Source organism: Chenopodium quinoa, unplaced genomic scaffold, assembly GCF_001683475.1.
Source record: "Chenopodium quinoa cultivar QQ74 unplaced genomic scaffold, ASM168347v1, whole genome shotgun sequence".
Lineage (NCBI taxonomy): Eukaryota > Viridiplantae > Streptophyta > Magnoliopsida > Caryophyllales > Amaranthaceae > Chenopodium > Chenopodium quinoa.
The window spans coordinates 209,757-352,763 of NW_018745003.1; the positions used below are offsets into that span (position 1 = coordinate 209,757).

Consider the following 143,007-nt stretch of genomic DNA (forward strand, 5'->3'; position numbering starts at 1 on the left):
CCACTCTTGACACCGAACAACACACCCGAGATGAGCAAAAAAGGTACGCTCGAGCATGTCTCGCAATAGTGGCCTCAACAGCACCATCAGGCAACACACGAAAAGTGTCGCGTATCCAGCCGGTCCTCAATCCGCCGCCCCTGATATCGTCCGGTCCTGGCTGAACCCCGAGAACCTGAGCTACATAACCGGGGGGATCGGCCAACGCAGATCCAGACACCGGACTCCCATGAATGGGAAGTCGTGTGAGTATCGCCACGTCTCGCAACGTCACGGTCGCCTCCCCAACAGGTAGATGGAAGGAGTGCGTCTCCTGCCTCCATCTCTCCACAAGCGCAGTAACAAGCGCTGGGTCGACCTCTCTGAACGTCATCCGATGTATACCCATGAAGCCAGCGTACTCCACGAAAGGCAGAATGCGGGGATCGATAACCCAATCGCCAAGGAACGCGACAGTGTAGTGCCTGCATGTCAGTATGCCCGCCGGATCAACCGACTGACTCCAAATGTCAACGCTACGATGTGTGTCCTGTAGTGTAAGGACAGAAGGGTCGGTGGGTCCGGGTGTCCTATCTCGGGTGTCCATGGTATCTGTTCATAAACAGTTATAATCCAACAATTAAAAAGTAAAAATTACATATAAGCGATAAAAAAATACAGAATTTCAAATCTCATACTTCAATCTAAAAATCCAACTGTTACAATCATTCGGTCGGTTTAAGCCAATAATGCTATGAACCTTGTTCATCAGATCGTTGAAAGTCATGTCTGGTCCAAGTGGCAATGGTTCCATATTTCCACCACTATACTGGACATTCGGTCCATCAGACACAAATTCACCCCCCCCCCATCGGCATAACAAAGCTGCGTTTTGTGCAGCCATATTCTATACAACAACCAAAAACACATCTTAATTGCATGCAATCTCCACCAATTCGCACAATAACAACCAAGAAATTCACACTACAAACATAATTAACCATCATTGTTCCAATTCACATAACAACCAAAACAAAGTACACAACGAACATATTCACACTAACAACCAACGTATTCTACATAACATAATTTTCGTAATTAAACGACAATGTAGGCTATTTTATCAAATTAAAACAACAATTTCATCAACAATATCAACAATTTCATCAACATTTTCAACATTTTTACCAAACATTTCCACAATTTCATCATAAACTTTCTTACTAAACTAACATCAATTTAGGGCTTTTATACTAAAGTATTATCAAATTACAACAAACTAACTTAGAATTATCAACATAATTATCAATTTACATCAAACTAACTTAGAATAATCAACAACATTATCAAATTAAAACAATGTAGTATATAATTATCAAACTAACCTAGGTTTTAAAATTTTAAAAACAAAGAGAAGTACCAACAATGTCATTAAATGAAGAGGAGAGTTTGAGAGAGAGTACCAACAAGGCGGCGACGGCGGCGGCATCAGCACACTTTCCGGTGGCGGGGAGGCCTAGTACAACGACGGAATATCCGTTTTAGAGAGTTTGAGCAAGTTTGAGAGAGTTTGAAGTAGAGTGAATATGTGATGTCGCGGTTTTCTGTGGCAATATACCAGCGAAAACCGCTGACTGAGGCAGCGTCTTTCCCTTGTTAATGAAACGCTGCCTCAGGCAGCGTTTTAGGACCTACCTAAAAACGCTGCCTCAGTCAGCGTTTCATTGTATTTCATATTTTTTTAATTTGGCATTTTAAAATACGAAATTTTAAAAAAATAAAATAAAAAGGAATAAAACGCTGACCGAGTCAGCGTTTTACCTCTGAAGCTCAGTTTCGTAAATAGTTTTGCCACGCGTCTATTTTCGTAAATTGTTTTTCAATTAGGCTCAATTTCGTAAATCGTGCGATATTGATACTACGTATTGAGGTAGAATTAGTTAAGTGGACAGAAGATATAAAATAGACAGGTCGAGTATAATATGTATAGGCATGTGAGATACGAAAGGTCGATGTGTATAGCAAGCAAAGCCAGCTATGTACTTCTCTCTCCTAGCAAGCTACAACTCATCCCCCATCTCCCCAGCTCACCATAACTTACTGCAGCCTTACTATTACTATATACGCCACAAAAGTGCAACAAAACCTACAATTCCATAACCCTTTTTTCCCAAAAAATATGCTACATTTAATTATACAATTCAATACGTATCAAATTTAAATTCCTCCATGTTATTGTTACGTGATCTATTTCTTTTTTCTTAATGTATAAAATTATTCTCCAAATTTTGTTTCATATACCTTTTCAACTTATAAAATAGATTATCATCTGATCTTTAATTATTTCATTACCTTTTTGAGATTCATTACACACCATGACACCAATGTATGGTGCATCACTACACGTACATTTTACCTTATATAGTAATAAGGTAAATTAAAAAAGAACTAACTTGTTATATTAAAAATTAAAGTAGTTTGACGAGGAATCTTTTCTTAACCTAAGGTAATTATTTATTCCCTTTATTTTTGCCGGTATTACTATAGATTCGATCAGTATAATTATAGAACTTGAATCATACCATGACTAATAAGTCCGAGCAAAATTAAGTGTATGCAATTCCATAAAAGCAAAGAAGATGTTTATAATTATCAAGATAAGTAAGAGTGAGGGATAGCTCAGGTGGATATAGCTCCCCTCCAGGTTCCAGGTAATCCTCCGAATCGATTCTCATCTCTCACTTTTGTGGCTCTTTAAACGCCAAAAAAAAAAATTTATCGAGATAAGTTTCTATATAAGATTGGCTCAATCATAATGCATAGATTAGATAGAGCCAACTTAAAAAAAAAAAAAAAAAAAAAAAAAAGGTTAAAAAAGGATAGTACTACATAGTAACTAGTAAGGCCCTGTTCACTTCACCTTATTTTTGTTGAACTGAATTATTTTTACTGAACTGAAATTATTTTTACTGAATTTAAATTATTTTTACTAAACTGAAATTAATTTTACTGAACTAAAATTATTTTTACTGAACTGAAATTATTTTTACTGATTTTCTGATAATTTCTTCTATAAAGATACTGAACTGAACTGAACTAATTTTTACTGAACTGAAACTATTTTTACTGAACTGAAATTATTTTTACTTAATACTATTTTTTTAAGGTGAAGTGAACATGGCCTAAGTAGTAACTAGAAGTAATTACTACGTATGTACCTCCATTTTCAAAAATAACACATGTATGTACCCTACACTGATATATATAACAACAGAAGACAGAGTTATAACATTTCATAAGTCTAAGGGGCTGTGTACTCCTTTTATTGTCATATAATATGATTTAGGGATGATTTTTTTTTTTAAATTGGACTTGCATTGTGAACCACCTAGATTCGTATGTATTTGACATGTTATTAGAGTCAGGTTTGCGACTAAGATCTATGATGACTTGAGTACACTAGGCCATATTAAATAAGTCAATGTGAAAGGGGAGGGGGGTTGTGAAAATACACTCTAGCTCCTACCCAAAAAATAATACGGAGTACCACTACATGGAGGCAATATAAAACTTAGGAATTGTTTTTGGTCGTAAAAAGATAAAACTAACCTTAATGATATTTACCAAGCTTGAGGTCAGTTGGGGGTTTAATTCCCATTACAAACACTTTGAGGGCAATGCATGATCTGTGCACCCGGGTGCACCATGCACATGGTGCACATGGTTAAATAAAAAAAAAGGCTGAAAGAACATTTAGCTGTTTGAAAAAGAACATGCAGGTTTTTGAAAAAGAACATGTTTGTGTTTAATAAAGAACATGAATTATTAAAGAACATAAAGACATTACAAAAAGTATGTGATAAAAACTTTATTAAAATTTTATGAAAAATTACACATTAACGAAAAAAATCTTTACCAAAGATATCATATCCCCAAAAATTGTTTTTTCTCTCTCCAAAATTTAACTTTCCATAATAATTTTATTTTTCTCTCTCTAAAATATTTTCAACTAAGAAAAAACCAAGATTTCATTTTCAAATTAAATTTTAAATTTCAAAATTCAAAATAACATATGTTAAAAGAGCATAAAATATAATGTAAAGAACATATAATTCATACCCGAAGAACACACTGATCAAACTCAAAGAACATACGATAATAAAAAATAATGATATATGATAATTCAAAAAAGAATTTGTGCGTCACTCGTTACCTCAAAGAAAATACGAGCCAAATTCAAAGAACATACTTTGTATTATTGAAACCCAAAAATGTTTTTAAAATGGAAAATGTTCATTAAGGATAATAATTTAAAACTGAAAGCAATTTAAAGGGAATAATTCCTTATAGTTTTGCCCAGATTTTTTTTTATTTTCCACTATTTTTTTTTCACTAATTTAATGCTAATTAGTTATGCCACATCACCAGGTGTACCATGAGCATAGTGCACCCTGGTGTATTATACAATTTTCACTTTGAGGGTGGGGATCCCTTACTCTTCTCCCTCACTCTCAAAGTGTCCGACCCGTAAATACAGGATCCAAAAAACCGTAAGGGTTACGCCATCATTTCAAACAAAGAAACATCATTGCCCTTAATAAAAAAAAAATTCCATTTTCTTTCTCTAACATTAGTCCATCCACCACAACCAAGTCAACCACCACTAATCACAACACCGGTATGACCCATGCCCGCGTCAACCACCACAACCCAGGCCACAACCATCGTGTAAACCACCACCATCTACACCAGACTGCCACCACTACCGTGAAAGTCGACGAGAAATGGAAGGTGATCGAGGTGGCTCGTCGAAAAATGAACCGGGAACGCCACCGTCGGCTTTTCAGCAAGTATGACTTTTTTTTGGGGGGTTTAAAGTGGTTAGATTAGCCGGAGAAACTGCCGTTTGACGACAGTAAACCACAGCCACAAACTGGTTAACCGTCACGGTAACCGGATTTGGGCTTTGATTACCGTGGTCAACCTGAGCTGAAAATCGGTCACCGTCCACGATAACTGGTTTAGGGCTCCGGTTACCGTGGTCAACCGGAGCTAAAAAATCGTCACGGTAACCGGTTTTGACTTACGGTATTAGCCATCGATTTTATTAAAAAAAACGAAAAACAGAAGAAAAAAAAATCCACGAGAATACTTACCTCCTTTTGAAATTTACATGGTACAGCAGGGTGTACCATGCTCATGGTACACTTGGAAGAAAATTGTCATTAAAAAAAAAAAGTTAGCTTCCTAAATTTATGCTCCTTAATTGAAGGATTTTTGTTATTACCTTTCCATAATTTTAGCTTTTCATATCCATAATTGTTCATTCAGTTTTTGAAAAAATAGTAAATTTTAGAGTAGAAATAAAATTCCAAGAGAAAAAAATAAATTTTTTAGAGAGAAAATGATGGCTCATGATGAATTTTCACGATATATGATTGTTGATTTGCACTTGATGATCACCAAGTTGATGTTTTTAACAAATGATATTTAATTTTAAATTTTGTCACCAAATGAGAAGGTACTTTTTAATTAATTTATTTTTTATTTATATTTCATAATTTTGTTGTTGATGATGATGTTTTTAGATTATTATATTTGTTCATGGATCATTGTTAACGAATTCATCACGGCAAGAAAATGTAATTTTTTTTTTTTTTGGTTATTTAGTTTTTTTTTTTTTAATTTGTGTTATTTTCGAATGTTGAAAATGAAGTTCATTTGAATTGGGATAAATGTTCTTTTATCAGATTTTTTGATCCATATTCATTTTTTTTAATTGGAATGAATACGTTCATTGAGTTTAATTAATATATTTTTTGGGTCTAAACTATACGTTTATTGAGTTTAATTAATATGTTCTTTAATGATCACCAGATTGATGATAATTAATTTTAGATTTTATCACCAAATGAGAAGGTAGTTTTTAATTATTTTTTATTCAATTTATATTTCATAATTTTGTTGTTGATGATGATGTTTTTAGATTATTATATTTGTTCATGGATCATTGTTAACGAATTCATCACCGAAAGAAAATGTAATTTTTTTTTTTAATTATTTTAGTGTTTTTTTTTTAATTTGTGTTATTTTCGGATGTTGAAGATGAAGTTCTTTTGGATTGGGATAAATGTTCTTTTATCAGTTTTTTTGATCCATATTCATTTTTTTTTAATTAGAATGAATACGTTCATTGAGTTTAATTAATATGTTATTTGGGTCTAAACTATATGTTCTTCATAGTCACAAACTATGTTCTTTGGATTTGAACTATATGTTCTTTACGTTACAAACTATGTTCATCTATTTGTCTATTTTTTTCAAAAAAATATTATCTAATTGTGTATATGTATATTTTTAATCATCTAATTGTGTATATGTATAATTTTGTTTTATAATAGATCAGGATCATAAAGGTTGATGAAGACGATATACTTTTGGGACCTCTTCTATTGATGATTGATTTTCCGATAGATTTAAAGAACATTCGCTATATTGATAAAGAACATGATAGTATTATTTAAATAACATTATTTATATTTAACCAACATGTTAAAATAAAATTCAGGGAACATTTGACAATAAGTATGAACATTGTGTGACAATAAAGGTACACTAAAATTGCAATCAAAGAACATGGACATTTAAAATCATATAATGAACATCATAATAAATACACATGACCAAAATGAATATTATAACAAAATATAAAAATATATAATTGGTTATTTACAGAATTTTTTTTAAAAAAAGAAAGAGAACAGGATTAAAAAAAAATATATTAGAATTTGAAATTTTGAAAATAAAATCTTCATAAAAAATAATTTTAGAGACAAAAATTATAGAAAACTGAATATTTTGAAATGATTTGACATTAAATACGTGGTAAAAATCAATTGGTGATTATCTTTTACCTTTTTTTTAAATTGATTCACCAAAATTACCACGTTCTTTATATTTCAATGTTGTGTTCTTTTATAAAGTCGTGATGTTTATTACAAATATAAGTTATGTTCTTTCCGCTTTTTATTTTAACTAGTTTTGATCCGGATTTACCATGCGCACGGTACACCCGAGTATACCAACCAACGATTACCTCCTTTCCAGCCATTCCGCCACCTGAACCGCCGCCTCTTGACATCTGCCTGACCAGCCGCCTGCTTTCGCGTCGCCGCCAGCAACTTCTGCCGGTAACCTCTACTATGTGGTTGTGGTGGTTGTGTGGAACAAGGTTGGTGGTTGGGGTGTTAGTTTGATGAGAGAGAAAATAAAAATAAAAAAAAATAAAAATAAAAAAGGGGGAGAAAAAATGGGTTAGGGTTTAGTAAGGGTAATGATGACCCTTTGCTTGAAATGATGGCGGTTTTGATGAATTTGGATGGCGGTATTTAACACCCCTTTATAACTGCATGAAAATCTCATTTTCAGAAATTTACCATGAGATCCACTCTAGTGGATTATTACAGTTAATTTCCTTACATATAAATCATAAAATAACTATCAAAGCTAGTCGAAGGGGAGTATATGAATAGTGTGAATGAAGGTTATAGTGTTGCAAGTAAAAAAATGAGGGAGCTGAGGTATTATTTTTCTTTCTTACTAATATTTAAATAAATTTCTAAGCTACTAACTATTTTTTATAATAATATAATATTCTCACTGTGCACTGCCTATTATTGCAATTAATCAAAAACTAGGAATTGTCAGTATATAAAATTTTGTTAAATAACGAAAATTTTGATTTTTAACACCACAAAAAAATTTTAAAAATTCGATTTTACCACCACTTGACGGATTCTTGGATGAACCCGTTAGTGGGGCCTACAATTCCCACATGTCATCATATAATTGGTTAAAAAAATAAAAAATCAAAATCCTAAAACTAACCCAGCCACCCCACCCCCACTGCTGATCGCCCCTGCCCCACCTCCAACACCCCTTTTCACAACCCTAGCCACTAGAAACTCCGCCACCTCCCTTTCTCCTACCCCAAAATCGGCAGCTTCCCCCAAACGGCCACCAAAAACGCCGAAAGTGGTCGAAATTGACCGGTTTAGGGTCGATATCGACCACTCAGGCCCTCAACCGGCTGATTTCGACCGTTAGTGACTGATTTCGTGGCCATTTTTGGGAAAGGGAGGGGAGGGTTCCGGTGGGGCGAGTTCAAGCTAGGGGAGGGGGTGCGTCGGAGGTAGGGCAAGGAACGTCGGCTGCGTTGGGTAGGGGTGGAGAAAAGGGTGGCTGGATTAGTTTTAGGCTTTTGTGAGAAGGGTCACTAAAGAAATTAAGGATAAAAAAAATGGATTATATAGTTTGACAATTGAAAGAGTCAAAGAGTACATTAGTACCAAACTTTCTTTAGATCTTTGTCTACCGACTTTAACTCCTCAAATGATAGAGAATTATATAGCTCAAAAAATGAATGAGGACATAAAAGCCGCTATATAATAAATACTTTTTTTGTATGTCTTTCAAACGTAATCTTGCATATTCAAAGGGAATCTAGTCAAAATTTGACCATCCCTTTTAAAAAAAAAAAAAAAAAAAAATATATGGGCTTTCGAAGGAATCAATAAGATCATAAAGTTAAGCAAATACATAGATTCCCTTCAATGCACTCCACATTCTTATAACCGTGTTTAAAACCTTTAGTGCTATCCACATCAAAAAGGCTAACTTGTTAAGAGGTGAAGATAATATTACAATGAAAAAAACATGTAATTTCGCAAATATTAATCATCGTACCCTCTAGTTAATCGTATATTAATTAGGAGATGATTATAAAATTTCAAGAAAAATTCAAAAATTAATAATGTTCTCTCGTGACATATATGAATAAATGGTAATTATATAATGATTAAAACCACAAGTTTATTTTGTGGTTCCAACAGCAAAGAAATCGCTTAGCTTATTGAGAACATTATATATATGCCAAATCCACTAGAGTGTTGATACGTATGCACGGGGCAGCTTTTGACCATCTATGGGAACCAAGAAAGCATCCTCTTTTTATTCATCATTGCATGTAAGCAATATTAACCTGTGTGGAATACTAGTACATGATAAATCTATAACGACAAAGCCTGTTCCAACATACAAGTCATATTCGAGACCAAAAGTTGTACAATGGGATCACCAACCAGCTCAGGTAGCATATTGCAACAATAAAGATAACTCACGGTCAAAATAAGTTCTAGAGTAATCTAGCCATTGACACCATACTCTTAAGCACAATGAAATTAAACCATACCTTATATTGGCGTGTAATGCTCCCTTCTCTTAGCTTATTGATTGTATAAGCCAAAAGGGACCATTATTAGTGGCCTATAATCTCTAAAGAAGCCTTGATTAGAGCTTGTAAAAGTGGGGACAACTTAAAAGCTAAGGTATCATCAGAAATTATAGAGAATATTGTCAATAGAATGGAAGTCACAAAGCCATATATACGTGCATGTTAAAGCTATGGAACCATAGCATGGACCATATATTCATTTCTCTTTGACTTTGGGTATCTTTCAAAGTTCAAAAAATTATCTCTTGAGGCCCACCTCAGTCAAATGGCATACTCTAGTCTAGGCTGACATCCTCCGAACATTTCACTGCCTCTAATAGCTTGAGTCATAAATGCCTCTAATAGCTTGAGTCATAAGGTTGGTATTAAAATGTCTTTATAAAATGACAAAGAATTTTGATGATATTTTGCAATTGTTGGTATTAATGAAGAAGTATTATATTTTGGTATCATGGCAATACCATCTAACCACAATTTAATACCAACAAATATTATTTGAGTCATTCATGACTCAAGCTATTAGAAGCAGAGAATTTCTCGACATTCCCCATGCTCATTTTCAAAAGTACACAAATCCCTCCCTTCCTAGCTCTCTTTCCACGACGTACAAATGGTAGCACATATTGTAGCTGATACGCGGCAAATTAAAACCAATGAAAAAGAGATACGCTGACATAATATGGTAGTAGATTATAGATTCTTTTGTTTCTTAATTGTAGAAACTTGAAATATAAAATAATAACCATTACATGCAAATTATTTATTTGTCGAGTTGTCATTTTAGCCACGTATAACTGCTAGTATTACTTTGATTAAGCTGCAAGATTGACAAAAAGGATAGTAAGGAATATAACCCTATTCGAATGCACTGATCATTTTATTGCATGCGAACAAAAATCGGTCCATGATGACATTATCCTTGAGGAATCTCAGATTTTTATCTTCCTTTTTGCTGCCTTTCAACTGATATAAATTTTGAGCTTTGTAACCCTCAAACCTCAATCTTTTCTTACATTGTTATTGTCTACGCTCACACATCAAGAGCGCGAGCATTATTGAACTCCCTTCAACCGACAACAAACCATCATGGACTACAGATCAATTGAGTCTTCTGAATCCTCAAGGCATTTTTCTACTCTATACATTCTCTATCATAAAATGTTTGCAGAAGTTTTTTTTTTTTTTTTTTTTTTTGTTAAACTTGTTGCATATTGCCATATATCATGATTTTATGTTTCATGTTTATGTAAATATTGATGCATAGTTGTATTATCAATGTCAAGTAGACGGGTATAAACGTTACCAAAATATATCATCCAATCAATATGATTTGATCAAATTAAACAAGTTTGCTCGACCTACTATTAGTAATCTAATTATGTATGTTCTTAGTACATGTAATTGTGAGTTCAATGAAGTCCAAAGTAGGAATATCTAACGTACTTTTAGCTTTGGAACTTAATTAAAAAAACAATTTCAGGAAAAAAAGAATGAAATGTTTATAAAATTCCTTATTTTCTTTCTTAAGAAACCCTAGATATGATATGTTTCTCCTCTCTTGTTCGTTGTCCCTATGATTTTGAGTTCATCTCAACTCTGCTCGCTATATAACTTGGAAGAAAATTAATCCAATGTCTTCTTTAGTCTTCACTATAATAAACTCATGGAAAGTAATCAAGTATATTTCTTTTTCCCTTTCTTCTACTTTCTATTTTGGTCACTTGCAAATTTAAGTCTTCTATTGCCTATCCTTTTCTTGTGTTCTAGTTTTACTAATAATTATAGACAGATTCATTATTTTAAAAGATAATGAACATCGATCATAATACTTTTACATATTATTATCTCTCAAGCTAATTTCGAGAGTTCTTTAAAGTCAAGTTTTGTTTCAGTATTATGTTGACTGAATTGAAATTATCTCATCACATTTATGTTCTTGTTTAAAAATATAATTTCATTTAGTAGCTTATCATCTCATCTTGAAATGTTATCTAACATTAAAGCTTTATGTAATGCAGAAACAAATGTGCTGCATGCTATAGACAATTTAACAGAAAGGAACATTTGGTGGATCACATGAGAACCTCCTTTCACTCTGTTCATGAACCTATGTGTGGTGTTTGTAAAAAGCGTTGCCGATCCTTCGAATCATTAAGAGAACATCTTATTGGTAGGTTTATATCCTATAATATTACTATCTCCGTTTCATATTATGTGCAACATTTATTAAAAACAGTTGTATGCTATGCAACAAATGTTTTCTTTCTTTTTTAAGCTGTCACTTCTCGCTATCTATCTCCTCATTATCACATGCATCATTATCTTTCTCTCTCCATTTAACACTCACGGACAAATTTTGCCTATCTATATTGTTTTCACAGGACCATTACCAAAGGTGGAATGCGCAAAGATATTTAGTAGTCGAGGATGCAACATATGCTTGACCATTTTAGATAGCCCTTACACCCTCAGAATGCATCGAGGAGCATGTCAACTCTCTCGACCAAATGTAATGACTTTAGCTTGGAAAAACAAATGTAACAAATTAATAGTATTTCCATCAAAACTTTGTAAATTGAACCTTTTTTTTTTTTTTTTTATGCAGGCACTAATTTCTAGCATGGCAAACTTGAAAATGTGTGACAATATGAAGATCGATTATGGTCGAGAAAGAAGTCCTAACGTAGTTGCGCTTGCATGCAAAATGGTAGGAGGTGGTAATGACGGAACACTTGATATTTGTGCAAGGGTTTGCCTAACTGATGAATATGATAACATTTTGTTTCAAACATATGTCAAGCCTCATATTCCAGTGACTAACTATAGGTAACTTTTATTTTCGACATTAGTTTCTCTACTAGCTTGATTTAAATTATCTTATACACGACTCATTCACTTATTGTATTTCGTGTGTAGATTTGAAACCACGGGTATCAGACCGGATTACTTGAGGGATGCAATGCCATTGAAGCAGGTTCAAAGAAAAATTCAAGATTTCTTATGCAATGGAGAGCCGGTGTGGAAAATTCGATCAAGAGGAGGAAAGGCTAGGGTTCTTGTTGGCCATGGACTAGATCATGACCTTGAGTGCCTAGGAATGGAATATCCCGCATTGATGCTTAGGTATGAACTATTTCCTTCGTTTCTTAATATTTGCATCAATTAAATATACACGTTTTTCAATGCATCAATTATATTTAGATAATAATACATATTGAGATTAACTCACCATTAAAATAATAAAATTTATTTATGCTTCGTGTACATTATTAGTTGTAAAATATGGTCAAAGTTAGTATAATAAGAGTGTATAAGTTAATTGATACAAATATTAAGAAACAAAGGAAGTATATTGACAATTATTAATCACGTGCATATAAATGAGTTCATAACTAATATAAGTCATTTGATGGTTTGATTTAATTTGATTATATATAAGTGCTCAATATCTCTTTCTAATCAAACTTTGATGATATAAATTTGTTTGTTGGGAATTGGTAGAATTATATTGAGAAAAGTCAAGGTTGTTACACAAGGGAAATGATAAAAAAAGAATATATAGAGCACAAACAATTTGTAGTTGTGAGGGTCCTTAGGGTTTTAAATATCTTGCAAAGAAACTTAATTGTAGATTCGTTCTATCTAGCAAGCTAAGTAAGTGATATATATATATATATACTTATTAAAAAAAAAAAAAAAACCTTCTCGAATATTTTCTTTCAGTAAAATACATATGCTTCCTCCGTTTTTTTTTTTTACTTGCAACACTTTGACTTCTACACTATTCATATACTCTAATTCGACTAGCTCTTATAATTAAAAGTAAAGGAAGTAATATTTAAATTTTGGAGTATGCATCCCTAAACACTGTTGAATGATGACAATGAAAATAAGTACCATAAGCTTCAAAATGCATATACTAATGTGGTATTTTGGTCTGCAGGGATACCTCAAAATATCCTCCTTTGATGAAAACAAGCAAGCTCAGCAACTCACTTAGATATCTAACACAAGCATATTTAGGGCAAGTACCTCTTAAGTCTTAACTAAGTATATGGTTCTTTATATATGTTGTTTGTAAACTCGCTCTTTCATATTTACTGATAATATTTACGTTACAGTTACGAAATCCAGATTGGTGTCCAAGATCCTTATGAAGATTGTGTTGCTACAATGAAACTCTACATGAGAATGAGGTCTCAAAATCATAAGGCAGAATATTATCCATTAGCCAGTGACCCACAAAATCGCAACAACTTTGCTCAATGGAGGGAAGCTGAACTTGAGAAAATGACTCCAGATGAACTATTAGCAATATCAAGGTCCGATTACTATTGCTGGTGCTTAGACTTGAAGGGATATATGTGAAGCAACAAAGGTTTTTGTAGCCGTGATTCGTTCGTTACAACAAGAAGATCTAAATGAAAGCAGGAGGGTATAGTGCGTAGACTAGCATATTCGCCCCGCAATAATTGATACCATCAAATTTGAAACACATGTCAATGCACTGACATATATAAACATGTCAAATCATATCTTTAATTAGTAGAGTTTGTGTTTTATAAGTTGACCTAAGTTAGCTTAGCTTTTATATTTGGCTAATTAACTAAATAATTTGTGGGGTGTAGTGGACCTACATGGCATTGCTGTCTACCAATGGGATGCCATAACGCCTACCTTAACAGCCAATAGTGCTTTTCCATGTGGCATTGACAATGCATGTCCACGTGGAATCGACATTTAATTTATTTATGCACTTAAGTCTTATACATACTTTGATTATTTAATTTAAATTCGATCTTTATGTTATGGAAGTTCCAATCTTTTGGCCCGACCTGCCCCTTTTCTCCCATGGAAGAACTTAGCCATGATATTATATTTGTCTTCAAAACAAAAATATAGTGTGCCGACTTATCATGAGATAATGTAACAACTCGTATACGTAATATGTAATACTTTCCTCATTTCACAATTGATGCATTTTTTTTACAGTTGACACACAAACTAATAGCAAAGACATGAGAGTAAGAAATTTTGATATAGTTTATCATGTTTTAACCTTTAACCATAGCATGTAAAGTAAAAGACAGAGTTGGCCCCATTTAAGCTGAGGACAACATAGTAATTTTACATGTAAATTAAACTTTACTAGAAAAATACATTCGTTGAGAATCATTCTAAAAAGAAAAAAGATTTATCAATTGAGAAATGGAAGAAGTATCTATTTTGCTTGACATATTTTACCTAGGACTTTGAGAGGTTAATAACTCGTATACGACTTTTATGTGTTATTTTCTGATCTTGGGTTTATGATCCTGCAAGACGAGTTATATACTCTTATATATCCTGCTTCAACATGAAATAAGTATAGACACTACCAGGAAAAGGCACATTAGTGTCAGGAAACTTTGATGTGCACATAATAAATTACGCTGTAGATTAATATGTGGTGAATGACTAATGAGTAAAGTCTCCCATAGAGGCCGGTCCGGTGTCAAAAATTAACCTGACCTAATTCGAAAATCCAATCAAAATTTGACATGTATGGACACAGTGTTTTAGCATTATTCAAAGTTGAACTATGCCCGACTTCACTCGAGACTTAACCGAACCCAACCCAGTCACCTGAATTGAGTTGACACTTCTAGAGTTCTATCTATCATACCAATTAATTTGAAGCATTATATATAGGTTTACAATGCAACCACATAATATAATGTAACATAAATTTATATATTGGTGTCCCATCAATATAATGTGGTAATAAAAAGTTTAGTTATCAAAGAAGATATTCCACGAATTATCTTGATCATTATACATCTTTAGATTGTCAAATGAGATAATTAATAAGATCACAAATGCACCAAATTAAAGTGGTCAATCAATATCTTGTATAAAAGCTAATTAAAGCAATATAATGAAAATAAGTCAACATGAAATTAGCCTCAAAACCAAAACAAAGATTATCTTGTGTTTGACTATGTTCAAAAAGTGATCAATCATTCAGGTGATTTTTCAAACAAGGATGAGATTATTAATGCACTAATTAAGAAAGCAACTGTAAAATCATGAGTGTTGGATTTTGGGAGGATTTGGGGGGTCAATTAAATTGCTACACTAACAAATTACACAAGTGTAATTTCAATTTCTTCATTAATGTTAGAGATGAAGATCAATTTAAGTGGGAGAGTACAAGATATGTGGGCTATAAATTGAATCCACAATTAGTAACTTTATTATAAAAATGAGGTGTACCCAAGCAAAGATCCTCTTAATGATGTCACTGTCTCCATCATACAACATCTTTGTTGATGAGTCAATATGAAAGAGTTAATTAAACTTGGGTGTGTTCGACTTAAAAGAAAAATGTACGTTTTTATGAAGTTTTAAGGTATATGTATATATATGGACACGCTATTAAGTCTTTTATTATTTTATTAGATTTGTTTGATTGCTTGCTAAAAAAGTTACAGATTAATTAAAGGAAAAATAGTTTGACATTAATTCTTTTCTATGAGTACTATATTTTAAAACCTACATACTTTGACCTAGAAAATTATATTTTCAAATTTTCAATCCTTAATGTAATAAACTAATTAACATGTTGGAAAAGAGTTTTTTCCAAGCAAATATAGCCTTAATGACATTGGTTTCACTTTTGTTAGATAGACATACAATAATGAATGATAGATAATTACTCAAATCAATTCAATGATCGATTTAAGGTGGTTTGATATGAACTTATATATGCAAATTAATTAAAATACAAAATAGATCCTTAATTTGTACCACATTAATCTCATTTGGTGATTTGATTCTTTCTTTTCCAAGTCATATATGCACCATTTTTTGAAAAGGATATATACTTAAAAGTTGATTAATCGTTTTAATCGGTGACATTACTATGAAAATTAGAGAATTACCAAAGGTGAAATTAGATCTTGTTAATGATGCAAATACCAATCAATATTGCCTCCACCACCACAACAAAACATATTCTTTTTGTGTCAACTTGAAAGTTAATTTACCTCGAGCAGCAAATTTGATTCCTTAAATTCTATTCGCATTTTGAAAACTTTTTATGCAAAATCCTTAATAGATTACGAATGTACTAAAAATGCCTAATTATATTCAACTTGTTTAATTAGTTGCTCATTACGCCATACATGATGTTTGAATTAATTAAAGTAATTAAACTAATAATACGACCGTAGCTTTATTCCTTGATTTACTGTTCAAACGACACTCGTTAACCTTTATTTAATTTACATTAAGAACATAGGACTAGCTTATATTATGAGTACGTACTAATTACGCTTTTTTAAAATTTAATGCGGCGTTGTAATGGTTTCGATACCATTCCATCATATTATGTCTCTTAATTTAGAGCTTTAATTGATTAAGGGACACCATGTTGTTTTATTAAAATGAATTTAATCTCTTACCGTCGTACGAATGCACCAACATTCTGAAAAAGCAAGTTTTTACGATGAATATTTTGTACATACATTTGCATAAAATTTAATTTATTGTCATTAACTTAATTTAATTAGAAAAAATATTAAGTAAAAGGAATGTTGCAGTATAGGGAGGTACAGCCTAATTTCATAGGTATAATTAAACCTTGTGATACATGAAAAATTAGATCAGAAACAGCAATTATCTATTTAAAAGACAGTTTGTGTCTATATAAAGCACTAACAAGTCAGTAATAAAATTGACCTTTGCATTCACCCAAGAGAAGTTTATCAAGATGTAAAACTTAAATTAATATGGACTTTTATATTCATAGTAAGCTCATTAACATAATGCTTGTCAATCATGATCAAGACTAGTGGATTACTCGGCCTATTACCAATTGATTTTAGGATGATATTGTGCTTCGTATCATAAAAATAGACAATTATAATAGTAATAATAAATATATATAGAAATAAAGAGAGAGCATAAACCCGACGCATCTGTAAGTGTGTATAAAGAGCTACAGAGGGTATTAAGTATTAATATATGCGAAACACTTTTTCAAGTCTTCAATCCTAGTCTTTTTAAAAAGTAAGTTAGTTGTAGAGAACAAAGTTCAACAGTCAATGATTTTCCATAATATTTTCATTCGGTAGTATAATAATTTTGGTACAATTAATAGACAAGAATTCTTTTTCTTTTCCTCAATCTTTATCAAAGTTTGCTGGTTGGTGGAGTCTAAAATGGAAAAATGCTTGCTCAGTGCTGACTTAGATTTACTAAAATTAGTTTCCAAAACAAATAAAAAAGATGGCATAAAATTACAAGCAAATATTAAAATGTGCAACCACAAAGTGTAACATCAATAATAATATTTTGTTTGGCTTCCCTTTTTCGGATCTCATCATCATTTGACTTCTGTCACTCAGACAGGACTATAGATTATTAACAATAAATAAATAATAATTACTTAATTAATTAATTGTTAAAATGTTTAGTGGTGGGGGGTGGGAGAATCATTACACTTGATCCTTAAAAGTGATACTTAGTTTACCATTTTTATTATAATTAAGTGTGTGCTTTAAGAATGTTTTAACTTTTTATTGCTAAAGTATATAGTTTGTTTTCCGCTAGGTCGCATACTCGCATAGTCGCATGTATAAAGACTAAAAACTCGTACGTAGTTTGTTATTATAACTGAACTAACTTTTGTTCCAGACAATATCCTGGATTATTACTTGTATGACAATATTTATGTATAAAATTCAGGACTCAATCCTATTTTTTAATTTTTTTTTTTTTATTACATGTATGTTGTCATGTATTTATTTCATATAGAATAAAAAATATGTAATATGATATAGTTTAATGATTAAATTTCTAATGTTTAATTTTGAGATCACGGATTCAACTCTATGACATAAAATAATAATTGATAAAGAAAGATGGGAGAGTGTCACGGGAGGGTAAAATCCCTGGTTGCTATTGCTTCCCCCACCCTCACCGTTGCCACTTTTGGACCAAATCATTGCCACTGGCCCACTAGACCACCGCAAACCATTGTTTCAACCAATGCTAAATTGCTAACCACCTCAAACTTAACCCTACAACCCAGCCTTGCTTCCTCCCACAAATGAAAATTGGATGATGAATTGTAGGGGTGGTGGCGATGTATTGTAGGCGGCAGCTCCGCATTGGCTTGATATTGTGGTGGCAACAACCAAGAGGGTATGACGACATGTTAACATAATCACATACGCGTGGATGCAACGGGAGAAGTTGGTGAACTACTATGGGTGTTGTGGTGGTTGTTGAAAGGGAGGGAGAATTGTACAAGAAAAAGTTATGAAATAAGTAGCCTAAATAATGAATCATTCTCGTTTCCTTAAAAAAAACAGTTTCGAACAAACATCCTCGGCAATTTTAGATAGCTTCCTAAGTTTAGCAACTGATAGACTTCGTATTAGTTTGGAACAACTTCTTATTTTGGGACAAAGGATGTAATCTTGCTCAAAATTTTCACAGGTCATGGCTTCCAGAGCTTTCCTCATTGTACCAGTAGCCTGTGGAGGTTCTTCCACACTGTTCTCGTAACAAGGTAACTTATGCAAGAAATATATCTGAATATGAGTGTAACCGGAAAATAGCTGCAAACAGCAAACTTGGCTGACTTTCAATATACACATCTGAACCAATAATTATATATCAGCACAAAGCTCATCAATCCCTTCTACATTCAAAAACAGAAAGAGCTTAACTGCAAGGGGTAAGGCGTCGGGTACTTGATTCATGCTTTTGCACCATTGGCAAGACTACTCTTACGTCCTGCAAAAATAATAGAGCATTTTAGAGAACATATGATCAATGGATTCAATTCCTTCTAATAGCTAACTTGTAAGCTCTTATTACTTTTGCTGCTCGATAAATCTGCTTCAGCTATTTCTGTTTTATTTTCCTTTACTTTTCTACATATACTATTCTCTAGCACTGTTTTGTATAGACATTCAGTTAGCAGAAACATAAAATTATTTGATTACTTTAACTAGCATTTCGAATTCTCATAGAACGTATTAGCTTATTTTTCATTGATCAGTCCAGTTCCCTTCCCTATTTCCCCCCTAACGCATTAGACTAACCACCTTGGTCTGGGTAAATAGTTGTGCTAACTATAGAGACATAAAGGGCAAGAGTGCTCACCTGTTAAAGTTTTCTTCTTTCCGGTTTTCACTCTATTTGATTTTAATTTGGACTCTTCACGAGTCTTGTTCAGAAGATCAGCGTACTTTTCCAATAACTTCTCTTTGTCATCCACCAAGCCCAGCAACTCATACGCGTCTGCTACCTTCTGTACTATTGACTTCTCTGGGGGTTTACGATGAAAAGCCTCTAATCTTTTAAAGAGCTTCAAAGCAGAGGATTATTCATTAGCTCATCGTGATAAAACGACGACAACAACCCCCTTAGCGAGGACCTTGCTCATTAATAATACTGAAACTCAAATGTAACAAAGTATTTCAGTTGCTGCAAATGTTAGGAACTTCTATTGAACATAATGATAAGTTAAGGTTTAAAAAAAGTACTCCGTATAATTTTCTCAACAAATATATTCAACACACTTAAACTACACTGGTGAAGTGGATTTAATTTTCATTTTTTTCACATAAACCTTTCTGAGATGCTGTTTTTGCAGCTCCAAAACCATTACCATGACCATGGTATGTAACAGCAACTTTATTTTTTTACAGATATTGGTAAATCCAAGTAATTGCCTGCAGGAGCCTGGTGGTTCAGCAATGCTTATGCAACTTTGTGGCTACTTTACTATTTGTGATCTCTGTGGATATTGATGGAACTTATAAAAGTCTGGTGAAAATGGATCTTGCCCTGGGAGATCAAGCAACCTAGGCATAGGCATTCCAGTATCAATCTCTTTCAAACTTCGGGAAATTTCTCTACACTAATCCTTATGGTCAGTCAATTTCAGTTAACTAAACAGACTTAAGGTGTGGCCATTAATGTGTGCATATCATGGTTCAAAATCTTTAGATAAGAATGCAATTTCCAGGTAGGCTATTACCTGATTTAAATTGAGTTAGTATCATACAGTATTCAGACTATAACATGAGTTGACCATACCACACTATAACTTTTTTTTTTTTAAAGGTAAGATGAAGGACTACCGAACTGGCACCTCTCACAGGTTAAGCCACCACAGCTCCGCAGGTCAACGCTTGAAAGTAGAGGGGGGAGGTAAGGGAATCCCCCTACTCCCAAGCATATGTAGTTGGTGGGGCTCGAACTTGTTACCTCAAAGTCACAAGGTGAGTTCCCCACCAAGCAAAGCTTGGTTAACTGGTGGAAACTGATAAGAAACACTCAACTCTTAACTGGTAAGGCAGTAACTTCCTTCAAGGTCAGACATAATCCATGCAAGTGAGACAATCATCACTTTACAAAGCAAGTAACAGAGGGCACCAGGTATTAAATATCATGATACAGCAAAATTATCAGCTGATCAGTATTTGAAATGTAGACGAAAAACAAAAGCTTCCAGGCATCTGAATGTCTAGCTTGGAGAGATGAATACTTTTGCAAATTTTCAAACTTTAGAACATCAACTGTGCAGTGATAGATGAAAAACGTTCATCACATATTAATAAACAGAGGGAGTAAGAGAGAGAGAAAAGTACCTTGATAAGACCCTCCAACATATTGTTCCGATGATAAATTGAAATCATGAGATGGCATGCTGGCCAAGGCACGGAATGCAGATTATTACCAATCTTCTTCATCCAGATATTATGAGCTTCCTCAGCCCTGTGGTCCATATCCAAAGCCCGTATCAGCTGCTGGTATGTTCCCACTGTGTTGCCTTGCCCTTTGCTTAACATCCATTTTAAAACCTTAGAGTAGCACAAACAAGCCTCGTGAGCTTCTGAAGCAACAGACAGTAAATATAGAAACAAAGCCAAGATAACACTGCTAAATGCCAACAAACACTAGCCTTAAAACTGTCAGCCTCACAAAACATACTAGCTAGCTAACCATATAAACAGCAAACAGGTAGTTGCAGTGAAATAAACAGAAGAAACTTCGCTCATCTTTCAATATTTGTAACATTGCATCAAGCTAGATACTTTGTATAACACGATGAAGCAGAGATAAAGGATATATTTAAGGCATGATATGCATATACTTCATATATAGTAGATTGTAATTAGCATGAAACCCACCGAATACTATCCAAATGGCTGACAGGACACTTGCTTTTATTTTCCGACTTCATTACATTAATTTAAACAGATAATCTTCAGGACACTGGCTTTTATTTTCCGGTTTCATATTTCCATTTTCTCCTCATACTCACCTAGAACAATCACACCGACAAAAAAATAAGTAATAGTAATACCTGTACTACTCTATGCCATTGTTGCTCCTTTTGTAGAACCAGTAACACATTTTTAAGTGCAGCAATCGGGAAATTCTGCTCCCATGCTACCCAAGCATCAAGTGTGCCATAGATTGCATCTTTACTGTCTTCCAGATCAAAAAGCTGCAAACACAGCCATATTCAGCTAATGTAGAGATAAAACATATTATTGGTCAAATTTCAACCCTACCCTTAAGCACTTAAAATATTGCACAAGAAGTAATAAATAAATAAATAAAAATCAAGACATAACATTAATACTGGTATTTTAAAACCAGGTAAGGGGAGAATATCAGATAAAGGTCAGAAGGGTATACTATAACTCTATAAGCCTTTGTATATATGTGATACAATCTCAATACAAGAGATTTAGTAAAAGATATTAGAACCTTGCAGTTGATGAGTGATAAAATAATATCATGTAGACTTCTTCACAGGCTGTTCATTAGTAGTCTAGACATGTGGCTCAACTTGAACCTAACACTAGAACTACCAGTAGAGCATAGATACAATGAATCAATGAAAAGAGATAGAGTTAGAAAACTGATTGCTAAGACTTGTTCCAACACAGGCACACAGCCAACAATTGCAGAGTAAATTTATCTTTATCAGGAAGACATTTGACTGACAATTCCTGTCCTTGTCTTCCTAAGGTAAAACCCTAAATAAACAATAGTTGTTTACATCATATAAGGGTAAATTAAGTTGGTTTTTCAAGGCCAAACAATATTCTCAACAGAAGCTGTTTATCACACACGTGACATGTTGCCTTATCGTGCACCTAGCCAATACAGGCTGCGCCATTGCCAATTTAAAGGAACTCCCTTAACATCACTCAAACTCAACTACTAGTGTCACCACATGTGTATGGTCCAAGTTTCAATCTTAGACGTCTTATAAAATTTACATTTTTTGGCCCCAAACTCCAATATGAAGGGTAGAGTTTAGTAATAGCCTCGAGCCAAGCACAACAAAATATCAGAAAAGCTACAGAATAGTAAAATAGAGAAGAAAGATTGAGGCTTTAATAAACAAAACAACGGTTTACACAATTGATAGGTTTAGCCTATCAAGCTCGATCTACAGTGAGTTTAGCTCACAACTCTCCCAATAGTGACTTGAGGTCACAACTCTCTCCAAAATCTGCCTGCCTGCCTTCTCAATACCTCTCTTCCATGTTTAATTTTACGTTCTCCATCCCTAGGATGATTCTAGACTGAGCTTTTGTCTCATGTGCACAGGTGGCATCTCTTGGTTCATTGCATATTTACTCTTATGTACTACAGTTGATTACTACTAAACTACTCATATTACCCCTCCCCTAAGTCAGTTCATAACATTTACAAGTCGGTCATATCCTATGGTGGCCTTTAGCTAATGAAGGGAGGCGTAATGGGTAAATTAGAAGTATAAAAGCAAAGTGGATGGTTCCAACTACCCAAATATCCATAGACCCCTGACTGTCCAAAAAGCGGGAGAAAGGCCTAAGCCTCCGTCAGAGTACATAGTATTTAGCTCCCTCTTTCATTAGTTAAACCAATTTAAAACCTTTATCAGTGTAAGCAGAACTTTTGCTGCAACTTCTAAGGATCAGATCTGAGTTCCCGCAAAATTCAGTCTCCTACTACAACTCAAGCAGAGCTCAAACAAAAAAGGATATGTAAAACAACCTCAGCTTAGTCCTACTTTTATTTTGCCTACAATGTGATCAAATCTCATAGAACGATTAGCACCACCACAATCTCAGTGCACTTTAATGGAAAGCATTATGACCACAGAACAAACTCTATTTACAGATTGATTATAGCAACATTGCACTATCATACAGCAACAGTTCCAGATTTTCAAACACTATGTGACTAATGTGAGCCTGTCGAGCTCAGGGGTAATCACTTACATTCAATGTTTAAATTCCAAACCTTTAATCGGGTTATCAGGAGATAACTAATTGTGAAGATGTTGATCCCAAAGCAGTCATCAATAAAGAAGGTATCACTCCCATTAGAAGTTTTCTTTCTGATGCTAATAGAATAGGGAGACTCCGGCTTCTACTGTTACTTATGTTTTCTCATATATATCTTTTTTCTTCAACAATTGGGGATTCCATTTCTCTGTCAACCAAAGATATGCTTATTGGGTTTTATATTTAAGTGAGTAGAAATCTATCAATCAATTTCCAACAGACAACAGCCAAAAGCACTGAGCATTTTCTTAGACAAACTAATTGTAAATGAAAATCTTAATTATCAAGTACAATTATCAAATAAACCTAATTTAATGATGCAACAACATGTCACAAACAAGAAACAAAGCCCCTTCTAAACAATACAGATATATACAGGAAAGCGTGCACAACTCAAGAGAATTGTAAAAGTGCAATTGGGGATTTTACGCCTTCCAAATGGCTTCAGTGATTTAATTGCTATGAGGACAAGAAAAAATATACTCTAGAAAAATCACTTTTCCTTATATGAATCAAACAATTCTAGAATAAATCTTCTAGCTTCATCAAACACTTCAAATTCTGACTTATTCTCCCACAACAAAATATAGTGGCTTTCCCCAAATCCCTACACAAGCATGCCAAACAGCCTACATGGGCTTATCTGATCCCAAGCAACCAAAAGACTCTGGAGTCTGGACATGCTCCAATCTGATTAACAGCTAACCTATTGATATCGGAACCAAATCACATACCTGGTAGACAATTACGTCACATCCAAACAATTTATCGGAAGACAGATTAGTTGAGAAACATGGTAGATCGTTGACTTTAACAATCCCATTGAATCGGTACAAGTGTCTAAGGTACAAATTTTGGTCAGTAGAGAATTCCAAATAACTACAGTCACTAAAAGTGATGTTGAATCTCAGGCTACACCTCAAGGAAGGTATGAACAAGAACCTCATTCGAGAATAAAACAAAAGGCAATTAGCAATTATAATAAAACACCTAGGCATCCAATCTTGAGTTCAATTCATCACTATGGCAAGGAAAATATTCGACTTCCCTTGTATTGTGGAAACAACAAAGATGAGTTATGAAGATATTAATGGTAAAATATTCAGGACTTTTCATCTCACTAACTTATTCCAAAACATTCACTTCAGGTCTAATAGCTCATTGCAGAGCATGTTTGATTTATATTTGAGGGGAAGTATGAGGAGATGAACTATATGCATCTATATCATTCACATGGCAAAATTATATCCTTAACAAATACAATTCATTTTTCTAACAGTTCATGTAAATTGGCAATTAGAATAAAGCAACCAACATAACTAAACTTACTGTCTTAGTCAGAAATTTCATCTTCTCTTTCCTTGAAATCTTCTGTCCTAAAAATAGATTATGATCATAATTGTTTTCCTTTCCAATTTCATCGGATGTCACCTGGCTCTGACCCAAAAACACAAAGCAATAACTATTCTTAGAACAGAGAAATATATTGTTAAAATAACAGCAATTAATCCCTCAAACTAGAGATAGTAAACAGAAGCAATTAGCCCTAAAATAGACAAGTAAAAGGAAAGACTCCATACAAACATTAAATGGAATATAATGCTTAGTGCATGAGACTCCAGCACACAGTTAGGTTAAATATACTTCCTCCGTTCTTTGTTTAGTGCACCATGAGTGATTTCACGTTTGCCAATACATTACTTTGCCTATTAATATCTTGTTTTTTTCTTACGAATAAATCATAAATGATGGTCAAAGAACATTATGTGAATAGTGTAAAAGTCTTTATGGTGCAATAAAAAAAAAAACGGAGGAAGTAATTGATTTGCTCGATCTAGATCTGAGTCAGACTGGTAAAAATTAATACAAAAGGATTATCCCCACCAAGTGTGATATACAGTTGAAATGATATACTTTTATTCTAAAGGATTAAATACCGATCCATAGGGGTTGTTCGTAAAGGTGACATCATCACTCTTTAAAACATATCTTACAAATTCAAGTGACATAGAATTAAGGCAAATGATCTTACATATATAGGGATATAAGATAAGATGAATGAATTTCCACAGAAATGTCAAGGAAGCAAGAAAATTCCTTACAAAGGGTTTTTTTGGTGGAAGTAGAACTAAAGCCATGATCCCTGAAGGCCAACTATGTCAACAAAAAAAAAAAAAAAAAAAAACAAAAAAAAACAAAAAAAAAAAAAAAAAACCCTAAGACGATACGGTTTACCTTGAAAAGAAGATCATAAACAATAGAAAACAACTATAGCATTAAAATTATACCATTTCACTAACAGATTTTATTTTCTTGAGGATTTTTGGAAATCGTTCTGACACTAGTTTGCATTAGCTAAGCAATAAGATTATGAACATCTAGACCTCTCTAATCACCATCATCGAAATCCCCTCTAAAGTTGTTGCGATTTTATGCCAAAACAATGCTAAATAACACAAAAAAGAGGAACAATAAAGATTACAATATACCTCAGCTTGGGCCATTGTACTGAACCACATTTTTGGGGCTTGACATCTAACTCTCCCAAACTGTGAGCTATGATTCAACTAAAAAACAAAATTTCACATTAATCAATATAATTCCTCTCCAAAAAAAAATGAAACTTATAAATTACTTGGGATTGCTATAGGCTTACCACATATCGCGCCGCTAACCTCAACATCAGGATCAGTGAATAACGAGCTTAATCCCTTTAATTTTCAAGTAATTCCTGAAAAGGGATATTAGAATGTCATTTAATCAATGGTTTACAATGTAATCAACTACAAAGGGAAAAGGGCAATTTTTTAACATGAAAATATGCATTAACTTCAGTTATTAACAATTGGGTACAACAAAACAAAGTTCATCAGAGATTATATTCATCAAAACCACTGAAATTTAACAAATTCAACACAACACCATAAAAACATATAAATTTTGGTTTGCAAATTAATGCCAGTGGCGGATCCCGGATTTCCGAACCTATGAGTCACCCTGAATTATTGATCCCTGTGAAAGTACAAAAAAAAAAAATCCGGATCCAAAAATGTTAAACAAAAAAAATATATATTACAACCAAATTGATTTCAATCAATCAAATAGGACACAAAAATCCATACTACAACTAAATAGTACTTAAAAAATCCATCTTACACTTAAAAGCCGAAAGTAATACAAATAACATATTACAAACACATAGTACTAATAGTACAATTGTTCACGATGAGTTTTCATGTTTTGATATCAATCTATAATGTCATCCATTTTAACATTGGAAAACAAATCACTCCCTAGAAAAATAATCAAACAATCATTCAACATTTGATCTCCTATGCTATTACGCAATTTATCTTTCACGATCGTCATACCAGAAAATACTCTTTCAACACTTGCCGTTGCAACAGGCCCGTCCCTGAGGCAGGGCAGGAGGGGCGGCCGCCCTATGCCCAGGGAAAAGAGATTTAATTTCATATTCAATTATCTCATAATTTTAGGGATATTTGATTCAATAATCAAATTACGCTCATAATTTTCTTTTCTTTTGGATATGATGTTTCATAATCTAAGAATTTACGAACCCTAAACTTAAAGCACTGATAATTAAATTAGATTAGATCAAATATAAACCCTAGATTGTGAAATTGATGTGATGATAGCAACAACAAACAACTTACGTTAGAAGCTGCTTCAACGGGGGATACAAGAATTAGATTCAACGGAGAACGCTTCAATGGAGACCGTTGAGTGCACTTCAATGAAATAACTCAGAGAGGTAGGAAATTGGAATGGAGGCCTTTAAAAGCCATGACCCGCCAGAGTTATAATATGGGTCTGATAATAAGTGGGGCGGATTATGATCCGCCCCATTTTTGTGGGTTTCATACGGGTTTTAATTAAACATGTTTTAAATATCAATAATAATAATAATAATAATAATAATAATAATAATAATAATAATAATTTAACTTATATATATATATTAAAAGACACACCAGGAATAAAGCTTGTCATTTGTTGCTGTGTCCTTTAAAAAAAAAAAAAATCAATCATAAAATAAAATCTTATACGAAAATAATTTATTATATATGTTAATAACAAAGATAATTACTTTAAATATAAAATATTTGATTTACCTTTTCACACAAACATTTATGTCTATAATAGAATATATTAATATGATTTGCGACATATAATGATTTACTACACGAGAGTATTTATATTTTTTTTCCCTTAAAATTGTTTATTTATTGATTAGAATTCACAATAGAGTAGTGCATATACTTTTACTACCCCTTGAATGATAATAACCCCGCTCTTTCTTTTCTCTAGGAGAAAATGAGTTATTGTATTAAATTATTTTATTTTAATTATAGAAATATTACTATTTACTACCTTTAATATATAAAAATTACTTAGACTATACTTCATAATATTAATATAAACACACACACAAATCTCATGAAGATCAATATTACAGTATTATTTATTGCCCTCATCCAAAACATGTTGATACTATATATAATTATATATTTGAATACAATATTTACACATCAATATTTCAATTACTTAATAGACGATTTTATTACTTTGTATTTAAGAATATCAAATTATTCAATTTATACTTATTAGATATATCCACTTATCTTTCATATTTTAATCAAAGATTGTCCATAGTGTTTTTAGATTTTTTGTTTTATTGTTGTAAAATAACCAATTATATTGAAAAGTTGATATTAATTTTTTAAAATTGTCGTGCATGGCACGAGACCTAACCTAGTTTTTAATATTTCCATACACCAAAGCTTGTATCTATTCTTTGTAAGTTTTTTAGATTTTTTTTTTTAACAAAAAAAAAACAATTGAAATTACATTAATTAAACTGAGTTTACAACAAACGAAAGGACAGTACATTAACATAAGTTACTATTGGCATAAGAAGCCCTTACACAATACCAATTAAGGTCATTAACGATATTTACCTTTAAGCTATTACAACGAGTGAGGACAACGCATAAAATCTTACCAATATACATTTAAACATGCGATGGGACTATTGATAGAACAAGGGAAGTTGGTGATGATGTTTCGCGTTGTGCAAGGAATTTACTAACATACAACTAAAAGTCTATGAATGTTGCTGAAATGATGGAGACAACCCAAAATCAGTATGTCTTACCCTAAGGGACCCTTATAATTCAAATGGATAAAATTTTCTTGAGATCTATGCTTCATACATGTCAATCACATTTCTTGCGATTTGACAAAACCATATTTTATACTCCCTCCGTCCCATAATATAGTTCATATTGTGTTTTTTTCACGGTATTTAAGAAATGAGAGGAGAAGTGGAAAAAAGTTAGACAAAAGTACAAGGCAAGTGGAAAATTTAAGGGGAAAAAAAGTAAAAAGTACAATTATAGACAAAAATTAGAGAGAGAAAGTAAAAAAAGTACAATGCAAGTGAAAATTGTATAATACACCAGGGTGCACTATGCTCATGGTGCACCTGGTGATGTGGCATAACTAATTAGCATTAAATTAGTGAAAAAATAAAAAAAATAGTGGAAAATAAAAAAAAATAAAAAAAAATCTGGGCGAAACTATAGGGAATTATTCCCTTTAAATTGCTTTCAGTTTTAAATTATTATCCTTAATGGACATTTTCCATTTTTAAAACATTTTTGGGTTGCAATAATACAAAGTATGTTCTTTGAATTTGGCTCGTATTTTCTTTGAGGTAACGAGTGACGCACAAATTCTTTTTTGAATTATCATATATCATTATTTTTTATTATCGTATGTTCTTTGAGTTTGATCAGTGTGTTCTTCGGGTATGAATTATATGTTCTTTACATTATATTTTATGCTCTTTTAACATATGTTATTTTGAATTTTGAAATTTAAAATTTAATTTGAAAGTGAAATCTTGGTTTTTTCTTAGTTGAAAATATTTTAGAGAGAGAAAAATAAAATTATTATGGAAAGTTAATTTTTGGAGAGAGAAAAAACAATTTTTGGGGATATGATATCTTTGGTAAAGATTTTTTCCGTTAATGTGTAATTTTTCATAAAATTTTAATAAAGTTTTTATCACATACTTTTTGTAATGTCTTTATGTTCTTTAATAATGCATGTTCTTTATTAAACACAAACATGTTCTTTTTCAAAAACCTGCATGTTCTTTTTCAAACAGCTAAATGTTCTTTCAGCCTTTTTTTTTATTTAACCAGGTGCACCATGTGCATGGTGCACCCGGTGCACAGATCATGCATTGTTTTGACTAACCACACTCTTAAAAGCCAAGTAATTATGTTCGGGTGATCAAGTACGAGTCAATTTTGGCAGGAGAATTTATTTATTTATTGTTTCATAAAGGATGGTAGGAGTAAAATTGTGCCCAACTGTGAACAGTTTTCTCGCAATTCTTATTTCTTCTTGTGCGCCTTCAGTATTTTCCTCTCGTAGTCCTCTATTTGCATTCTGCAACATCCCGCCGCTGCATACCGCCGTCTGCCGCCCATTGATCTACAGTACCGACCAGGCGAGCAACAACTGACCGGAGTGACCCAGACCCTGTGACCGTCAATTGAAGCAATGAAGCAGAGCAAGGTATTAAACTTTAAATTATTAAGTAATGTATTTGTTTTAATTATTTATTACATCAGTCATTTGAATAAATGAATTGAACTTTTGTTGATGCTATTTGGTTGTTGATAAGTCGTGTTTTGTGTATATTATTTAGCTTGTTTTTAGTTGGTTTTATTAGCTTAGTCGAGTGTTTTAGTCCATTTTGGTGTAATTTGGTTTAGTTTCGATGATTCGATGCTTTTATGGGTAGTTTCGTTGTTTTTGATGTATTTCAGGATTAACAAAGCTAATTGAGTGAAAATGAAGCAAAACGTTGATGAAATACTTGACAAATATGACACATGTTCACTATTATGCTCATAAATTTTGATATACAAATGATAATGGAGTGATTCAAATTGCATTGGAAAGTAGACTTGAAGACCTTTCCAACGATATATTACACATCTCAAACGGAGCTCCGGATATGAAGTTATGACTGATTTAAGATGAGTGATAAGCGCAGCAGAGCAGGCACGTCCGTGCCCAGAACCAGGCACGTCCGTGCCTGGAAGACAGACTCAACAGCAATTTGCTACGCAGTGAGGCACGTCCGTGCCTCCTGGAAACCTAGTGCGCCAAAGCTTGGAGTTAAATCTTATCTTTTTAGGTTTATTTATATACTCTTTTAGGCTTTGTTTTAATTCATTCATTCATTAAGCCTTGTTTTATTTTATTTTTATTATTCTCTCCTTAAGAACTAGTTCTCCATTATTATTTTCCAAGTTTTTGTAATTCAAGATTCAAGCTTTTTACTTTTAATTTTATTCAAGATGTGGTATTTATTTTTCATCCTTTGTTATTCAATTATGTTTTCATTATTTATTATTGTTTTTGTTTCTTTAATCATGTGTGAGTAGATTCTTTAATTCAAGATCTAGTGTAGCCCTATTATTATTGATGCATGAATTAAATCTTTAAATTCTTTAATAACTTTAACAATTGAATTGCTAAATTGATTGTGATTATGCCAATTCTAGGTTAGACGTAACTATAGTATTGCGATTATTCCATTGTTTTTGTCACAACGAGAGTTGGGTATAAACGGATTTGAGTAAATTAATTTAGGGTTTGATTCATAACACGAGAATATTTATGTTTGATAATTGGGAAGTGAGAGTAACGTGTTTAATGTCTCTAATATGCATGATACCATGAGAATAGGATTGATTGTATGTTAGGGAAGCCATTGATACTCGAGAGAGATCCTTGGTAATTATTAGGGTTTACTTTTCCCCGTTCGATTGAAATCGTATGTTAAAGGTAGAATTACAATTGCATCGATAATAATTGTGGTGAAACTAGATCTTGGATGTTTTAAGTACTTGATTTAATCATCTTATTTAGTTTATTTTTGAATTCTTCTCATACTTAGTTCCGTAGATAATTGATTATAATTGATTTTTTCTTAGTAGAAATTCGAGTCTATTTAATTATTTTTGAACCTTAGTCTCTTGGGATCCGACCCTTACTTGCCAGTCTACATTAGTATTGGTCTGTTAGATTATTTTTGATAGGTACGCGACACGCCTACCAGTTGTTCATTGTTGTGTTGAATTGAATTTTATTTGGTACTCAGTATTGGGTAGTGTTGGTTATTTGGTTATTGTTTGATACTTTGATTTGTTTCAGATTTAATTGCTATTTGATTGTATTTATGTGTTCAATTGAATTACTGAATTTTTTGCTATTTCTTAAAATTTTCATAGTAGGGTATACTTGCTTTTGAAGTTGGTGTTGGTTCTCCCCGCTGCAACGCATAGCCGTTTCTAATATTTTGGTGGCCCAGGGCAAAATGATAATACTTTTGTTGAATAAATTATTTGTTTTTATAATTATATATATTTATGTAATTTGTTAATTACTTCATCCGTTATTTTAATTGCATTATTTACACTTTTCCACTATTCACTCACCTCTTTTTAAACATAAACTCTGCATCTTCTATCACGCGCCAACTAATACGAAGAAAAAATATGCAATAGATTTTGAATGTTTTTTTTTATTATTTTTTATTTTTTATTTTTTTTAATGCAAGAATTTCAATGCTTTTGTAATCAATAATTTATGTTCCTTTGCCTATATTTAGCATATGACATTGTATTGTAATTAATGTTGCTCTACATTGCATAAATTGTAGCAAAAAATAGCAAAGACAACAAAAATAAAAAGAAAACTATTTGTTTCCAAGTTATCTATGCCAAACCAGAGGAAACGAATTGCTTGTAATCATTTACGTTTTTGATACCAAACAACTTGTAAAATTAACACTATTGGTCGTTTGGTATAGATATTGGAAATGAAGTTGAAAAAAAAAACCAAATAAGTAGAAGGAAATGAATCATTTAATCGTTTTATTTTCATTTATTTGGTTTAAACATAGAATTGAATCACTTAAACCTAACTCTCTTTATTTTTGTTTAAAGAGGGTAAGGATAAGTGTTATCTTAGTATCCTAACAAAAAAATTGATACATTGTATAAAATTTCATAGTATCAACTAATTATAATAAATATACGATATTAAAGGTAAAATAATTTTATTTATCAACAAAAATGTATATTAAAGTGTTTCACTTACTTTAGGATGATTTTATTTTTATTTTTTTGACAAAAACTTTAGGATGAATAATTATGTAGGGTACCCCTCCGTTTCTTTTTATTGGTTATTATCAGATTTTAAATACTATTCATAATACTTCCTCCGTTTCTTTTTATTGGTTATGTTTAGATTTTAAACATTATTCATAATACTCCCTCTGTCCCAAAATATATGAGACGTTGGACTTTTTTCACTATTCATGTATTAGTTTAGATCATAATTTTTTACTAACATAATAAAAACATATTTTATCATAAAATATGTTGTTAAACAGGTATATATATAAATTTCAAAATATAATTTTTAAAATAATTTTCATTAATATTTAATTATATACAAATAAAGTCAAAGTAGTGCATTGACATATGTGCAATGTCTGTGTCATGTATTATGAGATAGAGAGAGTATTAGATAATCTTCAAATTTACTCACAAATGTAAAAAAGTCATGTGAGATCATGTTTGATTCATCTCAACGAATGCTCTATTAATATTCAATCGTTATAATTTTAAAAAGTATGTAATGAATAATAATCAAATAGGTGTATTGACAAACGTGTAAAAGTCAAAACGTATCCAATAAAAGGGACAAAGGGAGTATTATAATTTAGATATAGGGAAATTTTGTGAAAATTTAAGAAAAATTTTACCAACAACTACCATTATAATGACTACTTTGTGAACAATAACTACCATTTATTTATTTAATTTTTTTGTAAGAAAAAAAATCTACCACAAAAACCTTGAGTAACACAACTACATTTAATTTCTTGGCAATAATCTCCAATTAAGGGGGCTAAAAAATCGACCGTTTCAACGACGAAGGAAGGGAGGAAGGGCGGTTTCATCGACCTGAGAAAGGAGGGGCTATTTTGGGGATGGGGGAAGGGGGGTGGTTTCGATGGTGTAGGTGGGTCGCCCGAGTGGTTTTAGGGGTAGGGAGGGGCCGACCGGCTGTTATCGGTTGTTAGGGGAGGCGGGCGGTCGAATTTCGGTCGAGCTGGGGTTTAGGGCTATGGGGAGGAAGGATGGTGGCTGGGAAGGGTTTTTAATTATTTTTTTTTCTTGTTTTACAAAAAAAATTTGGACCAATTATGTTGCGACACATCACACATGGCTTTTATAGATTAATATTCACCCTTTCTTTAAGTTACTGGTAAATCGACCTAGTGGAAGAAAATTAACCCAAAAGTTCATAGTGCTCCCTAATAAATGTAAGTTGGGATTATTGAGAGTAAACGCTGAAAGTTCAGATTAATAAATTAAAGTGAATTTTTCTAAAAAATAAAACTTAGATTTTGGAAGCACCCAATATAATAGATCGAAAAGCGAAGACAAGTCGAATTCAGGTTAATTCGAGGATGAAATGGAGTCGTTTAATTTGACTCTTGAAATTGCCCTTTTTAATCTCTTCAGTTTTAATAAAATTGTGTTCCTTTAATGGAAGTGGTGTTACTTATATTTGTTGGGAGATGTAACAAAATTTCAATTTCAGATTTACATAAACCCTTGTTGAAGGAGGATGGTAGTAGGTGTTACTAAACCCATTCGTATGTGATAACGGTAAAAGTCATTACAACATCATGACCTTATATGAGAATATATACTCCCTACGTCCCACAATATAGTTTTTTTTCCCTATTTTAGAGATCCAAAATTTTGTTTCTGTTTCTATTTATGAATAGTATGTAAAGACCATTATACCCTTATTTTTTGACTTTATTCATTAAACTTCCTAATTTACCCTTAACTTATGCACTTGCATTGCAATGCATGATCTGTGCACCCGGGTGCACCTGGTTAAATAAAAAAAAAGGCTGAAAGAACATTTAGCTGTTTGAAAAAGAACATGCAGGATTTTGAAAAAGAACATGTTTGTGTTTAATAAAGAACATGCATTATTAAAGAACATAAAGACATTACATATGTGATAAAAACTTTATTAAAATTTTATGAAAAATTACACATTAACGGAAATAATCTTTACCAAAGATATCATATCCCCAAAAATTGTTTTTTCTTTCTCCAAAAATTAACTTTCCATAATAATTTTATTTTTCTCTCTCTAAAATATTTTCAACTAAGAAAAAACCAAGATTTCATTTTCAAATTAAATTTTAAATTTCAAAATTCAAAATAACATATGTTAAAAGAGCATAAAATATAATGTAAAGAACATATAATTCATACCCGAAGAACACACTGATCAAACTCAAAGAACATACGATAATAAAAAATAATGATATATGATAATTCAAAAAAGAATTTGTGCGTCACTCGTTACCTCAAAGAAAATACGGGCCAAATTCAAAGAACATACTTTGTATTATTGAAACCCAAAAATGTTTTAAAAATGGAAAATGTCCATTAAGGATAATAATTTAAAACCGAAAGCAATTTAAAGGGAATAATTCCCTATAGTTTCGCCCAGATTTTTTTTTATGTTTTTTATTTTTCACTATTTTTTTAATTTTTCACTAATTTAATGCTAATTAGTTATGCCACATCACCAGGTGCACCATGAGCATAGTGCACCCTGGTGTATTATACAATTTTCATAGTCATAAGGCGTGGTGTGGCTTGGCACGAGTAAATAAGAGGCATTATAATAGAATCAATTAATAAGAGAGAATGATATGATCTGTTTATAGAGGTGACAATCAGGTCGTTTGGATTGAGTTTGATTTAAGTTATGAATGAAGTATAAAGAAAAAGAAATGGTTAAATTAAAATTGATGATCAATATATTTTGGGCATCCATTGATCATGCTTAAGAGTTAATTTTAATTGGCCACTCAATGTTTTTGAAAAATTAGCCAAACGTGACAATTACCAAATTTTACATGTACCTTTTTCTTACTCAAGTCAATACATCCTCAATTTAGTTTTCTTACACTTGCATTCTTATAGTTTCAGTAAAGTGTTTTGATTCATGATAGTAGCAGTCATAACTTGTGGATGAATATAATTATCAATGAACCACAACAAATTAGTCTATAAATTACAAATAATTAACATGAAAAGAAAGCCATCCACATTTTGCAACAAATATTTGCAAGAATTACAACATTTAAATCATTGAAGATGTAGCATAGCCGAGTTTGGTGATCCCATATATCCCCCATTTGACAAGAAACTAATGTATACTCCGTAGTCTCCAAAATCAAATCATTTGATCTTATCTAAAGTGCTTACATCTTTTAATTAGAGAACCCTTTTTTTTTTTTTTGACATCTAATTAGAGAATTTCTTTCGACATCAAAAATGAGTTTTTTTTTTTTTCCTATTTGTAATATAGATGTGTTATCGTGTTCACCCAGAGGAAGCAACAACACTAAAAAAAAAAATAACAAATATAGAGTTGTCAAATCGGATTTACCGTCTATTACAGAGTACATTATTTACGTGCAATCTCTATCGGTCTATCTATGTGCCTTGAAATGATGAATGCATAATTTGTTTTCTAATCAATGTACTCAATTTTTGTAGATTATAGTTATATCGGGTCAGTTTTTAACAGCTCTAGTAATGACCATGATACCCAAATTTTAACCCAAAGTAGAGATTATACGGAGGAAGAGGGTCTTTCACTCATCCTGAGTTCCTGACTGCTTGAGGGAAAGAGAGGGAAAGGCAATGGAGTCCGAATTGAAGAAAAGGAAGATCAACCCGCCACCTCGAAGGTAACCCCTCTCTATCTTTCTCTGTTGCTTTCAATTCATTTGATGCCGATTTCGTGATATCTGCGATAAATTGTAGTAGTATCATAGTGACAAAGATTGTTTCTTGGACCATAAATTTCGAGGAATATCATATCATGGATGAATTTTTATTTATATTTGGGTTAAATCAGTAGCTTTTGTAAATTGATTTATGGGTTAATGGAAAGAAAATTGTTGTGGGTGTTGAAAATTAACTGAAGAACCTGAAATTTTCCAATGAAATTAGCTACAAGCAATATTTTGTTGGTTTTGTTGAGGTAGTTTGGAATGTTTTTGAAGATAGGATTGTTTCACTCTTCTTAATAGCTATGACATGAATTGATCTGGTATGCATATTATAAAGTTTTAAGTGAACAGCTTTTTTCATTGGAAAAAGTTAGGGGAATAGGGAGGAAAGCAAAGGGGACGATTTCTTCAATTTAGGTATAATTTAGATCAGGATGTGATATGGTGTAAGTTAAATTCGTTCGGTCTTTCGAGTTGATAGTTTTTGAATCGTGCATCTGGTTTTCGCGTGCCATTGACTAGAAGTTAACTAATTTCCCAAATTAATCAAAGACTTGGATAATTGGATTGGAGTCTAGCTTTGGTGATTTGCTATCATGCTAAGGAGCATGTTATAAAATCTTAATCGTTAATTATTGTAGGAGAAAGAAATCATTGTTCGATAGATTTGGTGCGTTGTTACTCAGGCTTAAGGACAAGGATCGTGGATGAGTAAATTTTATAGTTTCCAGGTTTGATAGTGTTGAAAATAGTGATGTGTTCCGAAAGTAAAGGCCGGGTTGGTTGGCTATGTTGTTAGATAATTGTTTGGTTTTCTAGTGGCTATGCTTGAGCTTGAATGTTTTTCTTCATTGTTTGGTGACAGGTAATCTTTGGATGAATTTTCTTTGCTTTGTATGGATTTTATGGGTTTTCCTATAGTATTTTGAATTAGTTGCTAATTTGCAATTGTGCTGGTGGTACTAGATGGGCTAAGGAAAAAAGGTTAGTGTTGCAATACATGCATGGCGATTATACGGTATCTAGTTATCGATGGGTAGAATGGAGTATTGGAGTTCATTAATATTTTTGGGAGCCACCGTGGAATGGGGGTAATTTATATAGCCTCCTTATGGGTTTAGAGGAGCTGGGGCTTCTTACAATCAGGCGATTTTGGAATTCAAAGGAAATTGGTTATTTTGTAGGAGTTCTTTCTGATCGAGGACAACTTGTCCTCTTATTCTATAGTTCAACTGCACTATTGGACTACTTTTTGTAATCACAAATTCATTTCAACTTTGATTTCAATAACTACAAAGACTTTTGGAGGAAAGCTTGATATGGGGCTGAGCTGCCAATTTAACTGAAGTATAAGTTTAGCAATGTCATTCTTGATCTAGAAGTTCCCTGTAAAAATATGATTTATTAATTCTATGTCTACATACAATCTCATCTGCAATCTTCTTTTTGGTTAAGTTAAATGTTTTTCTTGCTCTTTCTCTGGAGGGCCAGGAGGGGGACTGTGGGTTCAGCTAATCTTAGAATCGTCAAGTTATCATGAAGTGCTTTGCAGTTTCCTTAGTTAATAGACATCCGTGTGATTTGTAAACTATATGATTCCTTATTATAAATGTCTTCTGTGTTTTATCACCAACCACAACAGAGTAACAAGTCATACTTGAAAAAATAGATTTACAGGACTTTATACAGGAAATGCTTCAGAATCTTTTTATTTCTTGATAATAAGTATTGACCCTGTGGTGAGAATGTATCTTGCTTCTTTTCTTTTGGCTTTCAACCTCTCTTCCTTTTTCCACTTTTACTTCTTGATCTGGAAGAAGGGAATTTGCCTTCTGCAGTTCTGCTTGGAAATCTTGCTTACTTTATGAACCTTAGTGGTGGACTGGTGGTTATACTGGTTTTTAATTTTCTCCCCTCTTCTGCCCCGTTTGCCCCTTAGTAGAAAAGAAACTGTGTTGGCCTGTTATTGCATTATAAATGTTGCCAGAAGCAGAACTGCCTAAATACTTGACACGTTACAACATCAAAACGGATGCGGATCCAATGTACTGTCATCAGAAATCAGGCAGAACCAAAAAATTTGTGATACTCCAAGTCTCCAAGTCCCGCTGCAGATTGTCTCCTATACACAAAATCAAAAAGAAAATTCCACTCAGTATGCCATTGGGACTTGAGATCCTAATTTCTTTGGACTTAGGAGAAAATAGCAATGAAAACTATGATAAATCCATGGTAAGACTAGCACCTTCCCTGAATGAATTTCCCATGTGAGGCTCTGTGTATGAAGACCTTTCTAACCAAACCTGTTTTTATGAAATGCCATCTTCCTTGTAAGACAAGCACTGCATTCTTTTATCCGACCTATAGTCTAGAAGATCTTATTGAAAAGAAATTCAGATTTCAAAGGTCTCCCAATTCTATTGATCATCCATGTAGTACATCACTTGAATAATTTTCAATTATAGCCTAGACTAGAACTCATTCTAGCACTAACTAATGGAGCTTAAAGCCATGTCTGAAAAGAGTGAGCTTAGCTGGATTAGATTCCTGCACATCCTAAGGGTCATTATTTATCCGACTTTAATGCGAATCTGTATTGTAACATAGAGCCTCTAGAGGGCCTGCTAGACTCTCACACTAATTACCTTAAGCTGGACTAAATTTGTAGTCTTGGATTTCATTTGAAAGGATTTTGAAAATGATGTCATATTCCTGTTTGTCACTAGGCAAGATCCTCACACTATCGTAGACTACTTGCTTTTTTCCTTCTTGAAGTAGAAAACATAAATGAGATGAATGCAGGCAAAACTATAATCAATCTTTGAAAGAAGAGTGACTTAATTAATGCTCAAGAAAAGCAATTTCACCTTCCCTCTTAGAAAATCCATGCTTCTTTGCACTGGAGAGATTTGTGTTGTGTAAAACGAAAGCTATATCATTCTTTTCTAATTCTGCTTGAATGTTACTGCAGGGTCATATCTCCATCCCCTACAACAAAAGAAGCATTATCTAAAGATAGTTCAATGGTATGTGGACCATTTATGCTATTTTAACTTTTAAGCTCCTAAAAACAATTTGGACTTTATATTGTAATTGACAATTTTTATCATGCTAATTAATTGGTATGTGGACCATTATGCTATTTTAAGTTCATGAAAAAAAAATTAAAAAAATTGGACTTTCTACTGTCATAGAAATTGTTTGTCTTGTCTTAATTATAATTGATAATAACGTGCAATGATTCACTTTGTTCCGTGACTGTTTATGTAGGCTGCTGGAAACCCACTCAGCATTCTGCAGGCGAGAAATCATGCTGTAGCACAAGCACAGCAAGAGGGCTGCACTGCAAATTTCCGGATACTTGATTCACCATTCGGAAACTTTCTGATTCCAGTTATACCAACTCGCGCAGAACTTTCTGGATGATTCTGTCATATTACCAATCCAATTGAAGATGTATGTTCTTATTCCCTATAGTACACTGTCTTGTTGCTTACAAGTTGCACCATTATAAAACTAGTGCCTCTGTGCTATGCTGTAGGCCTTATCGAGTTATCGATACATTAATGATCATAAGAAGCAGACTGTCCTATGAAATCAATTCATCTCTTTCTAGAATGCTCAACTTGCTGCTCAAAACAAAACAGACTCTACTGTCTACACAGGTAGATTATGGAATGAAGAGGAAACCCTTTTGACGTGGCGACACGTGGTATGTGGGCTGATTTCAGCCCATTAGGATTATTGGAAAAAGAAGGCCCAAGAAACATGGGCACCTCATGGGCAGATGAATATTTGCTGAAATATAAAGCTTCCAAAATGATATTTTTGCATGGAATTTTTATATTTTTCCTGTGGATGGATGATTGATGTGGTATTGTGGTGGTAGCTTACATGTTCTTTTCGTTACATGTGCCAAATTTCATCATCAATTTGTCTTGAAATCAAAAATCAATCAGATTCCCCAAATATCCTCTTTTGGACCACTTTTTTTTTTTTTTTTTTTTTTTTTTTTTTTTTTTTTTTTTTTTTGAAAAATCCATATTGTATGGCAAATCATAAGACTATGTTTTTCCTTAACTGTCCTAGTGGAAAATAGGTGGGTCCAAGTTCTAATTCCAATTGTTTTTGATGATGTGATGTATTATCATATTATCATTCAATGCTGTGCTTTACAAAAAATAGGTATTTGTCAATATTGATGTGATAAATTGTGGCTATGGACTGCACAAGGTCTGATTTTCTTTGCTTATCATTTTTTCTAAAAAACAATGGTTCAATTTTACTCAGGATTGCAATCAAACATGTCAAAAGTTATAAAATAAGAAAATTTTAAGGGTTGTTTTTATTTACCTGATTATTATTTATTAAAACTTATCTAAATTTATTTATACTTACCAACTTTTATCTAAACTTATTTTTTCTAAACTTATCTTATTTGAACTTATTAACTCTTATTCGAATTTGTTTTTTCTAAACTTATCTTATCTGGATTTATCATTATTTAACTTCTTTTATGAGAGGTAATTATCTAATGTTGTTTTTGTTAGAGTTGTAAAAAGTGGGGTGTACAAAAATCCCTGAAATGTTTTTTGAACTAAGACAATGATGATTCTTATCTTAGCTAACATGGCAGATTAATCATGGTGCATGCTTTCTAATCCTACACCAAAGCAATATAAAGACATAATACATGGTATGATCAAAACTTTGGTGTTAATGAGTAAATAATTGACAATTAGTAAAGTTTTAATAGCCTTTTTATAAATTTTGATAGTTTATATGGATAACACTGGTAAATGGGTGAAAGACAACGAAAATAAAAGAGAAAGGAGGGGAGAGAGCCAGAGAGGATTGAACTTATATTTATAACTTTTGAAAAGACTTTGTTTATATAAAGGGAAATGAAATGAGATTCCTATTTCATCTATCCATCACTCTCCTCCTTTCTTTATCTTCAAATTCTTTGATGTCGCTAAATCCTGTTTTGTTCGACTTATTTTAAAAATTATTTGAGATATAAAAAGTTTCACTTTAGACAAGTTCAAATATGTTTATATGTACCAAGGTCAAACAAAATAAATTATATTTAACATAGCTTTAGACCCTAAATGTACTTATTAATATTCTAAGATTTGAGTTGAATAAAAAAATAGATGTATCATCTCTATCCAATAGTTGATAGATTATATTACGGAGTATAAGGGAGAAAAATATAAGCTCAATAGTTTTTAAATGAATAAAAAAATTAGGAAAATAGTGGTTCAATCAAAAATTATAAAAGGTTGAATATTACTACAAGTATATGTCACCTAATTTACATAAGATTTTACGCTTATCCAATGCATAACTTAAACCATTAATACTTTATAAAATATTCAATAAGTAAAACTTATTGAAATTTATGTAGTACTAGACTACTATGGAGTAGTAATAGTTTGAAAATAATACGAAATAAAGAAAAATCTTACATGGCTACGTTTTTTCCCAGAAATATAAAATCGACTATAATAGTCAAAATAGAACATTGCAAAAGTCAAAACATTGCAATTAAATAAAACGATGAAGTAAGGGTTTGTTTGGCTTTGTTGTGGTTTTCTATATTTTGGTTTTAAAAATCATATGACATATATCATATAATGAATAAAATATTAGTCAAACTTATTAAAATCCTGATAATTTAGAAAACTGACAAAAAAAAGTGGAAACACCTTTTTTGTTTCTTGTTTTTGGTTTTTAAAAAAACAAAAAATTAAAAACAAAAAACAATGCCGAACAAGCCCTAAGTTTTAACTTTAATGTTTCATGTGGCTTTATAACCAACAAGTACTTTGAATCAACCAATACTTCGTATTAAGGTTGTTGATTTCATCTTAAACTCGAGATAATGCATATTAGTCAGAATCTAGTAGATAAATGACAAAACACTTCTCACTCCCATAGTATAAAAACGCCATTCAAGGCATCGTGATTCATGAATCATCCTCTCTGCAAAGGAAAAAAAAAAAAACACTTTTTTCAAAAATCTCCCAAAAATACAAAAATAAAATTAAAAATCCTTAAAAGTTAAGACCAGTGAGACCACCTTTACGGCAAAGCTCCGGTTAAAACGGTCTCTCCAAAAAAAAAAAAAAAAAATCATCTGAATTTCCCAATCAATTTTACCCGGATCTACTCATTTTCTCTCTCATCCATTTCTCATCAAGATTGCATCTTGAGAAGAAAGAAATCCCAATTTCCCAACATGTCCAATTAATCCAAATTTCTATCCATTGTTAATTTTTTGTAGAGAGAGAAAGTAAATTAATTGTACAACACCCATCAAATTCAGTGAAGTTTTAGAGAGAGAAAAAATGAGGAAAGCAGCGGTGGGGGTGGCGGTGATAGGTGCGGCGGCGGTGTGTGTGGCGGCGGCGGTGGTGGTTCGACAAAGGATGAAGAGTTCAAGAAAGTGGGGTCGTGTAATGGCTATACTTAAGGAGCTTGATGACAAGTGTGGGACCCCTTTGGGTAAGCTTAGACAGGTTGCTGATGCTATGACTGTTGAGATGCATGCTGGTCTTGCATCTGAAGGTGGTTCTAAGCTTAAGATGCTCATCAGCTATGTTGATAATCTTCCTACTGGGTTCGTGTTTTGATTTGATTTTCTTTAATTTTTGGTTCAGATTGTGTTTTTTGATTGATTTTTGGTTGAGATTGTGTTTTTGATTGATTATGTTTAATGGGTAGTTATGTTTTTTTTTTTGGATGAAATGATTTTAGTGGGTTTTGAGTTGTTTGTTTTACTCTTTAATGATCTAATTAGTTATAGAATTTGGGAATTAATTTGATTTTTTTAATGTTATAATTGTTTTGAGGGTTGTGTTTAGCTTAATTGGGGTTGTTAGTTGTCAGATGGAGAATTATTGTTGGTTTGATTGAGTAATTGATCTATTTTTGTGAGTTTTTTTTACTGGATTTTATTGTTGGAAATGGTTGGTAGATGTAAATTATGTGGATTTTATTATTGGTTTGAGCATTGTTGGCTAATCAATGACTAGTGTGAATGGTGTCAATACTCCCGTGGGGAAAAAGGTGTCACCTTTCCCCCCCGCAGGAGGAGACTACGCCCACTGCGGTTCCAGGTTGTTTCTTTGCTGCCTCTGGTCCATCGATTGGCAAAGAAAAGATATAAAATTGGCTTCTTTTGGAAGTTTGCTTTACTTGTTTTTCACTCCCGATTGTTATGTTGCTTTTATTGGTGATATGAATTGGCTTGCTAAGTAATAGAGGGTAGCTTTTGGGGAGAATATGGTGGGATGTCATTTGAGTAGCAAAGACAATAAATTTTATTATATGTATATTAGGCATACAAAATCCTAAGTCAATGTTTTAAGTTCCGTAACTGTATCATGTCTGATATCAGCATCTGATTGAGTGTTCATCTATATAGATGAGCTTAACAGTTTCTATGTACCGTTGAATCTACAGTTGCTGCCATTTTCATGGAGATGAACATCAAAACATGTGTCATATTTTGTGATCTTTGTTAATAGTTGCCGAACTATGCTACCACAAGTGATTTACTTGTTTAGTATTAATGTTGAACCTTTACGTGCTCTTTTCTAAAAGAAGTTTTTATTTAACATAATAATTTGGATGTCCCAAAAGTTTAGAGTTTAAATATATGTATGAAGTAGTTGAAATTGTCTTCTTTTTTTTGTCCCCACTTCCATAGTATATTCATTCGGAATAGAGGAAGAGTGTTATGGTTGTCTACTCCCACCATTTCTTATTAGTTGAACATCTAACTTTTCTTATTTCATAATATTTTTAACTTAAACACCAATGCATTATTACTCGTTAAATTGAAATATTAATGCAAATTATGCAATACAACTACCCCGATATGTGAGCATACCTGAAATAAATGTATTAAGGTATAAAGGAGGAATCTTGCAGCTTGCCATTTTATTAACATAACATGTGCCTACTTCAAAAGTGGTTATGGGCTTGGTGATTACAACTACCAACCTTAATATTATCTAAGTGGAGGGTGTTGGTGCCCACTAAAGGAATCAATAAAACAGATTGTCTGGATATAAATATGGGATCTTTTTTAAAGCAAAAGGACAATTTCGTTTAAGATTGTGATTTGGAGGTTAACATGGTGTATTATTCAAAAGTAAAGGGGAGGATCCTTCTTAAGTCGTTGTGCTTAAGAATAGGTTTAGATTGCTCGATTAGAAGGAAATCCTTTTCTGAAGGGGATCATTTACAAAAATAGATATATGTGAAATTGTATTGGTCAAGTGGTTCACTAATTCACTTCTACCCCCTACCTCACATAACCTTTATTTGTCAACCACTTCTGAGAAAGATAGGGCGTGCATATTTCACACTATGAAACCCATGTAATTATAGTGGGTAGCTTTATTGGAAGAGAAATATTGGGTTTCAATCATGTATGCATGAGAAACATTGATAATACGTGTATAAATTCAGAAGGCAAGTACTGTTAGAATGATTGTTTCCAACTATAAGCCGGGAACTGTTGTTTTCTCTTTGTCCATATAGGTTTGAAATATGTTTTCAAATTCAAACCCTGTTTGTGAATTTTTCTTTTCATAGAACAGGGCTCTTTTTATGCAAGTAGATGAGGCTCGAGTTACTACAATTTCCTCGTCTTTTCTAGTCTAGGATTATCGGGTTTGCTCATTCCTGGGATAATGTTGAGTCAACAGCTAATCTGAAATGTTTTGTTATGTGTTTTTTGTGTTTGGCCAAGACAGGTCTAATCCTCTAATATTTGGTCTTCCTTTTTGTAGGGACGAGCATGGATTGTTTTATGCATTAGATCTTGGTGGCACCAACTTCCGAGTGCTTCGAGTGAAGTTGGGTGGCAAAGAACATCGTGTTGTCCAACAAGAATTTGACGAAGTATCAATTCCGCCTGAGTTGATGGTTGGGACATCAGAAGTAAGTTGATTTAGCTCATACATAAACTATTTAACCATTCCTTTCTTGATTTCTTTCTAAAGTTTGAAAAATGTGGTGATTTCAGCAACTGTTTGACTACATAGCTGAGGCCCTTGCTAAATTTGTTGCAACGGAAGGTGAAGGCCTACATCCTGAACCCAATAAGCAGAGAGAGTTGGGATTTACCTTCTCTTTCCCAGTAAAGCAGACATCGATTGCATCAGGGACCCTTATAAGATGGACCAAGGGTTTTAAAATAGAAGATGCGGTTAGTCTCTCTCTCTCTCTCTCTCTCTCTCTCTCTCTCTCTCTCTCTCTCTCTCTCTCATATGCTTTCCAATATGAAAGTCAGAAGACATGATCTATGCTGCTATACACTATTTCTACATCATAATGATCATCATCATTAACTTCTTTTCAATACCTGCATTCATGATCGGTTGCTGAAAATTATCCCCAAATCCTCTATAAGCTAATTGGAGGTAAACGTTCAACTTGTGAATTAACTTAGACTAGCAATTGGAGGACTCTTTAAAGTGGGGTAAACGAAGCTAAACATCAGTTAGCGCGGAGAGAGTATAGAGTGTTGCTATGTTCAGATTTCTGGTTTCAGTTGATTTATTTTTGACTGCTAAACATCATTGGGTCAACTAGGGTAAGATTAATACACTACACTAACTCCTTTCTGCAAGCAAATATCTTAGGCACTTATATGTTTGAGAACTGCTGCTGTTGAGGATATTGCGTACTTTTTTTTTTGAGTTCAACTGGATTATACGCAAATGATCTGTGATTTTTAAGTTCATCACCCTACTTGAGTTGCAAGAATGTATTTATTGATTCGTCATGGTTGCTTATTTGTTCTTCCTGGGGGATATCACATAGGTTGGTGAAGATGTGGTGGCAGAATTAACCAAGGCCATGCAAAGAAAGGGTGTAGATATGCGTGTGACAGCTTTGGTAAGTTTTCAGCTTGATATTTTCCTTGATTTTTAAAGTACGTTTTACACTGCCATCTGACAAACCTTTGTATTTACATCCTCCTCTTTCTAAACGTACTGTATATTTGTGACCTTTTTACCTTCTATTATGGTTTAGGTCAATGATACAGTTGGAACCTTAGCTGGAGGTAGATACCATAAAGAAGATGTAATTGCTGCTGTTATATTGGGTACTGGAACAAATGCAGCTTATGTTGAACGTGCTAGTGCAATTCCCAAGTGGCATGGCTCTTTGCCCAAATCAGGGGAGATGGTAAGCCTTTTCTGCTTTCCTCAACTGTTATTTTTTTCAACATTTAAATTTATCTTCTTTTTCTGGCTGTCTTCTGTTCATCTCTCTTGGCTCATATTCCTCGCACAAGGAGTTGCTAGATACTTCTGCGTGATTCACAACTCTAAATTTTCAGGCATATTGTTTTATTTTGTCTTTAGGTTATTAACATGGAGTGGGGCAATTTCCGTTCATCACATTTACCTTTGACCGAATATGACATAGCACTAGATGAAGAAAGTTTGAATCCTGGTGAACAGGTGAGATTTCTGTAGTTTTCCTTTCATTTTGTCCCTGACCTTTTAACTTACCAACTGCAAACAATAACCATTATCTTTGAGTCTGACAGATATATGAGAAATTGATTTCTGGAATGTACTTGGGTGAGATTGTGCGAAGAGTCTTGTATAGGATGGCGGATGAGGCCGGCCTTTTTGGTGATACAGTCCCACCAAAATTGAATACTCCATTCATCTTAAGGTACATTTTCTAGTCGTGTGTTGGGTTTAGTACGGAGTATCACTTAATATGTGCTTGTTGATGGATTAAATAAGTTACTATGTAGATTTGGTATGTGTTTGGCACCCAGCAATTTAGTTTTTGCTCAATAGCCATTATAGTGACTGCTCAGCTACCAAACATCAATATTAGTACCTTTCAATATTTGAAAGTTTATCAAATCTTCTTACTTTGTAGCACAAAACTCTAGACTTCAATCAATTATCTTTAGGGAACAAAGTAGCTCATGAGTTCTGACTTCAACAATTTTACATCAACTTTTGTGCTTAAAAAGCAAGAGAAACTCTCAAAAGAAACAATCCATTCCTCATTTGTTCTGCCTATGTGATAACACTATAACAGATTACATGATAATCTGGCTTGTCAAATTTCATTGATGCTGTATGACCTTGGCTGCTCCCCCACCAACTCTTCCTTGTTTGATCCTGATTCTTCCTAGTGATTGTAATTTCACTAACTTGGGCATCTTCACATTTGTAAGATCTTAGCGGAGAAGAAAACAAATATTGTATTTGTACTAACATGCTCCCCACCAAATTGCTCCAACTTTAAAAATGATGAAATAAAGGAGACATACATGTATAATTTAACTTACATCTGCCACAATTAAAAATCTAATTTATAGCGACTTTTTAACTGTATATTGTCATCATGAAGCAATTTTGTTATCGTTGTTGTTGACAAGAAATTATCTCATATGTTTGAATCATTATTAATTTTATTATTTTGGCAGGACACCAGACATGTCTGCCATGCATCATGATACATCCCCTGATCTTAAAGTTGTTGCAAGCAAACTGAAGGACGTCCTAGGGGTAATGCACTTTGGCCACTGCTTGCATCTCCTTGACCATTTTAGCATTGTTCTTTTTATTTGCTTGGAAATGTCCCTGTCCTTGAGTTTGTTTGTGCTGAAGATGTCAATATTGAATTTAAAAATAAAATAAAAATGTTATGGATCCACTGAATGCCTTGGTGGTGCTTGTCTAAATATTTAGTCATAATTGCTGAGAATTGAAAGTTGCTAATATGCTAGTAATGCTGCACGCCATAATATGATGCTTCTTCTTCTTCTTCTTCTTCTTCCATCACAGATACCAAGTTCATCATTGAAGGTGAGAAAGATTGTAGTTGATGTTTGTGACGTCATTGCTTCTCGCGGGGCCTGCCTTTCTGCAGCTGGGATTTTGGGCATTATTAAGAAACTAGGGAGAGACACATTGAAGCAAGGTGAAAATCAGAAGTCTGTTGTTGCATTAGACGGAGGGTTGTTTGAGCACTACGCCAAATTCCGGGAGTGCATGGAAGACTCTTTGAAGGAGCTGCTAGGTGATGAAGTCGCTGAAACCATTGTAATTGAGCACTCAAATGATGGATCAGGCATTGGGGCTGCCCTTCTGGCAGCGTCCCATTCCCAATACCTTGAGGAGGAATAAGAGTGTTGATGGGGCAGCTTTTAGGTACTAAGAAATGCCACAAATGATCTTATATACTCAATTTTGTACAACTTTTGCTTCTTAATACTTTCTCAAGCTCTTAGATCTTAGAGATCGTGGCAATTTGTTTTTTTAGACTTTGCTGCCCCTGTGAAGAATAAAATCTGGCAAAATGGGCTCTGCTTGCTGCATGAAAAAAATGGCATGAAGCTCACTGTTCTGCCCTTTTCTAAGGGTTGTACATTTCAAATCCGGGTCAAGTGTTGCTTTTTTCGAGAATCGGCCTGAAAATGTCGTCCTGGCTATAGTGCAAAGAGGGGCAAATAAGATCTGTGTCATTTTTCTCTGTAGCTGCAATTCAGCAGGAAACTTTTCTTGCTCCGAATTGATATTTGTTAGTTTTAATTAGCTTTGTCAAAGCTCTATAGAGTTGAGCTTTGATCATATTTACTCATTATCACTTGTTTAAAACCTGTACTAATGTGCAGGTGTCGAAAATTTAAGTGCAATAAAAAAGAAATTGATGATTATTATTGGAGCCTTTTTACTTACCACTGAGTCACTGACTGATCAAATGGAAATCGATATTGACAGCAAAAGTAAAGAACGATTTTTTTTATTTTTTTTTCCTTTGAAAGAAGATTATCAATTCATTAATTAGAAGACATCAAGTCCAAAAGTACATAGGGGGGATTTCGCTCGGGCAATGATTCATCCAAATCTGTTCAACTCCAAACGGTGCTAATCTCGCTAGGTGGTGAGCAACAAAATTACCCTCCCTTCTAACATGTGACCAAGAAATAAAAGAAAACAAGAACTAAGGCTTAAGACATCATCTAGTGTATTATCCAGATCAGTAAAGAAGGTGGAAGCTTTCTCTAGTCGATTCATAACAACTTGACAGCCCGACTTCACTATGATTTCCTCGAGTTCATATGGGTTTGCAAAGCCTGATTCCAAAGAGTATTGCCATACATTCTGCAATGTCAGGAGACCACTCACCACGAACTCTTCTAGTTCCAGAAAAAAATCAAAAATAACATTACCAAGAGCATCTCTTGCCACTGCACCAAGCCCCACCCAACCTCCCTCAATAATCACAGCATCGCAATTGATTAGGCGGCGCCGCCGCCTCTTAGGATTTCTCTTCTTCACGCTCTGCTTCTTCCCATCGATTTTAGTAGTGTACGAATTATAATCAGCCACCTACCTTTGAGCTCTGTCAATTATCACATAATACGGAGTAATCTTGCTGTCAACTTGACAGTAAGAAAATAAGTGTATAACAAATCATCATATAAAAATAAGCAAAAATTGAAAGATATGAATTGCAAATTAAAAAACAAACCCAAATGTGATTGCATTGCATAACACCAATTCATCCATACATAATTATTAATTACATACAGCCATTATTCACCACACCTCAAAGCACGGGTGCATTCTAATTACATCGAACCTCTCTAATTACTCGACCCAGACCCCAAACCCGAACTCGAGTCCAACGACACATTATTAAGCCGCTCAAGAGCCAAAACAAGAGCCTGAGTACCCAACCCACCTTCCCCATGAGCCTTAAGTGACAAATACAATTGATGAGCTAACCCTAACCCAGGCAAACTAATCCCCATTTTCTCACACTCTTTAACACAAATCCCTAAATCCTTAACAAAATGATCAACATAAAACCCAGCTTCAAAATCCCTCTTCAAAATCCTCCCACCATACAATTCCAGACTCTTCGAACCAGCCGCGCCTTTCGATATCGCCTCCAAGAACAACGGTAAATCCAGCTTCGCCTTATGCGCGTAAATCATCCCTTCGATCAATCCCACCATTGTTGACGCAATCGTAATCTGGTTCGCTAACTTCGCCGATTGCCCTTTTCCGGGCCCACCCATGTAGTATGTTGACCCCATGAGAGAGAAAAGAGGAGAGAGAGAGTCGACGATTTCTGGGTCGCCTCCGGCGAAGATGGAGAGAGTTCCGGCGCGTGCGCCACGGTCGCCGCCGGAGACTGGAGCGTCGACGGAGGAGCAAGATTTAGCGATGGCGGAAGAGGAGATTTCGACGGCGAGAGTGGGGTCGGAGGTTGTCATGTCAACGAGGACACCGCCTGGTCGTAGGAGAGAGAGGACGTCGGAGGTGACGGATTTGACGTCGGAAGGGAAGCCGACGATGGTGAAAACGACGTCGGATTGAGCGGCGACTTCGGCGGGGGAGGTGGCTAAGTGGGCCCCTTGGTCCTGTAAAGGTTGGGCTTTGGAGATGGTTCGGTTGAAGACGGTGAGTTTGTAGCCCGCTTTGAGGATGTGGGCGCACATGGATCGGCCCATTACGCCGGTTCCGATCCAGCCCACTTTGGTGGTGGAAGGGGAAACGGGTTCGGGTTTGGGTTGTGTTGACATGGGGTGGGTTTGGAGGAGAGAGAAAGTTGAAGGTGGTGTTGTAGTGTTGAGGAGGGTGTGTTTGTGGAGGAGAGAGAATGAGTTGAGTAAGTATGACCACCGCATTTAGGATTTCAATTGATTATATTTTATCTTGTGTTTTGAGGGTCTTATTTCTTGCTTTCTTTGGCCACATAAACTTATTTTACGACTCTTTCCGTAAAAACGTTGGTTTAATTTTTTGACATCAACCCTAGTCATTTACTGATTTGGGTACTAATTATGAAAAATTTCTCACATACGACCTATGATTAACTTTGTAATGTTATTCTTATGTCTATTGACAATCTCTAAATTAGTTTTGTTGGTCAATGTGAATTACATCTACGAAATAGCTCAAGTGGTTAGATCTCCCCTCCCAATTTCAAGAGATTTTGGGATCGATTCTCCAACACCCTCTCTAAATACAAAAAAAAAAAAAAAAAAAAAAAAAAAACCCGAAGTATTAGTTACTTTCAAAACCAAAAAAAAAAAAAATATTAGCATTGTACAAAATTGACCCATCCTTGTGACTCTCTAAACACACACAAAAAAAAAATCTAAACACACACAAAAAAAAAAAAAAAACCCGAAGTATTAGTTACTTTCAAAACAAAAAAAAAAAAAAAAATATATATATATATATATATATTGGCGTTGTACAAAATTGGAAAGTAGAGGCAAATTATAGTACCATTAGTCCATTACAGTTTTTTTAAGATGACTTTTGAGTGGCCACAATAAATTGTACTCCGTATTAAATTAAATCATAATTGTTTATTTCTATTAACTAATTTGAACCGTTGTTATGTTTTTTTAAGAAAATAAATTTGTTTTGACCAAATAGTAAGAATTACTAGTAGTTAAAGGATAAAGATTTGTTGATTGCCAATGCATCGCATTGTGGCAATTTCGCTAGTTTAATGGGAAAAAACTGAGTAAAGCAAAGGGTGGATTTAATTTTATTTTTTTTAAAAAAAAATCATATTAAAAGTTGACATTAATCAATAAAATTGAACGGTTGTGATTTGATTTAATACAATGTATTGTGGCCATTTGAAAACTATTCCATTGTCAAGATCTCACTTGTATTTAAAAATTAGGCATAGGACATAATACTCTAATCTTCAACCTCCAAGTCCTTAATTAATCCCTTCTTCCTTTTTCCCACTACCAAACCACGTCCGGAAAATTTCTGACAACGAACCGGACTCCTCTACTTGAACCGTAACCGGAACGAGTTCCACCTTTTTAGCAATATCTAACCTTGATGACAGACGACGGCGTTCATAATTCATAAAAAAAACCCTTCTGCAAGTGCCATCAATACCCCAGTGCTGATGACACCTATCATGAAATCGATAGGACCGGACACTTGACGAAGGGTGAATACCGCTTTAGTTGAAGCCTCGACGATGATGGAGTTCCACGGGTCTTCCTTACGACGGAGGTGGGCAGCAGCGCGCGGTAAGCAGCAGTAAAGAGGGACACCCACACCGCAAAAGACCCTGCTGATCGGGGAGCATGCAAGCGGATGTAGCCAACCTCCCCAATGATGCGGGACCCCCTTAGCATGGTAGATATCCCCTTGAACAAGTGGAAGGGGACGTTGCCTAGTCCGCCTATCGCGAAACCCATGCCGGTTTCTTGGAGGATTCTGTCGGTGTACTTAGGTGGTCTTTCATAGGATGCCATGATCAAATTCAAGAATTCAACAAAAATTAAGGTGATTTAAGAGTTTTTAGGGGTTTTTTGTGTTTATAAATAAGAGTTGTTACTTGGTGCGGAGGAAAACTGTTAGGTTTTACAGTAATTCAACAACAAGAACTACTTAAAAATGTGGGAACAAAACCTAGATGAAGTATAATTCAAATCAAATTATACAATAACCAAGTACTAATTAAAGTATTACAAACCAAGCACCAAAATCAAATTATTCAGAAATTGCAATGAAAAACACTAATGTGAAGAAAACTAAACTTGCCTCAACTCCAAGCCTTGAAAGATGAACATGAACATGAGAATATTGATGACCGCTTGAGTCTCAATCCTTGATACTCTGCCTTAGGCGTGTACACACTTTTCTAAAGAGGTTAATTTCCCCCACAACGGTGCTTGGGTTCAATCCGGAAATCCTCTTTGAGATACAAAAGACAGCAATTCGTTCTTTGCACTAGGAAACGAAATAAAGATGACAAATTCACCAAGATTGGATTAATTGAAAGAGTTTTTCTCACAAAAGTTTGCAAGAAATTTGAGAGAAAATGTGGAGAATACTTTTTGGAGAGATGAAGAATTAACTTCTGTATCTTTTCTTTCACGAAAATATGTCTTTTAATAAAAGACTCAACCGTCAGGAAAAACCGCAAAACAAGGAGGAGCGGGCGCATCACTTTTCAGCGCGGGCGCGCCTCCCAATATTTGCGAGATTCCACAAGAAGGCAGTGAGGGGCGCGGTTTAGGCGCGACCAGCAGCGCGGGCGCTCCACCAGGACGCGCGGGCGTGCCACCAGCCGCGCGGGCGCGCCAACCACACCCTTCTAATTTGCTGATTTCCAGAGAGGTGCGCGGTTTAGGCGCACTCTCTGCTCGGCCGCGCCTACTTTGCGCGGCGTTCTTCATGGGCGCGAGCGCGCAACCATCAACACTCTAAATATCCAACAAAAACTCCAATCCTTAACTATTTGTTGATTTGTTCTAAGTGATTTAGAAAACAAAATACTACCTATAACTTAGGGGACAAAGTATCCCAAGGATAAAATTTTGTTTATTTACTACCTTGCTATATGATTTTAAAATTTTAATCATTAACTTCTTTAATTAGGGGTACAATTTCAATTATCAAAATAATACTCCAAAGTAATTTACAAAATTAGGGGATCGAAACTAATATAATAAAATTTAATATGACGATGTTATGGCCCATGACCTTTCTAATAAAAGTATTACTTCCTCCATTTATATTTACTTGACCCATAGAGTTTGACACAATATTTAAGGAGATGGGAGAGAAATTGCCAAGTTAAGAGTAATAATCTTCAATATGATAATCTCCATTTAAAAAATAAATATGCTAATCTAACTTTCACTATAATAAAAAAAATAAAATTATTTGAAGGTTACCTCATCAGAATAAATACAGACTATATTAATTCGACTAAAAGATAATGTAGTACAAACATAAAGAGGTAATTAAGCCGGGATGGAATCAATTATGTTGTCCATATTACTAGCAAATAAGTTCAAAAAGACTTCGTGAATTTTGCTCAACCCGTAACATTTAAGATTCAAGTGTAAAACAGAAATACTAACTATTCATTCATTACTTTTGGAAAAAAAAAATTACAAAATATATCATCACTTGAATCTAACAAATTAAATCCCTTAGATAATAAAATTTCTTCATAAACTACCTAATAACAATTGTTTTCTTTATACTAGTTATGATTAATTACAAATTTATCCAAGAACCAAGTTACATAAACTACCTTGTCTTCCAAATAACAAAAGTTTTCTTTATACTAGTTATGATAATTACAAATTTAACCAAGAAACAAGTTAATTAACATACTAATTGGTGAATCTAAGATGTTATTAAGCGTCAAAACAATATAAAGTAAACAAAGTCCTCTACATAACCTCATAAACCAAATTTTGGATTAAGAACTAAATTAAATTTCCACATCAAAAATTAGACATCGGAGTACTCAAATCATCGACCTTCAAGTATGTAATTAATTCCGTCGTCTTTTTTCCCATTACCAAACCATGTCTGAAAAAACCCTGATGACGAACCAGCCTCCTCCTGAACGGGAAGTGGAACCGGAACCGGAACCGGAAGTGGAACTTGTCCCTTATTAGCATTATTCAACTTTGTCGACAGTTTTTCATCAAACAGCATAAGCCCTACTCCAAGCCCCATTAATAACCCAGTACTGACGACAGCTTTCATGACAGGGGCAGACCCTTGACGAAGAGCGAGTATCGCGCTAGCCGAAGCCCCGGCAATGATGGTGTTCCACGGGTCTTCCTTACGACGGAGGTGGGCAGCAGCGCAGTCAACAGCACTGAAGAGGGACATCCACACCGCGAAAGACCCTGCTGTTCGGGGAGCACGCATGCGGACGTAGTCCACACCGCCACTGATGCGGGAGCCCTTTGGCATTGTACATACCCCCTTCAACAAGTGGTAGGGGATGCTGCCTAGGGCGCCTATCGCGAAACCGGTGCCGGTTTCTTGGAGAATTCTGTCACTGAAGTTGGGTGGTTGATCATAAGCTGCCATGATCAAATTCAAGAATTCAACAAAATTTAAGATATTCAGAGTTAGGGAGGCTACAGTATTATGAGAGGTTTTTGTTATATATTTATAATCAGATATGTTACTTGGACCGGAGGAAAACTACTTAACTATTTGTTGATTTGCTTTAAATTTCTCATGATTTAGGTAACAAAATAATTAAATTTAGGAAAGAAAGTACTTTTTTCTCCCAAGGATAAAATTTTGTTTATTTAGACCGCCTCACTCTATGATTTATATCATTACCTATTTTAATTACACGATAATAAAAATTAAAAAAAATCCAAAATCATTTAACAACGTATAGGATTGTGACGAATGTAATAAGACCCTATTAGACGATATTCTAGCCCATAACTTTTCTAATAAATGCTTAGGCCCATGGATAAGTAACATATATTCCAAGTAATTTAGGTCCTTCTCCTTACCGTAAATAAAAAAACAATTTCAAAAAATATTTATTAAAAAAAGGTCATAGATTTTAATCTTAGGTTTTCTCATCAGGATTTACACGTCCAACTTAAGACTGGTAAGTACTTCATGTAGCACAAGTGCACAAGCAACACTTTATGCTGCAACATAAAAACTACAAATTATTATGCTACTATAAAGAGGAAATTAAGCCAGGAATCAATTAATAGCCTTACTTCCAAATAAGTTCAAAAAAAACCTTCTCTAGTTACCAAGTCTTATAGACCGACCTTAATGTGGTGTAAAATTGCAAAAGCAAAGGAAAGCCAAGTACTTTGTGCTCAACTCGGTACATCCAAGTGTAAAACAGAACTTGCAGCATTGCAAGGCTTTATTAAGTTTATGTCAATCAACAATCGATGCAAAAGAACTCTCACGGTAGCAAGGCAATACTGATCAGACTGCACTGCTACAGCATCCTTGGCAATACTGATCAGACTGCACTGCTACAGCATCAGTATGTCAGATACTTCGTATAACTCAGTAGGGAAAACTAGACCGTTTCAGGAAAGCTAGAAACGTGAAAGAAATGTGCAGCACAAAGTCGATACAATAAAAAATGTAGATGTGCCACAATGGTAGTAGTAAAAACAGATGGTTATTACCATCTGATTGAGGTTTCACCATCCACAGTTAAACGAATAAGAGCTTAAACGAAGCCAAGTACCAGGTTACATAAATATCGGCTACTCTAAACTACTAATACTACGTAGCACACATTTATAAATTCAAGATATAGTACTCGTCTACATATACAAGCTCCTGGCTGAATTTCCTTTCCAACCAAACTAAATTAATGAAAAGAGCCCCAGTAGTGTAGAATCCTTCCACCACATAAAATTTATACCACAAAAGAAAACGTATGTCAAAATCCTCTTGCGATGCTTATTGCTGAAGCAGTTAGAAGTTCCTGGGAATAATCGTAACCAGCTATGATGAAACCTGAATATCAATAAACATACACACAATTAAGAATAAAAGAGAACAACAATTTCATCATGACAGAAGATGGAGGTCCTAACCCACCCTGATTCGAAACTCATTGCTAATCAATTTCATGCCTTACACATCCAGAGAGCGATTATAAACATCAGAAAATAGCAATCATAAAATGACACAAACAGGGCACAAAATCATTTTCACAACTATCTCAAATAACCCTCACTGCAGATAACATGTCTGTCACAGAAAAAGGCAAGCTATTTGCTACTAGGGCGTTTGATGCGGCCAAAAACACATGTACAGGTTCTTGGCAAGTTGGCATACCCTGTGCTATCTTAGGGAAGCTGCCAGATGCATGCTTATTATATGTTTCAGGAGTATGCCCATGAAGCTGCCAGATGCATGCTTATTATATGTTTCAGAAGTATGCCCATCTATTCTTTAATTCTATATAGTATGCCACTACTCTCGGAGTTTGTCCTACAGTATTAAAAAAAGATGGAGCAGATGTTGCTCCCTGAATGGAGTCAAATTTGCAAACCACTAAAAAAGGACACAAATTTAGGCAGCTGAAAGTTCATTTCATGAGCGTAAGGGAAGGTAAAGCAGATAAAAGACACACAGAAACTCAAGAGAGTGAAAATAATGGAGGTGAGGCTGTGAGGGAAAGGGCTCATCCATGCTATTGTAAGATTAAAAGACATGAAAGCGTTCTGTTCAAAACAGGCAAGAGGAACACTGCAGAAAAAGTACAAGGTTCCAGCTCCTAAAAGTTTACAAATACTAAAACCAACGGGCATAGATCAAACAATATACGGCAGTTACGATATCCTTTACTCTAAGACAGGTTTAGGACCAATTACAAATGGTATTTTGTAATAGACTGGAAATTCCGAATATTGATATGAGAATGAAAAGTGGGAATTAGGAAAAACAATAGTCTATTGAAATCATTGAATTGGAATTTACATATGATACCAGCATAGAATGGCTGTAACTTCAAAAAAGCAAAGTTAAATAAATCAAAGAAAAATAGAACTCTCATCCATTTTCATCATCTATCCTGTCTCCCCATACTTATCTCGTGATTCATAGCCTTTTAAATCTAACTTACTTATCTTCCTCGAGGTACTAGTCATATTTCACTACCTACTTTAATGCTGCTTCCCAAATATCTGATGCATTATATATTCCCTATAAGCATAAGAAACAGAACTTCTTGAACCATTGTCCAAGATAATAAATAATCTCTCATCGTGCAATTCAAAAAAGGATAACCTATTAGACTCCCTGTCACATCAACTAATTTGAGAAAGATAAGGTAGAAGTTCTATCCTTGGCCCTTGCACCATTTGAAATCATCAATCATTTAAACCTAATCAAATCCAATAAATTTGCAAAATTCAAGCTAGAATATCTCCCTTGCATTAATTCCACCAAGATAGTATAAAACTGGAATCACGAGATTCTTTTATCCCAAATCAATGAAAGTGCACATACATACTATCACAATATTCATTAAAAATCCATTTTAGCACTCCCTTCAAAACTTATTTCAAACAAATTGTATTAAAAAGAAATATATTTACTACCCCAAAGAGAGATGAATTTAGCAAAAATACCTCTTGCTAACAGATATAAAAGTATTAAACAAATCCATCAAACCACCCTATAGCATGAAGGCTTCATAACTCCACATTGACATACTCGAAAGTTGAAATCCCTAGTCCGACTGGCCCATCATATACAATGATAAACAAAACAAAGATTCACAACCATAGCAGGCTTAATTAGCTATTACAAACACTAATTCAACATAATGCAATCATTCAAACCTAAACTTCCTTCAGTTTTTTAATTGGTCCACTTTCCCCTTTGGGTTATTTAGATATTGTAGTTCCAATTTTCCCATTTAGTTAAATTTAATGTCCAAATTACACACAGGCCCTTACCTTTTGCATTTTTTTCATACTTTTTGGCTCCCAAAGTTTTGCCTCTCTTTCTCAAAAATTTTGACGTATCACAGTCTTTTTTATAATAAACTACCCTAGTACCACCACCCTTAAATCATGTACCAATAGCAAATATAACTTAAAAAAACCAAGTATCTTCTTGCACTGATGTGTTCTACACACTCAAATCAAACGATCATAAAATTTTAACCTTTGAGATCCTAGATCATCAACATCCTACATGTAGGCTAGATACTCCCACTCCCTAATCAGCATTTCCATCAAATTCACTAGGCTCATTGGCTCAAAACAGTCTCACAAGGCTACAAATGCAAAGCTTAACTCAATGAGAAAAGCATACTCAGCCTAACAACATGATTCTTGTCCCGAGACACACCACCCTAGGTCCCGAGACCCATTATTTCCTTCAAAACCACGATTCCAGATTTTCAGCAAAAAAAAAAAGCGACCCATTAATGTGCCATGATCTTCAGAAAAATATATTTTTAAAGCAAGGCCTCAAATTATCAAAAAAAGAATAAATATACTTCTAAACTCCTAGACAAACACATGTATTATCACTTGTCTTAATCTCTCATCCCAAAGGCAACAAAAAATCCCACAACCACCACCCGAAAAAAAACAATAGGCTACATAGCCGAAGTACAAAGGACCCAAATGTAGCTAGGTAATATAGTTTGATGTGTGGCACAGAGATATATGGCGCGAAGGAAGTTGAGAACAGTGGCATCTAGGAATAATAACCAATTTATACTTTCATGTTGAAATGGAGAGTAACAAAGACTTTATATGAACACAAAACAGTAAAGTCACTTACCCAAATGGCAAAGGGATATTTTAAAACATATGGGGAAAAAAAAAGGCTCTTGAGATATGATGAGTGTACAAATTGGAAGTAGTAACAGTAGAGTGAGGAGAATATGATACAACACGAAGACAGAAAATGGTTTTCCATGTTAACAGAAGAAAATCCAGAGTTTTTAAAGAAAGGGTAGATATTTTCGCCAGTCTCTCTATCTTCACTATCTCTTAATATAGATCACCCATTTTAGCATTCTATTTAAGCAGGCAACATCCAAAATCTGGTAATGACTTTTGGATCTTATCAGCAAATTTAATTTTTCTGCAGAAATATAAAAATTACTACAATAATTGTTCGGCAAAGAAAACGTTGAGAACGAACAAACTGCCAAGTTCATATTCAAGGAAAGGCAATGTTCTAGACTTCTAGAAAAGTTTTCATCAAAAATATACCACATTTGAGCAATAAGACAAGTGATTTTTTTCAATAAATAAATAATTATATATAATGAAAAAAAAAAAGAAGGTCCAATAGTGGTTTTTTCATGATAAACATTAAACAAGGGCTGAAAATTAAAAACCTTCTCAAATTCTCAGGCTTAATAGAACTACAAACTACTCGTAATTCACAAAAATTTAAACATTCAAGGTTTCAAACTTAACTCTAACTATGCGGTTCAATTATCCTGTCTCCCTGAAATTGTAAATCTACACTCATTTCAGGAGGGAAAAAAAAGCATTAAAAATTCCACCTTCAACATCCTACTCATTCTAACATCAACATTCAGCAAGCAGCCAGACATTTCCACTCCCTTACCACCATTATATATCCTTGAGTGGTTGAGGAACTGAAACAACGCACATTATTGTAACAAACATCAAAGTCCATTTTTTACCTAGAAGATCAAAACTATAGAAATTACATAACATGATTAAGGCACCCACTACAGTGTCACTATTGCCATAAAAAACAGAACCCAGAAATCCAAACAATATCAAGCCTAGAGAGATGACATATTAATAAAGATGATCTTTCACCCCAGAGATATATAAAATCCCAAAATAAAAATCACGCTTTGCAGCCGCAGAACATCAAAATATCAAAAACTCCGAAGTCAATCGACATACTAAAAAATCCCTATTCCCTACTCCTTTCGCATTGAACCTAATGATGATGAAAGACGAAGATGATTCACTAAAGTTTTAATAGTTGAACCTAAACTAACTTGCATCAAATCCTTATATTCTAGCCTTAAGGCAATAATCACACTCCATAGCCCTTGAGCATGTTGGGCATAGCCACTCCCGTCACCATTCACACATATAAAAACAAGCCAAATCAACATCACACCAATCTTCAAATAATCCAAAATGGTAGTTATGGAGATCGACATTATAATTATGCTTGCTTGAACGCCTCAATCCCATAAGTGGATACATGAACCAACACGAGGACTTCCTAAGAGATCACCCATCCTAATACTACACTCAATCATTGTGGCTCATGTCATGTGATGTGACAGTTTTACACTGACATGTCACTAACCTCCCATGACCCTCCTCTTTCATTGACATTGTAATTATAAAAAACATAAATATAAAAAATAAAAGAGTAATGTTATATATAGCCCTTAGGGCTATGTTTAAGACATTATTTTACTTCCTAAAATGGAAATAATTTGTGAATTCATGACAAAAACTACACGCAAATAAATGTAATCAATGCTTAATTTTATCAAATATTAACTCTTTTGGCTCCTTATTCATAGCCCTTAGGGCTATGTTTATCATTTTCCAAAATAAAAATACACTCCTCTGCCCGTTGGGTTGTAAATCTACACGCATTCATTTAAGAAAATCATAAATGATTCCACCTTTAAGCATCAAAGAACATTAACATCCCATAATCAGCCAGAAACTCCCACTCCCTTACCAGCATTATTTGTGCGGTTGAACTGAAACACCCACAGAATATCGTAACAAGCATCCAATTTCATCCTATTCCTAGATGATCAAAATTATAGAAATTCCACAACATTAACTAGTCACCCACTAATCCACTACTGTGCCACCTTTGCCATCAAAAACAGATCCCAAACATCAAACAATTTCCGGCCTCACGTCATCATCATAAAGAGGAAACTCAAACCCCAAAAACAACATTAAAAATTAACTAATTTACTAATGCATCCCATTTCATTCTGCAGTCTTACTGCAATTTCAGATGCTTCTCTGAGTGGAAACCAGCTCACAGGAAAAATCCCTGACCAAATTGGTGGCCTGAAATCACTTACTAGTCTTTCCCTTTAATAAGCATCTTACAGGTCAAATTCCTGAGTCTCTTGCTAGTTTAAAGAACTTATGGTACCTGAATTTATCAAGCAATATACTCCAAAATCCTTTGCAAACTTCATTTGTCAAAGATTTTGGATTGCCTTTTTTGCTGTCAATTGATTTGTCCTACAACAGACTTAGTCTAGGGACAGTTCCTAATTGGATTAGAAACAGAAAACTTTCTGCTGTTCATTTAGCAAGCTGTGATCTTAAAGGGATTCTCCTACCTTCATTACACCTACCTCTTTATCCTCTATTGATTTCTCCAACAATCATTTCATAGGTGGTATATCTGCTTTCTTAGCACACACACACACATATAAACCAACACACAGGTGTCACGTCATAACTACTCGAAAAGTCCGTTCTAGTTCAAACAGATTTATATTACAAAACCTAAAGTCAAAATGCATTCCTGAAAAAGTAATAATGCACCATTTTACATTTAAATTCCCAATATAGATCACCAACAAAGACAAAACAGTGAGCAATGCTCAAATTTTCTTAAGCAATGTACACTAGACAAGCAATCATCTAAGCAGGGCCAGCATATAAGGCAGAAGCAGCGGGAGGCTTACAAGCTCAAAAAAATAATTACGCACACCTAATCCAATCCAAGAAGTTCAAACAAATAATTACACAACAACATACAAAAAAAAACCATCAAACACTATTCCTCAAATTCTAAAGTCACAAATTACACATTCTCATCAATCACACACTGTAAAAATTTCACCTTGATGTAACTAATACAAAAATGATTCACAATTGACACAAATTCATAACCAAATAAAAAAAATATAACAAACACAAATTCATAAATTAACATACACTAGCAATCATATAGATTATTGTTCTTTCTCCTTACCCTTCAACAAACCATTATGCTCCTCATTTGTAATCAAAATTAGGCATTGGAGTAGGCGTATCAAAGCTCTCCAAAACCGATTCACCCCCACCACTACTCGAACCACTTTCCTCCTTCTTCCCTTCACCACCATCACCAAACCACCCACCAAAAAACCCACCACTTTGACTCCCCTGCTCAGACCCACCAGCACCAGCACCCGTTTGAGCATACCCATAACCCCCCATCTGCGGGGCCCCAGCACCACCACCCATCCCAGCTCCCGCCATGCCCGGATCATCATACATAATCTGCGGCGGCGGCGATAAAACCCGATTAAACATAATCCCAGCACCTTCAATCAAAGCAAGAAGAACCCCACCAAAAGCGGCAGAACGAGCAGATGATCTGAGACCCTGACGCATCTGAAGGAACCCACCAGTGGCAGCTCCGGCGAAGATTGAATTCCAAGGATCTTCCTTTTGACGAATATACACCATACCACAGTCGAAAGTCGAGAATAGACCACCCCAAACGGCGAACCCACCACCAGTTCGAGGTGCGCTCATTCGAACGGTGCTGGCCCCACCAAGAAAGCGCTCACCTTTAGGGGAATTGTAGGCTCCCTTGATGAAATGGAAGACTGAACCTCCGACGGCTCCCATGGCGAAGGCGCCGCCTAAGTCGTCGAGGATTCGGTCGGGACATGGTTCTCGAGATGTTTCTGGTGTTCCCATGGCGGCTGGAGGAGAGAGAAAATTGGTGGGATTTGAGAGAGAGAGAGAGAGGAGAAGAGAAGAGGGGTTTGTGTTTGAGAAAGGGTTTACGATTTGAAGCCTTTTTTGTGTGTGTGACTTTCCCCTTCTTCACGTTTTCTCTCTCGTCACTCGTATCTTGTTAGGCCTTCTTTGGTAAAATTAGTAGTAGTGGGTAGCTTTTAACAGTCAAGTAATAAGTATAGTTGTTAGGGTAACAAGTAGCTATTAATTAGTAATGGATAGAGGTTAACGGTCAAAGTAAGTAGGGGTGAGCAAACCGGGTACCCGAACAAACTTTTAAGAACCGGACCCGAAATTGATTGGGGTTGGGTCCTAAAATTCGGAATTGGAAATGGAACCACTTCAACCGGGTTCTAAAGTTTAGGAATTGGAACCGCCGGGTACCGTTTTCGGTTCCGGTTCCGGATACCCACTTATGTACATAATTTTTAAAATCTATATACGTAGTATATACTTCGTATTAAACTTCGATGGGAAGACATGAGTCCGCCACGTGTCATCATAACTAAGAAGATGATGTATTGTCATGTCATTTCTTGAGCAATTCTTATAAGCCCTATTCAGGTGATTAATCACCACCATTATTCTTTTGATAGATAACTCTCATAACCCCCCATTTAAGAGAATGTTTAAGGTGATTATTCACCTCCCTTGATGCTTAGCATTCTTCTTTTATGTTCTTTCATGTTTCTGTATAAGTAGAAGAAGCATTTTTTTTTTACACTTTAAAAATACATCAAACACAATAGTCTAAACACATTCTCTATTAGGCATAAGTTATTCGACTCGAACCTTCCACCCAAAAGTGTCTTTGTGTGGAAGTGGTGTATTAACCTTAAAGTTCGTGCCGGCAAATACAATTGAGCACCTCGGTTGCACCAGAAATTCGTTTTCAAATCAGTGATTTGCATCACGAGACACCGATATTATTTTATTGTTTGTGAAATTACCTTTTTTATCCTACTTAATTATTTTTATACTGTTTGTACTAGGCTACTTTTAAAACAACAAATGTAACTAATTTAATCTATATTTGTATTTTATCACATAAGTTTTATTATAAAACCTCATTTATAATACACATATAATGACCCAGGGCATTACCCGGGCCAAAAACTAGTTCAATACAAATTATAATACTTATTTTAATGCATTTTCATTTTTAGCATTTAATACTTATATTTATATATGCATGAAGCTACTTTATTTATGTTAGGTATTAATGATATTTTTTTTTATTATTATTTTACTAACTACATACATTCAACATTTTTTTTAATATATTTAGTTTAATATATATATATATATAGAGAGAGAGTAACCGGGTACCCAAACGGTTCCGGGTCCAAAAAATTGAGAATTGGGATTGAAACTGGTTGCAACCAATTCTTTAATTTATTACCCAGAATTGGAACCACCGGGTCCAATTCTGATTCCGTACCCGCCGATTCCGGTTCCAATTTCGAGTACCCGGAATTTTTGTTTACCCCTAAAAGTAACAGTTCATAGTATGATTATTTGACAAAAGTAGCAATTAATACTAAAATATACAGTATTAAAATTCATACAAATATTGTTTGAAAAGTAACAAATTTTGACAAACACTTCTCGCTACCTATAAACGCTACTTGTATAATTTTTAACGTTTGAGAAAAACTACTTAAATACTACCTCTATTGCATATCGCTACTTAAATCGTTACCTTGCCAAACACTTTTACTTTTCAAAAACTTTTGGAAAGTATGGTCAGAGTTACTTGGTTGGGGGTTACTCAGTCAGTCAGAGATTACTCACTTGGTCGGAAGTTACTCGGTCAGTCAGGAGTTACTCGTGTGTTAGTTGGCCACACACAAAATTTGTTGTTTACTTTTTTTCTAGTAATGTTTTAACTAGTCAAAACTCTACCGCCAAACATAACTTTAGTGTTTTTTATTTTATTTTACTTAATTTTCATTACTCTTTAAAATTAAAAAAACCAACGAAAATACGAAACAACAGTCTGCACTCTGCTGGGTCACACAGACACAGCTGAGTAGCTCACACTATCTCCTTGATAACTTCCGGAACCCGGCGAGAAGCAGGAGAAAGTTGGCCTGAACTAGCGCTCTGGCCGCTCTGGCCGGTGTAGCCATTGAATATCAACTAAGCATAGGTATTTTCTTGCGTCTTATTTGTGCTAATTGCTGAATAAATTCATCATAAATTATAATAATTTTGTTGCAAATTACTATCATTATGTACTGTAATTTGTCTAAGAATCAAGCTTTACCTATGGCATTAAGGGTTTCTTCACAACCCAATTCACTTCACACCTCAAAGATTCAATTTTTATCACACGGGGTTTATCCAAAACCCTCTTTAAACCCTAATTGTACAATTTTTGCTGCTCCTCTTTGTGGGTCTTCTCAAAGAGCTCATAACGCGCTTCAATTTCTTAAACCCACAAAAAATCTGTTGAGTTTTGGTAAAATTTGTGTTGAATTTGGATTGCCAAAGTGTGAATTTAGGGGAATTAGGAGTTTATCAAGTTTGAATAGTGCTGCTGAGGATAGTGGTGTGGTTAGAGGTGGAAACTCTCTGCCTTGGTTAGATGATAGTAAAGTGAGGGAGGCGAGGAGGCCGGAGAGGCCTGAGAGAGTTGTGAAAGCGAAAGTTGGAAGTAAATCATCCTGGGAGGTTTCAGCTGAGAAGTTTCTTCAGAAAAGTGGGAGCTCATCAGTTCAGGATGAGAGAAGGAGGAGCAGGCCGGTTGACGTGGCAGAAAACTGGCATAAGCCGCGTTTTGAAAGAAATGATAATGTTGAGGAAAATGGTGATGAGAGGAGGAGGAGCAAGCGGTTTGACGGGGAAAAAAACTGGCAGAAGCCGCACATTGAAAGAAATGACAATGGTGACGAAAATGGCGATGGTGATAATGATGTGATTGATGATTCTAGATGGAATAAGATAAGGATTAGGGCTAGTAGAGTGGTGAATGCTAGAGTGGGTTTTGAGAAGCCAGAGGTGCGAAGGTGGAATAAGCAAGAAAGTTGGGGTAAAAAGACTTTTAAAGAGGCAACTGAGTCGAGTGTTCCGAAGATGGTCGGGGAAGGAGTTTACGGGGTTGGACCAGTTTTGGCCGCTTTAACTGCCGGAAGAAGAGAATTCTATACTCTCTATGTTCAGGAAGGACTAGAGTTGAGTAAGAATAATAAGAAAAAGAAGGATAAGAAGGGTTTTGAAAAGGTGTTGAAGATTGCAGAGAAGATTGGTTTAAGCATTAGAGAGATTTCCAAGCATCATCTCAACATGGTCAGTGATAACCGCCCACATCAAGGTCTTGTGCTAGACGTTTCTCCATTAGAGATGGTGAACATAAAGGAATTGGACCCTGTCTCTGTTGAACAAGACCAGGGTGTTCTTTGGGTAGCTTTAGATGAGGTCACTGATCCCCAGAATTTGGGAGCCATCATCCGATCTTCATATTTCTTTGGAGCATCAGGGGTGGTACTGTGTAGGAAGAATTCAGCTCCTTTGAGTGGTGTGGTGAGCAAAGCCAGTGCTGGTTCACTTGAGCTGATGGAAATTAGATCTTGTAAGAACATGATGCAATTTTTGACATCGTCTTCTGAAAATGGTTGGCGAGTTCTTGGAGGCTCGGTTGCTTCTAGAGCTGTTCCCGTACGTGAGGTTGCACCAGGAGAACCCACTATTCTTGTTTTGGGGAGTGAAGGAACAGGTTTGAGGCCCCTAGTTGAGAGGTCATGTACTCAATTGGTGAGAATTCCAGGAAATATTCCCATGGATATATCACTGACAGGAGTTGGGGATGATGTGGAAGCTGACACGGAGAATAAGTTGTCTGGTGAAGAGTTTCTGTCCTTTATGGCTGTAGAGAGTTTAAATGTCAGTGTTGCAGCAGGTGTTCTTTTGCATCATTTGATTGGAAACAACTGTTCAAGCGATAACCAATCCAACCATCAAGTTGACTTGGATACAGATGCCCTTGATTAAGCTTAGAATTTTGGCCTTCAATTGTAAGTCATATGCTCATATCTGCTTGTGACTTTGCCAAATTTTGTTATTCAATAGTAGTTCAGGACCTTTTTTAGGGTTTTCTATGTTTTATAAGAAATTCAATTTGACAAGTGAGATCTATACGAGTTTTGTTGTTCTGTCAAGATTAATCTGAGAATTATACTTCGCAGTATTTCCAATGACCCCCCTGCATCAAAATATATACAATAGCAATTACCATGCCCCTTGAAAATTACCATGCCCCTTGAAGGACCTCTCTCTCTCTCTCTTAAAGAACCAAAAGAAAGGGGGGAGATAGAGGAACAGATGAGATGCCTATTGTGCTCTGTTGTGCATGTTTTAATCATCGAAAGTCTAATTTCTCTGCCAACAGTGAGCAGGTTGCATATCTGGGTTTTACTTTAACTTCGTTGTGATTCTTCCTTTCACAGAAAATATATGACTGGAGTAAAGTTAAGTTATATATGTACATGATGCTACTACTTTCCTCTCTATATGTGTGGAAAGTTGTAGAATATGTTGTTTACTTCATCATATGAGTAAATCAGCATTTGCAATTGGGAAACACAATGAAGCAGTCCAAGTTGATAAATAAAAGGCACTTAAAATAATGTTACGGCTTTAAGGCTTCCCTGAATGCATGCATGTTTGTGTTATCACGCTAATAGTGAAGATGAGGCATGAAGAAGTGTGGAAAAAAATGAGAAAATGCTCCTATATGATCACTCAAATACTGAAGAGCTGGAAATGGCTCAATATGAGCTCATTTCCAATGCGTTCTAAAAGTGCATGTCATTCTTATGTTCTTTTTTTGGGATCCAACTGGTTTTTGGGGATATTCTAATTGTTTAAGAAGCATAGATGCTCTGATGAAGGTGTGTGATGCACTTGTGCTCATCAAAGTCCTTTTCTGATTGTTGCATTATAAGTTAAGATTTGTTTGATCGAGTTTGAGCTTAATCCCTCTTGGAAGAGTAACCCATTGTGAGCCAGCTTTCTTGATTCAAGAATATCCCACAGTTAGTTAGGATAGATTGGCTGTCGGCACATTCCAAAATTAAGTGGATAAAGGCCATTAAGCTGAGAGAAATTGGATAGAACCCAAAGATTTTTCTGACTGGAACTGTATTTATTTCTCATTATTTGAAGGCAAGGCTGAATAATTTCACAGCTTGGGCTGCGTCGATCCTCATAGGAAGCAGCTAAAAGTTGAAATGCAAGCTATTCACAACCAGCTTATTTCTCCCTTAACAAACTTCTAATTTAACCATTATATCGGTCAAGGTTTGATGTCTTTGACCGGCATTTGTGTTCTCTATCCAACAGGCTTAAGCTGTCTTACTTCTTTTATTGATTAAGTGTGTGAGGGATCAAGACCATTTACCTATGGTGGTTGAATATATTTTTATTATTGCCTGAAAAATTATGCATGCAATTAACTCTTAATTATTTTCTTAACTCGTTGAGCTATATCTTTAAAGATAATATGCAGTTGACAGTCTTGTGTATTTGTGTGCATTACTAATTTAGTATCATGATAAAAAATCCTAGTTTGAGACTTTGAGGCGGATGTGCACAAGTGATGTGAACTTGATAGCTGAACCATTACTTATCTAATTTCTTATTACCTGATTAAAAGAGGTGTAGTATCCCGGCTTTCTTGCTGTGAAATTAGACTTGATACTTTAATTTTACTGCAGTTTTGATCTTGTTCAATGCATTCTGAAAGTGCATGCCTTTTTTTTTTTTTTTTTTTTTTTGGGGGGGGGGGGGTCCCTGACTTGGTTGAGAAGCGTAGATGCTCTGATGAAGGGGTAATATGTTCACCCACGTCCTGTCACTGAATGTTTAGAATCGAACTCTTTTTGCCTCTTGTTGCTATGGAAGTTTAATTTTGCTTCTTGGAAGAGAAATCCATTGTGAGTCAGCTTTCTTGTAGAAAGCAGCTAAAAATTGAAATGCAAGCTATGTACAATCAGTTATTTGTCCCATAACAAACTTCTCAATTAACATTTTTTGTTCAAGGTTCTATATCTTCGACCAGCTTACATTCGTGTCCTCTATCCAGTCGGTTTAAGTTGTTTTACTTTTATTTTGATTAGTTATTGCATATTCTTTCATCATATCCTTTGATGCTTTAGATGCAGATTGTTATCTTGGGAAGCCCAAAGTTTCCCTACATTGTCGTCGTGTGGTTTGATGAACGCTTGGTAAATTTGTACCTTTTACTTACTCCAATATCTTTTTAATTTTTCAGGTTTCAGGTTCAAACTGACATGAGATTGAGAGAACCCTCCCTTGTGTTGTAATATAGATGTCAGCCGAGTCACCATGTCAACACTAGCAGTCTTGCAGACACTTTGTTGCTCAACCTCCAAAATTAAGAGTTGCTCTTTAAACTCCCTGCCTAAAGTCAGTGTAAGAATATTATTGAAATGGCATGCTTTTGTAAGCCTTTATAACATTTTATTCTTATTGACTGAAATAGGTAGAAAATTGATGTTTTCAGACCCCAATTCTCTTATCTATGCATAAATGTTTCAAATTCAAATATACTACTCCTATGTAGGAGTTTTGGAATTACTCTGTACATCTGAAACAAATCTCTTTATAAGATATGAACACCCTTTCCTGCATAAGCTAGCCAGCTAGGCCTGCAGAATCCCAATCTCCGGATCAGTAAAAGGATGGCCATCTGTGTGTTCCCCCCGCCCCCTCCCACTCGGCCACACCAAGAGAGCGACAAGAGAGATACCTCGTTTGATATCGCTCTTAAGCTGTAACTTTGTTCTTGGCTCTCATACCATTATAATCACTGTAATTTTATTGCTGCATATGTCAAATGTAGTAGGTCCATGAGATAGCACACTTCCATCAACATGGAAAATGGTCCCTCCTCGTTTCACAACGTCATTATATATTGACTCACTTGGTACACTATTCATATATGAGCTTCGACATCACCTTTGGTCCAGCTCTACAAAAGGGGAAAGGAAACATTACTAGAACAGCGACCCAATAGGTGTTAATTAATGGTGGTAAACTGGTAATAGTAGCGAGTTTGTAAACATTTTTGTAAGGAGTGATAGTCATCCGTTCTTTTCCTTTTAAGTATACAAGTAACTCAGACGTGGATTTTTTCTTCAAACATTGAACAGTTGTCAAGTCCTCACATATGGCTGCATCTCTGGGTCTCCATCGAACTCTTTTAGCAAAAAATAACTTATGTCATTACATCTAACTTGCATTCAGTTGCATGGTTCATAGCAAATAAGCAAAACTTGGAATTACATCTAACTTGTACTAGTTGAGATTGTAAGATTTGTAACATTGTAAAAAGCCTAGAGCACTTTATGTAGAATCATCATTTCATTTTCGCTTGAAAATTCCATTCTTGGTTGATCAAGACCAACATAATTAGCACCAGAAGAAAGTTGAATAATTGCATCATTATTATTATCCAAGTATATATTCTCTTTGGTTATAATGACTTTATAACGCCAATATTGATGTTTGTTAAATAAATAATGGAATTGGGAACCAAAGTACCAAACATACAACGTTGCATCCAGCGGCCTAAATTGGGCCTACTTACATTGTGCAGGCAAAAGGGCTTCAATGATTAGCTTTTCATCAAATCATACCAAATTTTCATAAACTTGCTTTTAAGTTACAAGTTAATCTTAAGATATAAACATAACCTGACCTTCAAATTAAAACCATAGTAAACACAAATAGGCTAACCGCTAACATAAGCTCACTTAGGCCCTGTTTGGTGATAGCATTTGATTGTTTAAGGTAGCGGTTCGTTTTGACCAATGAAAATACTACTAGGAAAAAAAAAAGTGTTTGGTAAGGTAGCGGTGTGAGTAGCGATTAGCGGTAGAGGTAGCGTTTAGGTAGCTTTCCTCAAACGTAAAAAATAGTAGCGTTTAAGAGTAGCGGGTAGCGTTTGTTAATTTTTGGTTACTTTTTTTTAACAATTTATATTAGGAAAAATTGGCCGCAACAACATCAACTATGACAAAGGTGCGTGCAACAACATAACCTTTCGATGGTGCACTCCACATCACAAACTATGCACTTGGGTGCAAATAACAGCATAAATGTCACCAACTAAGTTGTCTAAACCTAGATTTCATCAAAAAGTGAAATTTTCGTTCAATAATTTTAATGCTTTTTATACATAATTTAATATATTTTTATTTAATTTCATCCTACTTGATTTTCCATCTCACTTGACTATGTAGTCTTCTCTTCCATTATTGATTGTTTCCTTTAACATCACTTTTCATCCTCCATCATTAAAGAGATTATTTCAAAAAAAATTCGCCATTATTTTCTTTCGTTTTCTTCTTCGGTTACTTTTTTTAGCATCTCACGTGATTGTCTTAGTTTCCTCTTCCTGTATTTAATTTTCTCCCTTTAAATTACTATCACTCTCAACCTCCACCATTAAAGTGTTGTACATTGAAAACAAAAAAAAATCAATTTGGCCTATTCTAAAATCTGATTCTGAAATTGTTTTTTGAAGAATTAAGTATTTTGAAGCATTTTGTGGGCTTGCATGGTATTAGAAATAGACTTTTTATCCTAAAATTTAGAGGAACGAAATGGTTTTCGGATGATTTTCTTTTATTTATCAACTAAGTATTTGACTAATGGAGAGGGAGATGCAACTAAATCAATCACATGAGGTCGATATATTTTTTTTAAAAAAAAAGTAATTGATGAAGCGAACAAAGGAAAATAATAGTGAAAACTTTTCGAAGGAATTCGCTTTAATGGTGGAGGTTAAGAAGTGTTTAAATGAAAATATTTAATAGAAGTAAAGGTTAACTTAGTCATGCGTAATGGAAAAGCATGTAAGTTTAAAAAATATTTAAACAATAATAAAATAATGAAGATTCTACTTTTCCCATGTAATCTTAGTTCATTGGTGTCATTCATGTTGTTATGTGCACCCAAGTACATAGTTTGTGATGTAGCCAACACTCTTGAAAGGTTATGCTGTTACACACACTTTTGTAATAATTGGTGTTGTTGCGGCCAATTTTTTCTTTATATATTTTAATAATGCAAATGCTACTTTTGCCAAACACCCATACGACCATACTATCAACAGTTTCTTTGACAGTTAATCTCTACCCACTATTAATCAACAGCTAGTCACTACCTTAACAACTACTGCTACTCGACTGCTAAAAGCTACCCACTACAATTTATTGAACACGCATCAAATTTTGATACCTTTTTGATTTGTAGTAACGTAATGGACTTGATAAACATATGTAATCGTCATCTCTATTATATCACTTGTTTTAAAAAGTTTGGAAAGCTACTTAACATTTGTAATTACGTAGGGATGTTGCAAATTGCAATTCATCTGATAAATCAATTGAAGTTTGATAAGCAACGGAGTATAAGAAATCGGCAAATCGCCAATGATTAGAGGTTAGCATGAGCATGGTTTGAAAGCAACGGCAGCAGCAAAGTAGCATGTTATGAATAGTGCTTGTTTAAGAAAAACAGCATATTGACAGCACATTCCTTAGCTATGTACCCAATTGCTCTTAGCATATTCCCCACTTCCTTAATTCATTGACCTTGACTCTTCTGAGAAATGAGAAATACTATTTTGCCAGCTGCCCATTTCTCTCTCTCTCTTAATTTACTTTATATGTAAATTTTCTTGTGTTAAAACATAGGGCTATTTTTAGATTTGTTTTGTTCTCAAAATTCTTTGTATAAATGGTAGTATTCCTTAGTTTGATACTCCCTTTGTATCTGAATAAGTGTATCAGTTTGAGAGACACATATACCATTATTATATTTAATTGTGTAACACCAAAAATAATAAAAAGTTGATGTTATAAAAATATAATGTACATCGTAACTAATCTAGCAAAACTTTATATAATATCATGTGGCCTTCAGCTTCATATATTAGTATTATATATATCTAGTCAAAGTTGGTATGTGAATAGTGCAAAAGTCAATGCAAATTGATCCACTTATTCATATCCGAAGGGAAAAATTTTGTTTGAGCGTCGTGAATTTAGCAAACATACCTGCATATTTAAGTTTTTCTCTTTCGCTACTTTATAAAGGGTAGTCATGAATAATAAGATTGTTCACCCATGACCCATATGAGTATTAGAACTTTGAGACGAAGAAAATAAACAATAGAATAATTTTAGAAGACAATCAAATATTCAAATCTCATGCATGTCAATAACCATAAACTTCTCAAAGTGTCTTGTTAACCCTAATCGATCAATAAAGGAAAAGTTGTCAATTCCTACCTCAATTCTAAATAAAGGAAAATTGACAATAACAATTAAGTACAGAGTAAGTGAAACACAAGAGACAACACACAATTAAACCAAAAAAAAAAAAAAAAAAAGTGTAAACTTAAAAGAGTAGTGTTATCGATGCATTCATCATTAATAAGCAACCAAAAGTGTTATTATGAAAATAATTCAATTTAAAACATTCTTTATGATGAATATGATAAAAAAAAAAATTAAAAATGGAGGAAGTACATACTTACAAGTTTAATCAAATTATCATGTTTTAAAGCATTAAAAAAGACAATAATCACAAAATTAAACAAATTAAAGAAGACAAAATGCCAGAAGTTTCACTACAATATAACAGCTAATTATTGTACACATCTAATAATGAACTAGTAATCTATTTCAAGCTTCATCTTTGGAGATATATATGTACATAGTGGATTAGTGGGTGACAAATACTACTTAATCAACTGATGTGTATTTGTAGTTCTTGACTTGCATTGTTGGCAATTTAGCATTGGATTTGATTTAATTAAATTTTAATTTGTGACTTGTAGAATTAGACTATCATTGACAAATGACAATTTAGTGGGACCTTAAGAACTAACGTCACACTTATCAATCTATATTATTTACAGTAAGCATTCCTAAGCAAGTATATCAATCTATATTAGGTACTTTTAAGCAGTTAGCAGTCTTCCTTGGACCTTCCTTTAACTGTCAAATAATAGTGTCATTTGCGGTTGGTCCTGATGATTTGGTCCTTAGGACTTTAGGAGAGAAAACTTCTTAAAAATACTTATTATATATCAAATGAGCAAAAATAATTTATTAGCCGAGTGCGTGTAAACTGTGTAAACTCCCACATTGGAGATGGAGTTGCCCAAGTTGTAATTTTGGCATGCGATTGCATGTTAAACTCCGTATATGACAAGAAGGGACTAACACTTTTATTTACTTGCAAAGTACAAGTAGTTTTTATTCCTTATAGATTATCAAAATAAGTAAAATAACCGAAGTAAAATTTGATATCTTGAAAGTACGCATCAAGAAAGATCTAATAAGATCCTACATGTATATACTTATATTTTCTTAATTTGGCGGGTTAATAAATAACAAAAATGACGAAAATTTGATAAACAACATTGGATGAATAACATAGAAATATACACTGTATTAATAGTCAAATTTAGGTCTTGTTGGTATAAAGTTCACAATACAATAAACCAAAACAACATTAGGGAATAAGAAGGTTCTCTATTATTCATACGAGGGAAAACAACAATGATGATTGATGACAGGAATGTATGTGATCGAAGCTTGGTCTAAGATTCGAATCAAAAACCAGCATCTTCTTCAAAAAAAGCAACAAAAAAGGAGCCCCTATAATTGGGTCTTCATGCATGTGCCATTCATTCCTTAGTTCACTATATATCACCAAACTCCAACTCATTCCCACACGCTTCATAAATCCCTTAACATTAAGTTCCCACGTACCAAGCGCTTCATAATAAATCCTTAAATATAGTTTTGATGTACCAAGCTAGCTATAATGAATTGGACACTCCAAAAGAAAAAAAACAAATAAATAAATTACGGGTAGGAGATTAAGTTTTTTTTTTTTTTTTTTTTTTTTTTTTTTTTTTTTTTATTTTTTTTGGTGTTAAAGAGCCACAAGGGTGAATGATGATCAAAATCGATCCTAGGATCTCCAAGAAGCGGGAAGCAAGCTCTAACCACTTAAGTTATCCTTCACTCTCAGAAGATTAAGTTATTTGATGTAATAGAAAATGCTACTTCTTTTAAGTTTTTCTTTTTTTCCAACCAAATACAAATTATCGTCCAACGAAAATTGTTTACATATGACTTACTTGGTAAGTGAAACTAAATTTGAACTTTATAAATACTTGTACAATTTTGGTTTCTAAATAAACAAATATTGTCAGCTTTGTGATGATTTTTTAGCTCTTATACTAACGTCTAATCAAACATAATAAATTAATTAAACTGCTAAGTACCAAACAAATCAAAAGGTTTCGGTTGGTTTAGTAATATCTGGCTTAATTGCCAACAGGATAATTTTAATAAACTAAACATTAATAGATATATTGCTATCAATTTCTTGGTCAAAGTGTGTCAAGCGATTTAATTTAAGTTCGACTTTCAAGTCAGGTAAATCATATTGAGTAATCAAATACGATTGTATGAGTTAACTTTGCTAGGTCTTCCTAAGACAATCTAGAATCATAAGGGTCATGTTCACCTGATTTTCACTTATATAAACTTATACGATCTTATTTCATCTGAACCTACCTAAACATATATATATCTAAACATATAACACCATATTATAACTTATGACCCTTATTATAACTTTTTTTTTACTGAAATTAATTAAACTTATTAAAACTTGTTAGTTGAGATGAACACTACAAGAGGGGGGTTAATTGTATGTGAGTTCCTAGTGACTACTTTTGCGGAATTAACATAGAATATAAAAAGAACTTAGCAAAACACACAAGATTTTACAAGGAAACATTCCAGAGCCCAATTGGAAGTAAAACCTCGACCCTCCAAAGGATTTCAAACACCAAATCAATCCACTATAATAGGGCAAATACTCCTAGTTACAACCTATTATAATCAGACCTTTACTCACAAGTTCCTGACTGAACTTGCTACTCGATAGGACCCTATCCTATCCAATCTAATTAAATCCCAGACTTAGATTCTACTCGACACTCCCTGAATGTCCACTCTCTCAACTTCAATCTAGAAGCCTACAATCTGTATGCAATAAGCTAAACACTCGCCCAAACCAAAACAATACAAACTCTTTGACTCTAATATGTGATAGGAAAGCTACACATGGAATCTGAAACTAATATGACATAGTTTAGACTTGGCAAACTTACACTTAAGAGCTCTCTTCAGATTCTTCACGCATAAACTCACAAGTTGTGTAAATTATGAATTTTACTTTATATACAAGAAGTACTCGTATCAAAGTAGGGTTTTCAAAAAGATAGAAATTATAAAACTACCATTTTCATAAAACACGTTTTTAAGTAAATCATTTGTAAAGAAAATCTTTTTAGAAAACTTATCAAAGATATAATTTATGAAAAGAATGATATTTTATAAAACCGAATTTCACACAATAAAATCTTTAGAAAATCTTTTCATAAGTTAAAACTTATGTTTTATAAACTTTCCATTTATAAAGCTTGCCAAACTTTGTCACGCCTCTAATAAATTCCATGCATAACAACTTTCCTAACATATCTACAACAATCCTTAGAAAAAGAAACTTAACATAAATTTATATATTCTAGCTGGATTTTCTCGTCAATTGTTGTAAGTTAAGGATACTTGGGCTTCATGCAGACCAGGATCAAGATCCTGCTGTCCTTCACTCTCCAGCTCCTTGTTGTCTTCTACGCAGACCAATTCAATTTTCTCAACTTGCTGTCAAGCTCCTGTTAGGGAACTCAGTAATTCTATTAAGGAACTCTTCTTCTACTTTCGTTAACTTTCCTGGGAGTCTCCTTGGGTCTTCATAGTCAAGTTGCTTTTCCACTTCCAAAGTCAACTTCACCTTTTCTAGTTACAACACTTAGAGAAATCATTGGTTGAAGTTTGCTTACTTTTATTCAACATCATCAAAACTCTTAAGCTTCGACAAAACTGAAATAAAAGGTGAACAAAACATGCCTAAAATTCATGGTATATAGTCGGAATGTTGATCACAAAGTACTATAGGTGCATTCAATCAACCTAATCTTCACTTGTATAAAACTTATAATTTGAATTATATTATACAAGTATAAAACTTATTTGAACTATGTGTACACATTTTTCTAAAAAGGAAAATTGAAATAAGATTAAAAGACTAAGCCAAAGTGTACCCTATTGTTCAAATATGATAATATGCACGTTCTAACTTGGAACATACATATGCCAATACATGTGGTTTAGTTATCTATATCGTACAAAGTGTATAATAATTTTATTAAATTAAAGTTAAAAAGTGTATCAATTATTATGATACGGAAGGAGTATTGTTTATTTGATACCCGTACACGACGACAGTGAGTCCAGTTCCTAAGCCTCTGTTGGTAATTAATTTTGTCAAATCCCTAATACTAAACGCTAATTTTGACTTTGTGGTTAATTTGGAAATCAACTTCGAAATATAGAATTTGGGCGGTTCAATAATTTCTCTCTCCTCTCAAACAAACTTTTTTTTCATTTTTTTTTTCCTCTGTCTTTCTCATTTTCTCTCTCCTCTCCTCTCGCTCTATCGAATTCTTTCGTTAATGGCGATCTGAGAGGAAGAGAGACTATCATAAATTTACATTAATTTACGAATTACACGAATCTTGGGATTTTTTTGCTGATTATTTTTAGCTTCGTTTTTAATTTTTGTAAATTATTTGTTTGAAATTATAATGGCTGCATTAGAATCCCTTGATTCGTTTTTGTTTGCTGCTAGTCGAGCTTGTCTTACCCCCATTGCCATATTCGTTCAGATCCAGGTTAGTTTTTTGCTTCAATAATTTGATTTTATTTTGTTGTTATGCTGATTTTTTTAATATTTGTTGTTGTTGCTGTTACTTTGCTGAATTTGTATTATTTTATTTTAGAACAAATATTGTATTTTGTTGATTAAATTTGAATGTTGTTTTGATATATTTTTTTGGGAATTGGTTGAAATTTTGAAGTATGGATGTTTTGGATAAGGTTAAATTGCAGCTAGAATTTGATAATTTGGGATTGATAGGATGAAATTATGTTAATGTTCTATGTTTAATTAGACTATTAGGGCTTGCTAATATATGATTTTGATGCTGGCGGGAAGCTTTTGAAATTTTGTTGTATAAAAGCTTGATGTTCAATGCCTAGTATTTTGGTGGAGATGATCATATACAACTTTGATTGTGATGTTGTTGAGCACATATTTGCAAAAGGTTTGGTTGCCAATTGCCATGACTATAATCGAATTCCCAAGACGCAAGGCTTAAATTCCATGATATGGTGATTTGGGTAATGGAGGAAGTAAATTAAGAATTACTGCTTATTCTTTAATCTAGATTACTTCCAGGGGTAACTTGGGAGTGGACTTATTGGCCTCTGATATCAATTATCTCAACCTGTAAATTGACTTTAGAGTTGATGTGGCGGATCGAGGAATTTTAAATGGGATATAGCAAATCAACTTCAACTTGATAGTTTTTCTCCTTCCAACTGTTCCAAGATTATGCCTTATATACTTTTGGGTTGGCATATTTTTTGGGGAGTGCAAAAGTTAATTAGAAATTTCTCCTTTAATATTAAATCAAGCTTTGGCAATAACATAGGCTCTCTCACCCATGTGTGTACTAACATAAATGTTAATCGGCAAATCTCACCCTCACGGTTGTTCTTTGTAATTCGTTTGCGGCATCTGTCAATTAAGTCTCAACAAGGATTATAGATTCAGGTCATATTGCCTTGACGTTTGACTAATAGGGGGTGATTGGGAGTTTCCTGGACTGATTACAATAAGGGGACATTTTTGGTATTGTCCCCATGAGGTACTTCCTCGTATTGATGCTTGTTTTGTATGACTATGGTCTGGATGTTTTATATGGTCATTTGATGATAAAATATTTGGACTACTGCTATTATAAGTCCTTTAAAAGAGCTCTGGATCAAGGCAAATCCTCCCATGTAGTCACATTATTGTACTGTTCTTTCTAACCATTGCTGCCTAGAATGACTTTGACTTAGTTAAGACATATATGTCTGTATAAGTACTTATTGAATGAATCAATTGTGCAGTGATGTTATTTTTTCCATTTTGATTTCTTGTTTGTTTTTGCATGTAGTTGTACCTTTTACAGTTTAAATTGTCTTCTTGTCATAGTATAAGGGGATCTGTTCTTATCAAAGCCTTTCTATTCTCCTGCTGTTCCCACCCATTATTATTTTGATTGATGTTGTCTTAATTTGGACGATAGACCTTAAGCTTCCTTGTTTATTGCTGCAGGGATGTTTAATCTGTCTAGTTTTAGCATTTGGGTGGGCCTGCGCTGCTCATGTCAGGTACTGATACTGGAGGACAGATTTAATGAACTGATGGACTAATATATTTATTATGAGATTCAATATTCATTTGTTGGGGACCTGTGATGGATCTCTCTCTCTTCTTTTGCTTCAGGAATAGAGAAATAAAACGCATGAAAAATGAATTGAGGAAAGGAAATAGCTTTGGTTTCCTTTGTCATGACATTACTGAGCTTGAGCACTCTTATCAAGTTAATCTGCCAAGAGTCACAGTTGTTATGCCTTTGAAAGGATTTGGAGAGCACAATTTGCATAACTGGAAAAGTCAGGTGCAACTCTCTCTTCCCTCCTTTGATTTTTTTAATAGATGAACAGTATATTCTGCTTCGACACAGTTTCCCATTCCACACAAAAACTTGGTATGTTACGTTTTTGGTCAGGGAATTTGGAAATTTGAATGGTTGTGACATTTTTCTTATACTTCCTCCGTCCTTTAAATATTGCAACATGGGAGGAATTACGTTTCCCAAAGCACAATTTAAACCTTTATCTTTTAATTATAAAAATTGATATGGTAAAAATATAATAATTGATATTGTGAAAATATATATCAAGATGTCTAACAAATGACCTTATATTTCCTTACATACAAGTCACAATATGTGTTTAAAGACTTAAAGAGGAGTGTGTGAATAGTGTCAAAAAAGCAAACGTTGCAAAATTAAAAGAAAGGAGGAAGTATTTATATATCCATTCTTTCTTGGGTTCATGATCACCAAGGTGATTCGTATTCATTATCTGGTGGCAATAGGTCTTCCATATCTTTGTGAAGAGTCCTTCATTTTCTTAATTTCCTTTTTGGCTAAGATGAAGTGGAATGCATCTTGACAGTTCTGTTGATGTCTATTTCAATGCAGATTACATCCCTATATGGTGGGCCTATAGAGTTTCTTTTTCTTGTAGAAAGTACTGAAGATCCAGCATATCACGCTGTATCTAGGCTTATAAAAGATTATCAGGTACTTAACTTATTATATATATTACTTCATTGGAATTATTGTCAGTTAGAAGTAGAGTATACATGCTTACATGTCATCATGATTCTTGTAAAATTTATAAATAGACTTTGATGGCATAAAGTGTATTTTAAAGTAGCATGGGATCATTTTCCTTTAATTGTAGAAGATTACAAGGTTGGTCTGTTTTTGCTATTATAGCAACCTTCATGACGTTATAATAGTGGAAGATCATATGGTAGCATGTTAGTGATAGCCTTACAACATCTTCAACATATCATAATGTCCTGTGTTGTGTGTATCCTAACTAATTATATGGGTGATGACAGGATGAACTTGATGCTAAGATTATAGTGGCAGGCTATTCAACCACTTGCAGTCAGAAGATTCACAATCAACTTGTATGTTATTCTTTTTTAAATCAAGTTTGATTTTGGCATTTGTGGTGCATTAAAGTGACCGTGTTTTTAAGTTTAATTATCTGGTTTCTGCTAAGAATGCTAACTAATGTACACACAGAAGACATTAGCCTTTTTCCCCCAACTGCTCTTCACCATTGATATATTACTCTGCTGTTATTCGCTTATTTGTTCTCATATTAATGGAATTGTGTATATAATACATCTCTAGTTTGTTTTCTGTTTGACTAGAAAGAATTACTTTCTTTTTTGGAAGTACCTTTAACTGTAAATTGCATTGGGATATAGAAATTTGTAACTATGTTGTTCAGTTATATTGTGTGAATGAAAAGTTCTGGAATCTTGACTATAAATCTGTGAAATATGGAGACCCACAGAAAATTAGATGGACTAGACTTGGGGTGTATATTATCAGTTTAAAAAATTTAAAACCATATATGATAGGGTGACATTGTTCTGAGAGCGAGGTTTGGCCAAAATATATCTGTTTATATCCATATACTGTATGATCTTTTTGTACTTGCATAGGTCCGATTTTGAAGCTGACTGCTGATGTTACTTTCATATGCGAACTTTGTTCGTTCTCAGGTTGGTGCAGAAAAAATGCATAAAGATAGCAAGTATATACTGTTTCTAGATGATGATGTTAGACTTCACCCAGGATCAATAGGTGCTCTCACGGCTGAAATGGAAAAAAATCCCGAGGTATCGTTTGGCTTTGGTATTGTTAAATTAACTATTTCAAATGATATGCATGAAATTCATATTTTCACGATTTGTTTTTTTGTATTAAATTTGGGTTTGATTCATTCTATGTTGCTGTTATGTGCAGATTTTTATTCAAACTGGTTATCCACTTGATTTGCCTTCTGGGAGCTTAGGAAGTTACTGTATATATGAATATCACATGGTATGTGTTATTCTATTGTTATGCTATTTTCAAAATTTCAAATGTGTTGATAGCCATAAGCAGCTTATATTATTCACGTTAAATATCCGTGATTATGAACTTATTCTCATCCTTCTATTTTATGGTTCTGGACTATCATTAATGTTGCTGTATAATATGAAAAATGATTTATGGCACATTGTAAAGTATGAAGAGTGAAGAGTAGTACATAGTTTACGTAAGGTGAGTGATAATTCAGTATCTTGTGATGGGCAGATCGATGGTAGAATGGCCTTTTGTTTCATTGAAACAATTCTGCCTTAGAGTGGTATTTTGGATAGATGCAATTTTGAGTTATGATCATATGCGCAAGAATCCTAGCTTGTCATGCCGTGGTACAGGGCTTGGACTCTTCCACCCATGGTACCAAACATATGGGTGCAGTAGCAGTTGCAAAACTTGGTTGATATTGTTTCATACTCCCTTTGTTTTTTTTTTGTCGGTTATGCTTTCTACTTTCGTCCATTTCTGTATGTTGGTTACCCTTTTTGCTTCCTACTTTGGCAAGTTTTAATTTCACCTTACCCAACATGAAACACTCCTTTTCATACTCTTCTTTCGCAAACCCCTCTTACAACATTCTCTCTTCTACATTTCTTACACATCCCCTTATCCACACACTCTCTCCTACATCCTAGTGTGTAAACAGTAAGTGTAACCAACATTTAGGAAGGGAGGTATTTGTTTAATTCGTTGTAGTAACATTTGGTCTTACCAGAATCTGCAACGCTCTGTAGACAAATTCCCTGATTAAATTAATAACAACTTCGCATTCCAAATACGGAATTGGGCTGGTTGCGTTGAAGCAGATTCTGTTTGGTTCTTAGAATTTCACATTTTCCATATCACTTCTCAACTGATATATGTTGCGGTTTTTTTAAAAACATTTGCGGTTTTTTTAAAAATACATTAAACAAGGACACAATTCCCTTTACTATAAATCCTCGCCTTCAGCAATGTTATGATGCTTAACACTAACATCCATATGCTTTTGAGAAGCAGAGAAACCTACATAATTTCAGCCCTTGTGAATTTAATGTTGATGTTGCTTAGATATGCTACTTACAGAGTTACAGACATGAGGATGTTAATTACTCCCTCTGTTTCGTAATAATCACAACACTTTCCTTTTACATCTGTTCCATAGTAATTGCAACCCTTCCTTATTTGGTAAGGACCCAGTATTATTTTATTATTTCTCTCTCCTACCAACCCTACTTACACTACTTTTTTTTTTATTTTATTATTTTTATTATTTCTCTCTCCTAAAAACAATTAAACATATCCCCACTAACAATACTTTATATTATAAAATTCACCTTTTGGTCCCCACCCTATAATTTTCCTGAAACTTTGTGCAACACCTACTGTGGCGATTATTACGAAACAGAGGGAGTAGTTATCTTGCTGTTTCTGTGTAATTATATTTACTCTACTTACAAATTCTTTGTTGTCTCTACAGCCTTGCTCTATGGGGTTTGCTACTGGTGGGAGAACATTCTTCTTATGGGGTGGTTGCATGATGGTAAGTAGTCACAGTATTTGCAAATGGTACACACACTACAATTTTTTTTTTCCTGATTTCCTACAATCTCAGATGCATGCCGATGACTTCAGAAATGACAACTATGGTGTAGTCTCAGAACTCCAAGATGGTGGATATTCTGACGATATGACTCTTGCAGCTATATCTGGTAACATATCTACTTCTACAAAATTAACTATTCTGTTCCATTTTGTCTAATATCCCCTCTTCTTGGTAATATTGATGCCCTTTGTAATGCCCCTGGAGTTATAAATTGTGTTTTTTTTTTCTTTCTATATTCTCTGTTCTGATTGACGTTGACTTACCTACAGTGTGTACAGTAGTCATTCAGCTCTTTTTTTCAAGTCTGAGTGATGAGGAGATGAGGACCTATATCAGTAAAAATATCCTGTAGTGTAAGATGTGAGCTGGTTTTGCTGTCTCATGAAGCTTCAAGGTCAATGTGTAATACGTGTTGGTCAAGGACGTCAATGTGGTTATATTGTGCATGTGATTGAACTGGAAATTAAAGGAAAAGATCTAGAGAAAGTCGAAGATGATATGAATGGATAAAATAATCTGATTCAACATTTGAACACTTCCAAAGTTAGCTAACCAAACCAAAAAAACAATTTAGTTTACTGTATGCTATTTCTCTCCTATTCTTCTATTTATTACATTTCTGTTTTGGCCTTTTCTAGCAAATATTCTGATTTTCCTTGTGGCTTCCCTCCCAAGAATTCACCTAGCTGACTTTGGTCTCCCATTCCTTTTATACTCTTCTCTCAAAAAATGGTCTGGGATGTTGCTGAACAGTGCATAAAAGAAAAACCTTTAAATAATAGGCAGAGAATGGCACGCCTATAAAAAGAAAAATGAAGAGGTTGTGTGCTGCTCAAAGGTGTCCATGTTCGATATCCTTGGTCTTTCTATTGTTTGTATATAGGCAAAGTACATAACATCTATTTATGTATTATGAATTTATGAGCATCGAACACTGTAGCAAGAAAAATAAAAACTCTTTGTCAGTGATATGGGCTTTATATGAGTTGTCAGATTCATTTCCTGTCCACTTATTACAGCATGTAGTAGAATTCTATTTGACAAGGCATGCACCTTGTGCCCTCTTATATCATAATTTATCCCTGGTAGTTTTCACCAATTTGGACAATAGTTAAAATGCAGTTATATTGAATCTGAAATGAACCAGCTTAACCCAGTAGAAGTTTAATGTCTTGAAGTTGACACCAGTCATAGTTGTTTAAGCATGCAATGGATGGTTGAAAGTGCTCAAATTAGTTCATTGAAACGTTGTTTCTTTTTAAAATTTTGATCTTGTAGCTTCATAAGAACCTTGCTTGCTCATTTTAGGGACCTCAAAAGGCTCCTTTGACAGTAATTTGTTGCTAATTGTAAAGTGTATTTTTTTTGTAAATCTGGTCATTGAAGCACATTTGGGTATTCTATCTTTACAGTAGTTGATCTTTGTCATATTTTTCAGGAGCTCACAAAAAACTCATAACATCTCCTCCAGTTGCTGTTTTCCCTCATCCACTTGCAAGTGATCTTAGTTTCTCCAGGTTTGTTGTAATATTTAAGTGCTTTTTTCATTTATACAGAATTTATCTCTTAATTTCATCTGACAGTATTTGGTGATTTGGTCTCTTTAATCTTCTAATGTAGGTACTGGAACTACTTGAGGAAGCAAACATTTGTTCTAGAATCATATGTGTCAAAGGTTAATTGGATCATGAATCGCGCATTATTTTCTGTGCACTGTTACTTCTCATGGGGATTTGTGGCGCCATATGTCATGGCTGTGATACATGTTGCAGCTGCACTTCGGATGCGGTGTGGAGCTTACTCAATTGAGGATGAATTTCTTATTTCTGGTGGTAAGTATAGCTAACCTCGTTGGCAGGTCACTCAACAAGATCTTATTAGCTGAATCACCTTGATTTCATGGGTTTGTCAAGTTATAATATCAGTAGAGGACTGCAATGTAATAGGATGGTTTCATGCTGATAGTGTGGTTATATAGGTTATCAGCCAATCCCCAATGAATTGTTGGCTACATTGCATCTATAGAGCTCAGATGATTTGAAATAGGATAAGAGGGGCTGCTACTAAAATATCATACAATTTATTTGTGATTAGGTCATGTACAGCAGGGCTGATCAAGATTAGGTTTGGTATAGGGGTTTTCATTTCAGGATAATATCCTGATTTGGGACAAGTAATATCTTGATGAAAGGACACAGTAGGGGTAGAGAACCTTTGTGTTATTGGTTGAGATATGCTGCTGAAGATACGTTTTTGGACCTCATTAAATTTAACTATCATCTGCCACTTAAGTATAGGACCTTGTTTGAAAAGTATTTACACGTTATCCTCTTTTTCAATTGAAAACCCCTTATTTGAACTTTACTTACTAGACCTTATTTTATTTTTACTTTTGAATTAAACATGTCAGCCCATGTTTCGAATTTTTTGAACTTAAACTTTATGGAAATTCAATTTTCTTTGTTGGTGATAAGATTGAGGCTGTTGTTACCTTTATTAAATTCCCAAAAGGAAGTATTTCCTACAATGCTTATATTTTAGAAGTCTTTCATTTTTTTATTTATTATTATTTTTTTTTTAATAATATTTTTTTATAGGACATACTTTTAGCTTGAGTTTCTTCTCTGCAGTGATTTTCAAGCCTTTTGATGTCTTAATTTGGAAGGACCAAAAGCTTAATAAGAAGACATTGATGTACTGCTCTACTTGAATGGAAAAAAAAGTATTCTTAAATGCTTGTAGCTTAATATTTAATTACTATATTCAAGTTTGGATTCCACTGAATAGTTACAATAGTATACAAGATCACAGTTGGCTGTTAAGAGAAGCTTTTGCTTTGTGAAGTCTTCTTATGTAGAACCAAAGCTCAGTCATAGAGAATTTTGTAGTTGAGATCTATAACGTATCCACAGTTGTGCAGAAAAGAAGTTTGTATGGGAATGATGAATAATAAAGCAATAATTTGTGCAATTAAATTTCTTGTCGACAGTTACTCATTTGCATCTTCCATTTTCCTATTTTCTCGTAGGGTGGTTATTTGTGGGCTGCCTTGCCACATGCACTGCTATTGAGTTGCTTTCTATGTGGAACTTGACAAGGATTGAAGTTCACTTGTGCAACTTGTTATCCCCTGAGGCACCGCCTTTGTCACTTGCTACCTACAATTGGTGTCTGGTGTGTTTCTTCTCTTCATTTTTAAAAGTTTTGCGGTTTGACTGTTCTTTGGCATTTGTTTCTGTATATTGTATCCTTTAGTATTTTATAATATATTTTCACTAAAAGTATTAGTGTTGGAAACCAATAAGACAAACTCATATTTGGTAGTGGAAATTGCATTATCATGGACATTCACTTAGAACATTGCATGTAAATTCATCAATGAAAGAATCTGGAGAAGGTTTATGCTGAGTGAAGAGTTAGAAGAAAAAAAACGCTTCAGTGGTTTGTAGATTATTATAGAGCAGCGCTTAGTTTTCTTTTCATGGACTGTTTAAATCTGGGAATGTGAAGTCATTGATATTACTTATCTTGCGAATATTTGTTGGTAATGTGGCCCATAATCTGCTGCCAACTTTTTTTCCTATTTGATGCCATGTTGAGCAGGTGTTTGTTGCAATGCTTGTGGACAACTTTTTATATCCTATCTCTGCGCTGAGATCTCACTTCTCACAATCTATTAATTGGTCTGGTATAATATACTACTTGAAGGATGGGAAAATATACAAGGTATACCAGTTTTGTTTTGGTTATTTTCCAACAATGTAGATCTATGCTCTCGTGCCCTTTTGTTATTTTTCTTGCTGTCACTTTAAAGGGAGGAAGTAGTGGGTATAAAACGAGTGGATTGACTGTGTTCATAGCCCACCACATCGTCATCTTTGCCCAGATTTCCCCAAGTGATTTCAAGGCATTCCACAACACTAATGACCCATAAGAGCCATTTTTTTGGATTGGGAGTGCAGGAACTCATTAATGCTAATAACTAGCTACCACAACTCATTTTTACATATTAAGTCTTCCTTATTCATGTTTTCATGTTCTAGTAAGAGAGTATTTTAATGTCCTCTATCAGTATGGTTTACTGCTACTCTCCTTGCCATTTCACTTTCATGAACCTACTTGTTATTATCAAATCCAAGTTTTTCATTAGAAGCTTCATCTAATTGCACTTGAATATTCGTAAATGGTAACAGATTCATCCATAGTTGGTGAATCTCTTCCTTATTCATGTTTTCATGTTCTAGTAAGAGAGTATTTTAATGTCTTCTATCAGTATGGTTTACTGCTATTCTCCTTGCCACTTCACTTTCATGAACCTACTTGTTATTATCAAGTCCATTGTTTTTCATTAGCCTAGCTTCATCTAATTGCACTTGAATATTATTAATTGGTAACAGATTTATCCATAGTTGGTGAAATCCGTAGTATGGTTTATAATAATGCGTCTTTGGATGCTTGTCTTCACATGTAAGTGAAACTATAACTAGGTTGCTTAATGTGTGTTACTTTACCGACTTGAGATAGTGTTCTTCATTATTTGATTTGAATCTGAGCTTTACCACCAAGCCATTTTGTATTTATAAAACCATGATTACTGCAAGTAATTTTGTGATGTTGTGGGGACTTTGAGAATCCTGTTGGTATATTTACGTTCAGCTTAGCTCATATATTCCCCTGTGCAGATTGATAGAGGGAAAGATATCGGACCAACACATTCAGACCTCAGTGGAAAGAATTTGTATGGGAAAAGAGGATCTCCACCCAAAACTTCATTTATCAGTTCATTAGCAAGAACGTTGGTACAGTGGCGGCAGCCCAAAAAATACGATGTGTAGGATCATTAATAGCATAAATGACAAGGTTGCATTTATTCCAGATGCAAGGGACTTTGAAGCAATATTTTTTTTTGTGAATGTCACCCTTGCATGTCAATTTGGCCATTCTTATTGATTGATTCATGCATTAGAATTCTTCATTTTTTGATTCTTCAGCCAGTTTGATATTTGGCTTAAGGTGATTTTTTGTAATTTGTATCAATATCATTGTGTAGTTTTTATCAGTGTTAAAATTTCCTTGTACCATTGTAAAGTTCTGAATGTTCAGTTTTTCAGGTGATAAAATAGTTGTTTGATTTCATCTTTGTTTTTTCTGGCGCCAACAAGTTGTATATTTGATCATTTGTAAAGTAGAAAAGGCTCGGAAATTGCAAGTGTTTTTTTAAAACTATTCCAGATTGATTAAGAGATTATTACCATTCTTCATCATACAGAGCAGCAATTACCTATGTCATGCTTGTACAAGCAAACTGGATAAACATCTTTGATTATAAAAGCAGACAAAACTTCTACTTTAGTGTCCCTGAATGGTAGCAAATTAGAAAAAGGTCTACTTCTCATTGATGTTTACAATTATCACCATATGAATTGTGAATATGGAAAATTCTATCTTAATATAATACCTAAACATTTAAAAAGTGGAATATAAAAGCTTGAACTGAATTTCTGCGAGGAGCTATAAGATAACCCTTAACAGAGAAGTCCAAATGAATTTCTTTAATCAAATTCATCAATGGAGTAGGACTAAAATTCACAAAACTCAAGAATTGAAAGCATCCATGACTCAAGTTGATTTGATGCGCCTCTTTGTAGGATTTCAACTTAAGTCATAGCGCTGGTAACGTAGCTCAAACAATCCAGCACCTGCTAAGAATTTAATCTTACATCAAGAACTTGCAAATGACAGGGATAAGGTTGGGACAGCATATTGAAGGAGAGGAGTCTCAGCCAAAAAATCTTTTCACCAAGCATTTAGACATTTAACTGGTTGCACAAGCTCAGTCACTGTTCCAGTTCTCCAATGCAGAAATCTTCTATTATGTCAAATACTCGTGTACCATGCTGTGGCCTGCCAAGCAAACATGCAAGTGTTCACAACACAGTTGCCAAAAAAAAAAAAAAGTGCAGCAACAGCTACATCAAAATCAGCTAAATGTTCACAACACAGTTGCCAAAGAAGTTATGAGCATCAATTAACAACAACAATTAACAAAATATGAAATTCATAAATACATGTGATTTATGGCACTTCAGAAAATCCACATGATGAGGGGACTTTTATATTCCGTTCAGAGGGGGGGATTATCCCATTTAATGTCCATATATCTATATCAGTTATTCTTCCTAATTGATCTGATCCTTGTTCCTAGCCATGTCTAAACTATGTTTCTCACAAAAAAAACAAAACAGCTTCAGATCATGGAACTTACGACACTACAAGCATTTCCATTAGCATGAAGGTGCCGAAGCTTTCTCTCCAAGGCAAAACTAGTCAAGTCAATACACTAATATAAGCAGATTCCTTCTGAATAGAAAGCAGTCCATACATGATCTGAACATTGGTATTGGAAATTTGGAACCTCAAAGAAGCTAAAGAAGGTATATGAAGACTTATTAGATGAAGTTATTACCGCAGTAATATGACTCAACCTAGATCTTGGTGTGGATGAGGTCTAAGGAGGTCGGTGTGTAAGCAACCTTACTTATATCCAGCCACAGAAAACAGAATCGAGAGAAGTAATCAAGTAATGAACGGTGCATTCCTGTAACAGCAACATAAAAGACTGACATAATAGGCTCATACCCATAAAATCCTTCAGTTGAATCATCCCCTGCATGCGTTAATATAGCATCACCACCAGGGTGCTCCTCCACATATGAAGTTACATCATATACCTACATCAACAGCACCAAAAGGGAAATGGCACAATCAGCTTAGAGAAATGGCAGTTACAGCTTTCAAAGTAATGATCATTCTTATGAAACAAGTTACATTGGGATCAATCAATCAATCAAAGCCTTAATCCCATAAGTGGGGTCGGCTACATGAAACAAATTTGATTATTCCGTGTAGTCACCGACAAACAAGTTACATTGGAAGACAATGGAAAAACAAATAAACCTTATCTTTGATGATGACCCAACAATCAGTCCTTTTGTCGTGCAACGAAACTTCAGCTTTAGTATATCTTCTAGATTCCTGGTAACAAGAAGAAAGAAAAATAATAAAACTCTTTCTGACTTGTAGAGATCAAACATAAGTGTTTTCCATAAGTTAATATCGATTGAAAATCAAAAGCTTGAATTACTGATGCTACAATTCTTCCCTTAAGGCAGTCAAGATGCAGTCAATCAACACCAATTACAAGACATTGTTAATGATTCCATTCAGCCTTTATAACTATTCTCCATTGGCAATTTCTATTATACATCCGGGTATATGCAAAGTATTTTTAATAAAAGGAAAAACCTTTGAAATATAAAATTAATATGCTTGCTTTGATGTATGATACTTAGAGCATAGATTCAATACAAGTAAACTAAAATGCTAAAATTATGCTAAACGCACATCAATATAAGCATTTCACCAATAACTACTACCTCCGTTTCTGTCAAACCTCCGTTTCTGTCAAACTATTGCAAATAATATGAAACGGAGATAGTAAAAACGAAGGCGAAGAAACCACAGAATACCCACAAATTAATAGAACCTAAATTCATCAAAAATCAACAATTAAAATCCAATGTGATGATACCTTTGATATATTATTGGTGTTACTGTTCAAAGCTTCAGTTTTCGATTGACCTGCTTTCAAACAAACACCAGAAAATTGATTTAATAATAACTCAAATTAAGATTATCTACATTAAAAAGTCAAAATTTGAATTGGGCATAGAAAAGGAGAGAGAATAATAACTGGGTTTATTAAATCGCGGGATAATGAATAGAAGGGCTAACAGAACACCCAATATCAATGTCACTGCTTCAATCATCTCCATTTTCTGTAATTTGGAGTTTCTGTTGATACAATTGCAGCTCACTTTGAGAAGAAGAGAGAGAACAGAGAATGAGAGAAATTAAAAACGTCACATTTGATCGAAATAGTAGTATAAATCGTGGATTAAATTACCTGAAAATTGCAGTAGAAAGCTGGTAGCTAAGGAAGAACAAAAAATCGGAGAGAAAATGGGCGATTCAAGATTAGAGTTTATTAGGAAAGCAAAGAGAAACCCAATGTTTATTTTTGTAAAAAATTATTTATTAAGTACTTCCTTCGTTTTCTAATACTACTAGATTAGATGCATTATTTTTGAATTGCGGATTTTTAGGCAATTTTTAGAGAGAGAAAAAAATAAATAAGTTCATGTGGGAGAGATAGATAGAACTTATAAAAGTAATACATTCAAATTAAAAAATTCCATATATAGAAAGTGATACATCTAATAACAAAATGAGGAAGTATATTATACACCCTCTGTCCCTATTTTTTTTTGCTTCATTGCCAAAATTTGAGTCAAACTTTGAAAACTTTGACCATAAATTCTCGTTATTCTACAATAGGTAATATAGTCATGTGGAATCTTGTTTGGTTCGTCTCATTATATATTTAATTAATATCAACTTTTTATAATTTTCTTGCGTGTAAATATGGAGATATAAACGATATAACACGTGTCTTGGAAACTGTAAAAAGTCAAATGGGGCAAAAATAAAGGGACTGAGGGAGTAGATCATTAGATTAATTAGGTATTTAATAAAGGTTTTGAATGGATTTCTTAAAATTGCTTGATTGGGGATTTCTTAAAGAAAAGTTGATGCCTAAAAAATGCAAATTAAAATGAATCGATCAAAATCCCAAAAAATAATTTGCTTTGATGTGAATTAATGCTCAAAGTTTGGTTCTATAGTTGAGAGTCTTGAGGCGCATCATTCATGAAAAACATGTAGGTGACAAGGTCTTGGAGTCTATCTTACCCCCACTTTGTACGGTATCAATTCGAAAGTAATTGGAAAGTAGGATGTACGGTATAGTAAATTATAAACCAACTCTGGATGACTGAACAATTTACTCGAAAGTGAAATTGCAAGTTAGTTGTATGCTCATAAAAGTTAATTTCGAATTAGCTTTAGATAATTGATTGATGACAAGTGTCTAGAACAGTATAAAAGATTGAGTCAAGGAAAAAAACAAGTCAAGTAATTGAATTAAATTCATGTGAAGGACAATTAGACTTGCTCTCCTTTTAATTGCAATATGATTGTACAATCGTACCTTTGTACGGAGTATTAATTAGGAAGACAAATCCACAACTGACTTGAAATAAGGAGCAAAGATTGAAGGATCTTATATTAAAAATGAAGTAGACTTGTAATAACCTTTGTGTAGAGTTTCAATGGGTTTTACAGTTAACAAACTAATGAAATTCATGCTATTACTAGTGCAATTGATTCATACATTAGCCTACCATGTCGATGCAACTGATAAATTTGACACATCTTGGATCAAGTCAGGTTACTGGTTAACAGTTAGCGAGTTTCCGGCTCCTGACGTTGATTCTTCTCTCTTCACCCACCTCTATTGTGCTTTCGCGGGCATAAACTCCACCACTTACCAACTCTCCATCCCTTCGTCTGATGTCCAATACATAGCTTCGTTCACAAACACTGTCAAACGCAACAACCCTTCTATCCAAACACTTCTTTCCATAGGAGATCACAGTATTACACCCACTTTCTTATCTATGATCTCCAACTCTTCCTCTAGGAAGTCTTTCATCAACTCCTCCATTCAAACAGCCTTAACTTATGGTTTTCATGGGTTAGATATCTGTTGTTTTCTGCCCAACACCACCTCTGACTCCTTAAACATGGAAAAACTCTTCGATGAGTGGCGGTCTGCTGTAGATCATTCTGATAAAAGATTAATCTTAAGCATGGGCATCCATTACTTGCCTACAACCTCTAGTTTTGATCATGATCAAAAGGATGGTACCGTCACAGTTGATTTCCCTGTGGATGCAATCCAGAGGAACTTTGATTGGGTTCATATGATGTCATTTGATTATTTTGTGCCACAACAATACAAATTTGCCCACCCTCATGCTGCATTGTATGACCCTTATAACCCTCATGCTTGTACTGAGTATGGCCTCAACCAATGGATAAGTAAAGGTCTACCAGCAAAGAAGATTTTGATAGGGATGCCTTGCCATGGCTGGGTATGGACCCTTCTAAATCCAAAAGATAACCAGATTGGAGCTCCGGCTTCAGGTCCAGGAATCAATCCAGATGGGTCATTGGGCTACCGATGGATCAAGAGCTATGTGAAGAGTTATGCGACTAAGATTGTGTACAACTATACGTATGTTGAGAATACTTGCTCTTTTGGGTCTTTCTGGGTGGGCTTCAACGATGTGGATGCAATTAAAACCAAGGTTTCGTATGCTCAGAAGAAAGGCCTTCGTGGGTACAATGTCTTTCAAGTTGGTAACGACGATAACTGGGTCCTCTCTAAGGCTGCAGGTAATTCAAATTGTTAGTATAGCATTCTGAATGATTTTTCTCCTATTACATACTGTAGTGACACAGAATAACATGGTATACATTTATCAGCTGAAATAACAGGTGGGAATCAGCTCAATAAAAGGCTACTTTTAGTAAAGGTGTTGGTTCCTGCAGCCAGTATCTGCTGTCTCAGCTTAATCTTCTATTTTCTCAGAAAAAGAATGCTTAATTATGGCAGTAAGTACAGTTAACAGGCTTGGTTTTGGAAATCAGTTGATTTTATGAGATGACAAAACAATTTCATAATATTGAGATTATAATCATTTTTATTCTTCTAATTTCTGTTGGGGGTGCTGTGTTCATAGGATCTATAACAACAGACACTCGAACCTTCAGTTATGATTCAACTGATGTAAAAGCATTCGGTTTCGAGGATATCACTGAGGCCACAGACAATTTTTCATTTTACAAGAAGCTTGGAGAGGGTGGGTATGGACCAGTTTACAAGGTATGCAAACTACACATTGCTTCGTTTTAGATTATAAGAGTATACTGTTTTTTATGTGTCTGAGGAAAAACGGAGAAGAAATACCTCCAGAAACATAGAAGTTTATTGAAACCAATAATGGAGGTCAGGTCATATTTTTTTTTCCTCATAAGCGAATAAGGCTGTGTTTGGTTGGATGGGAGTCCTTTCTAGAATAAGTATTTTCCCTCCCCACCCTTCAGCCTAAACAAAATCTTATCCTCTATTCCAGGGCAAATTAAAGACAGGACAGGAAATTGCAGTAAAGAGACTTTCAAAAGCATCAAAGCAAGGATTTGAGCAGTTCAAGAATGAAGTTATGCTCACTGCAAGACTTCAGCATGTAAACTTGGTTAAGGTGATGGGATTTTGCGTGGAAAGAGAAGAAAAGATGCTTATTTATGAATACCTTCCAAATAGCAGCTTGGATTTCTACCTCTTTGGTATAGCTGTTGTTCGACTAAGTTCTATGATGACAGCAAATCTAGCTAGTGAGCATAGCCATAATCAACTGCCAGCTTATAGTTTCCTTTGTGTGTCTTTTACATTGTTACAGATCCTGTGAAAAGTTTACAGCTCGATTGGGGAATTCGTGCTCACGTCATTGAAGGAATTATTCAAGGCCTTCTGTACCTGCAAGAATACTCGAGGCTAACGATCATACATCGAGATCTAAAAGCTAGTAATATTTTACTTGACAAAAATTTAAATCCTAAAATTTCAGACTTTGGCATGGCAAGAATATTCCAAACAGATGGATATGAAGCAAATACAAACAACATTGCAGGAACATAGTAAGTACATGGTTATGCTTGCATTTTTGTTTATCACTATTATTTAGGTTATACTTGGAACAAATTAATCATATTTTGGCAGTGGATATGTCCCTCCGGAGTATGTGAAGCTAGGAGTATACTCTAGAAAACATGATGTTTACAGCTTTGGAGTGCTGCTGCTACAAATCATTAGTGGTAAGAGAAATGACCAATTCTACGGTGCTAATGAAGGATGCAACCTCTTGGAATATGTAAGTAAACAAGCAGCCTAATTTATCCAGTGGCTGATTTCTGTATATGACAAATCTGAGTTCAAAAAATATATATATTTCATATGTATCAAACATAACTTCTGTGGTTAAATAAATTTATCAGGCATATGAGTTGTGGAAACAAGATGAAGGCATGGAATTTGTGGATCCAGCATTAGACGATTTAAATTACAAATATAAGCTAATGAGATGTATGCAAATTGCTCTATTATGCGTTCAAGAAAAGCAGGAAGACAGGCCATCCATGCTGGAGATTTCAGCCATTCTCAATAACGAAATTGAACACATTATGATCCCAAAAAGACCGGCGTTTTCTACCAAACCAGATGCAGATGCAGAGCCAACTCCATGTTCACAACATCTGAATCATTCTAATTATGATTCAGTAATATCTGAGCTTGAACCTCGATAATTTTCTAATTCCCCTGATTCTCCTCATTTCCGTTTGTTTTGTAGAATTAATGCTAAACTTATTTCGAGTTAGCAGGAGTATACATGTAATGTATTATTAATCCCTCAAGCATGCAAGATATCATAAAGATATCACTGATCTAAATCAAGTAGAGGCGACTCTTTTAATTCAATAAGTCTATAAAAGAATTCTTACTTCATTCATTAATGCATGTAGCAAAAGGCAGAAAAGAGCATGCTTACATGTTCATGATCACTCAATGTTATTGAGAGTTGGCCTTCAACAAATTAGCACAGCCTACCTTCATGTTCACACAAATAATACACCAATCAGCCAAGCAATGCAATGGGCTATCAGCAAAACCACTTACCCAGATATTATCTACATGAGACGACTTAGTCCACTGATGTCAACATATACAATTGTCATTTCAAATCTCTAAACATAAGCTCATTTATTTGGTTGATGTCAATATCCGAGATAGATTCAATAGGCTGATCATCTTCAACAGTCGTGAAATTTTGTGGGTCTCTGCTGTGTTCATCTGTCAAAGCAAAACAGCATTAAAAGTCATATCTAATCTCCACAATGAAGGATAAAGGAAACATCCAGGGAAATTTGACTTCATTTCCAGAAGGAAAAGTTAGCTTACCATAAATCACATTCAAGGAAGTTGGGGAAGGAGTTGCCATAAAGTTGAGGCCTATATAAAATGCCAGTCCTAAGACTATAATGACCATGCAATATGTTGGTACAGCTACAGCCCAGTACCTAGAATGAGAAACAAACATTAGCATATTTCCATAAAGGTTGCCGTTCGACTGTCGTAGAACTTGAAACTATGACCAAAATCACACAAAGGATAGAACTAGAACTCCAAATGACCATGCACTGATGTATGGGCAGCAGGTTCAATAGCAAAGTTATAGTGTAACCAACACTGCCAACTAGCATTAAATGTAGACTATTAACTTGCTTGCCAACACAGTATTTGTTCTCCAATGCCTGACGTTTGATGCATCAAGGGTTTCAAGGCAAAGGGAATATAGAACACGATGACTTGCGTCCGCTGTCAGACTAAGAAAATCCTTTCCTAGTAAGGTTTTAACTCTTCTGAGAGCTATTATGCCTCTGTTCAAGCCATGGAGGCATTGCTAGATGAGGTAGTAGAGGGTGCTCTTATAGATTAAATGCTTAGTTTATTTAGAGTCAAAGTTTAAGAAGTGCACAGCTCACCTGTTAGGATAGTAGAATATCCCAATAGAATGCAACCAATGCTCAGGAGCATATGCCCATATGAAGAATATAGCTGTTCAACAAATATAACAAAAGTTCTGTAAGTATATACCAAGAAAAAAGAACACAACAAATGCAGATCTCAGCAGAATTATTTATTCCAAGAAGCTCAAATGAATCACAAACAGAACACTCCATGAGACAATGACAAGACGGTTAACTGTACCTGTTGCAACCATAGTTGTTATAGAACCCACAAAGCCATATACTTCAGCTGGTTTTGGACCATGTTGACCAGATACACCCAATCCAGAAGCTTTATTATCAACATTTAAGAAAGAGCCAGCACCTTTCCTTTTCCTTGACAGGCTGAGAACTCTTCTTGGGCTATTAACAGGAGGAGGGTCCTCCATATTGTTCTTTGGTACACCACCTATCAGACCATCAAATACAGCTGAATTCACTAACGTATCTGAAATATGAGCAATTTTGAAATCATCAAGATCCATCATTCTGTTACAAATTTACAGCCATCTGAACTTCCAATAAAAAGGTAAAGAATACAGAGCATTACAGATGATAAGCTACTAAGCTGTCAATGCAGCTGTAGTCACAGTCTACATAATCAATCTGCTTGTCATTATATTAAAGAAAACTTCCTTCATTCATATTTCTTTATCATTCTAACAGGAAGAAAAAGAAGAAGCAAACATCAACTATTATAATCTCTCTAACTTTTTCGTTTGTATACCATCATCACTTACAATTGTGATAACTTACAAGTTCTTCATGCTATTATTAAAATTTCACAAAAAGCAAATCCATAGACAATTAAAAGAGTTATCTATAATAGAATAATCTACGTGATTTAAATAACAATAATTGCATATGAACCAAGTCGCTCCATCTCAGCATCACAAAAGCCAAATATGATACTTCTAAAACAACATCATCTACAACTACCCACGTAACATCATCATCAAATTATCAGATTCTTCACTCATTCGAATTGGCTTTTATCTCCCAAATGTCCCTATATCTCACACCCTCTAAATTTGTCACCTCATTGCTCAAATTCAACTCAAAAATCAGAAAAGAGACTTAACTAATTACCACGCAACATTTCAAACCCCACATTCCCATTCAATACACCTACTTCTTTCTCCCTCTACAAGCAAACTGGGCCCACCAATAGGAGGCCAGACACTTTTTATACGCATAGTTCCCACAATTCTCCTTTCACCCTTGAAGTCAAGCAGCCATATGCCCATATCTCTCTCCTCACACTCGTTTCTCCTTTTGAAATCAATTTTTTAAAAAGGGTCTTTCACCAGTCTTATACTTGCTTGGTGCAATCATGGAGCACCTAATATGGCAATACATTCCCCTACTTCATACTGCTCCAGAAGCTTCAAATACGTACAGTGAGGGAATAGAAGGAGGATTGTGGGGTCAGAAATGCTGCTAAGATGTACAGGACAAAGTTTGGATCCTCAGTTGATCTGGAGGAAATGGGTTAATAGAGCAGTGGGATGGGGAAGTCTAAGTGGATGAGGGTTGTTGTAGTGAGTAATCTACTTCGTTAATCATAGAGTTTGGTGATGGTATCGCAATTGGTTTTGGCCTTCTGCATTCTATTTTGGAGATGAGAGCTAATTCAGACCAGAAAATCATGAAATCTAACAGCTAGCATATGTTGCCTAATAAATTCAGATCAAAAACACCATCAATAGAATACAGTCCATATCTAACTAGAATTTTCTTGCAGAAACCTAAACTTTGATTTGTTTAGTATTGCACCCATAAACAAATTTGCTTGCACCTATAAATCAAATTAGCTTGTACCTGTAAACCTAAGTTGAAGACTGTTAGGTACTGCATCTATACGAGCCTAACAATCTTCTACCTCAGCAATAAGTTACTTGCATAGTCAGCTAGTTCTAGTTTTCTGCAATGAAGTCAGCATTAGCATGAATAGAAACATGTCACTTCCCTCAAAAGACAATTCCACTAGACATGAAAGGGCTTGGTCAAACTACCTAAGATTACCAGGGGAAAAAAAAAAGCATCATGCATTCTTTTTTATCAAATAAAGTATGTTTGTACGGATTAATAATTTTACCAAGAAACAATGCCATAATATGATTATAAAAAAAAACACATGTGGACTTGCTGGTTAAGGATCATGGAGTTCAATATTTTACAAAGTCCCAGCTTGCATCTATTGAAGCAAAACTAGTAGCATACAAATACATCAAAGTTACAACAAAACAGACATTTACCAGCTAGGTAAGGTAACAAGATTGCTTCTATTCCATCATGCACTAAAATATTTTAGATTAGCTACCATCTGAATTCCTTCAAACTTCAAAGTGTCGTTCTCTATTGCCAGTTTGCCGTTTTCAGTTAACAATGATATTTAAAATCTGTAGCACTGTCAGTATTTTAGCAAATAATTGTTGTGCACACAATAATCCAATCTTGATGCCTGATTGAACTTGTAACAAAGTTTACAACCCCCCACAACTCGATAAAGTGCTGCAGGCAGAGCTGGCAGTTGATACCACATTGATGACAGCAGAACTTCTAACATTGAGCTGTTGACCCAGATTGCTAATCACTTACTGGTCACATTTCACCATATATTTCAGCCTATGCTGAGCCTCCCAACAACAACATTGAGGAACTCATTTCTATTTGTAATCAAGATCTTTCACCATTACTACGCGACACGATTACAGTCCCTAATAGAGCACCCAACATGCTAGTCCATATTCCATAACAGAAGGCCAATTTTATCAAAGTTACTAAGTTACTTACAGTACATGTAAGAGTGAGACAATTAAAAAGCAGATAACAAAATAGAACTCAAATTACACAAACCCTAACATAATCGGCGCGAAATCTGGAAGTTTAAAATTGGGGAAAAACAAATTACCTCTGAGAAGGAGTGGAAGGCGATTAAAAGAAATTTCGATGTTAAATATAGCGATGTTACAGTAGAAGCAGCTCAGAGTTGTACTATCAATGGTGAGGTTGTTGATGGTGAAGGCGACGCCATTGATGCAGCAGACAAGTGCGTCCTTTCCCAAAATATTGTTGGGAAAACACGCAATTCCCAAAATACAGTTAATCTTTTTTTAATTCCCACCATGCCGTCCACGTCAGCTAAGGGAAAAAAACCGGTTTTTATTCATAGGTCCAACAACAAACCGCTGCTCGGTGTTCTGGGAATAAACCGCTACTTCAAGTTTTTAAATTGAAACCGCTACTTTGTCTCGAATCACCGCTACTTGTTTTCCATTTTATGTAAATAATTTTTTTTATTATTGAAATAGCTATCAAATCTACCATATTCAAGGGACAAATTCAGAAGAGCATACTGAAATCAAGCTATATGATTGATAATACTTCAAATTAAACAAACTAAAAAAAATCAAATCTGAGCTATGATTGATAATACTTCAAATTAAATCAAACTAAAAAAAAATCAAATCTTATTTTTGTTAGATCTTACATGCTGTAATTATAAAAAATCACATTATACATTATTAACCTAGTGGCGGAAAAGCTTGTGACGATGAGGCAGCGGTTCAACTACGGTGGAGATGGCGGCGATGGCACAACGATGGTGGTGATGGCGGCAGTATGTAGCCCATAGCCAATGGCGTCACCAGGATTTTTGAAGTGTGGGTTCGAAACTTGGAAAATTTGAAATCGTAATTAACAAAAGAAAAAAAATATAATAATTAAATATTCAGTACATAAATGTCCTTAGCCGAGCTCCTGCCCTCCCCCACCTGGCTTATTCTTTAAGCCACCCCTAGGAAAGGCTAAAGAAAGACCGCATGCCAAGCACATTTCACATAGATAGAGAGAACTCAGAGAAGAAGACTCATCCAACATACCATAGCTACTTAAACTATCTAAAGCCACATAAGGAGAAAAGAGGATTCATCCAACATTCCAACATACCACGATAGTGCAATAAATGTACAAACAGCATATGAAATCAGAAATCCACTTATCCAGAAGGCAGAATACGAAATAGCATATGAAATTCAACAATGTAACATAAAAAATCCCCAAATTGAGAACTTGAGAAGTAAATTAGCAAATTATAACCAATCTTCAACAATTTACAAAAAATCCTTAATTCGTAATGAATATTAGCATAATAGCATATGAATTTCAAGTATTCAACGATTAAGCAAAAAAAATCCCCAAATTGAGAAGTAAATTACTTAATTACATTAGCCAAATTAAAAAAAAAAACCCCCAATTTCACTTACGTAGACGATGCGAGGATGTGAAGCTCCGGTTGCGGCTGACGTTGGGGGCTCTGCCAAGGAGGAAGAAGTTAGGGTTTTCAGGTTTTGCAATTTGGGGGAATGAGGAAGAGGAATTCAGGGAAGCTGGGTAATTGGGTAAACCGTAACTTTTGAGGAAACAACAAGTCAGTAAACAAAATTAAAAAAAAAAATAAGTCTGAGTGATGGGAGGTAAAAATAACCACTGGGCTACAACTTTACTCTTTGTCATATATTACACAAATATTCTATTTAAACTTATTTCTATTTTTTTACTTTTTTTTTAAAAAAAAGTTTTTAATTTTTTTCAAAAAATCAGTGGGAACCCACCCTAGCTCCGTCCCTGAGTGGAGGGGAGAGGAGGGAGGGGTGCAGCGTAATAGTGAAAAGGGGATAAAAGAAAACCAATAATACCAAAAGAACTGGGCACAACTGCACAAGCGAGCTAACCGTGCAAATCCTGATGGGTTAAGAAAAAAATAGTCCAGTACTCGTGTTGTATTAGAGCCCGCCCCAGTCGATATATTTGATAAACCTATTTTGATTTTTTTTTTTTTTTTTTTAAAAAAAGTTTTTAATTTTTTTCAAAAAATCAGTGGGAACCCACCCTAGCTCCGCCCCTGAGTGGAGGGGAGAGGAGGGAGGGGGTGCAGCGTAACAGTGAAAAGGGGATAAAAGAAAACCAATAATACCAAAAGAACTGGGCACAACTGCACAAGCGAGCTAACCGTGGAAATCCTGATGGGTGAAGAAAAAAATGGTCTAGTACTCGTGTTGTATCAAAGCCCGCCCCAGTCGATATATTTGATAAACGCTTTTCGTTTATCAAGTGGTTCTTTTGTAGCTAAGTCAAATACTCCGTAGTATTTATTGCCAACTTATAAGTATGCTGTCAATTATTGTTGCATGGCATAAGGTTGGCCATTTAACTAAGCTAGCAATGAAAAAACTCCGTCAGAAAGGTTCTTTCATTCATTAATCGATGGCAGCCATAAAACCACCATCGCTATCCGAACCAAACATGAACCTCCGCGAACACCATCTCAATTCCACCCACATATCTCCGACATCACCTTTATTGACGATTTCGCCGCAAAATTAAACTAAAACCCTATGAATAAAGGGTTAAATTAAGGGCATGGTCAACCTCAAAGGGTAGGGGTGACCTTTTCCTTCATTGAAGTAGTTTTCTTTGCTTGATTTTCGAAGATGCTGTTGAAAATTGATGGAAATTGGGAAAGAATTATAAGGAAGAGGAAGGAGTACTTCAATGGAGAAAACAGACGTTTATTTTGTTAACTCCGTGTGGTAGGTAGACATTAAGTGAGTTTCATGATATGCCATTGTTTCCATGTCAGTCATGGCAAAAGTACAATCTTACCCCCATTAAAGTGGAAAATTTGTCCAAAATACCCCTTGATATGTTTTTTTTTTGTTGATCAAATAGATCAACTTGTATATTCTCGTTGTATCATGTCGAACTTGTGTCTTGTATAAAAGAGTTTATTTATGACCCGGACTATGTGTTGTATCTCGTATGGTGTTATGCCAGCGACTTCTTGGATGATAGATAACTTTTTGCAATTTGGTCAAAAATAAGCAAACTAACACATACCCGGTTATTATATTCAACTCATGCTGCCAGATTTTGAAAAAAGATGATGTTCTTTAACGTTGTACCGAAGTTTCGACGGGCGTGAGTCGAAACATTTTAATACGTGTGATTGATCAACCAACCAAAGTGCTGACCTGTCCTATGCCCAGCTCTATTGAGGCGTACTCCTACAGTCTTACTCCACCCCCAAAGTCCACAAATTTTCACATGCCACTTTGACGCATGATCTCTTTCCCTCTCTTACCGTTAAGGCTCAACAAATTGCCACAGCCAAAATCCACCATTTTTCTCCACATTGCAGCAGCAACAACTTCTTCTGAATCAATTGACCGATTTCCAATCAATCAAACATTTTTACAAGAACCCCAACAAAACCCAGCTGAGAAAATTCAAAACTTGTTATCAAATTGCACAAATTTACTTCAACTTCATCAAATTCATGCTCATATAATTAGAACCCACTACTTAGAATTAAACAATGCCCCATTTTATTGGAACAATTTCATAAGATTATACACTAGATTAAACTCCCCATGTTCTGCTTTTCATGTTTACCTGTCTATGTCTAGAGCAGGGGTGTTACCTGATCATTATACCCTGCCCATCACCATTAAAGCTGTTGGGCAAGCTTACTCTTTGAAAACAAGCCAGCAACTTCATGGGGTTGCAATTGTTCATGGAATTGAGTGTGATGAGTTTGTTCAAAGTGGGTTGGTTAATATGTATGTGAAAGTAGGTGAGTTTGGAGATGCATACAAGGTGTTTGATGAAAGTCCTGAGAGAAAGTTAGGTTCTTGGAATGCAATTATAGCTGGGTTAGCCCAAAGTGGGCGTTCTAGGGATGCTTTAGGTATGTTTTTGAGGATGAGGAGAAGTGGGTTTGAGCCGGATGGTGTGACAATGATTAGTGTTGTTTCGGCATGTGGAGGGTTAGGGGATTTTAAGTTAGCACTACAATTGCATAAATGTGTTTTTCAAGTGAAATGGAAAGGACAAGAGAATGTTTTGATGATGAATTCGGTCATTGATATGTATGGGAAATGTGGGAGGATGGACTTGGCTTATGGGGTGTTCTCGAAAATGGATGAACGAAATGTGTCGTCGTGGACTTCCATGATAGTAGGTTATGCTACACATGGCCTTGCCAATAAAGCTATGGAGTTCTTTCATGCCATGATAGAAGCTGGTGTGATGCCGAATCATGTGACTTTTGTTGGGGTGTTGAGTGCATGTGTTCATGGTGGGATGGTTGATGAGGGGAAGCGTTGCTTTCATATGATGAAGAATGTTTATGGGATCGAGCCCAACGTGCAGCATTATGGATGTATGGCGGACTTACTTGGTCGAGCAGGATTGCTAGAGGAGGCAAGAAATATGGTGGAATCCATGTCCATGAAGCCAAATGTTGTGATTTGGGGGTGTTTGTTGGCAGCAAGTGAGAAATATAATGATGTTAAAATGGGAGAATGGGTAACGAAGCATTTTCTCGAGCTGGAGCCATGGAATGATGGGGTTTACGTTGTTTTATCAAACATCTATGCTAGTAGAGATATGTGGGAGGAGGTTGAAAAGATGAGGGAAATTATGAAACAGAGAAGATTATCTAAGCTTCAAGGTTATAGTTCTGTGACCATTAGTATCAATTGAAAGATTACCCATTCTCTTCTGAACTCGCTTTACACTATAAATTGATTGTCGTTTGACATTTCACAAAAATTTCAAATGGGAAGTGATGTGTTCTTTGGATATTTACAGTTATCGTCTTCAAATGTTGTAGTAAGTAATATGAGATTGCCTTGAACCATCTTCGATGCCATGATAGCTGTTTTTATTCCAAATAATATGTGTAGTACATAGATCAAACGACTGTTAAAACAAAACAAAGACGACAATTACAACGCTAGGAACAAAATAAAACACCACAATTAACTAATTGCTAGAGTTAATCCACTAGTTTATAACACCAGCTTTGAGAGCTTCTTCCATCCGTTTGGCCATAACTTTCAAGCCTTTACCAATATACTCATCCAAATCCTCGGGCTTCCACCCTTCCACTGGCTCAACCTCGTAATCCCATTCAATAGCACACCCATCATCCTGCCTTATCACTCTCACCTTAGACACATATGAGTTGAACCCCACATTCCCATCAATGATCGAGTAGCTTAAGCTCATGCTATCTGGATCAATGGACAGCAGTTTTTGCTTAGTCCAGTTCACATGGTTCTCATCGGCATGCTATGTGGGTCTTAAACCCAGAACAGTAACGGACACAGCCAGGCTGACCTTCAACACCGTCCACCCTAATACAGGTGCTGAGAGTCGGAAACCACTTGTTCAGGCCACAAAAGTCTGCCAAGAAAGGCCAGACTTCTTCAGCCTTAGCACCAGCTAGCTCTGCACGTGCCTTTCCTTCCCATTTTGGTTGATTACTAACAGTTTCCATAATATAACACCACCTTAATTCTTTTGTTAAAAGACTGAGTTTGAAGCTGAAGGCGAGCCTGCTGATTGTGCTGAAGTATCTGTATATAACCAGTTCAGAGAGTTTGAGATATCCTGAATCTGAGGCAAGTTATTCATCTAGGGTGTGTCTGATTTGATGTAAAAAGTTTTCATGGAAAACGTTTTTCCGATTTTCCCTAATTTTCCTTTGTTTGGTTGTGAAGGGGTGGAAAGTTAGATATTATTTTCCTCTTTACCCGTTACCCCCTATTTACTATCTTCTAACCCATCCTCACCTTTCCGCTCCTATTTTTTATTTCTCTTAAACAATTATTGTAAGTAACCCCACAAAGGAAAACTAATTTGCAACTATGGTTCTCCTTGAAAATATGTTTTTCATGAAAACTCATTTTTCATTGAAAATGTTTTACGTCAAACCAACAGAGCTAGAAGCAATGTAACCCGTGAATATTTCTAATATTGAATGAGTCAATCATCCATGTGAAGTGATGTTGATACATCATTATTGGACCTCATCAATGCTCATTAAAGAATCTTTCAATTCGATGCTGCATATGAAGTAAAACATATGTAAAACGAGTACGTCAACATCACTGCTTCCAACTAGATACCGATATATTCATCTATCACCATAAATCAATCACACCTACTTGCACGGAAAATGCATATAGCTAATTAATTTTGTTGTTCTTTGTTAAATTAGAATGCGTAATGAGTAGACTCAAAGAACGAACAGGCCAATTTACGTTGCCTGATATTGAATCAACCTTCAGAAGGCATCCGCTAAGAGAAGGCCTAAGTGGAATTGCCAATCTGGCACACTAAACTACACAAAAGAATGCTGATTGTCTAAGCAAAGTGAAACGCGAATACAAAAATGGTATCTCTTCTTCTATACACAACTCTAGTTGAGATAATACGAAACCATATTCTTGTAATCTTGTATCGTTGTATGAAAAATTTATTACTATAGACTGTGAAGCAGGATGACTGTCACTGATATAAGGCATAAAATCTTGCTGCTGCTGACCTACCTTTCTCTCTGAAGAAGTTCTCGCATGCTTCCTAGTCCCGATTTAGCTACTGTCAAGTGACTCGAGTCAGGCCTCTCTTCATGATCAGATGTTTTCCTGTCATACTTATTCAACCTTTGTTTTTCAGTACTATTCTGCAGAAAAATTTTCTGGCATGATTCAATTCCATTGCTTGGATTTTGCAACCTTAAAATGTCCCCCTTAATCGAACTCTCAACCTGGATGTTGATCCTCCTAGATGGTGCAGAATCGTGTTTTGGAGGCCCCGTCTCATCATTAAACCGAAAAACTTCATAATTGTTATCATCTTTTTTCAAGATGACAGCACCAAGATTGACTAGGGACACAACCTCAGCTCTATTTCTACCTCCAACTATCTCATCTTTCTCTGATATCAGTGTTCTACTCGCGTTCCTGGTTGACATAATCGCCTTTTTTTCCTGTATCACCTCTCGGATTTGACCCTCTTTGGCTGAAATTTCTCCTAACTCTCTCAAATCCAAGGCCTCATTAGCATCAGTATGAGATGACTCATCATCTTCTTCTTCACTAACTTGAGAAAAATCAACATTTCTCTCTTCATCATCTTCTGCTACATGTTTTATCCTCTCAGCTTCTCCAATCAAGTCCATTCCATACAACTCCATCCCCTCAGCATTGTGAGATAATTCGAGGCCTCCTTTACGCCCCAAAAATTGCCAACCGCGGTCATTTTTGAACTTATTCTCTATATCATAGTCCACTGCATACAACTTTATCCCCTCAGCACTGTCAGATGGCCTGAGACCTCCCTTGCGCCCGAAAAGCTTCCCTATACGCTGGGTTCGTACCTTCTTATCGACATCTTCGTAACCATAGTCTCTTACATGAAGTAAGTGGTAAATCTGGTAAAGCAACCAGAAGCAAACAACAAAGAAGATTGTAAACTGCACAATCTGTTTAATATTTAACCCTTCACCCCTCTCTTTTCGGATAACATGTTGATGATTCAGTCCAGTTTCTTTCATTGCTTACTGCAAAAATAATCCTGCAATTAAACACAACATCAGAAAAATTCAATCAAACTAATTGCTCAAGAAAGTGACATTTTCACAGAAATACAGGTAAACAATAACGAAGATACAGCCCCGATAATCGTACCACCGGAGGCGAAATAGAAGGTGAAAATTGCTGTAGAATTTAATACAGGGAAATTAGGTAGAAAAGTCTTGGGAAATTTACATGATTATGATCAAAATTGGGTGATAATCAAATGACAAGAACATATTTTTCATCCATGATCAAATTTCTACCAAAACTTCTTGAAATTTATAGCATATATCCGAAATACTTAATCAAATGTCAGAAATTTCATCAAAACTGTGAAATTGCCACCAAGAAAAGGGTAAAAACAGAACAACATAAGAAAGAAAACTCCCACAAAATTCATCCAAATTCAAATATAATTACAACCCATTTCCCATAATCTAAAATCCTTTTCATAAACAGTAAAAAATACATCAATATTTTTTAATTTAAGAAGATTATCAATGCGATTTAAGAGAAAAAATACAGAGAATAAGAGAGTACCCTGTTTTATTGACTTCTTAATCAGAATATTCTGCAAACTTAATCTCCAAACCATGCAAAGAGTAACGAAAAAACAAGTTGTATAATCTTTTTTCTTAATTTCTTGCTTTGATTTCTATGGAAATGAGATTGTGAAGAAAAAAATTTGAATTTCTGGGTTTCTTGGAGGTTTAAGCGTTGAATGAAAGAGAAAACTAGCGGTTATATTTGAATTGGTAGTCTCGAAAATAGGTTGTTAGACAATAAAAAAAATAAATGGGAATTGGGCTAAAAATCTCTATATTTTTTGATAGCCCAAACTTTCTTGAAAAGAGGATTTATCGGGCTTTAAAAAATAGGAAACATGGAGGTAAAAATTTGCACCTAGGGGCGAGCCAAGCCCAAACTACTTGGAGTATGGTGCTTTAGTTTTTCGAACTCGAGCCGAGCTCAAACCTTGACAAGTCGAGTTTTGATTAAGCGTTGACAGAGAAGATATCAAATTGTTCACGAACAAGCTTAACTTATTATCCTTAGTTTTTTTGTTTACTTTATTTTTCTTTATTAAATTTTTTTTGTGAGTTTATTTCTTTATGATGAAATTACTAACTAATTATTGTGTAATGTCTAGGATAAATCTAATATCATATCATATCACTAATAAATAAAGTCGGTCTCGCAGGCAAGCCACGAGACAGCGACACTTGGCAATTCAGTTTTTCTCTAAGTGTCGCACCACGCAAGAGATAAATAGGCATTATTGTGACATATATGATGTTAAGTAAGCGATTTTTGGACTGATTCTTAAATATAAAATTGTTGCATAGAGTTTTATTATCGATAAAATTCTAATATTTCATATATAAAAAATTAATCATAACTTTAATAAATATCCTATAACTCAATTCTATTTCCATCATCAAATTCGTTTTAAAAGTTCTTTAAAATAAGATCCATTTATAATATATTTAATCACAATGCAAACTTTTATACGTAGCTGGTCAAATCGTCTCACCAACTATTACAAGATCAGAGTTATATTGTTAGTGCTATAGGAGTACAGGGGTTACTTAGTCAGTGTTAGAGGTTACTCAGTTAGTATTACAGCAGTTACTCGGTCAGTTTAATAGGGGTTACTTTGTCCTTAGCCGCATACAAAATGCATTGTTATTTAATTTATTTTACAAAAATATTAGAGAATAAGTAAAATAAGTTTTAATCAGTAAAAATAATTTTAGTTTGTTAAAAATACTTTCATTTTAGTGAAAATAATTTAAGTTCAATACAAATAATTTTAAGACAATAATAACATAGATATCTATTTACAAACAAAACTATACAAAGTACACTCCATATGATATCGTATGTCTAAATATCCTACATTATCAGAACGAATTATTTAACCGTATTAAAAAAAACTATACAAAGTACACTCCATATGATATCGTATGTTTAAATATCCTACATTATCAGAACGAATTATTTAACCGTATTTAACATTTAAGTAAAAATGTTATCTTAAAATTTTATCAACCATTTGGGCATTGTCCGGGCACAAACCTAGTATATATATAAAGGGAGTGTTTTCTCGAGTTTTTAGAGAGGATAGAAATTTCTTAACATGTGATGTAGGATTATAAATTTTAGTGATAGCCAATCAAATAAGAGATTTGTAATTTCTTTTAGAATTAAATAATTCAAATGCCACATAAGCAAAATCGACGAATGAGATTTTAAAGTTTAAATTAATTAAATATAATATATTATCTTTTGAAATAAGGAGTTTTATCTAAATATATAACGAATGAATGGAAATTTACAATTTATAAATAAAAAAAAAATTGTTTTAATAAAATACAAACAAACCGTGCATCGCACGGGCTTCATCTAGTAAATATATATAAGAATAATTGTTAAGGTCTCGAGTTGAGCTCAAAACCTAGGCCTAGCCACCATGAACTGAGCTTTGACAGAGCCAATACAAGCTTGAATTATTCACGAATAGGCCATGCTTATTTTCACCCCTAATCGCACAATTATTTAGACATTTTCACTATTCACTCATCCCTCTTTTTTGTGATTTTTGGTAAGAATAAATTATAGTCGTGTAGGATCTTATTGGATTCGTCTTGATTTATACCCATTGTTATATGTGTGCCTCAAATGCTCCATGTTGATGCATGCTTGGTATTAGGGTATTTGGAACTTTAAGCAAAGAAGCAAGACAATGCAAAAGGGTTGATTTCAAATGGTCATATCTCAAGATCTAGAATGATATTGAGATGATTCAAGTTACAGATGATAGCTCGTTTAAAGAGCTTTCCAATGACTGGTCATCTCGATTTGGACAAGAATCGAGGAAGTTATATATGGCCGTTTCACGAAGAGTTGTCTGCTCACTACGGGAGTTCGGTCGAACTGATGAAAAGTTCGACCGAACCTTAGCATGGTAAGTTCGCCCGAACTCAAGAAGGAAAACTTTTGAAGGCTACTGACATTGGAGTTTGCCCAAACTTAAGGGTAGGTTTGTCCGAACCTACCTAGTTTTCGGATTTCTCTTTTTGCGATGAGCTCTAATCTTGGCCGTTGGATTGTCCTTATTTCCAAGCACTATAAATACACTTTGTATAGGTTTTTAAGAGTAAGAGAAAGAAACGCAAGTGAGACATAGATCTAAACTTAGCTCACCAAAAACAACATCTTTCTCCATTGTAATTCTTCCTCCGTTGTAGATTAATACAAGCTCCAATCTCCCCAAAAGTGGATGTAGCTCATTTTGAGTGAACCTCTATAAATCTTGTGTGTATTATTTTGTTTATTTTAATTGCTTTTTCATTTCAACTTGCATTGTTATTACAATCAAATTCAAAGTCCCAAAAGGTCCTATTTCATAACAGCCACTAACTAAATATATTACTTTGCTCTTCCACGATTTCCTTCATGTTCCCTTTTCATTTTCTTGAATAGCTTACTTATTTCAAAAGTATTCAATTAAAACCCAAATTATCTAGGTAATAGCTTTTATCTCATTTGTATTTTCATTATGGAGGTCATTTTAGAGGTACAATTCAAGTAAAGAGGAATAATTTTTTTTATTTTTTTTATTTTTTTTTTTTTGAATAAAGGGTTTATATGAAACTTGAGCTTTTTTCAGTTAATTTTGGAGTTGGGATATTTGTCACTGATTGAATGCATAACTAAATTATGTACATGGTTGATTTGAGGGAGCCCAAATTTATCACGTTGATAACAAAATTTATGTATCATTTTTTGCTATTTGTTTATCAAGGTGATAAACTTGCATTTTCTCGATAAACTGTTATTGGGATGGAAATAATGACTTTATATTCCGCATTCACTTCCATTAAAAAAAATAAATAAATTCCGCATTCACTCATTAGTCATACATCACCTTAGGAATATGCATGGTGGGGTCTTTGAGTTCGCTAGAAATAATATATCCTATAAGGACATCAATTGTAGATAATTGTTAGTAGGGGTGAAAGTTCGGTTTTCGGTTTGGTTTTTGGCCCAAACCGAAACCGAACCACCATATTTCGGTTTCTTGATTTTGCAAACCACACCGCACCACTTTCTCTTTGAAACCGAACCGAACCAAACCACCTAAATTTCGGTTTTCTTAAAAAAAACCAAACCGCACCGAATTTTCCTATCAAGCCTCATGAACATCAAATTTTGCAAAAAAACCGAACCGAACCAAACCAATTAAAACCGAACCAAACAAAACCAAACCAATCCAGGGTATTAATTATTACCATCCCACCTTATCACCACCAACACCCACCCACCACCCATCACCCTGACCACCTAAAACCCACCCACCACCCACCCTAACCTACCAAAACCACCGAAACTCACCACCCATCCCCCAAAACCACCCGAAACCCACCCGCCATCCACCCTAACCCATCAAAAACCACCCGAAACCCACTCATCATGCATCAACCCGAATCCATCAAAAACCACCCCTCCACCCACCAAAAACTAAAGAAACCCACCATCCATCCTGACCACCCGAAACCCACCCAAAACTACCTACCACCACCACAATTCAATCATACACCACCATAAAAATAAAAAACTCAAACCAAATTAAAAGAAAGAAAAAGAGGACATACCTCACATTCCACCGAAAAACCTCGAATTTGGGTTTTAAAGGTCAAATTCGACCATGAAAACACTAGATCTAGTGTTTTCATGGTCGAATTTGACCTTTAAAACCTTTAGAATGTGAACACTGGTGCCCAGGTGGTCGTCCTTGCCTCCTTGGTCGTACTGTCGAAGAGGAGAAGAGAGTGAAAGTGGAGAAGAGATCGAAGAGGAGAGAGAAAGGACAGAGTAGAGAACTAGAGATTGGAGAAGATAAGAAGAGGAAAGGAGAAAGAGAGAACCGAGAGGGAGAAAGCTCACAAATGGAGAAAAGAGAAGAGGATTAGAGGAGAGAGAAAGGGCGGAAAGAGAAGAGGAGAGAGTGAGAGGCTGAGAAGAGTGATTAGGGTTTTTTTTTTTTTGCCTTATATAGTATGGGCCGAAATTCGGTTCGGTTTCGGTTTTCATTTCCCGAAACCGAAACCGAACCATACAATTTCGGTTTCTTGATTTTACAAACCGAAACCGAACCACTTAAGAAAAAAACCGAACCATATTCCTAATTCGGTTCGGTTTTTGGTTCGGTTTGGTTTTAAACCAAATTTGTTTCACCCCTAATTGTTAGCTCATTCGGAAGTTAATTTCTCATGATTTACCCTAATTTTCCCAAATTATATCAATTTACAAAACAACAATTATTTGTATAGCTTTTTGCCAACTTCAATTTATCAAATAACCTTATTGTCGTAATTAAAAGATACCTTGGTTCATATTTTTAATCGTGAACTACTCCATATGAAAAATTCAAACACTTTATACCATTGAGAGCATTTACTAACAAAATTTATGCGTTTCTACAACTACTTGGGCACTTGCATAAGCTGCATTGAACCAAAAAAATGTTATAGTACAATATAATGGGACATGTAAAATAACCTATATTAATATATTAAAAGACGTTTTTAAGAACATCTATATGCTACGTATACCCTTTTTTATTACGTCACTTCACCTACTTAACATTTCATTATGCCACATCATGACTCAATCAACCTTAATTACGCACGTCACCTACTCAACCTCTCATTATACCATATCACCACTTAATCAACCCTAATCATTATGCCACATCATCCAAAATTACTCTATATTAAAACATAAGGATAATGAGATTCAAACACCTAACCTATTATAAGAAGGATGGTTATTTAACCATTTAATTAAGCCAATTATCAACCATATGTTATAAACATGAAAATAAATGTATATAATTGCAAAGGTCTAACTAAGAAAAAAAAAAACCACCATAAAAATCAAATACATATAATCACAATTCACAAGGTTTAATTAAAGTAAAATTCGATGTAACGCTCGGGCTACACACTAGTGAGTACATTGTATGTAGTATCAAGAATTAATCCACCACGTGTGAATGTGTGATTAAAAGTTTTCTAGATTGTTATATATATATATATATATATATATATATATATATATATATATATATATATATATATATATATATATATATATATATATACACATTAATGATAAAAGATGAGGTTTAATTTATCCCAAACATTTGTAATACTCCCTAGCTAGAAGAAACATGATATGGTACGTACTCCAATTTACCATCGAACATCAAATCTATCTCTTTACATGTTAACTAGTGTATGGTGCTTTGAATATTAGGTTTAGCTGCCAACTATTCCAAGACACATTGCAAGCTATTTATTGCGCGGATTTGAAATAATGTTATCTTCGTACATATACTATATACTAAAGCAAAGACCACTACTAAATCACGTTTCCTCCCCTAATTACATTAATTAAATACATTATTAATTACTTGTATTTTATAAGAATCATGGATGGACAATTTGAGCATTTAATGTATTGATTGATGTCTTGAAAATGGTTATATTAATAAATGTTTCACTAGTCTTTTGGCTCGTTCGATGCACGGGCTGTTACTTAGGTTATTATTATATGTAGATATGATTTTCAAATTTTAAGAAAATAAAGTGTTTATAGAATGCATCAAGACTTTAACATTTTTTTAAATTTTTTTTTAAGTTTTATATTAAAAAGGGAATATAAATGGAAAGATTAGGGAGGTGACATTTATGTGGCATATAAGTGATTTGTTGTAACATGTGGCATATGAGCATATTGTGGTTTGTGTTTTTAAATACTAAGTATAGATATATCTTTTCATACAGTATATATAGTATATTAATCTATAAAAATTTAAGCATGGTTGAACTTTGAAGATTACCTAACTAGTGCATGTAGGAGAATTGTTATCAATAAGCAATTCCAATCAATAATAATCGCATACAAAAAAAATTCATAGACAACGAACTGATTATGGATTTGTATTAATCCTATATATATCTTACAAAAGATGAAAATATGACCTATTGGATTGGTTATTTTCGATAAATGTATTTGGTTTATACTATTTTGTTTGGAATGTCTTGTATCAATGTTTGTTACACATTAGATGATATATAAGGGCCAAAATAATTAGATTGTTACAATTTTAGGGGTCATTTTGGCCTTTAACTAGGTATAATGTCTCATACGTACACGAATCAAGTAATTACCACTAAATATATATATATATATATATATATATATATATATATATATATATATATATATATACCATAACACATTAGATAATTTGATAGAGTATAAAATATATTCTTGGACCTCAACCATCAGCTTAATTTTTGGTTGACTTGGTCTTTTAACAAATTTAAAATACACTCTATTTTGTATATGTGTGTATGTAAATATCCATCACGTCACCATCCTCTAAAATTTAAATGGATGGAATGAAATTTACGAAGAAATCCTATGACATAGGTCAGGTGGATAAATGTCACCATGGACATATTGGCAATTTGCATTGGCATGACATTCTAGCAAAACCAAATTTATTACTCGTAGTTTGATTAGCTTGTCTTTTGTAGGTGTAATAACTACAAAAATGGTGTCAACTTCATTTTTTATTAATCGGTTACGCCATCAACGAGAAGGAGCTCGAGTATGGACTACTTTACAATCCCATTGAAAGAAATTTGATGCAACCCGAAATTAATGCACAATATAATTAAACTTCTCAAATTAACTTATAACTAAGTGATTATGATGTTTTTTTTTTCTTCTCATTTATCTATTGTATATGCTTTGGTATATAAATCATGTGGGTTATTGATGGGATATCAACGAACTAACATGATAAGATAGTCGCGATTTTTGTAATAAATTAGAATAGGTCTGCGTGATTGATCACTCGAAAGCTCCCGTGCCCTTTCATGTACATACATATGTGTGTAAGAGGTTGATATCTATGCATGGATTATCAAACTTAAACGTCAATTTGTATATATTACTATAATTATGGTCATCAATTACTCGCAACGGGCTCGGGCATGCATGTCACCACTAAACAAAGACAATAAAACCTGAAAGTAACAGCTTAAAATTATACTTCCATTCCTATATGTTTCTCTTAAGGACTATGGAATGTAACAGTGTAATCCTTAATATCGATCATCTCATAATGCGGATTTATCATGCATGAACAAATATTATTGCTTTTTATAGCTCGTTACGTATATTTGAATTATTTTTTTGATCTTGTAGAAAAAACAGGAGGAACATATAAATTGGAGAATTTATATAACAAAATTATACATAAATCAGTATAATTAATTATCTAATATTTTCTATAACACTTTTCTTATTGTATGTACGTAGATGGAAAAAAATTGGCTAGCATTTTGATTTAAACACTTAAATTTAAAATAAGTGAGGGTGAGTAATGACTTTTACAATTGAATGAAGAGACAATTTTGAATGATGAGATGTAGGTCTTACAAACAAAACCTTGTCCTATAAGTAAAACCCCACAAAACCAATATAATTATAAGAATCTAAGACGACAAAGTCCACCCAATTAGGTAATTAGTGTACTTTGGTAGGCTTAGCTTGGTACTCATATAAAAGTACGTCTTTTATACAAAAAGTGACGTTTTTTAAATTATTAAAAAACATTAATTTTCATCATGAAAAATAATAGTAATTATGCCATTACAAGGTTTGCATTTGCCTTCGAAAATCAACTAAGGTACATCAATATCATGTAGGGTTGAGCTTAATTACAACCTACACATTCGTTGATTTTTTTTTTGGGATAATCACTTTTTGCTAGGCTCCCTTGACCTCAACAAATTTTTTCATAAATAAGACATACTATTTTAAAAGTATATTGTAAAAAAAAAAAAAAAAAAAAAAAAAAAAAAAAAAAAAAACTATTGAGAATGAGGATTCAAAGATAAGTCTATGGAACTTGGGGAATAATATAATATATTCAAAGATATAACCTAGCAAAATGATATATAGTCTATAGATCGAATAGAAATCATTGTACTTTCTTTATAACTAATGAAGATGAGGATTTTATAATTGAATTGTATGCATTGCCATAATTCAAGAAAATACGATAATATAAAGTAATTCAATTATATTTGGGGGTAGGGCATAATTTCTAACAATATTCTTACAAATTCTAAGCTTTATCAATGAAGTCACATACCAACTTTGAAGCATTCATTAGGGCTAATTTCATAGCACGCAACTTTGATTTAATCCATAATACTAGTAATATGAAGTACGTACGTAGTTCCAAGGAACTAATAATGCATAAAGCCATAAAAGTACCATGTAATAAAACAAGCAAATATACAACCTACAAAAGCGTATTTTATTATGCTAAAATGTGTATTAATTAATATACACATTATATTTATTAATTAAATTAATTATACTCCCAAACTAGAGTAGGTACCTTTAGAAAAGTGATGTGGATCAAGAGGGAAATTCTTTTGAAGAGCCAATCATATTGGTTTTAAGGCCAATAGGGTTCGAGCTTGGAGTAAAGAATCAAGAATGGTTAACATGCGCAGCCATTGAAGAAGAAGTCAAGGACCAGTTGGGTTCCGACGACGGCAGCGGCGGCGACGCGCCGATCTGGGTGCCACGCGCCGGCTCCCTAGCTCCGGCCTGAGTCCAGCTACACGGCGGTGGGGCGCGTGTCGATGATGGCGGCGCGTGAGGTGGTGGTTCGGCGGCAGTACGAAAAGAAAGATTTTCCTAACTTAGTTTTTTCTAGAGTTTTTGCTTGCAAGTTTTTACCTTTCACTTGAAAGGGTTTTTCTTGGTTTAAGCAATTAGGAATCTTCTTAATTTCTGTTAATTTAGTTTTAAATAATTTCTAAGTCAATTAGGAATTGTTTTAAGAAGTTTTAGGTTAATTAGAACTAGTCTTATTACTAGTTTCCTAGTTCCATTAGAATTGGTTCTCCTATTCTATCTAGGATACTTGGGGATCAAGGCTAGGGTTTTTTCCTAGTTCGAATAGACTTAGGAATAGTTAGTTTTAGTCTATAAATAATGTAATTTTCGTGATTTTTCAGAACATTCGAAAATCATTAAAATTCAAGTTAATTGTTTGTTTTGCTTAATTGCTTACAAATTCTTTTGCTAGTTTTCAATTCAAGGAGTTGTTTTGATAATTAGAACGTTCAATTCTTAGTTCTAGGAGTAGTCTAAGTTTTGTTCATCAAAGTACTTAGTTCCAGGAGTGGTCTAGGTAATTTGAGAGGCGTTGAATTCGTTCCAGGAGTGGTCGTTTTCAAAGTCATATCCGGTTCGTTATTCTTAAGTTGTTCGATTTTCTTAGGAAATTCGAAGGGCTTGTGTTACTTGTGTGATTTTAGATTCTTTATTAAGTTAAGGGGTTTAAATCCACATCAAATTGGTATCAGAGCTTGTGTGATACCACATCAAAAAGCTACCACTCCACACATGGATTTATTTAACAAAAAGTGAGCTGTATTGTATGTTAATGCCCAACCTGCTGTTTTTGGGGCCTTATTTGTTTTTTCTCTTTTTTTCGCACTTTAAACCTAGAAAAGCTGAAATTGTATGTTGTAATGGAGATCAACGTATTCCATATTGCCATTGATCTTTTGTTTGGTACAGTATTTGTACGTATATGATTGTGCGTCTATCTGTATTTAAAAAATGTTACATGTAGTCATGTAAGTATGTAACCCTAAGTATTATGTATAAAAAACATTTAAAAATAGATATACGAAAGTTTATGAAGTATTAGGCATTATACTACCTTTAACTTGATTGAATTTGATCGTCACATACAGTGTCAAATCATTTTAAAATTGTAGGGTTTAATTGTTTTTGAATTATAGGAGCTTATATTAATATGCTCGATACTATTTTCACCGGACTATATTTGTCAACCTCACTATATAGCATACGATCAACCAAAACAATAGCTAGTCAAGTTGCAAGGTGAATTATATTGCCTCAATCGGTCAAGCCTCAAGGGTCAAGTGTGATATGATCGTGTTACATGTGACAATGTGACATGATCATGCTTATGTTATACTCGTATAATAAGCTATTTGATTATAATTGTTAAAATTATTATGCGTATTCTAATAATATTTCTAAGTTCTAACTTTTTTTTTTTTTTAAGAAATTTCTAAGTTCTAACTTAGCTTCCAGCTTTCTATGTTTGACATGAAAACCCCGGGAGCTTATAATCTTATATGCATGCAATGACCTTAACTCGTACTCATACTTCGTAAGTAGAGTATGGAGCAGTGACAACACCTTAGAGATTATGCATGCCGTAAAGTAGTACATTATTATTAGAAAACGCCATTTTTACATTGGGAATAGTTACTATGTAAGTTTGCATAAGACTTAAAACTATAATTACCAAACAGATCGGGGTAAATTTTAACAACTCCTAAACTTAGTAGACGACCGTTGTATATATATTACTTAATACGTATGCTTATAATTAATTATGTACGCTTGTACAATCTAATCATCATGTAACTACATTTTAAAGAATATATTGTTTCCAACATATATTGCATCTAATCAACATAAGTAGTACAATATTAATCACTACAATGGAATGACTTCATTGCGAAGAAGCTATAGAAATAAAAGATGGCTGATGAGACATTGACTCTCGATCGATCTCCCAACTAATTATAAATTATGCAATTCGTTCCGTCTCAATAAGTCGAGGAAGTCTTATTTGTTGTTCCTCTTTTCACTAATAATTATTTCAACTAGACCCAAATTAAAAGCTTAATTATTATACTAATCCACAATAGTTAACAAATTAGGATGCTTTAGGTGGGAATTACTGAATTAGTACATGATATTACATAATTAAACAATTTAATTATTGTATAATCCATCTATTGGCCGCATCCAGTCAAAATCAGCAAACGAGGACTAGTTTACAAATTAGAATGTAGTTTTGACTTAAATGACTTTACTTTGCTTTAGTTAAAAGTTTCCCCACTTATAAAAAACACGCATTGACAGAAGTGGCATCAACATTATTTCTTTTGAAACATTATGTATGTATATTCAACTTAATTATAAAAATCCACTTGTAAAATTAAAATAATTAAATTCCAAAAAAAATTATGGATAAAGTACTAATAATTGAACTAGCCAAATTTGATTATGTGGACAAATTAAAGAGTCACAAACCCTTTTGAGGGGTCACTAGCATACTTAATCAAAGATTCAAAGCCATTAAAGGTGAAACTTAGATCAATGGGGTTTGGAACTTTGGATTGTGGAAATTATTTTTATTTTCTCCTTATTATGTGGTATATATATCCCTTTACAAAAAGAGTAGCTAATGTATGACCCATATATTAAATTAAAGGTATACTTGAAAATCATATTTAGAAAAACAGATGAGATCGATACTTGTATATCATAATGAGCATAATCTTCTAAAAATTCACTAATACTCGTATGATTTACATCAATCAACATAAAAAAATAATAAAAAGTTAAAAAATTCGCACACATAGTATAAAAAATAATAGTCATATCTCCCAAGTACATATGGGATGGGTTTCGTTTCTTCAAACATGTATATGTATGTGTTATTACTACTTCCCTACCTTTTAATAAGTATGAGATAATTCTTATGAATAGCGTTTGGACTTTGGATAATGATACCCTCTAAAAATGTTTATTTACTTAATTTCATTAATGTTAATTAGCTCTTTTTCAAATCTCTTAAGAATAGTGTGCTGACATTTATACCCCTATTATTTTATATATTTTCCCTCATTAATGCTACTAACAACTACAGATGTGATGTAAGGCCAAGCCAACAGAGCTTCCCGAATATTGCATTGCTATCTATAGCAAGCGCATTAGCAACCCTAGTATTTGAAAATTACAAACTTTGTAGTAGAACTTGGTGCATTGGTTGATTAACCGACCTGACTTGTTTGACTAGTTAAGGAGTATATTTTTGCAATTGACTGCTTAAGGAGTTCCAAAAAAAAAGGCCTAAATCCATACAAGTACTTATTCATAAACATTTTAATTAGTTGGGTGGTTAAATGCGTAATTATATAATTTATCAATCATTGTTGATGGCTTGCTTCAAAATAGGCTTGCTTCATTACCAAGAAATTATATAATGAGAATGCAATAACCTATGCTTTTATCATTTCATCAACAAACAAAAGTAGTATGATTGTTATCAACAAAAATAACAAATTGCTTTTATGGGAGAGAAAAACAAACATAACATAATTAACATAATTTTGTTTTTTACAAAGAAAATTTAACTAATTACACAGTTACTCGTCGTTGAGACTTCTGAAAGGTCAATTATCAGATCACATCATGTCTAATAAAGTTGCAATTTTTTCTTGGTTAGCTATTGTTTTCCACCATAATGTCAATTTTGGTATCATAATTATCAACTACTTTTGACATATGTGATGTTTTGATTGCTTTCATAATTTCATGAAGAACAAATTAATTAAATTCATAGGAAAACTTGGATATAACAATTTTTTGGATAAAATCATCATGAATAATCGGATTCTATCTAGTGTGTAATGTGTATTAGAGGTGAAAGTAATTTGGATAAAAACCGAACACCGATCCAAACCGAACCGAAATAGCAATTCGGATCGGTTTTTTTCGGTTTTCGGTTTGGATCGGTTTCAAAAAATCAAAACCGAAATATTTCGGTTTGGATTCGGTTTTGGGCTTTCAAAAACCGAAAACCGAAAATCCCCCAAACCGAAATTTATGAAGCCCAAATATCCCAGCCCATTTCTCCTACCCTACATATATATACTAAAGCCCTAAAATACTCCTCTCTTATCCCAGTCTTTTTTTCCCCTCTTCTGCGGCACATTCCTCACCAAACCCTAATCCTCCAAAATTTCCCCATTTTCTCCCTCACCACCTCAGTAGCTCCGACCACCACCTTCCTCAGTCCGCGCACCACATATCCGGTCAACGTCTATCACCATCAGTTCGCTTGTGTTCGTGGCTTCGTGCTCCCGCAGATCTCGTTTCTCACCGCCGCTTGTGTTCGTGGTTTTGTGCTCCCTAAAATTACCACCAGTTCACCGCCGCGGCGCCGCTCGTGTTCGCGTTCCCTCACTATCTCCTCTCACTCAGTCACTCAAGGGTAAGAATTCTCATTTTTTGCTTCTCTTCTTCTTATTAATTTCACTTTCGTTCTGTTAATTTCACTTATCTTTTCCTGCTTCTCTTCTTCTTAGATGTGTACTCATTTCCCACTTCTCTTTTCAAGTTTTCATTCAATAGTTCTGTTCTGTTTGAATTCGTTAATTTGTTGTTCGATCTGTTCGAAATTGGCTAATATGATGACATTGATGTGCTATAATGTTTAAATTGGCGACATTGATGTTTTGTTTGTTCGAATTTGATTATATTGATTTCCTTTTATTTATTTATATATATTATGTAACATGTTTATTTTTTTTATTGTTAGATATCGTTGAGCTTGATTGTTTGAAGCTGCCATGTTGAAGAAATGAAGAAGCTGCTGCCTGCCATGTTGATTCTAGCTGCTGTCAATCTACCATATTGATTTTAGTTGATGTTATTATGGTTTTAGCTGCATGTAGACTCATTGTAGACTGTTATTCCATTTTAAGACTTTATCGTGTTTGTAATTTTATTCTAATGGCTGGACAATTTTTTTTATTATGATTTTCCCTTAATTTGGCAAATTTTTGGCTTAAAGACCAACTATTGTAATTCACCAATTTAGGCCTACAAAAGGGCCAAAACAAACTTCCGATTAAAAGCCCAATTTTAAGGCCCAAATCAACAGCCCAGAAAAATTCGGTTTGGATTGGATCCATTTTTCAAAACCGAATTATTTCGGTTTGGATTGGATTGGATTGAATCCAAATTCGGTTTGGATTCGGTTCCAAGAATCAGAAACCGAAATAATTCGGTTTGGATTCGGTTTGGGGTATAATCCAAACCGAATACCGAACTTTCACCCCTAATGTGTATAGATATATAATTCCATGCATGTAGTTAATAGGATTGTTGGAATAAGTGACTCGAAATCGTCAAAATCGTGGAAATTCTTCACCGCCCGGCCCTTACCCAGTCGGACCGGGCGGTGAAGATAGGAAGGCAGCATATGTGAAGTCACGAAGACCCTCACTGCCCGATCGGGCGGACCTTGCCCGGTCGGACCGGGCAGTAAGGATGTGGGGCTTGGAACTGGGCAGCCTGGTGCACACTGAGGAAACCCCCACTGCCCGATCGGGCGGTCCTTGCCTGGTCGGACTGGGCAGTGAGGGGAGGGCAGTGCAGTGCGTCGCTTTGTGAAGTTGCTTCTCGCGCCCGATCGGGCAGACCTTGCCCGGTCTGACCGGGCGCAGAAGAAAAATACGAAGCGCGTGTTTTACGATGAAAAGTTATCTTTTAGGTTATTATCTTTTTGCCCAAGTATCTTTTATTTTAGGGATTCATATAAAAGACTCCCAATATCAGTATTAGGGTTAAGAGGTGAGAGAGGAGAGCCGTTCTTGAGAGAGACAAGACTCATCTTTGTAATCTTTGCAGTTTATAGTGGAAACTTTGATCTTGGTGCCTGTGGACGTAGCTATCACATTGATAGTGAACCACATAAATTCTTGGTGTGTGTGTTCTTATTGTTTGCATTGAATTTCTTTATTGTTTTCGTTATTGTTTTTCGATCTTTGCTTCCGCTGTCGCACAACAAGGATCTTGTGAGGTTCATCTCTGTATATTATATTTCTTTTCATGTCATATTTTTAACTTAAAGGTATTAATAGTTAAATTATAAAGAAACCGATAGATATTATTGTTTATGAGTATAAAGTTAACTTTTACAAGTTCTATTTTATCCCTTTACTAGAGAGTAGGGAGTATGAGTTATATGTTATTGTCTGATACTATTGATATATGTGCTATAGATATTTATTCTCTCTTCAAATTACATAAATATTAAAATACTCTCTAATAAAATGTTTAAAAATATTAGTCAAAGATTATTAGTCTTAAAGATTGTACCATACTACCATGCAATGTATGTCTTGTTAATGATATGTTTGAAGTTAATTTTAGGAGACATGGATTACACATCATATTGGCCTAGATAAGTCCGATCCAATTAATAGTAAAATTTAAAAGTAATCATAGTACTTCAAAATAATTCTCTATATTATTACACTAATTTAAAGAATTAAAGGTATATTTTCAATCTCCACATGAAAAACTAATCTACCTTATTTTAAAAAAAAAACAAAAACAGTAAATTAATTAAAAATAATGAACAACATAGTCCCAAAAATGTTGGGGCCACACACCAACTTTTCTTAGTTATTGACAGATATATTCATATACTCTGTAGCATATAATTTTATTTTATTAATTTTAATATTAGATTTATTAATTTATGTATTGATTTTAATTTTTTTGTGTTTGGCTCCTTCCTTTAAATACCTCACGCACCTCTACCCTCATTTCGTTCCATATCAAACCAAAAGAAATTCCTACACTCCTCACTCTCTCTTCTTACTCCCAAACCCCTCCAAAAAAAAAACACCCATAAATAAATAAAAACCTACATAGTACTTTTTATATTTTAAAAAAATGGAAATAGAACCAAGTAATAAAAAAATCATTGGAAAAAAATTATGGAGCATTCTTCGAATAGTGTTGATGATGGTAAAGAAAGGCATTTCAAAGAGCAAGTTAATCTTAGACCTTAATTTGCTCTTTAAGAGAGGTAATGAGTTAGCTGGTAAGGCCATTAATGGTTTTATAATCCACCACAATTCCCTTATTTGTAAGCCTAACAACCCTAACTACCACTTTACTTCTCCTAAGGGTTACGAGTTTAGTTGTAGCAACACACCCAAGTCTGGCCCATTTCAACTCATGATGGCTAACCAAAAGAGGTCTAAGTCCAAGCATGGCCACCGCCGCCACAACTACCAACTCGAGAACCCTTCAACCATGTCAGCTGTTCAAAGGGTCCTCGAGATGCTTAATACCCATGAGGGGCCTACGGCATCCCCCTTGGGAACAGGGATGGGAATTGGCGGGCAGGGACATAATGCCCTGTCCGGGTTTGGATATGAGAAAAGTCCGTTGGTCAGACAATTAAGAGTAACAGATTCTCCTTTCCCGTTAAAAGACGGGAAAGGGAATAAAGAAGAGGAGGAGGAGGATGTTAAGGTTAATAAGGCCGCGGACGAGTTTATTAAAAAGTTTTATAAGAATTTGATGATGCAAAAATCTTTGGAATCCCCTTGTCATGTATATGCTCGTTGATGATGTCCTATCAATTAAGGGATGATTTCATAAAAGGGTATACCATATGATTATATTGGATTTATTTTTAGAAAGGATACTACAAGGTATACATTATATATCCTCAAATTAGATCCATAAAGATGATCCAATATATACTTCTATGTTGCAATATTTGATGGTATATTAATTTGAGGTAGTTGTTTTGAAATTGTATTTTTTTTATTAAAGAAAGTGGTTGGTTGCTATTCTTGTTAAGAAGTATAGAGGGACCAAGAAATTGACAATTTGACACGTACTTTTATTTTTGGCCTTAGTTGTTTGTTTGTTTTTTTAGGGGATGGATGAGTGAATTAAATACCAAATTACCAACCATTTATTTTATTTTTGGGTTCATCTTGAAATTTTAAATTGCATAATTTAATTTACAAGTTAAAAATAAAAAAAAAGACTTTGGTGGACTTTGCACTTTCTTCTCCTCGAATTCATTAAAAGCAGCTGATAAGCTCATAAAATTAGGTGTATATTATGGGTGAGTATGGAAAACCAAGAATATCAATTGAGTACATTTGTAATTGAACTATGCAATGACCCCAAAGTCTAAGAAGCAAAATGAGAAATTGACATAATTATTTATTAATAATTAATTAGCTCATTTCTCTTAAATAATTTTTGACTATCTAGTGGATCATTGGACTAATTGACATATACACGTAGAGTGTTGACAAATGTATATTTATTTCTAACATAAAATTAAATTAATCAATACAGGAAATTATTATGAAAAGTAATATGAATTATTGCTCATAACCGGATATAAAAATTAGGCGAATTTCATCTAAACATATGTGTAATAAGTACGTGTCCTCCTTATTTATCAACTCAAGCATTCCGTATTTTACAATAATTGAAAATTAATTGATAAAGTTTTTATATTATAGAATCAATAAAGAATTTAAGAGCCAAGCATATTGCTTGCATTAAGACTAATCACAAAGTTAAAATACGGAATATGTACATGGTTAATTATAGAAATTATTACTAAATGTGATTATTAAAATAATACGGAGTATCTTACATTTGATATCCTTAGCTTTATTTCTTGTAATGAATATATGTCTGTTAATAATAAGATGGGGAATATCGAAAATGTGGATACTTAGCTTTTAGAAGTAAGTGAGCTGGTAAATTTGGATTTATTAAGGTATTTTAAGATATTGTCAATTCTTGTGATTGAGCAATTGTTAATCAAGGGCTTTTAAAATTGTTTTCGTGGCTTTTAGTGCATCTACGTCGCAACTATTTAACTAAAATTGAGGAAAAAGAAAAAGAAATATAACAAGCGCCATGCATGAGGGGGGAAAGCACGAGGAAGTTGGAATCACTTTACATGTAGCTTGTTTTTGCTTTACCAAAAAGCCATTCCAATAATAATTAGAGGGATTACACTATGATATCACCATTCATACATAATTTTTTTTTTTTTTTAATAAAAAAGAGTTTATGAGAGGTATTAGGGTCTATAAATCCAAATGTACTTGTTATAGGGAGGAAAATCGAGTTGCAGATTAACTAATAAGATATTGTCAATTTTAGAAGAGGATCGGGTTATAGAAGGAACATTTACACATATTATTTTGGATTTATTTATTTACTAAGTTTTTTTTTTTTTTTTTTTTTTCAATTTTTAGCTTATTCTGTGGCTATTTTAATTGAGTTGATTATTGGAAATTGTAGCCAAGATTTAGCTCATATTAAATAATGTGCGTTATATAATCAACTTTTTTTTACCTATCATATACATTTTCGTTAAAGGCATCATTTAATCATTTATAATTTTAATTATGCATCAAATTAAAAATTAAAATTTATACAAATGTAATATTTGTTATGTTTACAATGAGATGATTATATGATGAATTCTAGATATATATAAAACTTGATCAAATTTAGTATATATAAATAGTGTAAATCAGCTTTTTGCAAAGTTGGCATCCTCTAATAGCTAGCTTTATTTATGGTGGTACTAATAAATAATGGGAATATACTTATTTATGGTGCAAAGAAGGGTCCCACGGGGCCGAAATCATCATAACTTTGTAACTCATCAATTACATATATAGGGCACATTCTTGGATAGAGGAGGATAAGGGAAATCCAATCTCAATACCCTAGAGTTTCGTCTGAGGGAGGAGTACATTGAAAGCGTGACTAGTATATATGGTGTCGGAGTTGTTTACTTCGTATCTCCAAGTAGTGTTATAAAGCAACATCATCTCATTTAGTCATATAATTGATAGAATACGATATTAAAACGCACCAACAATATATGTTAAGGGAATAGAGTGGATCGAAGACTTTAATTTTAATTACAACAAACCAATAAACTTGGTGTGAATGTGACTTATATTATCATTATTATGATTTTATTTACTTGAATATATATTAATCCTTATTTTGTTCTACATTGTTGGTTAATACATATTCTTGTGCAAGATAGCTTTATGTATATCTCAAATTCATTAAAACAAGCTCCTACATATGTCCAATCAAAATCACATGTACCATTAGGGGTGTTCACCGGTCCAAAACCGGACCGGACCGGGACCTGAATTAGGGGATTTTGTGGACCGAAGACCGAACCTGATTCAACATGTCCGGTTCTGGGCCAGACCTGAAAAATCAGGTCCGGTCTGGGTTTGGACCTGAATAGACCTGTTTTGTTATTTTTTTTGTTTTTTTAATAAATAACCTGTTAGACCTGCATATGGACCTGTATATGGACCTGTTTTGTGATTTTTAGACCTGTTGCATAATTTAATAATTACATACAATCCCAAATTATCAATCATTTTTTTTTTGATTTTTAGACCTGTTGCATAGACTTGTATATGGACATGAATAGACCTGTTTTGATTTTTGAATTTTTTTTTTTTTTTTTTATATTTAAAAAAAAAAAAAATTTACCGGATTTCAGGTCCGGACCTGAAAACCCCGGTTTTGGACCTGATCCGGAAACCTTGAATTTCAAGGACCGGGACCGAACCTGAATCTACAGGTTCGGATCAGGTCCAGTCCCAACAGGTCCGGTTCAGGTCGGTTTTCAGGTCCGGTCCTATTTATGTACACCCCTATGTACCATGTATCTTACCTAAGTATAAAAGAAGTTAAAAATATATCCATATCAAATATATGTGACAACACCCTTTTTCAACATTTTTCCCTCAACTCAACCAAATGATCAAAGGAGATGTTATGAGGGAGAAATGTAGGAGAGGATTGAGTGAGGCCGTGAGGGGATAGATGGATGAGTTGGATGAAATAAGTGATACGCTTATATGTTAATTGAAGACCCTTAAATTTAGAATGAAAAGAGTCATTCTATATCTAATCACTTACTTTGTCTGATTTAAATTGTCACCTTAATAGTTCGAATAATAAAGTCGGTTTTCATACAAAAATTTGCTTGTCATGTACCAAATTTTGTTTTACATCCAAAATGTGTCATATCCAATCTATGTTTGACCCGAGACATGCCTTTCAACAAATTACCACATCACATCCTGAGAGGTTGTTATGTACACCCGGGTGTACTATACACCCATGAGTGTTTGTTCTTATTTTGATGATTGTTTTTCAATTATCATCAAATGAAAAGCAAAAACTAATCTTAGGTTAGTTGTGTGTACGGTACACCCGGGTGTATATAACAAATTCTATCACATCCTAGAGCTGATCAAGATTAAAGAGCACTCCGACCCAAAAAAAACACATAGCTTTGGATTGAAAATTTCCACCTGAAATTAGACTTTGGGCCGTTCAAAACCGAAATTTTGGTTATATCATCCCGGCCCATATATTGGCCCGTTCTATCCAAACCAATATATTCGAGCCAACCCAAGTCCAGCCCAATACATTAGCCCAAAATGAGCCATATATTTTACCAAAGTCCGGCCCATGATCCCCTCTCACTCAGCCCAAATCCTCCAACCCAAAGGCCCAAACACATTGTAACATCTGGTTGTATTGTGCGCTGCCCAGAAGTAGAAAGGCACATTTTAACTAACGACTGCCTGTTTTGTGCGCTGCCCAGAAGCTGAATTTCTTGACAAAATCGATAAACTCTAGACATTCTCAAATTTTTAAATTTTTTTTTTGTTGTTGTATATTTCGTTAATCATACAACAAATCTAATTGATCTTAAACTAACCAATTTCTTGGAATTCAGAAATTTAATCCCATTTTGTTTCATCACTTTGATTGATCAAGTCAATGGATTCCTGGCTCAAGCGTGCTGAAGGTCTTTTTCTCTCTCCTCTTTTTTTTTCATTATAATGAATTTATCGATTTTGTGTTGGCAATGTTGATGAAATTGCTTCGAAATTCTGTGATTATTGATATAATTTGTGGGTCAATTTTATATTTTCTCAATTGGATCTATATGCATTGAATAGTTCATTTTATTTTAGCACCGACACCCTGAAAAAGAAACAAAAAATTTGATGGGTAATTTTTGTTGTTGTTAATTGTGGCTTAATTGCATGGAATTTCAGTTGATTGACTTCAGTTTAGCAATTGGGGATTTGGGGTTTTGTACATTTGTAATGATTTAAGTGGGGGTTTACAAGGATGGAAGGAGGGAGATTATATTGTGGAGCAAAAACCTTGTTGTAGGTCTACATTTTGCTACGGGAAGCACTCTTATTATGTGGCGGGGCGTGGTTCGGGTGTACACTAGTGGAGGGGAACCATTGTTGATTTTAAGATGGATGATTGATCCTTGTTGGTAAGACATGAGGGCTACTTAGGATTGTTGAGGATAGTACTTAATGTTTGAGGGTTGAACATGGAGACATGGAGTAATTTGGGACTTGGGTTTGGAACACAGAGACTATTAGTGATGTAAGTAAGAATGAAATATGATACAGACCCTTGAGAGAAGTGTTTTTGAATTTATGAGCAAGGTAAGTAAGCATTCGCTAATGTTATGGTGTCTATTTGAACTTTATCTGCCATTTTGGTAAGTTAATGGTGGAATGGTTGGTGATGTTTGCACAGTTAGGGTCGTTTTTAACAGTTAGTGTATGTTAGTGTTTTTAGTCTTCAAGAACAAAATTAGTCCTTTTAGTACTCTAGCAACTTTTGCTGGGGACTATGGTAAAAGATTTTAGATTATGTTGGAGCCTTCTTTTTTTAAGCCATATTGGAGCTTGTGATAGAAATCTGAAACCTTTCTATAAATGCATGGTTCATTTGTTTGATTATATTCTTCCAGATAGAACTCATATGAGGCTTCGTGCATATTCCTGGGCTGTCTATACTATGTCAAAGTCATAGCCGAATAACCTTTATGGGATTCATCATGTGCTATTCTAGTTGTTCATACCTTTATTACTTACTAGCCCCCCGAAAGTGCATTCTACGGGTGAATCCGTAAATGTCTCCTTAAAGTCCTCTCTCTTTCGTGCTGCTTCTAACATCCAGAGTAATGTGTACCTCCATTGTCATCTGACTCTGGATTCACACTCTGTAATTGCATTGCTATATAGCTGTTTGTGCAATAAGATCTTAAAATCAGGAATTTGATATTATGTACTTTCATGTTTGAGCCATATTATTTGCTTGCATTCCGTTGAGGGCAGGGGTGTTTATTCAATAACATACCTAAATGGTTCCCTTATGTATTTTAAGTAGTAATTTATACCCTTTTTGGATCACGCTTTCATGTTTTTTCAATGACTGAGGCTATTTTTGAACTTGGAATGGGGACATCATCTTTTGCCTGCATTGCCATCATAATCCTTTTGCTCGACTTTTTTCATAAAGTGAGCCATAGCTGTTGTATTTCTGTGTGGGTGTGTCTTTGGTTCCCTTTTCACTCTATTTATATATTTATTTATTGTTCTGCGGATCAGGCCTGTTTGAAGTTGTAGATCGGAGGGCAAAGCTTGTTGCAAATGAGCTTTCAGATGAGCAGTCCAATGTACCCCAACCAGGTATTGATCTCAACTTCCATTCGAAATTTCTAAAAAGTCATTTATGCCGCTATTTATAAAGTAATTCATTTTTCTAACTACTATTGTACTATGCGTCCTCTTTTATAATATTTTTAACAATTTTTCTTCTGGTAAAGTAATTCGTTTTATGTGGGTTGTTCGGAAACAACCTTTCTAGTTGAGTTTCAGTAGTTGATATAAGGCAGTGTAAATGCGGACACCCCAAGATCTCCTTAAAAGGGTCATGGCTGGGTGGTTATTTCTTAATTGGTTCTGTCATGATTTCTGCTCTTTATTTTATTCCAGCTTCCAATGGAAAAGGTCCTCAGGGTAAAAGGTCAAAAGCAAAGGCAAAGGTGATACCTTGTAATCCCGAACTCTTGTTTGGCATCCTTTTTTGTTTTCAGTTTTCTGTTTTTTGAAAAAAAAAACCAAAAACGGAAACAAGAAAAAGGTGTTCCCACTTTTCTGTTGTCAGTTTTCAAAATTATTATGATTTTAATAAGTTTGGGTAATTTTTGGTTCATTATATAACATATATCATATGATTTTGAAAAACAAAAAACCAAAAAATAGAAAACCACAGCGATGCCAAAAGAACCCTAGTTTCGAGTTTTATTTTTATTAGATGATAATCCAATTTATTCGTTCATCTCACAAATACGTAATTTTTTTTTCTCAGAAGAGAGCTTTTATGGAGGAGCGTGTGAGAAAAGGTGTAAGTGCACAGGAAGAAAGTAGCATACAGCCATCAGTATCAGATTCAAAATCCGATGAGATGGGGACCTCCACAACAGTTGAAAATAACGGACTGACCCAAGGAAACTCAACCGCCCAAATTAAAATTAAGATGGAAGACAATATTGAGAATGATTCTCATGTAAATGCTGCTATATCTGATACATCATCAAATGAAGTGAGCAAACATAATGATGGGCAGGGCAAGGCTGCTACCAGTGATGAAGTAGTCACTTCATCTTTGAATGTTGAGATTGGTAGTGACAATATTCCTTCTACAGCATCTGCTGCTGCAAGCACTGAGGCAAGCCTTAACAACAATCATTCAATTGGTTCTGGACAAAATATTGGTTTGAAAGATGCAGATGACTCTGTGAAAAAGCCTGGGGAAGAGAAGTTCCAATCCACAGTTGATGTTACACCCATCCCAGTGAATGCTGATACGAAAAAGGTAAACACTGTTGATGTCACACCTGAACCTGTTTCCAATCCCTTTAAACAGGAGGATGAAAAGGCAAGGACATCTTCGAACAAAGTACAAGAGCAACTTGAAGAGGTAAAATGTATTCAGATTGTTATCCTACCGATTACTCTGTAATGCATTGTGTGGAGGAATTCGTTTACCGAGCTCTTATCCCTGTCTGATATCCAGGCTCAAGGTCTGCTCAAATCAACGAATACTACTGGTCAATCAAAAGAGGCCAGGTTAGCTCGGGTATAGTCAAACACTCATCAGAACTTATGAACCTTATTGTTTGGTAATATTTCTCTTGTTCGTTGCTGTACAATGTGGTTGGTACAGTCGTTTTAGTGTTCTTAGTTCTGTATATTTGTGCAAATTGCGAAATCATCATTCTTTTAATACACATTGAGGAATGTGACAGTGTTCAATATTACAATGTGTGTTTGACTAATAAGTTTGTGCATGATGTAGTCAACTCATCAGAGAGGTAGTAGCTCATGTCTTGTCCTTTTTATACTTGTTATCTTCATGATGCCTCAAAGCTCTTTATGAAATTTGGCTATATCATTTTGTAAATATCATCTTTTATGTTGATGCAATTATGAGCTTGAAGCTTGGGGGTTACTCTAAGGCCTTATTATTTTCCCTTTTAAAAAACGTGTTTCAGGAAAGCTATGCTCAAATAAGGGTCAATAAGTTCGGGACCTGTGAAACCATTCATACATATGTTATTTCCTGATATTATTATATTGTATTCACCTGCAAGATGGAATTTGCTGAAGTGAGTTAATACCCTTATCTCTTACACACCCAAAAAGTTTATGGGAATATTTTGAAACAGAACTTAAATAGCTTTCCAGTTCATGTGTACACTGTCAGACGGCTGGCATATGCACTCATTGCATGCACGTATTGCTAATGTTTGTGCTTAGATGCCCATGCTGGCATAATATGCCAAGTCTGTTCCACATAATGATACTTGGAAAGTGACACCTTGACAACACCAACAACACTTAGGATGTAGGGATCTTGCTAATGCATAGCACCCTGTCTCCATGGTTGGAATTTTTGAAACGGGCCATTTTGATCCTTGATGACTTCTGGGTCTAAAGGATATTTAGGGGGTGCTGGAAGTATGCCTCATTCATGTGAGGCATTCTAGGACCAACTTGGGCAATGCTGTAGTAGGGTAGACTTGTGTCTTGTGGTCATCTTGGGTTGCAAATAGCTTCCGTGACCAAGATATGTATTGGTGAGATTATACCAACATGCCTAGGCCAAAGGCTATAAGTCATGACTTACAACTTTCCAAGGTGGAAAACTCAGAGTGGGGCACACATGGGTTTCTTGTGGTGACCTTACTTTTCAATGACCTAGGAGGGCTTCACATGTGAAATTACAAATATCTCAAGTCCGTGAAGCACCCTGGGTCCTGGACCTAGGGTAAATAGAATCACAAAACACTGGACAAGGTGCTTCCCAGGCCAGCATAGGTTCTAATTAGAATGGCCTTCAGGAACCTAAATCTGGCCAGAGCTTGTAACTTGGGGCCATGGTGCACCCCAAACCAAGGACATAAAATCGCAAAGCATTGTAGTTGAGGTGTCCTCAAGGTCTGCCGTGTTGCAATGGTCTTAGCTCGGGAAGTGAGCTCTGGTAAATTGTGAAAACATCTAATGAACCCTGTGTGGGAATTGATCTGTGAAACTGAGAGGCTGTAAATTTTTTTGTAACAATTTAACTTTTTTCTTTTTATTTTTCCAAATAAAGTTCTTATCTTTCCAAATAAAGTAAATTTTATCATCGAGCTAAAAGTACAGATTGCAGCAGCTACAACTCCTCAAATCACTTACAAGTTAAAAAAAAGTTAGCATGAAAGCACCCCCTACCTTCTAGGTCCGAGGTTAATCACTCATCATTTGCAACACTATCATGTTCTCTTTTGCGCTACATGTTAAACAAAAACAAATTTTATTTTATACACAATTATGCGAAGTACTACTCTTGCATTTCTGATAAGAAATCAGATAATTTCTCCGCAGTTAGGTCAAATATAGGGTAATAAGAAACGCCATATAGTAATCTTTCTATGGTGATGTCTCCTGCTATCCTTAATAATATGATCAAGTTCAGCTTTCAAAGTAAGCCCTTCTCTTTGATAAGCAATTTTTGAAACACTTTACTCCATATACTACTTGAGAAAGCATCTAAAAATAAAATGCTGAGCAGTCCCAAACACTATGACATAATACAAAAGTAGCCTGATTCTGAAGGTTGTATGTGCTTGAATTGACAAGTGCCAATGAGCTACAGTGCTAAAATCATGTCTGTTTTGTTCATAACATTCTTATATTACTTTTAGGTTTTAACGTATTATGTTATTTTGTGTACCACTTGAAAGTTGTCAATACAATGTTCACCTACTTATATTGGAAACACTATGGGGGTATTCGTGGTTTTCTATGTTATCGGAAACGAAGGATGTAGGTATTAAATTACTTAACAACTTACAGGTTGGGAAAGGATTCCTGCCAATTTCTCACCTTCCTTGCCTTGTTGGTGGCTACGTAGTTCATGTGACTTATGCAGCTGCATGAAATTTCTTCTCTGGCTTATCTTTATGGTTCAAAAATCCTACATCCACACTTCATTTAAACTTTGGTTATATTTCTCTTCAGGTTTGTGCTGGACTTTCATCCCGTCTTCAGGAATACAAGTCTGAAAATGCTCAGTTAGAGGAGCTTCTAACATCTGAAGTAAACCCTCTCTCTTGCCTCCTAGATTTAGGTTTGTTTGGCTTCAACTTAATCTTATATATGAATTCATTTTGTAATGTATGCTTTTATGTTCCATGGCAGAGGGAGCTCAGTAAATCATCTGAGAGTCGCATAAAACAACTGCAACAGGAGTTATCTGCTGCCAAAACAGAAATAAACAGAGTTGAGTCAAACATGGCTGAAGCGTTAGCTGCAAAAAATTCTGAAATTGAGACACTTGTCAGTTCTGTTGAGGCTCTGAAGAAGCAGGCTGCTTTGTCTGAAGGGAATTTGGCATCTTTGCAGGTCTGATGTTTTCTAAGAATCTTGGGGGGAGGGTATCCCTCTTTTACTTTCTTCATCAGAATATTACCAAGTGATTGTTTAGTTGATATCAAATTACACAGGAAGTACAAATTCCTAGAAGTTGGAAAACTGGGGAATTATTTGGTTTTCAAAGACAGTTGCACACCATGGAAATTCTACTTTCCAAAAAAATGGGGGAATTTACTTATGAATTTACCCCCCCCCCCCTTTTCCCTCCCCAACTAATAGACCCTCCTCCTGGTAGTCAACCATACAGTTTTCTTCATTTCCCGTGGGAAATGCAAAGTCTTGAGAAGCGTATCTCTTGTAAACAACCAAACCATCACTAAGTAGCTTTTACATGTGTCCATTTTAGTATGCAAAAAAACTGCCCCTGCATATTTGATTTTGTAAAGCTGTCCAATAAACATCATCTTTGCTGGGAAGCAAGTCTTTCTGGTTTAGATTATTCTTCAGATTTTCCTGACTCAAGGCGCCACTTCTTATCAGGCAAATATGGAAACTTTAATGAGAAACAGGGAGCTTACAGAAACACGGATGATGCAAGTAAGTTTGCTGGCAAATTGATATTTATAACGAATCCCTTTCTGATAGCATGAAGTCAAGATATGTATGTTATCACATATAAGAAAGGATCTGTCATTTCCATGTACTCCTCTTTAACAGAAAACTCCATGCAAATGAATCAGGCCCTAAAGGAGGAGCTTGCCTTGGCTGAAAGACGGGCAGAAGAAGAGCGTGCAGCTCATAATGCCACCAAAAAGGTCTGTTCATTGCTCATGTAGGTTATGTATTTTCCTATATCCTTCATCACTCCCTTGGGTTGTTTCTGTTAGCATAATGCTATTCATGTGGATTAACAGGCTGCAATGGAGAGGGAAGTAGAGTTGGAACACCGAGCTGTTGACGCATCTACTGGCCTTGCTAGACTGCAGGTATGGTGAGAACTATGATGCCTTATTCATGAGCAATTGAAATTTGATAATCTAAAGAACTTTTGTAGTGATAGTTTAATGTATAAACTTATTTTAGGCAAAACCTTGTTACACTTAAGCATTTAATGTCTTATGCCACTAGGTAATTTTGATATTAGTCAGAAACAGACAGTGCGTGTTGACTCTATTTTACTAAGATTTAGGCTTTTGTATTAAACATCCCATATTCTCATGCTTCATGGCATCATGGCTCCGGAGTAGCGTTGTGGCAAGCTCCTGTCGAGATATCTTGTGCTGAAACAATTAGAACAAGCAAATTGTTACTCAAAGTGCGTTTTTGTCTTGGACTTCATGGATCATGTCCAAAAATAAGCTGAATTTCCAAAATCATTTTTATGGTTTAGGAGATTAGCATATTCAAATTCACGGTTTGCATGGTTCTTAAAAAACGATTTATTATTTTAAGACTTGAAATTGTATAAATTGCGTTGAAATTTTATTGAGGTACGATGTCTAATTTCATAAGCTTCATCAATCTTGACTTTGAGTACTGTCATTTACATCAAGCACTGAAGCCAAAAACACGTCTGTTTTGTAAATTTATTTCAAGAGAACTCTTCACAATGTTCAATACTTTTTGGAAGATGTAAAATTCTAGACTTTCAGTTGAAGCAGTAATTCAATTGTTATTATATCTATGCACAGAGATATTCCTTCCTTTCTGTTTTTGGCTTTTTTCCATATTTTTATTTCCTTATTGTTGGTCATGAATCAAAAAATTGATCAGAAAAGTTAGTTTCATATCCATTTTTCTAAAAGATCTATATTTCGAAACCTGTACTCAGATTTTTTTTCTAAAATTATTGGTTTTGTTTCACCTTTTCCAAGCTTTTAAAAATATGTGTATTCATCTTCCTGTTTCCAAGTCGTTCAACATAGCTGGAGTAAAACATTTGTTTGAAATTTAGATTTATAATGACTTGAGAAAATTACCAAAGAGAAGTATCTAGCTTTCTTTGATATTAATTGGGATTAGCCAATTCATACATGTTTCTTATTTAGCAGCCACAATTCATTTATGAGTTTGGCACATAGTCCTAAACATATAGCTGCAAAATTCAGACTTGGAACACCTGCTTGTTGCTCATATGATTCTAATTCATGCTTCTAAATGCTGTATGCCTTAGAGAATGGCCGATGAGAGGACAGCAAAAGCAGGTGAGCTTGAACAAAAGGTGGCATTACTTGAGGTATGGCTAGATTTATCCATGGAAGAATTTATATCACCCTTTTAACAAAGAGATTTTAGTTACGTCTGTTTTCTTCTCTGACAGGCTGAATGTGCATCTTTGAATCAAGAATTGCAAGACATGGAGAGTCGTTTACGCCGTGAGCAAAAGAAGTCTCCTGAGGATCCAAGTCAATTGATTCAGGTTTGGAATTAAAAAAAACCAAAGGGAAATCCACACTATTTACCATGTTGTTTCATAAAGGCCTTAATACGTTAATGTTTCTGATTATCTAAAAAAAAAACCTTAATTTTGGCTATCGATGAAGAGGCTATTGTTGAAACACTGTGGAAGGTGAATTTCCGGAGTTTTTAGATAGTTCAAGTAGTAGCTTCCCAGGTTCCCCTTTCCTCCCCGCTCCCCAACCCCCAAACTGTTATAGTTCCATTTCTGAATTTGGCAGGGATACAAGTGTCAGGAACTTTGGATAATTATATTGCGAAATTCTTGTTGCTATAGATTCTAGTAAAAATCTGTAATTTGGAATAGTTTTAGTTATGCTGTTATGATCTGGTTGTGATCAGCCATACACCGTGTAGGTGAGAGTAGAGACTGCTCTTTAAAGATTTACTAATTACTTGGAAAGAACTTTCTATGATTCCCGGTTAACCACTCTTTTTTTTTTTTTTTTTTTTTTTTTTTTTTTTTTTTTTTTTCCGTCTCTCTGTCCCTTTTGTCTGTCTTGATCTAGCTCTTCTTTGTTGGTATTATCCTAACAAATGCTTGATTTTTTTTTAAAAAAAAAATGTTTTTTTTTTAGAAATGTTTTGTTTTTTTTTGCCTCATGTACTTAGGTGTCCTTTTATGTATGAAAAGAAATTACTATTAAAGTCGTTTGACAAATGTGTTTTTAGTGATGCTTACCATGAATATGGATCAGATGTTCAAATTAATTGTAAACTTCTCAGTTGTTTATCTTGTGCATACAGTAATACTTTCTTCTATAATGAATTATGATAATATATGCTAGCATAGAATGCCAATGCTCTATAATCATTTGGATCCATTGATTTTCAACGGCTTTATTGATTTATTACCTTTCCTGCATATTGATTTACTGAGTTTAAAATGAAGATACAGACATGGCAACAGGAAGTGGAACGTGCACGTCAGGGTCAAAGAGATGCTGAAATCAAGCTTTCTTCTCTTGATGTGAGTTAAAACTCTAACCGAGTATTACATGTTGCACTTATCTAGTCTTGTGTTAACAGTCTTCGCTTTTTGAATGATTCTTATCTGAGTGTCTTTTAATATGTTGAAAGTTTTACCTGAATCTCAATCTCAATCTCATTTGTCTAAGGCTGAGTTGCAAAAGATGAGAGTTGAAATGGCTGCCATGAAGAGAGATGCTGAGCATTATTCGCGTCAGGTCAGCTAATTCTGACTTTTGCTGATGCTTGATTTGGATCAGAAGCTTTGAGATGCTAAATGCCTTGAGGCGCATAATATTAAGTAGGCAATTAATACTTTGTATGATATCACTATTGTAGTTCTTACACTCATGCGTTGATCTCCTTGTATATGTAATGAACCCCCTAATCCTCTATCCAAAATAATTCAACTTCAACATTACATTGTATATCTTGATCAATCAGTCATCTCTCATAGAATTAGCTTAGCATATTCTTTTGGGCTCTAATCCATTGGATTACAAGCTTCTCAAGATATTATTCACACCAGTAATTCATAGCTGATAGGGTATAATATTAACATGACCCATTTTTTCAAAAGAGTCACCCGTTACAGTGTATATGTGTGAAACTATTCCAGCATACTCCAATGGAAACAGAGGTTTTTTCTTGTTGATCCTTGATCTTAACACAACAACCTTTTGCTACTACACTATAAGAAAAAAGTGTGCATAGTTTATTGAGTCAAAATTTGGTTTAGTCCATTTCTTTATTTGTCAGAGTGGTAAAATTTTCAGCTTAATAAGAAATGGACAAACTTCATAGCTAACAAATCTGAGACATGACCTTGATTTATAGTTTTCCTGCTGCAATTTTGGTACTTAACTTGACAGGAACACTGAAATATGTATGTAACCACCTTCAGAACCTTAGTTATTAGTGACGTGTTAAACTCAATGTTCATCATGAGTAAAGAAGAATACTCTTCCCTCTCTGAAGTAGATCATTCTACACGAATTGAGTCTCAACATGTTTTCATCAATAATCTGAGTACTAGCTAATTAAACGCTCGAGTCAAAGATTAGATCAAATTTATTGGGTGCCTGTTCAAATTGTCTGTATTATGGTTTGCAACAACAGCTCTCATATTCTTATGTTGAAAATATTGTAACATGCTGCAACGACCAAAATATTCTTTACATTTGACCACCTAATCTTGTTATGAGAACTATGACATTATTGATGACTCTGTTGGTAGCTGAAAGTAAAGGATTGTCAGTCATAACTCATAACCGCATAAGCAACAAAGTTAATACCATTTTCTTATTACCAACGCTGACTTTTAGCTCATTTTCTGTTTTGATTTTTCTTTGTTGGACATCATGAACTTTAATTTGTGTATGATGATTTCAGGAGCACATGGAACTTGAAAAGCGATACCGTGAATTAACCGATTTATTGGTATCTAATATTAACATCTTGTGCACATTCTGACTTTTGCAATCAGGGTAGATAAAACTGACATGCTTGTTAAACCACCTTGTGTCAGTACTATAAGCAAACACAGCTTGAAACAATGGCAAGTGAAAAAGCTGCTGCAGAGTTTCAGTTAGAGAAGGAGATCAAACGTCTTCAGGAAGTACAGGTCTGTTCTTACACTTCTATTTGTTTCTCACAGCTAGCAGCCTTTACTTGTTATCTAGATTTCTCATTTGTTTATCTGACTTCCTGGTTTTACATCTGACAACGCTTCTTTTTCTGTAGGCTGAAGCAGAGAGAAACAAGATTTCTCGTCGGGCATTGACAACTTGGGATGAAGAAACAGACATGAGAGAACTCGAGTATGTCCTCTCTAGTTTTACCTGTATCCACTATTTTCTGTCTTAATAAACAGGCTATCTTGTGTTGAGATATAGTCAGTTGCCCTCTTCTCAGCCTAGAAAAGTTAGATCTAGAAAATGAATTAGCCAGTGTATTACTTAGGATAAACCAGTGTTTCCTTGCTTGGATCAGATGATATTGAGCATGATAAGCACATTGTGTTTTGTATCTTTCTGTTAGAAAACTATTATTAATATGTGGTGTATCCTTATTATTGCCATAATAAGAACTTTATTTCTACCATAACTATTACTTTGTATTTTAAAAAAAACAATGTTTTCTAATAATGGACTTAGGGGAAGGGACTTCAAACACATCTCGTGATTTTTATTATTCAATCACATAGATGCCTGGATTGCTCTGTAATTTTGATGCTTTAGGAGATACTGTTATCCCATTTGGCTTGCTGATCTTGGAAATGCTGACGCGGTGGTGTCTAAATCATCATAAGAACTACTGAGCTAATACATCTTAGATTTATCATAGGAAAGTTGAAAAGCCAGAGGCATAGTACTTATTTGTGTACGAGTTTATTTTCCATAATAAAGCATTACCCTTTGCACAAATGAGGATTTTTCTTACAAAGCTGAATTTTCAGGCCTCTCCCACTACATCAACGTCACTTGGTTGGGGCTAGCATGCAGGTATTTTGTTTTTGTATTATAGTGCTCTTCTTTTGTGTCAATATTTTTGTTATATTCTTGAACAGTCCCTTGTTTCTTTCCCATAAACCCCCCCATGAATCTTCACATTGCAGTTGCGAAAGGCAGCAAAACTTTTAGATTCTGGTGCCGTCAGTGCTACAAGGATTCTATGGCAGCACCCTAGAGCTCGAGTTGGTCTGCTATGTTATCTAGTAAGACTGGCTAAATCTCCCACCTCCATTTATGATGTTGCATTTTTCTAACTTGAGGCCAATTTACTTTTTTCAGGTTTTTGTACATATGTTCTTGATGTACCTGTTGCATCGCCTTCAGGTATGGCCAAATACAAGTAGCAACTACTAAATAATTGATATCTATGTTTTTACTTTATTTCATACCTCTCCATTTGTTTCCTTTTCATCTTTAAAAAAAATGCTGACATGTAGCAAAGTTATTAATATCGGGATTCTACTTTGAATCGGAAGGGACTCTTGGAATCGAATCGTAAAATCGAGTAGTAGAATCGTAAGATTCTATAGACATGCATAATCAAGGTGTCATATCCAAATTTAATTAAAAAATTTTAAATTATGAGTTTGAAATCTAATTATTAATAGAAAATAGTTGTTTACCCATTAAGCAACCAATAATTGACACTATATATTTATAAATAACTTTGTAGGCATGTTTTAAACTTGGGATTTCGCTAGTTAAGAGAAATATGTAAAATCGGGTAGAATAGTAAATTGAATTGTATGACATACATGAATCGTTAAGTCGTAATATTCTAAGGATATTAATCGGAATTTTAATAACAATGCATGTAAGCCTAGAAAGGTGGTGTTGGGTGGGTGGGGGGGGGGTATCTAGATGAACTGATGAACTATGTTGCTCGGAAACGGATACGGACACGGACACGGGTACGGCGTATAACAAGACATATAATATATCCAAAAAACGAGAATCTGACAACCTGTTCAATAAAACACTAAAAATTTAGCCTCAAAACACACAAATTTATTTAAACAAAGTAAAACACACATTTTCAGCAAATCAAACCTTTCCAGTTCAGCTCAAACAACACAATCAAATTACACAGTGCACATGTACAATGCTAGAAGACATTCTTGCAAATTGTTGTTCTTCAATCCAAATCCCAAACATCTCATATCAAATCAAATTAAACAAGTAGCAACATAAACTGAGTTATACTAATTAAAATTTTCAAGCAAAATCGTGATACAAACTGATTTATACAAACTGATTGAGTAGTTACTTTTTTTTTTTTTGAATAGCCAATTTAAGCAAAATCGTGAAGGAATGAAATCAAATTAAAAGTTTAAAACGAGAATGAGAGATTGAGAGGATTACCTGAGAAGGCTGAAAGCACCGGCGGCCGACGAGCGAGAGTGGACGCCTGGACGGTGGCGACGAGCGACGAGTGACGGCGAGTCGGCGAAGGAATAGAGTATTAAAGGGTGTTTCGTGATGACTGAGGAATA

The 143,007-nt window shown here is 34.4% G+C and overlaps 14 protein-coding genes and 1 pseudogene across 27 annotated transcripts in view; 8 read left to right on the top strand and 7 right to left on the bottom strand.

Moving 5' to 3' along the window:
* The window catches only part of LOC110708101 (serine/threonine-protein phosphatase 7 long form homolog), a 2,397-nt gene extending 1,514 nt beyond the window's left edge, over positions 1-883 (bottom strand). Inside the window, exons 1-2 of the mRNA XM_021886211.1 lie at positions 703-883; positions 26-591 (exon numbers count right to left, since the gene is read on the bottom strand). Of these exons, the coding sequence (XP_021741903.1) occupies positions 26-591; positions 703-883 (747 nt within the window). The remainder of the gene's footprint in view (positions 1-25; positions 592-702) is intronic.
* Positions 884-10,357: 9,474 nt separating this feature from the next.
* Positions 10,358-13,639, top strand: LOC110708102 (apoptosis-enhancing nuclease-like). The gene is made up of 7 exons (XM_021886212.1): positions 10,358-10,395; positions 11,290-11,441; positions 11,653-11,780; positions 11,877-12,097; positions 12,188-12,394; positions 13,215-13,295; positions 13,393-13,639. The coding sequence occupies exons 1-7, from the start codon at positions 10,358-10,360 to the stop codon at positions 13,637-13,639; spliced, it is 1,074 nt and encodes a 357-aa protein (XP_021741904.1).
* Positions 13,640-18,587: 4,948 nt separating this feature from the next.
* On the bottom strand, positions 18,588-27,444 carry LOC110707683 (pentatricopeptide repeat-containing protein At4g18975, chloroplastic-like). Of its 5 annotated transcripts, none has more exons than XM_021885710.1 (9): positions 27,303-27,444; positions 26,282-26,356; positions 26,115-26,192; positions 24,955-25,062; positions 21,642-21,785; positions 20,923-21,135; positions 19,430-19,634; positions 18,991-19,057; positions 18,588-18,918 (listed from the first exon to the last, which is right to left on the bottom strand). In XM_021885710.1, the coding sequence occupies exons 2-8, from the start codon at positions 26,306-26,308 to the stop codon at positions 19,020-19,022; spliced, it is 813 nt and encodes a 270-aa protein (XP_021741402.1). In that variant the 5' UTR covers positions 26,309-26,356; positions 27,303-27,444; the 3' UTR covers positions 18,588-18,918; positions 18,991-19,019. The 5 variants fall into 5 exon arrangements, with proteins under 5 accessions (XP_021741402.1, XP_021741400.1, XP_021741403.1 ...); XM_021885708.1 differs by adding an exon at positions 26,611-26,637 and having other exon boundaries at positions 18,588-19,057; positions 27,303-27,426; XM_021885711.1 differs by having other exon boundaries at positions 18,588-19,057; positions 24,955-25,056.
* A 15,492-nt stretch (positions 27,445-42,936) lies between these two features.
* Positions 42,937-49,301, top strand: LOC110707684 (hexokinase-1). The gene is made up of 10 exons (XM_021885713.1): positions 42,937-43,208; positions 45,391-45,541; positions 45,627-45,809; positions 46,427-46,501; positions 46,640-46,795; positions 46,975-47,073; positions 47,163-47,293; positions 48,066-48,147; positions 48,427-48,792; positions 48,905-49,301. Exons 1-9 carry the CDS (start codon positions 42,937-42,939, stop codon positions 48,766-48,768), a joined length of 1,491 nt encoding a protein of 496 aa, XP_021741405.1. The 3' UTR covers positions 48,769-48,792; positions 48,905-49,301.
* A 795-nt stretch (positions 49,302-50,096) lies between these two features.
* On the bottom strand, positions 50,097-51,721 carry LOC110707685 (probable 3-hydroxyisobutyrate dehydrogenase-like 1, mitochondrial). The gene has a single exon (XM_021885714.1). It carries the CDS (start codon positions 51,279-51,281, stop codon positions 50,232-50,234), a length of 1,050 nt encoding a protein of 349 aa, XP_021741406.1. The 5' UTR covers positions 51,282-51,721; the 3' UTR covers positions 50,097-50,231.
* Positions 51,722-56,495: 4,774 nt separating this feature from the next.
* LOC110707686 (mitochondrial import inner membrane translocase subunit TIM17-2-like) lies at positions 56,496-63,716 on the bottom strand. The gene is made up of 2 exons (XM_021885715.1): positions 62,884-63,716; positions 56,496-56,907 (listed from the first exon to the last, which is right to left on the bottom strand). Exon 1 carries the CDS (start codon positions 63,597-63,599, stop codon positions 62,907-62,909), a length of 693 nt encoding a protein of 230 aa, XP_021741407.1. The 5' UTR covers positions 63,600-63,716; the 3' UTR covers positions 56,496-56,907; positions 62,884-62,906.
* A 1,865-nt stretch (positions 63,717-65,581) lies between these two features.
* Positions 65,582-70,311, top strand: LOC110707687 (uncharacterized tRNA/rRNA methyltransferase slr0955-like). The gene is made up of 2 exons (XM_021885716.1): positions 65,582-67,657; positions 69,916-70,311. Exon 1 carries the CDS (start codon positions 65,877-65,879, stop codon positions 67,632-67,634), a length of 1,758 nt encoding a protein of 585 aa, XP_021741408.1. The 5' UTR covers positions 65,582-65,876; the 3' UTR covers positions 67,635-67,657; positions 69,916-70,311.
* Positions 70,312-78,024: 7,713 nt separating this feature from the next.
* LOC110707689 lies at positions 78,025-89,121 on the top strand. 2 transcript variants are annotated; one of them, XM_021885718.1, is made up of 14 exons: positions 78,028-78,495; positions 79,989-80,044; positions 80,160-80,334; positions 80,923-81,024; positions 81,351-81,422; positions 82,029-82,145; positions 82,273-82,350; positions 83,852-83,914; positions 83,987-84,083; positions 85,416-85,494; positions 85,598-85,809; positions 87,006-87,151; positions 87,581-87,703; positions 88,660-89,121. In XM_021885718.1, the coding sequence occupies exons 1-14, from the start codon at positions 78,409-78,411 to the stop codon at positions 88,810-88,812; spliced, it is 1,560 nt and encodes a 519-aa protein (XP_021741410.1). In that variant the 5' UTR covers positions 78,028-78,408; the 3' UTR covers positions 88,813-89,121. The 2 variants fall into 2 exon arrangements, with proteins under 2 accessions (XP_021741409.1, XP_021741410.1); XM_021885717.1 differs by having other exon boundaries at positions 78,025-78,495; positions 83,852-84,083.
* A 211-nt stretch (positions 89,122-89,332) lies between these two features.
* Positions 89,333-92,079, bottom strand: LOC110707690 (cytochrome B5-like protein). Of its 4 annotated transcripts, none has more exons than XM_021885721.1 (6): positions 91,944-92,079; positions 91,731-91,831; positions 91,569-91,621; positions 90,935-91,012; positions 90,617-90,708; positions 89,333-89,881 (listed from the first exon to the last, which is right to left on the bottom strand). In XM_021885721.1, exons 2-6 carry the CDS (start codon positions 91,810-91,812, stop codon positions 89,815-89,817), a joined length of 372 nt encoding a protein of 123 aa, XP_021741413.1. In that variant the 5' UTR covers positions 91,813-91,831; positions 91,944-92,079; the 3' UTR covers positions 89,333-89,814. The 4 variants fall into 4 exon arrangements, with proteins under 4 accessions (XP_021741413.1, XP_021741411.1, XP_021741415.1 ...); XM_021885719.1 differs by having other exon boundaries at positions 89,335-89,881; positions 91,731-91,853; positions 91,944-92,069; XM_021885723.1 differs by having other exon boundaries at positions 89,336-89,881; positions 91,569-91,618.
* A 1,128-nt stretch (positions 92,080-93,207) lies between these two features.
* On the top strand, positions 93,208-96,304 carry LOC110708103 (cysteine-rich receptor-like protein kinase 10). Its single transcript, XM_021886213.1, has 7 exons — positions 93,208-94,336; positions 94,427-94,555; positions 94,684-94,826; positions 95,077-95,287; positions 95,401-95,638; positions 95,721-95,871; positions 95,996-96,304. Exons 1-7 carry the CDS (start codon positions 93,208-93,210, stop codon positions 96,302-96,304), a joined length of 2,310 nt encoding a protein of 769 aa, XP_021741905.1.
* LOC110707691 (phosphatidylinositol N-acetylglucosaminyltransferase subunit P-like) lies at positions 95,343-102,170 on the bottom strand. 4 transcript variants are annotated; one of them, XR_002508582.1, is made up of 6 exons: positions 101,833-102,170; positions 97,767-97,973; positions 97,541-97,613; positions 96,957-97,075; positions 96,547-96,848; positions 95,343-95,477 (listed from the first exon to the last, which is right to left on the bottom strand). XR_002508582.1 is itself a non-coding variant. In XM_021885724.1 (5 exons), the coding sequence occupies exons 2-5, from the start codon at positions 97,951-97,953 to the stop codon at positions 96,730-96,732; spliced, it is 498 nt and encodes a 165-aa protein (XP_021741416.1). In that variant the 5' UTR covers positions 97,954-98,012; positions 101,833-102,169; the 3' UTR covers positions 96,440-96,729. The 4 variants fall into 4 exon arrangements, 1 of the variants encoding a protein (XP_021741416.1); XR_002508580.1 differs by having other exon boundaries at positions 97,767-98,012; positions 101,833-102,169; XR_002508581.1 differs by having other exon boundaries at positions 95,371-95,477; positions 96,675-96,848; positions 97,767-98,012; positions 101,833-102,169.
* Positions 102,171-103,473: 1,303 nt separating this feature from the next.
* Positions 103,474-105,211, top strand: LOC110707692 (pentatricopeptide repeat-containing protein At1g77170-like). Its single transcript, XM_021885725.1, has one exon. The coding sequence runs from the start codon at positions 103,688-103,690 to the stop codon at positions 105,110-105,112; it is 1,425 nt and encodes a 474-aa protein (XP_021741417.1). The 5' UTR covers positions 103,474-103,687; the 3' UTR covers positions 105,113-105,211.
* A 50-nt stretch (positions 105,212-105,261) lies between these two features.
* On the bottom strand, positions 105,262-106,334 carry LOC110707693 (annotated as a pseudogene).
* An 18,149-nt stretch (positions 106,335-124,483) lies between these two features.
* Positions 124,484-125,650, top strand: LOC110707694. Its single transcript, XM_021885726.1, has one exon. It carries the CDS (start codon positions 124,684-124,686, stop codon positions 125,365-125,367), a length of 684 nt encoding a protein of 227 aa, XP_021741418.1. The 5' UTR covers positions 124,484-124,683; the 3' UTR covers positions 125,368-125,650.
* A 3,716-nt stretch (positions 125,651-129,366) lies between these two features.
* Positions 129,367-143,007, top strand: part of LOC110707696 (golgin candidate 1-like) — a 15,272-nt gene continuing 1,631 nt past the window's right edge. The window contains exons 1-20 of one of the 3 annotated variants that reach the window (XM_021885728.1): positions 129,367-129,646; positions 131,262-131,342; positions 131,649-131,698; positions 132,025-132,636; positions 132,733-132,795; positions 135,222-135,299; positions 135,402-135,605; positions 136,116-136,172; positions 136,316-136,390; positions 136,490-136,561; positions 137,749-137,811; positions 137,896-137,994; positions 138,931-139,002; positions 139,151-139,219; positions 140,394-140,441; positions 140,530-140,625; positions 140,745-140,821; positions 141,460-141,505; positions 141,619-141,717; positions 141,794-141,838. In XM_021885728.1, coding sequence (XP_021741420.1) covers positions 129,619-129,646; positions 131,262-131,342; positions 131,649-131,698; positions 132,025-132,636; positions 132,733-132,795; positions 135,222-135,299; positions 135,402-135,605; positions 136,116-136,172; positions 136,316-136,390; positions 136,490-136,561; positions 137,749-137,811; positions 137,896-137,994; positions 138,931-139,002; positions 139,151-139,219; positions 140,394-140,441; positions 140,530-140,625; positions 140,745-140,821; positions 141,460-141,505; positions 141,619-141,717; positions 141,794-141,838 — 2,034 coding nt within the window. In that variant the 5' untranslated portion in view covers positions 129,367-129,618. Of the gene's footprint in view, positions 129,647-131,261; positions 131,343-131,648; positions 131,699-132,024; positions 132,637-132,732; positions 132,796-135,221; positions 135,300-135,401; positions 135,606-136,115; positions 136,173-136,315; positions 136,391-136,489; positions 136,562-137,748; positions 137,812-137,895; positions 137,995-138,924; positions 139,003-139,150; positions 139,220-140,393; positions 140,442-140,529; positions 140,626-140,744; positions 140,822-141,459; positions 141,506-141,618; positions 141,718-141,793; positions 141,839-143,007 lie in introns of all 3 variants that reach the window. The other 2 variants (XM_021885727.1, XM_021885729.1) reach the window with 2 other exon arrangements.

Bases quoted from the DNA above. Each gene is read 5' to 3' on its own strand.
- LOC110707689 (XM_021885717.1), top strand. From the start codon at position 78,409: ATGGCTGCATTAGAATCCCTTGATTCGTTTTTGTTTGCTGCTAGTCGA. The intron at 85,495-85,597 runs GTTTGTTGTAAT...CTTCTAATGTAG, and splicing joins AGTGATCTTAGTTTCTCCAG to GTACTGGAACTACTTGAGGA. The intron at 87,704-88,659 runs GTATACCAGTTT...TCCCCTGTGCAG, and splicing joins AGGATGGGAAAATATACAAG to ATTGATAGAGGGAAAGATAT.
- LOC110707692 (XM_021885725.1), top strand. From the start codon at position 103,688: ATGATCTCTTTCCCTCTCTTACCGTTAAGGCTCAACAAATTGCCACAG.
- LOC110707685 (XM_021885714.1), bottom strand. From the start codon at position 51,281: ATGCGGTGGTCATACTTACTCAACTCATTCTCTCTCCTCCACAAACAC.
- LOC110707683 (XM_021885710.1), bottom strand. From the start codon at position 26,308: ATGTTGAGGTTAGCGGCGCGATATGTG. The intron at 21,136-21,641 runs GTATTACTATTA...TGCTACTCTAAG, and splicing joins AATGGCATAGAGTAGTACAG to GTTTTAAAATGGATGTTAAG. The intron at 19,635-20,922 runs GTACTTTTCTCT...TCTGCTTTGAAG, and splicing joins TGTTGGAGGGTCTTATCAAG to CTCTTTAAAAGATTAGAGGC.
- LOC110708103 (XM_021886213.1), top strand. From the start codon at position 93,208: ATGGGTTTTACAGTTAACAAACTAATGAAATTCATGCTATTACTAGTG. The intron at 95,288-95,400 runs GTATAGCTGTTG...ACATTGTTACAG, and splicing joins CTTGGATTTCTACCTCTTTG to ATCCTGTGAAAAGTTTACAG. The intron at 95,639-95,720 runs GTAAGTACATGG...ATATTTTGGCAG, and splicing joins AACAACATTGCAGGAACATA to TGGATATGTCCCTCCGGAGT.
- LOC110707684 (XM_021885713.1), top strand. From the start codon at position 42,937: ATGAGGAAAGCAGCGGTGGGGGTGGCGGTGATAGGTGCGGCGGCGGTG. The intron at 43,209-45,390 runs GTTCGTGTTTTG...TCCTTTTTGTAG, and splicing joins GTTGATAATCTTCCTACTGG to GGACGAGCATGGATTGTTTT. The intron at 47,294-48,065 runs GTACATTTTCTA...TTATTTTGGCAG, and splicing joins AATACTCCATTCATCTTAAG to GACACCAGACATGTCTGCCA.
- LOC110707690 (XM_021885721.1), bottom strand. From the start codon at position 91,812: ATGGAGATGATTGAAGCAGTGACATTGATATTGGGTGTTCTGTTAGCC. The intron at 91,622-91,730 runs GTTATTATTCTC...TTTGTTTGAAAG, and splicing joins CCCGCGATTTAATAAACCCA to CAGGTCAATCGAAAACTGAA. The intron at 90,709-90,934 runs GTTTATTTGTTT...CTGTTGATGTAG, and splicing joins GGGTCATCATCAAAGATAAG to GTATATGATGTAACTTCATA.
- LOC110708102 (XM_021886212.1), top strand. From the start codon at position 10,358: ATGGACTACAGATCAATTGAGTCTTCTGAATCCTCAAG. The intron at 11,781-11,876 runs GTAATGACTTTA...TTTTTTATGCAG, and splicing joins GTCAACTCTCTCGACCAAAT to GCACTAATTTCTAGCATGGC. The intron at 13,296-13,392 runs GCAAGTACCTCT...TTTACGTTACAG, and splicing joins CTAACACAAGCATATTTAGG to TTACGAAATCCAGATTGGTG.
- LOC110707694 (XM_021885726.1), top strand. From the start codon at position 124,684: ATGGAAATAGAACCAAGTAATAAAAAAATCATTGGAAAAAAATTATGG.
- LOC110707686 (XM_021885715.1), bottom strand. From the start codon at position 63,599: ATGGGAACACCAGAAACATCTCGAGAACCATGTCCCGACCGAATCCTC.
- LOC110707687 (XM_021885716.1), top strand. From the start codon at position 65,877: ATGTACTGTAATTTGTCTAAGAATCAAGCTTTACCTATGGCATTAAGG.
- LOC110707691 (XM_021885724.1), bottom strand. From the start codon at position 97,953: ATGGAGGACCCTCCTCCTGTTAATAGCCCAAGAAGAGTTCTCAGCCTG. The intron at 97,614-97,766 runs GTACAGTTAACC...TTTGTTGAACAG, and splicing joins AACAACTATGGTTGCAACAG to CTATATTCTTCATATGGGCA. The intron at 96,849-96,956 runs GTAAGCTAACTT...TTGCTTTGACAG, and splicing joins TTCCTTGAATGTGATTTATG to ATGAACACAGCAGAGACCCA.